This window comes from Argopecten irradians, chromosome 1 (assembly GCF_041381155.1).
Source record: "Argopecten irradians isolate NY chromosome 1, Ai_NY, whole genome shotgun sequence".
NCBI classification, from domain to species: domain Eukaryota; kingdom Metazoa; phylum Mollusca; class Bivalvia; order Pectinida; family Pectinidae; genus Argopecten; species Argopecten irradians.
The window spans coordinates 64800522-64944700 of record NC_091134.1 but is presented as its reverse complement, the minus strand read 5'-3'; the positions used below and the strand labels follow the sequence as shown (position 1 = coordinate 64944700).

At 35.7% G+C, this 144179-nt stretch overlaps 4 protein-coding genes across 13 annotated transcripts; 1 reads left to right on the top strand and 3 right to left on the bottom strand.

Annotated features, from left to right (window-relative positions):
• Positions 1–25229: 25229 nt before the first annotated feature.
• LOC138305501 (organic cation transporter protein-like) lies at positions 25230–84546 on the bottom strand. 7 transcript variants are annotated; one of them, XM_069245767.1, is made up of 13 exons: positions 84188–84546; positions 83012–83127; positions 81739–81851; positions 48928–49274; positions 47583–47832; positions 46747–46850; positions 40301–40455; positions 34436–34604; positions 31592–31819; positions 30912–31138; positions 28382–28563; positions 27171–27316; positions 25230–25492 (listed from the first exon to the last, which is right to left on the bottom strand). In XM_069245767.1, the coding sequence occupies exons 4-13, from the start codon at positions 49068–49070 to the stop codon at positions 25399–25401; spliced, it is 1698 nt and encodes a 565-aa protein (XP_069101868.1). In that variant the 5' UTR covers positions 49071–49274; positions 81739–81851; positions 83012–83127; positions 84188–84546; the 3' UTR covers positions 25230–25398. The 7 variants fall into 7 exon arrangements, with proteins under 7 accessions (XP_069101868.1, XP_069101888.1, XP_069101879.1 ...); XM_069245787.1 differs by lacking the exon at positions 83012–83127 and adding an exon at positions 78137–78249; XM_069245778.1 differs by lacking the exon at positions 84188–84546 and adding an exon at positions 78137–78249 and having other exon boundaries at positions 83012–84101.
• A 4284-nt stretch (positions 84547–88830) lies between these two features.
• Positions 88831–97944, bottom strand: LOC138305461 (serine-rich adhesin for platelets-like). 2 transcript variants are annotated; one of them, XM_069245706.1, is made up of 3 exons: positions 97835–97944; positions 95040–96335; positions 88831–93092 (listed from the first exon to the last, which is right to left on the bottom strand). In XM_069245706.1, exons 2-3 carry the CDS (start codon positions 96261–96263, stop codon positions 89877–89879), a joined length of 4440 nt encoding a protein of 1479 aa, XP_069101807.1. In that variant the 5' UTR covers positions 96264–96335; positions 97835–97944; the 3' UTR covers positions 88831–89876. The 2 variants fall into 2 exon arrangements, with proteins under 2 accessions (XP_069101807.1, XP_069101798.1); XM_069245697.1 differs by lacking the exon at positions 97835–97944 and having other exon boundaries at positions 95040–97308.
• Positions 97945–97999: 55 nt separating this feature from the next.
• LOC138305476 (uncharacterized) lies at positions 98000–109799 on the top strand. Of its 3 annotated transcripts, none has more exons than XM_069245725.1 (9): positions 98000–98046; positions 98942–99127; positions 101227–101377; positions 101656–101731; positions 102963–103091; positions 103726–103808; positions 105280–105698; positions 106428–106604; positions 108217–109799. In XM_069245725.1, exons 2-9 carry the CDS (start codon positions 98954–98956, stop codon positions 108610–108612), a joined length of 1605 nt encoding a protein of 534 aa, XP_069101826.1. In that variant the 5' UTR covers positions 98000–98046; positions 98942–98953; the 3' UTR covers positions 108613–109799. The 3 variants fall into 3 exon arrangements, with proteins under 3 accessions (XP_069101826.1, XP_069101837.1, XP_069101818.1); XM_069245736.1 differs by lacking the exon at positions 98000–98046 and adding an exon at positions 98066–98672; XM_069245717.1 differs by lacking the exon at positions 98000–98046 and adding an exon at positions 98066–98737.
• Positions 109800–113802: 4003 nt separating this feature from the next.
• On the bottom strand, positions 113803–143862 carry LOC138305493 (GDP-L-fucose synthase-like). Its single transcript, XM_069245746.1, has 9 exons — positions 143749–143862; positions 131788–131975; positions 128422–128536; positions 127981–128109; positions 127486–127559; positions 119583–119716; positions 119139–119270; positions 116839–117018; positions 113803–116328 (listed from the first exon to the last, which is right to left on the bottom strand). The coding sequence occupies exons 2-9, from the start codon at positions 131961–131963 to the stop codon at positions 116273–116275; spliced, it is 996 nt and encodes a 331-aa protein (XP_069101847.1). The 5' UTR covers positions 131964–131975; positions 143749–143862; the 3' UTR covers positions 113803–116272.
• Between the last annotated feature and the right edge of the window lie 317 nt (positions 143863–144179).

Sequence of the window (144179 nt, the reverse complement as noted above, 5' to 3'; positions counted from 1 at the left end):
AGCTTCACCAAGGTGTACCCTGGCTTAAGTAGATGTTCACGCCAGCTTCACCAAGGTGTACCCTGGCTTAAGTAGATGTTCACGCCACTTCACAGGTGTACCCTGTATGTGTCCAGCTTCACCAAGGTGTACCCTGGCTTAAGTATACACACAGTCAGTAGATTTCACGCAGCTCACCAAGTGTACGCTTAGTAGATGTTCACGCCTAGCCTCTACCAAGTGTACCCTGGCTTAAGTAGATGTTCACGCCAGCTTCACCAAGGTGTACCCTGGCTTAAGTAGATGTTCACGCCAGCTTCACCAAGGTGTACCCTGGCTTAAGTAGATGTTCACGCCAGCTTCACCAAGGTGTACCCTGGCTTAAGTAGATGTTCACGCCAGCTTCACCAAGGTGTACCCTGGCTTAAGTAGATGTTCACGCCAGCTTCACCAAGGTGTACCCTGGCTTAAGTAGATGTTCACGCCAGCTTCACCAAGGTGTACCCTGGCTAAGGTAGATGTTCACGCTGGCTGTAGGAAATATCAAGGGAATATGATTGTAATACCCGCAGATAGGAAATTGTTTTTACTTTTTCGAGCCTTGGCGAGCAAAATTTACAATTTCGAGACGAGTTTCATTAAAACACATATGAAATGAACACAAATTTAAGAAACTTTTTATCACATAGTTACAACAGCCTATATTTTGAAAAATCTCAAGTTAAAATATATAGCTTCGTGTCATGGTAAGCTAGTGACAAATGCAAAAATATTACAACTATCATTTTTGTTCTTAATTTCTTTTGTGGCGCTTGACGGTGATATAAATTGTTAGTTCTAGGGATATTATACAGATCAAAGAACATAAAAACGTAACGGACAAATCACACAATACATTTTTATTTAATCATTGGATTCCTCGGAAATTGAGATTTGAGACGGAATAAATAACGCTGAATTACTTGATAAAAATCTCGGAAATGTTACAACAAATTCCAATCTTCCTTGTGTCTTTCTTGTTCCTAAATTGACGGTAACGAGACTTTAGTAATATCGAATAACAGCCACGCATATTAGGAAACTACAAGAAAAGTACAACTATAGCAGAGCATAATATGACACCAATTATAGAAAAGTACGTATCCTAGAATCGGGAAGTTGATCATTACGATTATTAATATTGACCATTTGATCCGTTTGTGGTCGTGTTAAGTCTGAGAATAAACTTCTAATGAATACTCTGGGGTCTTACTTCTAGCTATATAACAGAATGTTTCATTTATGGGAGTGAATGGGGAAATATGATTCTGCAAGTAGGCAGAAACGATAGATTAGGTGACATAAATCTGGAACTTTCTTTGTTTAATGTTGGAATCTCGAGGTCGTATAATTCAAAGATCCTTTTTAACTCAACTTATTTTATTGGTCATGGCGAAACTGATTTTATACGTATTACCTAACTAGAAAACCCATATAAATCCAAGTGTTTTAACAATGATTCCAATGTTTGAGTTAACGAAGTTTGAAGACAGGTTTCAACAGTGTGACAAAGATGGGAGCAAATCGAAAAGAAAACCAGTTTATTTTATATTTTATATAGTTTTAACAATTTGACTTTTAGTATCTTACACCTTGTCTCCTTAGTGATATAGCTCGGATGATCGGACATTTCTGTTTTAAACAGTTTGAGTGTTCTATGTACTAAAACGAACTTTTCAGTGCTGAATTCATACACAAATTTTAGTTCTTTTTAATTTGTTCGTGTATTGTCTTCATAGTTGATATAGCTGACTGCTGACGTACCAAACTTATTGTCTGACAGTGATGTCATCAAATATGCTAAAGGGTGCCATACACATACTAATTTTGACGTATATGGAATTGTTTAGTACTTATGTGGTTTCGTTTTATAAATTTTTGGTATTACTTTCGCAAAACATTTCCGACATCGTGACATCTGTCAAGAGATGATAGCTGCATCGGTCTGAAATTTAGAAAACGCCTATAGCACTTTAATGACTAACAGTATGCTATGTGATAAGATATCTTTAAAATATATTGATTTCAAAGAATATCAAATGAAATACGTTTCAAAGTTTTGATTTGATCCCGCTAAGGTTCGCTAAATGGATTTCTATTCCTCCTGAAACAAATTTGGTGTATTCCATGGTGTTTGTTGTCACGTTGTCAAGGCAATGACCGTGATAGTAGTAGGTATACAGATGTCATCTCAATCCAATGTTACTGAATCAAACAGCCATTAGTCCAGTTTAGCATAAAGGAATTCTCGGTACACACACTATGGGTCCCGGATATGTCACAGAAAACGGGAAATGGCTCGTCTGCCGGATTATATTCTGTTATTATATTGTAGTTATTAACTTTTTTTTTGTTATTTTGATCTCCGCATTTCTTCATAGTAGAAGTTCCTGTGGCTCTGATGAATGTGGTCACTACCGTCAGGTAAACGTCCTCGATCTAGATCTAACCTTATTTAGAGGTCAACGCAAGGTTATACTTGCAAAATAATGACGTGACACACAAATCAACAAAATTAACAATATAAACTGACTATCCTACGCCATCATTGTAAGAACCAACGTTAATCCCTTATCTGCTTTCGAAAGTATGGACCATAACTGCTTTAGTTCTTGTATTTATCCTGCCGGGTGGTTACATTGTACCGTATGTATCGTACATTTGGCGTACAGACGATACCTATCTTTTTATATACCGGTTTGTGGATTGGAAGTTGAGGAATTGACATGTGCGTTTGTGGGTATCGTCTTATTGTAAAACAAAATTTTGACCTCATCGTCATCTACATTATTTAAAAGCGTATCAAGGAATAGCTTGGTGCCATCCTTTTTCGTGAAATGATATACAATACATGTTTGTGACTCCTTCCTCGCTACCTTTTTAATATTAAATGTTATCAGAGTATTTCTTCCCTACGTAAAATGGGGTAACATTTATTCCTCTAAATAGTTAACGAAAATTTTCACATTAACTGAAAATAAAAGAACAGTCCCTATAACTTCTGAAGCATTGCTAATGTCGTGAATTGTAATCATTGGTGTTTTCAAATCTGTACTTCAAACTGTGTTATGTTTGAATGTTGATGTTCTAACGGAAAGTTTGATCGAGGTGGAAGTGGTCACGAATGAGGTTTAGCCTTTATTAATAGTAATATATTTGTAAACATATTTTTATTTTTCCCTTTAAGATCAGGATATTTAAATGTTCTAGGTTTAGGTGTTCCATCTAGAGGACTAACAACGTGTGCTAGAGACATTGATACCGAGTGTAATTCATATAGGGATTGGATTTCGTTTTTGTGTTAACCATGCTTGTATGGAGCAATTCCTCTAAGAATATATTCTATGGGGCGCGTTAGGGCCCCCATATTGAATATATTCTTAGAGGAATTGCTCCATACAAGCATGGTTAACATAAAAACGAAATCCAATCCCTATATTTACACTCACACGACTTTTTATTTATATTTTATGCAATAAAATCGTCATTTGAAAGTGACGTAATTATTCAATAAAAGTCGGTCAAAAGTGGGAGGAGCTTACTCAATTGAACAGCGAATGATGACGCTTCACGTAAGGTAGAATAATTCATCCGCGACGACAAAAAAGTTCAATATTTTAGTGTAAAATAAACATGACAAATAAAGTAAATTTCAGAGATAATTTTATTTATTCAGATCAGAACTTTAAATATATATTCAATTTTGCTAAAAGTTAATATATAGCGTAATAACATAAAGAATTTGTACACGGCCACATGTGTGAACTCGGTGACCGTTATTGTGCAGCGAGGCGAAGCTGACGCACGCTTACACACTTTAGTTTGCCGAAGTTGTCAAAACATCGATTTTCAAATAGCTCCATGTGTTTGAGATGTCGTCTGACTTGACGATATTACATCCTTGGGAGCCATGTGATTATATAATCTACGCTAAGATCCATATCGCCATCGATAGATGAAACAAATTCACTTGTGTTCGATGGATACAATGTATTTGTGGTGACGCGGAACTGTCAACACGTGGATTATTAGCGGTGCATGTTTTATAATACACATGATTAAATACTCAAAGAGCAAAGACAAGAGGATATGTTTATAACTGACCTCTATCAGAGGGTCTCACACCCGTCATTTTTAACAAAAATGAAAGCACGTCGCCCCGGTCGGGATATTTTTCCGTTTCTTTATACAATTGTTAATTTAAAAATTGTTTGAATCATATATAAATATAAAACATGTATATATTGTTTACATTTTTCCAAAATTCTATGAAAAACAACAATATACACATAATGTTGCGTCAAAATGTAAACAAAGCCATGTGTTTCTTTTTTTTTTTTAAAGTAGTCCTTTTACGTTGCACAGAACATTTCCTTACGCAAGTTCAAAGTTCAATGTTACCATGCAGTTATGGTAAACAAAATCGGCTAGTATTAGCGTATAGTAACCAAGCCTAGCAAGTGTAAATATAATGAAATATCACTAACATCCACAATGTACTATATCATCAGTGCTCCACTTTCCACCCCGTAATACTCTCAACCATAGAGTACGCGGCTTATAACTATTTGTTAATAAACCTTTACATCGCCTTGCGGTTGGTTTTAGGGTTCAGCTTCTACCCCTGAGGCTTCGGGATCATATCGACGTCTGCGGTTCCTCTTTTGAATTAGCGCCAAGTATGTAGAACTGGTGCGGTATAATATGACGGTGCACGATTTGCCATTCACTCTCCGACAGTTCATTTCAGTGAGGTAGCGCTATATTATTGGTTTGAGTAGTTTAACGTTTTACGATCAGCCATTGTAATTTAAGGATCGGTTAAGATGGTAAATGGAAGCCGGAGTAAACAAGAAAATTCCATAGACCAGTCCGATGTCATAGAAGAACAACACACATTATGGAAGACCACCAAAACACGCATACACTGATTGCATGCATGCAAACTGCATACATGAGATTTCGTTTTAAATGACATGAACTTTTGATAGGATATCAAGAGCTGTATAACCAAGTTTAGATTTTAATGAGTAGAGAATGCCGACCAAACAGCGTCACTATACTGTATACTGTATTGTCTGTACCGCCAGTTTGCATTTTCTGTTGTGCCTATTTCGTTTGTTTTATAATATATCGCGGGCTTATCAATGTTAGATATACCACATGGTGATGGTCGTTAAGTCACGAACAATAATTTAAATCTCTTATCGGCGATGAGTTTGGTGGCTAGAAACAGCGACAAGGGATATGACATATCTTTAGTGCTAATTAAGGAATATCACAAATATAGAACATGAATTTAGGTTGCCAATCAGAACGTTCATAAAATGTGTCTAAATGTCTATACGGCGGTAATTGAACGATCGTTGTTTACGGTATCAGGAAAAGTACATTTATAAACATCGCATAGCAGTTAACATATTCTAAATATAAAATCTTTAATGAGTGTTGTATTAGCTTTTATGACACGAGAATTTTATTGTTCATCCTTTGTGAGGAAATCTTTAAGATTGGGGAGGATTATTTTCGAATTAACGATCGATTGCGCAACATAAATACATCTATGTTGCCCCTAACATCACTTACAGTCCTAGACAATTCAAACTGCCGTATAGTGCCCTTAACATCACTGACAGCCCTAGACAAACCAAACTAATGTATGTTACCCCTAACATCACCAACAGTCCTAGACAAACCAAACTGGTGAATGTTACCCCTAACATCACTGACAGTCCTAGACAAACCAAACTGAAGTATGTTACCCCTAACATCACCAACAGTCCTAGACAAACCAAACTGATGTATATTACCCCTAACATCACTGACAGTCCTAGACAAACATAACTGATGTATGTTACCCCTAACATCACTGACAGTCCTAGACAAACCCCTATGTTACCCCTAACATCACTGACAGTCCTAGACAAACCAAACTGATGTATGTTACCCCTAACATCACAGACAGTCCTAGACAAACCCCTATGTTACCCCTAACATCACTGACAGTCCTAGACAAACCCCTATGTTACCCCTAACATCACTGACAGTCCTAGACAAACCAAACTGATGTATATTACCCCTAACATCACTGACAGTCCTAGACAAACATAACTGATGTATGTTACCCCTAACATCACTGACAGTCCTAGACAAACCCCTATGTTACCCCTAACATCACTGACAGTCCTAGACAAACCAAACTGATGTATGTTACCCCTAACATCACTGACAGTCCTAGACAAACCCCTATGTTACCCCTAACATCACTGACAGTCCTAGACAAACCAAACTGATGTATGTTACCCCTAACATCACTGACAGTCCTAGACAAACCCCTGATGGATGTTACCCCTAACATCACTGACAGTCCTAGACAAACCAAACTGATGGATGTTACCACTAACATCACTGACAGTCCTAGACAAACCAAACTGATGGATGTTACCACTAACATCACTGACAGTCCTAGACAAACCAAACTGATGGATGTTACCACTAACATCACTGACAGTCCTAGACAAACCAAACTGATGGATGTTACCCCTAACATCGCTGAGGTGTTTTGGACAGACGAACTGATGTAAGATATTTAAAACGTTACTTTGGCTACATAGACGACTTGAAATTTCCAGTCTCTGGTGGCTGTCTTTATTTTACGTTTACATCTTTCTTATAATAAAATGGCCAAAAGTATGCAGAGAATAAATTTTAGAGACTTACCAAACAATTTCACAAAATTTAAATTTAAAAAACTACATTAGTTAAGTACTTTTCTCTTTATAGAATTCCACTTACTTTCTAATTAAGCGTAACATTATTTTCTTCTCTATCTCATTGACAAATTCGTAAAATGATTGTTCTTGTTTCAAAGCAATTTGTACCATCCGCCGAGCTGCCCTATTTTTAGAATCGTTATTGGTGTCCCTCGACATCAGATGTGATTTAAGAGATGTGGAACAATGTAAGGATGAACTATTTTAGTGTGAGTTATGAATGGGATATTCGCAAAGTGCGTATATTGTTATAAACGTTCAATGTTCTCGTAAGTTAGATCATGTCAGAACAAGCATCACCGGTTACAATTTTACAAATATAGAACATATACTTTATATGGGTACAGCCACGATTAAGCAAGCCAAAAACGCATTATTGTGCTAAATCTGGAAATGATATATAAGACATAGAAACAATTTGTCACTGCAACTATAATTCAAGTTTTTCTTTTATTGATCAGACATAGTTTTTATTGAACAAATATTTACTTCAGTATTCACTTTATGGCGTTATATCTCATTCATCCATGAACATCCATTGTATCTATCTATGTATTCACATAAGTTCAGGTGTTTTTTTTCTTTTCGCTGCAACGTTAATCTCCAAATTTAATATACCGGTATTTCAAAATTAATTTAAAATCTGGGATCGTGAACACTATCTAATAGAAAGACTATTAATTCCATATGTTTATTGGAATTGATAAAAAATGAATAAAAAAAACCTTGATAGTTATTCTCGTTTATTTCTTATGTTTATAAAAAAACACTTTTATGTCTTTTTGTGATATCGCAGTTTATGATATATTAATATTGTGTCAACAGACAAATCATCAGAATGATCAGAGTTTGACATAAAACTGCCACTTTTGCTTTATCTACATAGTTTGTCCATTAAACTGCTTCACCAGACCAAATCGACAGCAAGGTTATGTAAATACGTATAAAATCAGCTATATACTGTCCTGATTGGGCTGTCTGTGGAAAGCTGATAGCAACGATGAACAAAGTTAATACCCATTTATAGATAGCAGGGAGTTAATTCACATTCAACACAGTAATGGCTCCCACAACAAGTCTATGGCGGCTCTTTTGAACCATAAAGTGCCAGTGTCACTGGAACGATGGAAAATCAAAGATAATAATGAATTGATTGACGGAGGCTGACTTCTTAGCTTAGGTCACCAGTTAAAGATAATGCAACTTGTTTTAACAATTTTGTAGCAGAAAAAATGAGAAAACAATTTTACATTCTATTTTGTAAAATATTCTGTTTTTATAAGTATGACTCGTAGCGGCTTCCATACAGTATAATGGCGATATAGTAACTATGGACACCATATCTCCCGGCCATTACGCGTGAGTTGTTAACGATAATCAGATTAAGGGTTATGTGAGTATTGAATCTAGTGACGTACGGTTAAATCATTAATTGGTCATTTTACACTTTGACCAAGTAGCCTTAACGAATGCCCCTTATATATCAGTTGACACCACGTGATTGATCCCCATCAGGAAAGAGAAGAGTACAATACTCGTTTTTATTTTTGAAATTCTGATGCCTAACATAAAATGTAGAGAATAATATAAATTTTCTCATACGCCTATCTTCTCGTGTCAGATAACCCTGTCCATTGTAATAAACCTGTGCAAAATTAAAATGTGTATTATCCTAAATGACGTGATATCAGAGAGTTGACTTTCTAAACCTTTTTGCTAGAAGCCATTTAATTAGATAAAGAACTCGACAAAACCTCGGTTTTAACTAATTTTTGACACCTCGAGTAGAATACTGCTATCATTTATATATCATATGAAAGATATAATTTACCGACATGTTTTGGTTTTTTTTATTTCACTACATGTATGTTCAGACAACCTCAATGATCTACAGATGCACATTTTCAAACAAATTGGCGTGGAATGATGAAAAACAGCGGTAGATCTAAACATACAAGAACGGGTAGAACCATACTCTCATGGAGAATAAGCTAACTGTACGTCACTTCAACTCTGCACTTTCTCTACCATATTGGGTTAAATTCATATCCCTAGGGGACAAGTGAAGAGGTCCATATATCCTGACCTCGTCGTGCAAAAAGAAGAGAACAGTGCCTTATGAGATCATGATACAAAATACGAGGGTCCTGTGAGAAATATTCAACGAAATGTGATAGCTTATGTTTCTCTACATAAATCATTGGTTTGTATGTTGTGGTGAATATAGCTGACCTGGTGGCTGGTGAACATCGCTAAATGAATACCAAATAAAACGTGTAATGTAAAAAGCTATAAATCTTATTTCTAATTCTAAAATGCGTCTTGGATGGTGTCTTATCGTAATAAGACTGTCTTGTCCCAACAACTAAATGCAAAGCATTCCTAAGATCCATATTTTGATAAATAATATAAAAAACACACATGATTAAAAAGCAAGGTATGACTGTCTTCAGATACCATAGTCGACACATACATGTACACCACTGGGAACATTTTGGGAAAAGCAGACGACTGCCTTTTTTCTCAAATTGAAAACTCTCACAGATTGCATTATGAGCTTTAAGCAATATATTACATTGACAGTTAATTTCGTTTGGTAGTATCTAATACGGAAGTAATTGAGGAAATATTATAATTAAATTGATTTCATGCTGAAAAATATTGCGAATATTATTTGTCATTTTCCGTCGTCTATCATATTGTTTCCAGGTGATTTATCAATGACGTAGCTGCAAGGTCATATAAAACATTCATTACTATATTGCTATTAGATAATATCATTTTTATCTAATATGTTATTACATCGTATGTCTTTGTACCGCACTTCCCATTAAAACCAGACATCGCCTGAATGTTGCAGAGTGGATTTGGTCCTATCTGACGATGTCGACAAAATTGTATTATATAAAAATATTGAAATCAAGGTTACGGACATTGTAGATCAATACTGAGAAAGAAATAATAAAGAAACAATTTGATGTTAAACTTTCTGTTAAAATGTCATTATATTCATTTCGATGATCTTCCATTTCATTACCGTTATAAGATACCGAAACATTTAATTAAGACTGGCTATCATAGTTTGATTAAGGATGCTGTATTGCATTCTTTAGTATATCAAATTACACCTATATCATAAAATGAAATATTAAAGCTTATATATATTTTATTTTTAAAGTGCAGATTACCGGTATCCCGTATTTGATCGGTCACGATATATCGTGTCTGTGGTTAACAGTAGATCAAAGAAGATATACAGCCTTCCCTAAAACTAAACACCGAAGGTTATCTTACAAATTAAAGTGTTACTAAAAGTGATCTGATTATATTTAAACTTATTGTAAGAGCTTTATTGTAAGTGTTTCCTTTACGACCAACCGTGGTCACATGATCATTAATTCTTGTGCAAAATAAGCAAATTATCGTTATTGAAATAATAAATCAAAGTTAAACGAGGGGCAAAATATATACAAAATGATAAATTAAAGTTTCTTTTGAGCATTAGGGATTTTTTGTGGCTTTTGAAAAACAGATGTTTTCCCCTATCATCCCTTAGTCAGTTTAAACCTTCTTTCGCCATAATCTCTGTTCTTACTCTCCGTCAGTCGATATTTCGCAGATTGATACCTTATTTGATATTGAAAGACACAAGTATCCTTGGTTTCATAATCTGCATGGTATATCCGACTGACTCAATTCAATGATGGTGCTCGACAAGGACAGGCATTGGAGACATTGGAGAATTAATCGACTTTGAATTCATTTTACTTCAATCTACTCAATTCAGATACAATATAGTCATGATATGTGATTGACAAAATCTTTTTGATATTAATTGATTACTCTTGTTGTCTTAAAAAATTACTTTTATCAAACGCCAAGAGAATACAAGCTATATGCATATGATTAAAAGGCGTCCATTGATGGTATGAGGAGATCACTCCATGGAAGTCAAGGTCCAGACAGATAGTCAACTTAACATGAAGGCGGAACTGATACAATCAAATAATAAAAGGCGACCTATTCCATTATCAAGACTTGTCTAATAGAAAGGAAGCCCAGCCTTCCCTCTCTGATCGCTGGTTTGCCGTGTGCATCTATGAAATTTTTTGATGGAAGTTGTTTCCTAAATAAAATATAGCAATAGCTTGAGATAAAAGGACACTTTCGATGAGTTTAGTTTTCTGCTATGACGATTTTGAATATAGATTCCAAACCTGTATGTTTTTTGATATTCTCGTACCGCCTTTATTTCAACATCTCATACGTTCACTTCAACTTAAGCTTTCTGCTGTAGATGCATTTCCAATTTAAACACCATGGCACGACAGCTTAATTTTGCACTTCCAGAGGAATCGATACAGTATCACCTATCATCTGATTTGGTTTTCAACTTTTTCCTAACGCCTTAAAGATCGTAATTATCTATCCATTGCATTCTCTTGTACTTTATTGATTCAGAAGGGCACATATTATATGAAATAATCTCTTTGGTGATTTGGATAGGCGCTAAAGAATTATTTAGTGTGCATTTCATCAGGTGATTTTAGTGAAACTGCACAGTTTATTACTCCAAAGCAAGTTTTTTTGTTATTATTTCATTTTGTGTTCGGACTTAATACTAATTTTATCATACAGGAATGGTATTATCTTCTAATTGCTTGATACACTTCTAATTCTAACAGATGATATAGAGCTCTAGAGAAACCTTACCCAAAATTGCAATTAAAATGATACTCCAACGTTATTAACTCAATGATGCACTTCTGGTATCATTTACGTGTATCAATCCATTGCATATAACATTATACACAAATAGGTGTCAACTATTGTGACGAACCAAGGATATGGTCACTTCAGCCGTATAGTCCACGTACACGTTACAGTATATATGACAACCCTATAAATAATCATCTATCATTGACACTATCTTTTCTAACATTTGACTGTCCTAATAATAGATCTGTAACAGCCATGTGATTATCCTAATAATAGATCAGTAACAGCCATGTGACTATCCTAATAATAGATCAGTAACAACCACTTGATTATCCTATAAATAGATCAGTAAGATCAGTAACAGTCATGTGACTATCCTATAAATAGATCAGTAACAGTCATGTGACTATCCTATACATTAAGCAATAACAACCACATGATCAGTAACAGTCATGTGACTATCCTATAAAAAAATCGGTAACAGACATCTGTCTATCCTATAAATAGATCAGCAACAGAAATCTAGTTATCCTATAAATACAATGTAGATCATGTTTATCCTATGCATGTATCAGTTACAAACATTAGGGGTCCAAACAGAGGGAAAATATGCTAGTGTGGCTTTTGTAACGGCTAGTCTGATAAACAAAATCTTACGAATTCATAATTTCACCGCCAGTGAAGAGAAGCGGCTATCAACAGATTAGCCCATCAGACGAGCCGTTAAAAAAAGCCACATTAGCATATATCCCATGATGCTAATTATTACACAAATAAAAAAAAAACACACACTATTTTTTTCCACACAATTTTAAATTTTAAAAAAAAGAAATCACACACAAATATAGATTCTTACAAACAAGCCATTTTTTTTCACACTCAAATATAAAAAATACACACAAATATTTTCTAAACACACAAATTATCTTTAACACACAAAGAAAATATCACACATAGAGATAAAGAGATAAGTATTAGATTCTTAGCTATTGACGAAATTCATTGATATAGACATGTTACAATCCTATTGATATGTGTCTATCCTATAAATAGACTTGTAACAGAACCGAGTATGTTACTATCTAGAACAAATAATTAAGGAATAGATTTGAATTTTGTTGAGGTTATGAGGGTAATAGTGATAAAGGAGCACGTGGAAATTATGTAACCTTGGCGAAGCCGGGTTACCTAAAATTTACACGGGCTCCATTATCATTATAATCTCATAACCTCAACAAAATAAAATTATATTCCTTATATTAACAGTTTTTTCACGTAAATGAATATTATTTATTCTCGCGACAGTTGCATATTTTTTATTAAAATATCCATACTTTTTTTCTCTCCCGTCAACGTCAACGAATTCGATTGAACAGCTGATTTGAATCGAGTCATGTTCCCACCAAAAGTGGGGTCATGACCCCACGTTGCTACGCCATCGACTATTCCCGTAACAATAGAATCGCCGCGCATGTTGTGCTATCATTATACACTGATAATGATAATCCAAGAAAGCATGATTATTGAGTCCATGTCAGTGCAAACTGTAAATATTCAGGATATGAGTTCCATCTCATTGCCGATATTGTTACATGCACCGGTATGTGATTCACATTAGGCACTTTCTGACTGATGATTTTTTTCCGATAACATTAAAATGTAAATGTATTATTCTAACAACTTTGATCCTAAGGTAGTCAGGATTTTCTTTTCTTTTTTTTTCTTTTTTTTAAGTGTCTTTCACTCTAAAATAATGGCCGGAAATGGAGTCTCAAAGATCGAAATCCCGACTTTTAATTTTGTTAATTTGTTCTACAATTTCGTTGAAAAATGGAGGGAAAATTAGGGTCGAGGGTAAAAAATAAGGGTCGGTCGGGTAACCCTAAACAGACATATCTTTTTTTTTTTGCCTAAGCTTCCCAAAAAGCTAAGAAAGCTGCCATACAGCATTATTTATTTGGAAGCAATAATAGGAAAGCTTCACAGATTGTTCTGTTCACAGTAAGCAGCCTTCTTATGACAATTCATTTTTGCAGAATGGGAATTTAAATGCTTTCACATTAAATGTAAAAGATAATCAACTTCATGATATTCATGAAAGGGCCACTAGGCTACCTTTCCGAAACAAAAAAGAAAAAGGACAACGATGGCCAAAGAAAAGGTTACAACACTAAACAAGTTTAAGTTTTGACGTCTAGCGCAGAAATAGTCAACCAATGCGATGCAATTATGACGACGTCAGAAAATATAATACGACCGAACGTTTTGTTTATTTTAAATAAGTTGTTCAGAAAGTGTAGTTGGCCTTTTCCTAATGCTCACAAGTTTTCCGTCTTATATACACTGTGCCAAGGACGTACACATTTATAAATCCTTGACTTTACTGATGTACATGTACATGTACTTTGACAAGTTGGTGAAATACATAATATACGTATAGAAACATGCATAATTAGCGCATATATGCAGTTCCACAAATATCCCTTAAGTAAAGTCTAACTTTTTTTCAGCATCTCCCATGTGCGTACAGTTTTTTACAAGTAGGTCAACAATACTAGTTAGGCTAATATAGAAACAAACTCGGCAAATCACCGAACTAGCGCCGCCTTGTGTGAATTCTGAGAATAATGTCAGACAACCAGAAAATAGCATTCTGACTTCTCTGGGTTTATCTAATGATAAATTGTTTACAATAATTTTCCCACTGGTGCCCCTTACACACATGAAATCTTCAACAACAAGTAACCAATCGACACACGTAAATTTTTTTGGCCAGCCAATCAACGTGAACAGACTATTTATAACCATGTGGAATCCTAACAACATGGCTGGCAAAGCGACCGATTATAATAGCTACCATCCAAGGATGGTAGCAAAAATCCAAGGTTAACAAAATACACATATAATTCTGTTCGAATACGCCGCCATTTTTTATTTACTGGAAACGATAATGAAATGAAACACTCAACAGGTAAAAAGTTTTGAAATTAAAAACGTTGAACAGACTTACAAAAACCATTGTGAAACAAAACATATGTAAGTATCATTTGGAAATTAGCTAACGGAATTATGAAAAGTCAAGTTTAAAATTCTGTAACATTATATTTCTTTCGTAGTAAAAATTGTGGGGCATTCAATACAGAGTAAAGGTGTCATATTTGGAGCGCGAAATTTTCTAACAAGAAGCATTATGCCGTCCAAGTGAGCCATTGACATATGTTTATAACCATAGTTTAGACACTGATGTGGGTAAATAAATAATAAATATTTTATATGAGAAACACTGTTTATTGATAAATGTAATTAGGGATTTTCACCTTAAGGTGAAAAGACCTATTACTTTTGTTCTGATTGTTATTATTCTTCTGCACAGAAAGATGTATACACAGGATCTCCAAAATGGTAAGAGATATGGCGTTGAACATGTCACTATATCGTAGGGCATGAAGTGAAGGTATTACAGCAGCATTTTTATGTTGGTCAAAAATCCAATATGGCCGCTATGACCTCACTTCCTGGTTTTAATTTCAGTTAATATCACGTTAACGACCTCACCCATTTCTTTTTGTTTTGGATATGTTATGTAGAATCGAAATGGAGCAAATAACGATTGTAACATTTTTCAGTAAAATGTCAACTTCCGGTTGGAAATATGGAAATAAGGGTCAATGTTCAAAAGTCAATTTTTCTAAAAAAAAAATCATTGAAAAATTCGTCTTCTCAAGTTCTAGACGGTCAAGAGACCTAATATTAAGCCTGCAGGATGCTGACATAAATGGCTACCAAGTTTGTTAATATGAATTACATTGATCTTTATTCAAGGTCACATGGGTCAAAAATCCTAAAATCTTCAAATAATATCTTGTAAAGTTCTAGAAGGCCTTAAGACTTTATACTAGGCATGTAGCTAGCATGCTGACATAAATGACTAAGTCTGATAACATCACTGACCTTGACCTTCATTCAAGGTCACAGGGGTTAAAAATCTAAAATCTTCAAATGAATTTTTGTGAAGTTCTAGAAGGTCTAGAGACCTAATAATAGCCCAGTAGCATGCTGACATAAAATGACAACCAAGTTTGTTAATTTGATTCACCTTAAACAATATTTAAGATCACAGGGGCTAAAAAGAACCTTAATCTTTCAACGTTCTGATAGGCCGAAGACCTGAAATTGAACTTGTAGCACGTTGAAACAAAGGGCTACTAAATTTGTTAATTTGATTGCACTAGACCGAAATTCGTTAATGGTGAAAAGCGCGTCAAGTTGTCCATTGACAATATCTAGTTGCAAATGTATTTGACAGTCGTTACAAAAATATCATTTTCATCGCTTAATTTTTGCAACACTATAGTCAATGAAACGTAATCTTAGCTCTGACGACGACAATTTGTCAGAAGACGTGCGCCCGTCGTTTAGAGCTACGTCATCACATCCTGAATATGGATTCGTATCAAACGTGACCATGTCCAGTCGTTTAAATGGTTTGACCGATGAGACGAAACTTAACATATCTCCAATGTTCTATATTTACACTTGCTATGCTTGGTCACTATACGCTAATACTAGCCGATTTTGTTTACCATAACTGCATGGTAACATTGAACTTTGAACTTGCGTAAGAAAATGTTCTATGCAACGTAACAGGACTACTTTTTTTAAAAAAACACATGGCTTTGTTTACATTTTGATGCAACATTACGTGTATATTGTTGTTTTTCATAGAATTTTTGGAAAATGTAAACAATAAATACATGTTTTATATTTATATATGATTCAAACAATTTTTAAATTAACAATTGTATAAAGAAACGGAAAAATATCCCGACCGGGGCGACGTGCTTTCATTTTTGTTAAAAATGATGGGTGTCAAATGTAAACATTACCTCTGTGTCTGTATTCGTCATACGATCGATTCTTTTGGGTGGACGGGCGTGAGACCTTCTGATAGAGGTCAGTTATAAACATATCCTCTTGTCTTTGTTCTTTGAGAATTTAATCATCCACGTGTTGACAGTTACGCGTCACCACAAATACATTGTATCCATCGAACACAAGTGAAGTTGTTCCATCTATAGCCTAGATGGCGATGGATATAAGCGTAGATTATATAATCACATGGCTCCGAAGGATGTAATATCGTCAAGTCAGACGACAATCTCAAACAAATTTAGCTACTTGAACACTGGTGTTTTGACAACTTCGGAAAACTCCACTGTGTGAGCGTGCGTCAGCCTCGCCTCGCTGCACAATAACGGTCACCGAGTTCACACATGTGGCCGAGAACAAATACTTTATGTTATTACGCTATATATGATCTTTTTGCAAAATTTAGTACCTACTTAAAGTTCTGATCTGATCAAATAAAATTATCTCTGAAATTTACTTTGTTTTTCATGTTTATTTTACACTAAAATATTGAACTTTTTTGTCGTCGCGGCTGAATAATTCTACCTTACGTGCAGCGTCATCATTCGCTGTTCAATTGAGTAAGCTCCTCCCACTTTTGACCGACTTTTATTGAATAATTACGCCACTTTCAAATGACGATTTTATTGCATAAAATATAAATAAAAAGTCGTGTGAGTGTAAATATAGGGATTGGATTTCGTTTTTATGTTAACCATGCTTGTATGGAGCAATTCCTCTAAGAATAATATTCAATATGGGGCGCTAACGCGCCCCATAGAATATATTCTTAGAGGAATTGCTCCATACAAGCATGGTTAACATAAAAACGAAATCCAATCCCTATATGATATGCCATGAGCCTAACACTATAAAGGACGTTAACCGCCAAGTAGTCAAATGACATGTCACGCCAAAAATTACATTCCTTTGATTTGGGCGCTTACTAAAAGGGAAATCGATGTACAACGCCATTTGACTTGGCTCATTTGCGGACGGGGAATAATATGGTTTTAAGGCTATCGTAGATTATAGTAACGTAATATGATCAGGTTATTTACATTCAATTCACAGCTCTGGGCAAAACAACTCATATATATGTCCAGAAAACGACAGTTGACATGATGTGGCATTATGTTATTTGATTTTTGATGTGACACGTGTAATGAAGATTGTCACAGGTGGCAAATAAGACATAGGTACGACCTTCCAAGTAATGACACTTAATTAGAGGCCCATATGATATCTTTATTTTAGAAGGTATGTGAGTTTTTCTGTTTTCTGGTGATAAAACATGATTTGTGCCACTAAGAATTCTCCAATGCGTAAACGGTTCATGATTGATCGTTTCTCTGTCCCAGTAATAAAAGGGACGGTTATACTTTGAAGGTTGGTCTAAACTTCACATGTGGTGTTCATACTTTTATTTCGAAGGGAAACAAAAGTTTAAAGACACGTGAGCTTGAAAATATAATTTTTTATTCTATACATTCAGCATGATCATGTTACAAGTCTATCATATAGTATACATATGCTCAGACATTCATATCATTCAACCATTCCTCATAATCACAAAGCACACTCACCCTCGCCACGACAATGTTAACACCAAACTGGTTCAAGGTTATCAAAGGAGAACAGACAATAGGAACAAGTAATACAAAATGTCAGATTTACAGTCGTCATTCGTGTTTACAAGTCTCTATTCGTGTTGATTCAATAATAATTTTTACGTGCTTCTGAAAACTGAAAAGTTAAAATTGATAAATATATTTTCTATAACGAAAAATTCAAACATTTTCGAAAATCTAAAACCTTACGGGCATAGATGTGACAACGACCCTCAAAACATAATATGTAGGTAATCCTTTCTGCATAGAAATTTGTGAAATGAGGTAGGCACGTATAGTTGCCTATAGATGGAGCAGGATGTCTGTACCTTGACTGTATTGATACACACATACCAATGTAGATACTTATAATAGCGTATTTGCTGAAAACGTATGTTGACTAGGACTGACTTTAGAAAAAAAACTTTGAACTCTAATTGTTTGAGCACTGTCGGTAACTGGAACTAGATTTCCAATGATTATACTAAATAAAGTGAATTTTTTTTTTAATATTACTACTCAGAAATAGTTTCTCTGTTGGTTCAATATAGTATGACAGGAGGTAAACTTAAAGGTACAAAGTGACATGTAAACATTTTCCGAAAAGATATCCCTAATGTTGTGAAAGAAAAAGAATCATTCAGCCTTTTTTGGGACGAGACAGGAAATCTCAGCCATCGGGATAAGATTCTAAATCTGTCAAAAACTCGTATTCGTTTTTGACAACTTTGACAATCTTACCCCTCGATTTGAGTTTTTTCTGTCTCACTCCAAAGGAGACGAAAGACTAAATTTATCTTTTTACTAGCAACCTATAGAAGTATAGGAGAGAACACGTCCTTTACTTATTACAGTATGTAGCGATAAATCGTCATCATGGATGATAGCATTCCTTAACACCAGCATACAAATATAAGATTTTATGGCTGCCATGTTAATATAATGATTGGATTGTTCAATTTACACAATAACACGAATAAAGACATTTCAGAGTGAAATATTTAACCATTTTAATGATGATACAAAAAAAATCGACATTAGATGTTTTGTATTAATCAAATCAACACAAATATGCGTAACATGAGGCAACTTAAAAATAGTAAGGCATTTATTGGTTTATTGTACAACGACATTACATGGAAATGTAATTGTGAAATTTTATTTAATAACCATATAATGTAAGTATGGTTTGTTTTCAATATAAGTAAGTACACTAGGAACATTAAACATATGAACTACAAAGAGACCAAGTATATATGTACAATGAATTTTATTTTGATTTGGAAATACCTAAAAAAAAACTATATTTCCAGGTCCCGATTTCCCGAAACAAACAAACATAAAAAGAAATCTTAAGTTTAGTTTTACCTAAAGTCTGCAATTTTGGAGAATTTGGAGTCTTGTTTCTTTATGAAGAAGATCAGAGATCGTTGAAGATGATTTCAATAAAACGATATCCTTTTTAAATGGTACATTGTATTTTAATTCAAGTTTAATCTGCTGAAATGAATTTCCACATACGTATTTTTAAATAAAAATCATATGCGCGTAACCGCAAAGGAAAGAAGTTAATTGAGAGAAAATTACTGATATATTAAACATTCAAATCGAAATTATTAAATCAAAATCATAACTAAATATATATAACATATATCTAAATTCTATCCTAGTTTATTGATATTTCTGCCGTCTTTACTCTGCGGAATAGCAATGTTATTCTGTGAGTGATGTACAAGGTTAACATTAGCAGTCAGCGAATTTCACTTTGGTAACGTAATTATCAAGATCCTAGGACGGCGATAAAGAAATGGAATACAACCGACATAACTAGCTCCACAAGGTGTCACAGGCGTTCACCTCTCACGTACACAATCCAATAACTATATCTAGGTCAAGGTCTCAAACCTATATACAATTATATGCAACCTGATTCCGGATAACAAGTTTGAATTAAAGTATATTGATACAAATGAATTTGTTTGCAGTCTTGATCTAGAAACTATGACACCTTGGGGTAATTATATACATTTGTATCACCAATTGGCGGATAAAAATGGTGAATTTGCCGAAAAAATAATGACATGAAATACCCAATTTTTAAACCTCCTCCGATATACTACATCCGGAACGGAGTATTAACATATCAGCCTGTACCTTAGGGATATATACATTAATAAAGAAAGGGGTCTCATACGACATGTTGGAAACTAATTACTTTACGAACTTTATGACCAGCGTGATGTTAAAGATTTCGTTACACATATGTATCATAAATATCTAGGAAGTACATCTGGTATACGCACTTGATAGATTTTTGTAAATATACATTTTTCCTATTTTAGAGAAGCGATAACTTCAGCGACAAATTATACGGTCCTTCTTCTATTTTTAAATATCGGAGCCATTGAAAATTCGAAATAACTGAACCGTTCGACCTATTCTCTAGTAATTAAACGCACTAATTAAATATCAGCTTCCGGCTTATCTGATCATAATGATAATCTTTTAATATTTGTCGTTTCTGAACTGTATTCTAGTACTGGTGATGGGTATATATATAAATTGGTATTAAAGTTTATCATATTATAGCAATGCTAATATATCAGTTCGTACGCACATATCCAAAATGGTAATACAATATATTCCAAATTATCTTATGTATGAATAAGAATATTGTGGAGATTTCTAATTTGTAATTTAAACAGCCGATCAAATCAGCACTGAATTCAAAAAGGAATGTACCATAACGACAGATCGTTCAGATCAAAATCTCATTCCTAATGTAACATCAATAAAAATAAACAACTAAATCTCTCACTTCTATCACAAAAACCTCTATAACATGTGTACCTTGGAAAAGCATGTTCTTTTATTTCGTCTAGAATAAAAATCTACAAGGCATATTGTCAGAGCTTTACGGACGTAACTTTTATTCGGCTTATATAGTATATATAGTAGGTGATTAAACAATACAAATGTACAATCTAAACGCATTAGAAATATAAGCATGTCGACTTCAAAATGATAAACAAAAACATATTCATCAGACACTGTATTGAGGATTTTTTAAGTATTGACTCCAATTAGACTGCGACAATGAATAAAAAAAACTAAATTGATTATACACCACGTTAAGATGATTATTTTTCTGAACAGGCAGTCAGAAAACCATTTCATTTATCATACATCAATTTATATATTAGCAGTTTAAAATAAAGCAAACAACGATGTATGCAAAACAAAATAGTGCTATAATGACATAAATATCGCCGTGTAATATTGATTTTGGCTCAGTATAACATAAATTGACAGAGAACAGAAATGTAGTAATATGGTACAATGTTTTCTTGTGTAAGGTTTTCGCTAATATAGTTCGAAATTTCGTAGTTGTACATGGGATAAAAAATCAATATATCGTTAAAAAAATCAAAACTGTCTATGACAATTCCAATTTCCATCATTGACATTTTTTACTATTACTATATTGAAGCATGTAGAACAAACGTGACCTTCATAATCAATTTGCCTTCAAAACTACATTGTTATCACTCAGGATAAAAAATATCTTAAACCATTTGCGCAAATTTAAATTTAATGAAATGAAATAATTTGAACTAAAATTCATCACAAGCTTTAACAATATTCTCAAACAACCTTTAGGCAGGAAAAAGTGAGAGCGTAATTCCTTATCAATTTATCTTGTGGCCTTGGTTTAGACTGGTAATGATGTATTATTTCAATAAAGCATTCTCAAATAATGTAACAGGGCCTGTTATTTACCAGAAGGAGCGTCCTAGTTAGCGAAGGTCAACGTACCAATTAACATGACATCTGAAAACCGCTAGTTGTGCCGGACAATGACAATATCCTAGCGGGAACACCATACCGCAATATGGTATAAGTATGTTATTAAAATCTATAATCCTGCAATCAATTAAAAGTATTGCCATTTTATTCAGTTTCGCAATTTATTTTATATTTATTCTATTAGACATCACTTGGGTAGATTTTCAAGTCTAATCAGTCTTTTTACAGTTACATATGTTTTTCATTATATAGCAACATTGACAATTAAAAGGCATGTTTGAATCCTTCATCAGCATATCCTTGCATAAATAATAGACTAACTATTGTTTGCCCGGTGTTTTCCGTTGTAGTTTTGCTAATTTTGCGATCAAAGTAAATTCCTGAGATATCATCTTCGTGGAAAAGCTCACGTACATGTATAAGTGAAATAATAAATTACTTTGAAAAATTTCCGAAATTTAGTATCAGTAAAAGTAAAACTTTAAAATGATTTAATGTTGTGCAAAACATATGGTGTTTAGAGTATTATTTTTTGTGAAAATCCTGATGAAAATTGGAGCTTTTAATGGTCCAATACCGTTAGACCTTCAAATCAATCATTTATGGAACTGTTGCAAGAAATTCATTTTCTTTTGTTTGTCGGGTTTTCTCCTGGTACTCCAGATTTGTAAGGAATTGGTAATTAGATGGTAATTTTAAGCATTAAGATATATCAAACATAGCCTCAGCCATATTTCAGGTCCTTAAGTACCGATGTCGACAATAAAGGACAACAGTGAATTTTCCCTTCAATTCATTATCAAATAGCTCTGCATTTGTAGTTTTGAAGCTACGGAACACATCTTAAAAATCAAATCTTACATCTGCATCCATAAAATGCAGGAAAAGACATAATCCCACCTTATTCAGTTCTTTGATTGATGTTAACGTGTAATAAATCGTGTTTATGGTGGTAATACGAGGTTCTTTATGTGCAAATGTTAAGGCTTACCTGTACCAGATGATCTTACTAGCTCGAACACATGGATTATATAACACTAAATAAGCTTGTGATGGTGTAATGTGTTTGGTATCGTTTTCCCTTGGTGTAGTGTCTCTGATATATTGTGGTGGTGTTAACGTTATTGTCCTGTTAAACGTTGTGTTATGACGTCATCTGCTATCTTTTTTTCCTGGCAGCGTATGTCTGGTTGTTTTATGACGTCTTCTATAATACCTTGTACTGTTATACGTTTTCCTGGTGTGTCCTGTTATACGTTTTCCTGGTGTGTCCTGTTATACGTTTTCCTGGTGTGTTCTGTTATACGTTTTCCTGGTGTGTCCTGTTATACGTTTTCCTGGTGTGTCCTGTTATACGTTTTCCTGGTGTGTCCTGTTACACGTTTTCCTGGTGTGTCCTGTTATACGTTTTCCTGGTGTGTCCTGTTATACGTTTTCCTGGTGTGTCCTGTTATACGTTTTCCTGGTGTGTCCTGTTATACGTTTTCCTGGTGTGTCCTGTTATACGTTTTCCTGGTGTGTCCTGTTATACGTTTTCCTGGTGTGTCCTGTTACGCGTTTTCCTGGTGTGTCCTGTTATACTTTTTCCTGGTGTGTCCTGATATACTTCGTCTGGTTTGTCCTGGTTTGTCCCCTTACACGTTTTCCTGGTGTATCCTGTTATACGTTTTCCTGATGTGTCCTTTCATACGTTTCCCTGGTGTATTATGTTATACGTTTTCCTGGTGTGTCCTTTTATACGTTTCTGGGGTGTGTCCTGTTACACGTTTTTCTGGTGTGTCATGATATACTTCGCCCTGGTTTGTCCCCTTACACGTTTTCCTGGTGTATCCTGTTATACATTTTCCTGGTGTGTCCTGTTATACGTTTTCCTGGTGTGTCCTGTTACACGTTTTCCTGGTGTGTCCTGTAATACGTTTTCCTGGTGTGTTCTGTTATACGTTTTTCTGGTGTGTCCTATCATACGTTTTCCTGGTGTGTCCTGTTACACGTTTTCTGGTGTGTCCTGTTACACGTTTTCCTGGTGTGTCCTGTCACACGTTTTCTGGTGTGTCCTGTTACACGTTTTCCTGGTGTGTCCTGTTATACGTTTCTGGGGTGTGTCCTGTTACACGTTTTCCTGGTGTGTCCTGTTATACGTTTTCCTGGTGTGTCCTGTTACACGTTTTCATGGTGTGTCCTGTTATACGTTTTCTGGTGTGTCCTGTTATACGTTTTCTGGTGTGTCCTGTTATACGTTTCTGGGGTGTGTCCTGTTACACGTTTTCCTGGTGTGTCCTGTTACACGTTTTCCTGGTGTGTCCTGTTACACGTTTTCATGGTGTGTTCTGTTATACGTTTTCCTGGTTTGTCCTGTTATACGTTTCTGGGGTGTGTCCTGTTATACGTTTTCCTGGTGTGTCCTGTTATACGTTTTCCTGGTGTGTCCTGTTACACGTTTTCCTGGTGTGTCCTGTTATACGTTTTCCTGGTGTGTCCTGTTATACGTTTTCCTGGTGTGTCCTGTTATACGTTTTCCTGGTGTGTCCTGTCATACGTTTTCCTGGTGTGTCCTGTTACACGTTTTCCTGGTGTGTCCTGTTACACGTTTTCCTGGTGTGTCCTGTTACACGTTTTCCTGGTGTGTCCTGTTACACGTTTTACGTTCCTTTATACGTTTTCCTGGTGTGTCCTGTTATACGTTTTCCTGGTGTGTCCTGTTACACGTTTTCCTGGTGTGTCCTGTTACACGTTTTCCTGGTGTGTCCTGTTACACGTTTTCCTGGTGTGTCCTGTTACACGTTTTCCTGGTGTGTCCTGTTACACGTTTTCCTGGTGTGTCCTGTTACACGTTTTCCTGGTGTGTCCTGTTACACGTTTTCCTGGTGTGTCCTGTTATACGTTTTCCTGGTGTGTCCTGTTATACGTTTTCCTGGTGTGTCCTGTTATACGTTTTCCTGGTGTGTCCTGTTATACGTTTTCCTGGTGTGTCCTGTTACACGTTTTCCTGGTGTGTCCTGTTATACGTTTTCCTGGTGTGTCCTGTTATACGTTTTCCTGGTGTGTCCTGTTATACGTTTTTCTGGTGTGTCCTGTTACACGTTTTCCTGGTGTGTCCTGTTATACGTTTCTGGGGTGTGTCCTGTTACACGTTTTCCTGGTGTGTCCTGTTATACGTTTTCCTGGTGTGTCCTGTTATACGTTTTCCTGGTGTGTCCTGTTATACGTTTTCCTGGTGTGTCCTGTTATACGTTTTCCTGGTGTGTCCTGTTATACGTTTTCCTGGTGTGTCCTGTTATACGTTTTCCTGGTGTACGTTTTCCTGGTGTGTCCTGTTACACGTTTTCCTGGTGTGTCCTGTTACACGTTTTCCTGGTGTGTCCTGTTATACGTTTTCCTGGTGTGTCCTGTTACACGTTTTCCTGGTGTGTCCTGTTATACGTTTTCCTGGTGTGTCCTGTTACACGTTTTCCTGGTGTGTCCTGTTATACGTTTTCCTGGTGTGTCCTGTTATACGTTTTCCTGGTGTATCCTGTTATACGTTTTCCTAGTGTGTCCTCTTATAAGGTTTCCTTGTATGTCTGTTAAACCTTTTCCTGGTGTGTCTGGTATCTATTTATCAAAGGCTTGGTCGTGTTTATTTCAACGTCCGTTATGTCTGGTTTCGACTTACGTGGTCTGCAATACACAAAGGGACATATTAGTCAGAAACATGCAATAATGCAAACCAACATATATAAATCGATCAGTTTTATATCTCATTAATATTGCGGATAATAGAAAAGACGACGTTGTCGTTTTGGGAATTTTATCTAATTTTACTACTAGTTTACGTCCACCGTATATTGAATCCCCTGTCTGCTCCTACCATGCGAGTTGTATGACAGCTGTAGAAAATGTGACGGGTGTCATTTACGTAATCTGTAGAAATAATGTTTCTACACCAGTAACAACAAGTGTACTTGGTCACACATGTAGATATGTGCATCCGCTTTTGCAAGGACATAGATATTTATATATTTACGTATGTCCCTTTATAGTAAATGGGAGAGGAGTTGCGTTCAGCGAAACCGCAATGGTGTATATATACAAACCCAGTGTCAGACCGGACTACTTCTAGTCCACGTTTCGATTAGATGTTATGTCATATGATCATCTAAATAGACTTACTAAATTTACGTTTTACCTTTACTCAGTTTTGCTTTGATTTCATGTTAAGACGTTTACGGTCTTACAGGGGACTCAACACTGATCCTTGGATAATATTATGTTCGTCAGTATAGACAGATAGGAGTGGAAATTTTACAATGAAATTTAAACAAGGTTTCTTTGTCATAAGTTCACGGATTTCAAAATAACCATAAAAAGTTGTTATTAGATCCAACTTAAATATGTAGTTGACATGAAAGCGCTATGTGTTCAAGCATTGTTACGGTAATAAACAACAAAATAAATCACTGGTATGGACTACAGCCTTTCCCCAAGAATCCCCAAGAAATTGTAGTTTACATCCATACGGGACATCTGATCTGAGAGCTTTGTGTGACAACGCTTAAGTTGTGTAAATGCAAACAAATCACGAACAGATTCCCAGAAGAAAACATTATCCGAAACTTTATTATCAGCTTTCACACCATGCAAATACTTGTCTATCCTCCATCAAGGGAACGAAAGTTGTGGCTATAAAGACTGATACATCTTTGAAATACATCCAGCAGCTCGGGATGATTTCAAACTCTGTTATCAACATCAATATCTTGCACTAAGTAACTGTCCCCAGTTGAAATTCAAATATGGCGGCGTGCTCTACTTCGAGCTGCATCACTACTCTGATAGCGATACTCAATCCTACTGCCATGATTATTCCATTGTTTTTAAAATAGACATTATTGATATATGATCAAATTTTGAAACTGACAAAACATAAATGTATTATTAAACGGCAGCTACAATGTACATCAAACAGAGTTATATCTTCAGTCATCCTGACTACCGTAGCTACCCAACTTAGCAAGCAACACCGTTTTAAATTTCACGAAGAACATGCAAAAAAGACAAAATATGTAAATATATGGATTGAACCATGTTTAAATAGGGTTAAAGGTGATTTTAACACAATTGGATACATACACGCGTTTCATTGAATATGTATGTATCCACTTGTGTTCACGGCATCTTTAACGCAATCAAAACACTGTTCAATCCCTAATTGAATTTTGTACCATTACATTCTCTAAATGTAGCCAAAGACAATAATAAATCGCTAATAACTCCTACTAATTCATCTTTCAGTAATAGTAATATGTTACGTTACTCGTCCTTAAAACCTAATGCATTCTACCGAGATATGACTTACTTCGGTATAGAGTCTTCTATAGTCTCTGGTAGGTTTTCCCGTAATGTCTCTGGCAGACTGAATGCCAGTAGACCGGATACGATAGCACCTAGACCGAACACTACCATTGGGAGGGCGCGACCGAGGTCTCCATTCACACTCTCCACCTACAAATATAAATGTCGTTCCTTTCATCCGATATCGTATAATACACCGATATCGAATTACACACAACTGTACGCACCAATGACATGGTATTGGAAACAAATTAGAAAGATACTCATAATGAAAATAAAAATATGTGTTAAATAATAATTTGGTATATAACTTCTCTGTGTATTGTTCAGATATGTACTACAGTGAGACCCAGTCGCATCGACCACATGTTATCACAGGGTACCTCCCTCAAGACACTCAAAATCTTTAGTGCCTATTTTAAAACACATATAGAGTCATATAGCGTTGTTTCCTAAAGACAAAAAACATAATATAAAGATAAAAGTCAGTAGTGCTTTTGGAAAATCACTACATTGTATGTATGGTTGAACCCTTTTTGGCCCCCACCCCCTCCCGCTTCCCCCCCTAATTATATCACTCTTTAAATTAGTGTTTAGAAATGATAGTTGTGCATTTGAAATCTTAAGTTCAATTTTAAAAGGCAGTTTTTATTTTCTTATTTTTCCCGTTCTAGTTCTGAATCGTCCAAAGTATGCTTACATTAAGTGAATTTTACGATATGGTCTTTTTAGGTTTTCCATCAATAAACACAAAAGAGTACTATCTTCATCAAACATCTTAAAGCTATATGATTTATAGATGAACAATTCTCAATCCATTGTATCAGGGATTAAGTCTTCATTTCATAATTCAACAAGCCACTCAACAATTAAGTGACAGGTTTGAATATTGACGGATTTAAAGAGTCAAAAAGAGCACAAAGTTATTTAAATACCAAGTATGCATTTATTGACAATATACTCCAAAATTCATTTGGCATCGTGAAATAAATGGTCTTTGGGATATAGAAGTTTAAATATTCACTGATATTGTTTACATTTTGAATCAATCACAATGTTTATTGAGGCTATTAAAATAAATGTTTGCTTCTTTGGTATTATTTCTTTTTTAATCCATAAAAGTACATGCAAACCGAGAGAAGAAGAAGCCCCAGAGAGATTGTTGTTTAGACGGTCAGCTACGATGTAGTAAACGCAGTAACATAATCTACTCACGAGATCAACAATATAAGGCGACAACATCCCGCCGACTCTGGCACAGAACGAAGCTGCTCCCATCGCAGAGTTCCGGATCACAGTCGGAAACAACTCCGCTGAAAATAGCAACACCGTAGCAAACGCTGCCGAGGCCCCGACTTTGCCTGTCGTCGCTAACAAAATAGCGATCCATTGTGTCTCTGAATTGGAAAATAACATAATGCAGAGTGACGGGAATGAAAATTATATCAATCACATTGTTTGGCTAGCATGCGATGGTTCCGTCTGAAGTCATGGACGCGACTGCAATCTTCGTGACAGACTAAATGGATAGTCCTTTTCTCCAATTATAGCTTCCACAAGAGACTTTACATTGTTCCAAAATAATACCAGTGTCAGATAGCTCTTAGACCAAATACATTATCACATTGCCAATTGTATCGCAATTTCATTCCAAAAAGTATCGTCCATGACTTTTAAAGTCTTCACTCAACATCCTTCTATTTCCATGTGGACATAAGTAAAGTAATATTTACGAAATGCGTAAATTTTAAACTGTTTTCCATTATTTCTCCGAAAAGTAATTGAATTCTAATACAGCACGTATGTTGTTTTTATCACATAATCCGCATGATATACAGTGATTTCGCCCATGTTATATTTTTGCATATGGCACTAAAGTGATATAGCATGAAACGATTTTTCTTTGGTTGTGCCGGGCAGTAAATCCAATGTGACGTCATGACTGAAAGGATAATGTTACGTCAAGTAAAATGACGTGACGTCCGGATGTCAAGGATGGAGGGTCAAAACGATTTTTGCTGCAGTTTTTGGCGTTGAAATTCTTTTTTATTGAAAGTTGCAGTAGTTATGCGATAAAAATTTTATTCCTTGGGGTGTTAAAGTTGTATTTCTGGTAATTTTCACTGTAACGATATATTGCTTAAACATTTGATATTTGAACATGCACATGTAACTTATTGATTAAGCTCCCCAAAAGAATATGTCGGCCTATAAGAGCGCCGAAATCTAGTGATCATATATTCCTGGTTTTGAATACAGCGCCTTCAATCACCGCCATGTTCAGTACCTTCGGCTTTTGTCGGCATTCCGAATCGTACCGCGTGACTTGTGTCCACACGTCCTGCACGTGGTGATCCAGGTAACTAGCGTAAGCGCACATGTGTTTGTTTACGTTTTCCTTCTGGCTAATATGAGCAAATCGTGCTGGTATATGTCCACAGAGCGAGTATTTGAAACATCTAATTCACACATTGCCGTAATTCAATATTGTGTGTATTAAATATTGTAATGTGCAAGCATTATTTTCTTTGTAGATCCAGTCTGCTAAGGTCGACCGCATGTTTTGTTTATGAAAAAAAATTGTTGACATTTGGTTTCACAACTCTCGTGTTACTTCGAGATTGTCGCGACGATGTTCGGAAGAGTTCGGAATGATTCGGCATCTTTCGAGCTTATTTTCGACGTGTACACGTTAAAAAGATTTTTTACTTCTATAATTAAAAATACTTCCAGTGCTGCAACTTTATAAAAAGTGGTAAAAGTAGAAAGTTTAAACCTCGGACAGACGGGGAAAAATGTGTATAACACTTAAACAGTTTTTGCTATGACAAAAAGAGCGAAAGTGATAGACCATACAACTTTAAGAAATTCCGGGAGACTCACGGAGAATCCAGGAGGGTTGACAGATATGTAAAAAATTTACTGAAAGTTGTATTCATTACCTATGAATATATAAATAAGATTTGTAAAATTAACAAAAAAATCGAAGACTTGTTTCATAAAAATATTATATGAAATGACCACTTATATGTATGACTACTCTTAGCGCAAGTATGTAGTTAGGCTTATTGAAGAACCGCAAAGAACGAAAATACGCGAGGCCATTGATAGGTAAAACTCCGTATGCCAGCGTATAGACCAGAGGTTGGGCAGATGTTGACGTAAGTTATTCTACTACAATTAGGACGAAACCGAAAAGCAAAAGATGACCCGTTTTAGGAATTTCTAGTTTCAGAAAAAGATTATGATGAGTGTAGTATTGACGGAAAGCTAATAACGTTTGCGATCCAACATAACAGACCCGCTACCTTTCCGAAATGGCTTTTTATTTTTTAAAAGGGAATGTAAAGCGACAGCAATAATTTTGTAGAGTCGCAAAATTATTAGTTTACCGTTAATACAACACTTATCGTCACATAAAGAACAAATTTAGAATCAAATGTTTAAGTCTTATATTTCCCGTAGTCGTCCTATTCATCGCATATTAGTTGACTTTCACTGCGGCAGACGACAAAACAGCTTAATATTGATAAGAAGCATAACGAGTCATTCAATTAAGATATGATCGTGATCGCAACTTGCCTACCACCAATAGCAGTTGGCGCGTTGAAGGTTTGCAAATGAAGAAAGAAGATGACAAAACACACAAAAGAGAAGAAATACCAGCAAAGCTATAGCTATATGTAGAGACACTAGGGAAATACGACAGGAAAAGGTATGTGTTACTTGTATCTAATCTACCCACCTGGTGATCCGTAGATCACAGGGAACACTGTACATATACAGAACACTCCAGCACTGACCACGGAGACGATGTAGACGGGTCTCCGGCCAAAGCGGTCGAGGACAAAGAGGAGGCTGAGAAACCCAACTAACTCGGCCAAACTGATGAAAAAAAAGTTCAGGAATATGTTCCCGCTGATGTTTCCAACATTGATGCTCAGACCATAGAACACCATACTGCAAACCGTCCTGTAAGAAAATACATTGTTGTAGTTAAATGTGTATGCAGTGTATTGTTTATATGTTTACAGTCGCTAGTCACTACCATTAAACAATAAGTTAGTCCAATACATATCTATCACACTAATAATTGGCATACTCAATACGACGTCACTATAATCGACACGACATGGAATCCTTAACTTATTACTGTCGAAATGGATGTACCCTCTTATTTTCCTTTACGTACGCAGATCAACATGAAGGTGCTCATACAGCGGAAAACATTTTTCACATTACAAACAAATATTTTTATTCTGCATAATAAAAACTATATCTAACCTACACAAAATGGTTTACGTGGGCACTTAATAGTTTGTTTTCCGCATTACGTAAGAAAACATTTTTGTCCTACATGATAAAATATTTTGTGCCGCCGTAGTATATTGCATTCGCCTGGAACAACAGAAAATTAATATTTACCAATTGAGAAAAATTATCAACGACCGTATGGCCATGGCTTTAGTTGAGAAGAGTTTAAAGACGGGGAAACATGATGAATCTGCTGGAGTTGTCTGCTCCTCTCTACCTTTCTGAAGTATCGTACTGGGTATATGGACCTTATTTACACGTGCGGCCCTCTCTATAATATCCATGGCCTCATCTGTCCGACCTTTGATGATCAGCCATCGCACGGACTCGGGCATTATCCTACAAGTAAATATTTCACATATTAATCATATAAAAGCATCACATACTATATTATTATGTACATAAGCTAACGCTAGTTTAAAATGAAAATCCTTACTGGAGAATTATATTTGATAACAAATTGAGTTCATGTTTACAAAATTCAATTAAATTGACTAACTGTATTTTTAATGGCGTTTATACATATTTTCACAAAGAGAACGATTCTTGTTATTTTCTTTTCTTCCAATAAGCGTTTGTCTTTGTATAAAATTGCATATGTCATTGTTGATAAGGTTTTTTGTCGTGAACAGAAGAATTCCACAAAAATCGTTCTTAGTAATGTAATCTTGGACTTAGTTCCTGTATGTTATAGAGACATAACGTAACACAAAAGAATATCACTGACTGTTTACTCAGCGAGTAATACAGAGTAGTGTGTGGCTATCCTAACGTTATGTCTCTGTAACATAGACAATCGAACCAGTTCATCCTTAATTATTACAACTACTGAGATACAAAGGAGTATATCCCCTACCTTAAATTGGGTAGCTACAAAGGATGGTGTGCACAAAATTGAAGTATGATTTATGGGAAAAAAATCTCACAGAATTATCTTTCAGAGATCAACATGTATTCATTGTTGTCGACATCAAATATATGTGTGTAGACATTGCATTCAGAATGCTGATTTGAAATATAGATAAGAAATACAAATTTTGTGAAGCGAAATTGGTTTTTACAAAAATAATCTTGTCTAGACATCAATAAAGACTCTTACGATGTTATTGTGAATATTGTGACAGAAAATGGTCACAAAGGTGAAAAAAAAATAAACAAAAGATTCAATTCCGTTTAACAATCGTCTGTTGTCCTTTACAAACTTTTCCAATAAATATGTGATTAGATTACAAGTTAAGATGAAATATTTGCTTATTTGCAAACCCAAGTGAAAAAATTCAATCATGAGACGAAATCACCTTTGGTTACAAACTTCTTTTATGAAAATGAAAAATATCATTTGAACAACCGAAAGCTATTTCTGTATTTCAACAATATGGTTTTGGTATTGAAATACATTTCTGATAAAAACAAATTCTCGACTGCACTAATTGTGATATTCTGACATATTTCAATTTTGTGCACACCGAATTAAAGTGTGTTTTTGGAAAATTTGCATTTTCAGAATATCTCTTAATTACTTAGTAATTACGTAGTCAAAGTTGATAGTACTCATATTAACCTCGCGAAGGAATAGACTTTGGTTTTCAAAAAGGTACAGAAGTTTGCAATTATGTAAAAAAAGATTTTTTTTCTGTTATCAAATTTGAAATATTTTTGTCAAAGAAAAGGTATTTCGAGACAGCTGCGGTGTCATTGCTAAATCGAACGCTCAAGTTTGTACTCTTGCGCCTATAAATCATATCACCCACTTAGTTGATGGAATGCATTTTGTATCAAAAGTCGACAAACCTAGTTTAACGTTCACGTGATGTAAGCCTTTTGATAAATCTATTGATCGAAAGAGTTGGTTTATTGTTCATGAACTAGGGTTTGTGTTTCTCGATATTTCATTCAAAATGCTAAATCCAAAAGAGATCTTAAATCGAGTTCTTAAAGATGCTCCACCGCTGACAGAGCATAAATGATATTCATTATTTGAACAAAAATTGATGTTTAATCGTGTATATATTTGTCTTATTAACACACAAAAAAAATACACAAAATTATTTATTTTGCCTTTGGTACATGAGCAATCAGTACTTCATTAAGTTTTGTAACTGAAGAAAAATACTAAATCGTCTGTTCTTGGTTTTGATAGTGAAAAAAAACATTTGTCGGAGGTGGAGCATCACTAAGAAACATTCTTTCGTGAACAGGTAGTGCACAAAGCGAGATAACTCTAAAGTGTTACTGGAGAAATTCTTATTAATACGTACAGTGAATTTTGTCATCGTTTTGTAATTAACCCGTGTTTACTACACATGTATTCGACATTACTGGTTGTACCATTTACAATGGGAAAATCGTCTTAGTTTCATATTCGCTTTTTTGGGAATGTATGGAAGGACCAAAATTAAATACACCATCGGAAACCTCCACTTACGACCGCAGGCTGATTGCATAGGTAACCAAAATGATGTAAATGGCTTTTGTTATCAATCAGTGACTTACACAAACTGACATACCGTATTACGTGTAAGTAAGAAGTTGAATTCCAGAATTAAACTGATGTAGCGGAATAACTGTTGAAAGCGGTATTTATCTGGCCTGAAAATAGTAGACTGGCCACCAGACCTTACGTTAGTGATCAGAATTTTCTCAGCAAACTGTTTTACTAGATTATCTCCCCTAGTTTGAAACAGAATCAGATTCTAAATTTTAGTGATTTTTTTTTTCAATATTCTAGAGACTGGTGGCCAGTATAGAAAACAGTGTCTGGGTGAATTTCGAGATGACAAAATTCCACTGTGTTTCAATTTTAGGTACGTAGATATAAATTGTATTATTAATGACAAAATAGTTACATGAGAGTTAACTGAAAGTGTAATAAACAGAAAATAGCACACACATTTGTATATATAGATTTATACAAATTAATAAGGAAAATACAAATATGACTGTGTTGCGAATTACCATATATATGATAAAAACAAGACCGGTGGTATAGAAACAACAAGATTGAGATATTTCCAATCTCGAATGAGGTAGGCGAGCAAGGCCAGCAACATGGTCCCACTGGCCCAAAACAGCTCAATCACAATGCCTGCCCACATTCTCTTGCTGGGGCCTACAAACTCCAACCCTGTTCAAAAATAAACATGACGTAACTACACTCTCAATTACATCATCATAGCTTTTAACTTATATAGCAGTGTTTTTATGTATATTCATTAAGTATTTTTTTAAAGTAAAACAGTTTCATACATCAGTGGAAACAAACTATATTGAAAGTATTTACATATTTTCTTTGTGTCAAACATAGCTTCAGACAACCGATTTATCAATAGAAAAATGTACTCTTTATTTGTAAGTGAGCATTTATTTTCGAACCATGAACCTGTCCTAATTAAGATAGACATAAGTACATACAGATATTGGATATATAGAGTGTAAAACACCAATAGTTTTACATCATTCTTTATTTTGTGGATCTGCTGCCATCCGCTATAAAGGGGAGTTAACTTTATTATTACTGTATGTTTTATCAATGACTTAACATAATACATTATTTAATACCATGCAGCTTTATTATAGACTTAAAGTATGGGGTTAAGGGATATAGCAAGTTTCTGGTTTCCCGAGATTTATCTATTTCCCGAGACGGAGCCTGGCGTGATCGTATATACTCTAAAGATGGGAAATAATAACTTAAAACCAAACATTATATAAGGTTTCGAGTTAAAGACTACTTCAATAAGGTATGAATCCTGTATTTCAATCTATCTCTAAAACAAATTACATCAGTACAGTACACTTGGTTCTCATTGTAAGTCGCATTGCCAAGTGGTAGATTATGATCATCTGCCTCGTACTAATGAATTTTCTCTGTTATGTTGATGGTATTTGTTAATGTTGATTGTTCATGTATAATGTTGTATGTTCAGGTATAATGTTGTATGTTCATGTATAATGCTGTATGTTCATGTATAATGTTGTATGTTCATGTATAATGTTGTATGTTCAGGTATAATGTTGTATGTTCAGGTATAATGTTGTATGTTTATGTATAATGTTGTATGTTCAGGTATAATGTTGTATGTTCATGTATAATGTTGTATGTTTATGTATAATGTTGTATGTTCGTGTATAATGTTGTATGTTCGTGTATAATGTTGTATGTTCGTGTATAATGTTGTATGTTCGTGTATAATGTTGTGATATGTTCGTGTATAATGTTGTATGTTCGTGTATAATGTTGTATGTTTATGTATAATGTTGTATATTCATGTATAATGTTGTATGTTCATATATAATGTTGTATGTTTATGTATAATGTTGTATGTTCAGGTATAATGTTGTATGTTCATGTATAATGTTGTATGTTTATGTATAATGTTGTATGTTCATGTATAATGTTGTATGTTCATGTATAATGTTGTATGTTTATGTATAATGTTGTATGTTCAGTATAATGTTGTATGTTCGTGTATAATGTTGTATGTTCGTGTATAATGTTGTATGTTCGTGTATAATGTTGTATGTTCAGGTATAATGTTGTATGTTTGTGTATAATGTTGTATAATCATGTATAATGTTGTATGTTCAGTATAATGTTGTATGTTCATGTATAATGTTGTATGTTTATGTATAATGTTGTATGTTCATGTATAATGTTGTATGTTCGTGTATAATGTTGTATGTTCGTGTATAATGTTGTATGTTCGTGTATAATGTTGTATGTTCAGGTATAATGTTGTATGTTTATGTATAATGTTGTATATTCATGTATAATGTTGTATGTTCAGTATAATGTTGTATGTTCATGTATAATGTTGTATGTTCATGTATAATGTTGTATGTTTATGTATAATGTTGTATGTTCAGGTATAATGTTGTATGTTCATGTATGTTGAATGTTCGTGTATAATGTTGTATGTTTATGTATAATGTTGTATGTTCAGGTATAATGTTGTATGTTCAAGTATAATGTTGTATGTTCATGTATGTTGAATGTTCGTGTATAATGTTGTATGTTTATGTATAATGTTGTATGTTCAGGTACAATGTTGTATGTTCAGGTATAATGTTGTATGTTCAGGTATAATGTTGTATGTTCATGTATAATGTTGTATGTTCAGGTATAATGTTGTATGTTCAGGTATAATGTTGTATGTTCATTTGCAATGTTGTATGTTCAGGTATAATGTTGTATGTTCAGGTATAATGTTGTATGTTCAGGTATAATGTTGTATGTTCATGTATATTGTTGTATGTTCAGGTATAACGTTTTATGTTTATGTATAATGTTGTATGTTTATGTATAATGTTGTATGTTCATGTATAATGTTGTATGTTCAGGTATAATGTTGTATGTTCATGTATAATGTTGTATGTTCAGGTATAATGTTGTATGTTTATGTATGTTGTATGTTCATGTATGTTGTGTGTTCAGGTATAATGTTGTATGTTCATGTATGTTGTGTGTTCAGGTATAATGTTGTATGTTCATTTACAATGTTGTATGTTCATGTATAATGTTGTATGTTCAGGTATAATGTTGTATGTTCAGGTATAATGTTGTATGTTCAGGTATAATGTTGTATGTTCATTTACAATGTTGTATTGTTCATATATAATTCATAACAATGTGCACGAAACAACCTTTTCGTTTAAATCTATTATACCTTGCAGCTCAATGTCCATATTTTGAATGACACCATTTATCGATGAACATTAACTTTGTTATTACGGTGTGTCTGCGTGTTTAAACTTATTTATTTTTGGATCGTAAAAAATGTCTCTTAAGTTTCATTAAACTAAATTTTAAGCAAAATTATTCTAGCAGACGACTAGCATAAAATAGAACGATCGATTTAATTTGGTGTTATAATAAGCATGGACTAATTATCACGGGGGAAAACGCCTATCCTCAATGTGTAGGCAATGCAAAAGTTTTATGTAATCCTGATTTAGTGTGTTATGAAATAGGAAAATGTCATGTTACTGGGTGCTACTTGTTACTTGTATGGTCTCATTATCTGTCAAATCTACAACCAGCCATATACTTATATTCTGCGAAATTGTAATACCTGGCGTCATGATATACATGATACCACGTACTGAGCAGGTCAAAAGCCCAAATTGAGGACAACAGGAACCTGTATGTAACAGAACCATAAGTGGTCTAGTAAAAGATAGGATGAATGAGTTCAATGAAGGTAATGTGATTGCTCTATATAAGACTATTAAAGTACTACCACAATGTCATTTATATGCAAAGTCGAATGCCTTGGGAGGTAGAAAATGTTAAAACGATTCCACAAGTGAAACTACATTAAGGTTCGTGTGTACAGGGTCATTTAAAGCTTAATCTTTTTAAGTACCAAATGATGCGAAAAGATATTCGTTTTCATATGTCTTGGGACGATAATATCTATTGGTAATGCATTTTTTAAAAGTCACACTGAATGGATATATTTAGAATAGACAGCTATTGTTGTATGGAAAGCAAGCTGATTTTATTATAAACTCTTGCCTCTTCAAAAAAAATAATTATGAGGTGGAGTTTTAGCCAGGAGTTGTAGCATTATAAAATTAAGAATATTATGATTTTCCAAGAACATGCCAGCATCATAAGACAATTATTTGAATGCATGAACTTTTGAAAGGCGTCTGTATACGAACAATATAGCTTTGCTTTCTGTTACTCTCGCTATGATCTTGAATTTGTCAAAGATGCATTAATATTCTAGTAATAAATTGTCATATTAGTATTTGACCCACATACACCATATAATTTAAAAAATGGTACTGGACAAAAAGGAAAAACACATTTGTATTTTGATTGTAATCCGATTTCATGTTGGTGTAATGTTATTTAAAATTGACAATAACGATATTTCAACGAAATAAAAAGAAATATGTAACTTTATACTACGCGGATTATATAAATACATGGCACTTGACATTAACAGGAAATAACCCTAAAGGTTAGTTTTTAACAAGCCAGCACGAAGCGTGTCGATTGCGGACCAGCCAAGTCAACATGATTATTTAAAAAGGAAATAAACGTATGAAAGCGGGAGCTACAGAGCTCACGTGTAAATGTGAAATATTCAATCAGGTGTCGATTCCAAGACCAATGTATAGCAGCATATATTTGCAATATAGTTTTATTTAGGAGCAAAGACACCTCGAACACCTGTATTATTTCTTTCCGAACAATTTTAGGGATAAAACTTGTGATACTTTTTATATTTATTACCATCATAATGTATGTATAATCACAGGTAGAGGAAATGAAAAGCTGTCGATTTTATACGTGTCACAGTAAATGTGTGCTACGGGGCTCATTGTTCACCAACTCAACACCTAATTGAATAACCTTTACGAGTTATAAAGCTCCCACTTTTTATCACATTATATAAACATTGAGCAGCATATATTAATCAAAATTGTCAGACAATAGGAACACTTTAACAAGTTATAATAAATAATGTAACAGAGCTATGTGTGATTATGCTCTCCAATACCTAAAATCATACGTGGTTTATATCACAACACGTCACATATGCCATAAAACAGAACATACACTATAGATGAAAATGAGACTACCGCTTTGATATGCTGTTGGCTGGAAATTTCCGGACAACAACACATCAAAGCGGTATTCTCACCAGACATAAAATGCATGTGACTTAAATGCATTTCAATCGAGCTAATCAAGGTAGTGTTGTTATCAATCAGTTATACTGATAGGATATGAGTACTAAGTTTTATATCCGAAGTGATCATTTCATGTGGATGTCGCCATCATGGAAAATTTCAAACGTTTGTATTAAAAGGTGTCGTGCCATTTCAGCTCATATGGTACCCAATGGTCCTGCAAAGGTACAGGGGGAAATTTCTATTCTAAAGTATGGGAGAAAACTTAATCAGTTACAGGCATACAAAGAAGATATGGATGTTTCAATCTTGTGAAAGGTTTTGTCTTGTCAGCAATCAGCAATATATCATATCTACTTGATAGACTAATGTAAAATTAAAATTCTAACAATGGAGTATCACCAAAAAATATATCCAACCTGAGAGATACTATGACAAGCCAAATTAACATTTATTAAAGGAGCAAGGTCTGTTCCGTATTTCATCGAATTATATCTTATATTATATGAAGATATCTTATATCCATATATGCTATAAAAGATATCAGATATAGATATATTTCATAGTATATAACAGATCTTATCTGTGATATAAGATATATGATATAGTATTAATATATCATTTATAGTATGAGATATCTTATAAAACATTTCTTTCACTTTCTTTATAAGATATCTCATATATATGGATTGAAATTTACGATCGACATAACTCCTTCAGTACATGTCATGTTGGCTTGTCATAAGAGACTGATATGTTCTCTCAGGCTGGACATCAATATGTTATTCTATAATCATTCACCCCCTTTGGAATAAGACAGGCGTATTCAATGTCATTGGGTGAGATGTTCCAAGTTGTCAAACCTAGTGTTTGTCAACTTAAAAGTCTCAAGGAAGGGATACTGTATTACATGAAATATCCATGGGTATTATATCTCATTAATTTCATTAACACAGAAACCAGCGCTTTTATATTCGTGGATGTCCAATAGCAATCACAACAACAGCGACAATTTCTACTCATCGAATATTTATATTATGTAATACCTATGAATTATATTAATTTATTATGTAAAATAAGACATATTGAGTATGACTAAAAGTAAGATCATTTTATATAACGTTCATGATGATTAAATCTGGGATAAGAAAATGAAAACTTAAATGTACTTACCCATCACAAAGCCGATACCGAGAAGGCCACCTACGGAAACACCCGATAGGAACCGACAGACCACGAACATCTCGAAGCTTGTAACAAAACTGCCACTGATGTTTGGGATGATGTAGAGCACCACACTGAGGATCATGGCTGGTTTACGTCCGAGGCTGACAACACAAGAACGGCTCATCGTCACATGTTCACACTTTTATTTCATGTTTTTTATCTGTTTTTATGATTATTGTTATTACTTAAGCTAGGTTTAGACGATTATTTGATGAAACAACCAGCTAAATGGGGTGAACCGACAACTAGAATAACAGAATTCTGAAAGGCTAATATGTGTGCATTATTATCTAACTTATAGGGTTTACTGTATAGATAAGAAACACCCCTGTACGTTAATGTTGATACTAGTTTCGCCACTTTAAAAATCATTTTTCTATACATGTATAATTTGTTATATCATTGTTTGATTTCTTGTAATTCACGTTTTTGTTTTTATGTCGACCCATGAGAGATGAGCTATTGGCTCAATATGGGTCATCGGCGTTCAAATAAAGTTATTATTATTATTATTAAAAATGTACCCAGGTTATTGACAGATGTCACTGACCGTTTGTAAGTAAAACAGAATAACCTATTGCAGCAAATATCTTAGCTTCGCTATGATACAGAAAGTTATTAAGTATACAGTATACATATAAAGTAATCTACCTACGTATACATTGTACATGGTTTTTGTATAGATACACAGACTTCAGGGGCGTAGGAAGCGGGGGGCAGGGGGGGCAACTGCCCCCCGTTCCCCAGGACATGTCTTTCCCCCCCCCCCCCCCATTTTCGCCGACTGAAATTTTCTAAAAATGTTTATTTGAAAGAAAAAAGGGTCCTCCTGCACATTTTTCGTACTTCAATCTAGAAAATTTTCCGCTGCGCGGCGTATTTCCTAAAACGTTCAAGCACATCATGTCAAACCTTAAATAGGCCTAGTCAAAATTCAATACACAGGATTTTATGTACGCTTTCGGGCGCTCGCAAAATCATCAAAATACATTGTAAAACTCATCTCAGCCATTCTAAATTACTATATTTTTTCCGGGGGTCACCCTCAGACACCTAAAACACTAAAATCTCGCGCCTTCGGCGCTCACACGCTAATCTGGCCAATTTGCGTATTCGTTAATATCCTTTTATAGCGACCCCACTGTCTATAAATGTGTACAAGGATTACATTTACTGATATATGAAAAATGTACATAAAACATATATGGTTGGGAGTTGAATTAATCTCCTCCTGTAGGTGCGGGGGGTGGTTACAAAAACGTATTGAGGACTTAGCCCCCCCTGGATAAGATCTTCATCTTCTGTACGCCTCTGGACTTGGGTTGTTCTGGAGAGTAAGGTCTGTACATGGTTTCTGTATGGATACACAGACTTGGGTTGTTCTGGAGAGTAAGGTCTGTACATGGTTTCTGTATGGATACACAGACTTGGGTTGTTTTGGAGAGTAAGATCTGTATACATGGTTTCTGTATGGATACACAGACTTGGGTTGTTTTGGAGAGTAAGATCTGTATACATGGTTTCTGTATGGATACGCCGACTTGGGTTGTTCTGGAGAATAAGGTCTGTACATGGTTTCTGTATGGATACACAGGCTTGGGTTGTTTTGGAGAGTAAGATTTGTACATATTTTCTGTATGGAAGTAAGATCTGTATACATGGTTTCTGTATTGATACACAGACTTGGGTTGTTTTGGAGAGTAAGATTTGAAAATATTTTCTGTATGGAAGTAAGATATGTATACATGGTTTCTGTATTGATACACAGACTTGGGTTGTTTTGGAGAGTAAGATCTGTACATATTTTCTGTATGGAAGTAAGGCTTGTATACATGGTTTTTGTATGGATACACAGACTTGGGTTGTTTTGGAGAGTAAGGTCTGGTACCAATTCCAGCCAACATCTGTTACTACATACAGCATCAAACACAGACTAATGTGTTTGAGGAGGTAATTGTTTTAATACTTCAATACATGTTTCAAGTGTGGAGTAATAAATTAATGATTGTTCCTGGGAACACATACATCAGAAGTGTTGATCGTTGTGTAGATTAACTTTGTCTGAACAGCGTGTCGCCCGAGCATCAAGTAGACTAATGGAAAACCAAAACAAATGTTTATTTCGTGTTGTGTTCATTTTATAACGCCAGTAAGTAACAAAAGGAAGCCACAGTTACACACACGCTGTTCACTCGAGAACGAATATTGAAGAAGAGGAGGCGACGTAAAATGTTACAAACGGATACGGCACCGGTGAATTATATCCGGAATACAATTAAATCGCCCTTGATATTTACTGGCGTAAATTTGCCACTTATAGTGTTGTTTTTTCACAGCGAAGATCCATTAGATTTTTACAAATTATATATCAATTTTAAGATATACAAACCACAACTTGGTGCAAATTAATTGTTTGGGTATTTTTATATCAACACAAATATCAAGTATCAATATGTGTTCTCTCAATTGGACAAAATTAAAATATAGAATAAATGTCGAAATTATCTTAATCCATTATGGTAAAATCCATGGTGGGCCCTCCAGGTAGCCATCATATACTTGGCCTCGTTTTGACTGATTAGAAATCGCCTTGTGTAGCATAACTCTGACCAAAAGGAAAAATGGGCTTACATTTAAACATGTCGTCTTTAAATCGATATTGATTTAAAATTATAATATTGAGGTTGTCTTTACTACAGTTATAATATATATATATGCTCATTTTACCTTTTTCAGTACAGATATTTTACCACCAATAAATAAATGTAAAACACTTTTTGCATGAACGATTTATTTTTATGTCGCCCACAGCGTCAAAATTAAGTTTTATATTTCCTGGTTGAGAATGAACTTTATAAGTGTATTGGCAAACGTAAGCACGAACTAGAGTTATAAAAGGACTTTTAAATAGCATCTGTATTTAACATTTGGCTCACATGAAAACTAACGAGGTTCAACTGATTGATAATATTCGACACATTTCACCTTTTTATGTTTTTTCACATCAAAGGTATGAATCAAATAGCATGCATTATACCAAAATCTATGTGTCTTATATATCAATTTATCAACATATTAATAGCCAATAGAGGGCGTACGGTTTGTCAAAGTTCTAAACTTCCTGTTTAAACGATTAATCAATAGGATATCTTTACGAGAGTCTGCCAAAAGGAAAGATTTGTAATATATAAACATGGTACTTAATTGATCATAGTGGATATTTCTAAAAATGAAAAGGATTTAAATCTAGTTTAAAGCATATTGAAAGGAATTTTGCTTAATATATTTGGCTCATGTTTCAATGCTATATACTTTTGTTAATTTAGACTTTACTAGACAGCGATATTCAAGTAAATTATTAAACTGTTTGAGGAGCAATCACTGTTTGATAGTACTGAATCGTCTCCGAGAAACAAAAAGTGGTCAGTAGCAAGTACTGAATTGTCTCCAAGAAACAAAACGTATACAGTAGCTAGTACTAGATTGTCTCCAAGAAACAAAACGTGGTCAGTAGCTAGTACTGAATTGTCTCCAAGAAACAAAACGTGGTCAGTAGCTAGTACTGGATTTTCTCCAAGAAACAAAACGTGGTCAGTAGATTGTACTGGCTTGTTTTTCAAGAAACAAGATGTGGTCAGTAGCAACTACTGGATTGTCGTCAGGAAACGTGGCCAGTAGCTATAACTGGCTTGTATGAAAGTCGTGAATTATTTTACAATCCTTTAGAGAATTGTGATTGACTAGTGGCGAAAAACCAAGGGATCAGTAGCTTTGATCAGTAGACTTTGGCTGACTACAAGTGCTGGTTGTAGAACATGGTCAATAGACTTTATTGTACTGTCTCAAACTTTGATGGTCAGTAGGCAGAGATGCTTTGGCTGTACAAGCTATGGGTCATGCCATATAACACATTCTGGTCATGCTATACCAACAAATTCATAGTAGGACAATATGCATGAACATGACAAAACCAAATTCCTAGTAGGACAATACGCACGATTATGGCAACACCAAATCCATATTAGGACAATACCCATGATCATGACAAAACCAAATTCATAGTAGGACAATACGCACGATCAGGACAACACCAATCCATAGTAGGACAATACGCACGATCAGGACAACACCAATCCATAGCAGGACAATACGCACGATCATGGCAACACCAAATCCATAGTAGGAAAATAAGCATGATCATGACAAAACCAAATTCATAGTTAGACAATACGCACGATCATAACAACATCAAATATATCGTAGGATATTAAGCACCATCAGAACAACACCAAATCAATAGTAGGACACTAACCAAGATTAGAAAACACCAAAGTCATCATAGGACACAAATCACGACCAGGACAACACCCAATCCATAGCAGGACAATAGGCACGACCAGGACAACACCCAATCCATAGCAGGACAATAGGCACGACCAGGACAACACCCAATCCATAGCAGGACAATAGGCACGACCAGGACAACACCCAATCCATAGCAGGACAATAGGCACGACCAGGACAACACCCAATCCATAGCAGGACAATAGGCACGACCAGGACAACACCCAATCCATAGCAGGACAATAGGCACGACCAGGACAACACCCAATCCATAGCAGGACAATAGGCACGACCAGGACAACACCCAATCCATAGCAGGACAATAGGCACGACCAGGACAACACCAATCCATACCAGGACAATAGGTACGACCAGGACAACACCAATCCATTGCAGGACAATAGGCACGACCAGGACAACACCCAATCCATAGCAGGACAATAGGCACGACCAGGACAACACCCAATCCATAGCAGGACAATAGGTACGACCAGGACAACACACAATCCATACCAGGACAATAGGCACGACCAGGACAACACCAATCCATAGCAGGACAATAGGCACGACCAGGACAACACCCAATCCATCGCAGGACAATAGGCACGACCAGGACAACACCCAATCCATAGCAGGACAATAGGCACGACCAGGACAACACCCAATCCATAGCAGGACAATAGGCACGACCAGGACAACACCAATCCATAGCAGGACAATAGGCACGACCAGGACAACACCAATCCATTGCAGGACAATAGGCACGACCAGGACAACACCCAATCCATAGCAGGACAATAGGCACGACCAGGACAACACCCAATCCATAGCAGGACAATAGGCACGACCAGGACAACACCCAATCCATAGCAGGACAATAGGCACGACCAGGACAACACCCAATCCATAGCAGGACAATAGGCACGACCAGGACAACACCAATCCATAGCAGGACAATAGGCACGACCAGGACAACACCAAATACATCGTAGATTAGGATAAGACCAAATTAAATACTTAAGTATTAGGTAACAATAAGTCCTCTTATGTGCGCTTACATGCACGCTAGGTCGCCTACATAAAGGAATCCCTTAATCTTTATTAGTTGTTACTTTCATTTTACGCTAACGATAGTTGGTTATTGATTCATATGCATTGCATATTTTGAGACAGTGAGCACGTTATTACGACTACAAGGAGTACGTAACACCACTACACCTCACATATATGTTTTATACACCTGCCATACCTGTTTTATGATATGTCCTATACACATGTATACCAGTTGTGACAGCTGCTTTAGATAAAATAGTGAATAAAATACAAACTGAATATCTATAGTCAATCATGTCCTTTCAGGTGATGCATGACAGCCATTATGAACAGCTGTCATAAAACCCATAGAAATGAAAATTGTGTATGTACCCTAAAGGTACCAAGGGGTAGATTTGAAAGAGAATATAAAAGATCATCTCAATTTTAAACTGCGTAGCATATCGTGAAGAACATTAAGAGTAAAGAAAGAAAACAATGAAGAAATAATCATTGCCACAAAATCGCGTTCAATACCAAATGTGACATTGAAGATACTCTAATGACAAGACCCATTTCACAAAAGTTAATGTTCTAAATATGTAAGTTATCAATCACTGCCAGATCACTACTATAAGGAATGATTAGTCCTGATATAACACATTAAATCTTAGGTTTAACATTATTGCATCACTTGACCATGTTTATTTTTAACAAGATTCACGTTCCATTTGTTATAGCTTTATTTAGATGATTCTACTCTAAAACAATCTGTCCAAGTGGTCGCTGGTTATTGGTATTATATCTTTACATAACCAGTGTGTGCGTACTATGTATTTGCATGTCTGAGTATCAGCATTATGCTAATAAACAAAAAATTGTTGCCGCGGCAATAAATTCAGATAAATTGCATCGTAAAGATGATAGGATCTCGGATGTTAGATTGCACTCTTATTTCACCATTACACTGAATGCATCAATGAATCAGGAAACAACAATGGGAATAGCATACTTACACATCAGCCATTATTCCAAGTAATAATGACCCGACTGTGAAACCGGCCATAAAGGACATTGTAGCGTGCACTATGTACTTCTTTCGCTGGCAGACAAGATTATCCTGAAAATTGTGTAAATAGGTTTCTTTGGAAGATTTAAAGATAAATATATTCCTAAAAAAATTATGGATCGAAGCTGCAAACTACACTAGGAGCACGAGGTAAATTGCGCAAAAGCGAAAAGTTTACGTACAATTTACCGACTGCTTCATTGAGTTTATCATCTCATATACTAAACAAAGTAAGATGTTATTCCTTATATTTACAACATTTTCTTTAAACAATTAAATCAACTAAAACGTCAGATACATCATTTACAGTGTGTTATTCATGTCAAATAGCAAAAAAATACCTTAAAAAAATAAAAATGTTTTGTTGTTTGTCTCCGATTATCTCGTACATGTGTTATTTGTAATCATTGACACGTGATTTTGTGGAATGTCAAAGGAAGTCCGACAATGTTTACAGGTATTCATACGAACCGAATCGGGTCACGTTCTGCACTTAAGTTATTGGGAAATAAACAGATGTGCCCCAGCATAGTTTATCGATACAGAAACAGTGGCAATTATAAATATTACTTAAATAAGTTGCAGTATATAGTCAAGTCAAATAGATATTTCTTAATAAGATCCAGTACTGTTCTTAATTGAAGTATTAAGTGGGTGACCTTATGGGGTCTTTACACTCGTATTTACTAAAGTATAATTGAGTACAGCAATAAACAAATACTTGTGTTATTAAGATTGAAACAAAAGCATAACTAAGCAGCTATGTATTGTTTGACAACTTACCTCAGTCGTAAATGTACTCTGGAAAATCGTCGTATCAAACACAAAAGAATGACATTTGTAGATAACGGTAGAATTGTATCCGTCCGAACTTGAGTTCAGTGGTATCCTGATATCACATTGAGAATATTTAGCTACCTTGTGCCCAAAGAGATCTTCTTCTTCTTGGTATGGAATGGTCATGTTGAGCAAGTTATGGTGCTGAATGTTTTGCACATGGAAAGTGTCATTTTCATAGAAAGGAATGCTACATCTGTAACAAAATAATCCAAAACTAGACAGACATCTAAATAAATGAATAATATCAAATCCATAGAGTCTCTATTTATACACTCGATAATATTTAGAGCCTACAATTGCAGACAAATAAAAACAAAGAAATTTTAATGTAAATTACTTGGTAAAAGCAATATTGAAACAGAATAAATATAGGAATTCAAGTTCAGATTTAAATATTGATGAGGCAGATATTGATATAGGTAGTGAATTGTAGCAAGCACTAATCCAATATTCCCTTGTAATCTTCGCACCAAAACTCTGCTGTTTTTTTGTAGAGCAAAGAGCCAGTCAGAGGCCTGTATTCTGACTTTTAGTGAGTTGGTAATGAACTTTTAACCGTTCTCTACCTTCGTTAGGAGGTCCCTATCTTTTATCCATTGATTGGAAAGTACTTAATATTGCATACAGCAACAATTGTAAATAATTATGAACCGTGGTATGAGGACGTGTATTAAATACTGTACAAATTATTACATTTCCACTGCACAAATAATTACATTTCCACTGTACAAATTATCACCTTTCCACTGTTCAAATTATTACATAAACACTGTACAAATTATTACACAAACACTGTACAAATTATTACATTTCCGCTGCACAAATTATTACGTTTCCACTGTACAAATATTACATTTCCACTGTACAAATTATTACATCTCCACCACATATGATTTCCCAACGTGGATCCTTGATCACTTAAAACCGATAGGTCACGAAAAGGTTCATTGACGCCTTAAAACCTACTCCCATTGCTTATTATTTGTAGTAAACATGTTTAATAAAATTTTGATCATGTGACATGTGAGCAATTTGAATTGAAACTATTGTGTTATGTTGTGAGTGCAGTTACAAAACAAAGTTGAAAATCCCCTTCAGCGATAATAAATATTATTTATACAATGGGGTAATGCATTTAATCGATTTTCCATGTAGGCAAATGTTATATGACTAAACAGTTGTAATTATGTAGGCATCTAATGATATACTACTTAGTTTATATACACGGTAACGAAATGCAGTTTTGTAAAAAAAAAAAAACTTCGTGTTGACTAAACGTTTAACTTACCTGTGTTCTGGCGTAAATAATATAAAGATAGATAAACAGGTTTGTATAGCACTGAAGATCTGGGGCACACATTGCATCAGATATACTCGTTTCTGGTAGGTGCCAAATTCACCCAGCACCTTGAAAATGTCGTCAAACGACATGATGCTCTCTACACTGCTCAACTGTCAATATTCACACACGTGACAAAACTATAGGAATAAGAATATCCAGACTGTCAATAAGTTCACTATAACCACGTGTCTAGCTTTCGTAATAATCTTTCCATTTTGTCCTCAAAGTATCACGATTGGACGGATGGTGGTAAGATTGCTATGAACCTCACTCCACTTCGTTTTTATCCTAACCTGCAAAAAATAATATTTAAATGAACGAAAAACGACATTTCATATAACGAAATAATTCTGAAGACTTCAATGTACTTTGTTAAAAGGTATTTTTATATGAAAGTCGTTTACAATTTAAAAAAAAAAACATTAGCTGTTCGAAAATGCATTTATTAACAATATATAATTCAATCTGGCTTGTAAAGAGCGTTTTCATTAACTTTAATATTTACAGTATCAGCTCATAATGGACAAAATGACGTTGGCAATTGGTGGAAACAACGACGTAATCATTCCATAGAAAATGTTAAAGAAATATTTATTTGTTTCTTTGTGTAATAGACATATCAGTGCACTTTCATCACATACATGTACACTAATATTATTATGTTGTATTTTGATAACATCATAACATAACACTCTGTTGAAGTTAATCATTAAACAATTCATTGTGACAAAATCTCTTATACTCATATAAATAGATAAATTGCAGCAACAATAACAAAATATAAATTAAAAATATTCCCATACATTTATGAGCATGGATATTTCGCTTGTTCTACTCGTAAACGAAAACCACATGCTACATGGCCATTTCAGTCCTCATAAAAATATTTTTCTTGTCGTATTCGTATGAATTAAGGCCTTAAGCATTAATTCCTTTTTGTTAACAATGCTCACATTTCATACAAGGCAATGATACCTTTGAGTGCTATAAAATTGTTAAAATACCATTTCACACGAGAATAAAGTGAAAGGGAGAGCTAAATTGCTCTGTAACCTCGTCTCATGAGGTCAGCAACAAAATTCTATATTAATTATTCAAACTTAAAAATAACGTTAAGTGTGCCATATTGTTCATATACACGAGTCAAGAAAAACCTTTAATATATTTTAGTTTGATTTTACAAGAACAAATAAAACATGAAATTATTTTTGGCAATACTGCCAAAAATCATTGACATCTACAGTGCAGTGAAATGAGTACATACGGACAGACCATGAAGCTAAATTGTTGTCTACAATTTCATTTCCCATTATTACAGTGTTATAAGCAATTGTAAAGTGATTTTTGTATGTAAGTGCCATCTAAACATATATAATGCATAAAACATGCCGTTTTACAGTGCATTACGCCTGTGTTCTAACTTACATTTATAATGCATCATATATATGCTTGTCTGTGTAATTTGAATGATTTTCACAGCTTTATTTATTAAACATCACGGCTTTTAATATATTAGGTTTGTATCGAAATATCCTTTTTAATAAACGTGTACTGTATTTGAAAACTGTTTATTTCTTGGGCTTTCTACTTGGTAGTATTATTTATCATAGTCATATTGAGAAGTACGAGTGATCTATCACAGAATATGACAGATACTGTATCTTATTTAATTGAACCAAAAGAGCACGAGCTGATCAGAAACTATCTCCTTTGTTATGTGCTTCGTGCTCCCACTTTTTACAGAGTAAGAATCACCTTCAAATTGTTAAATACTTCTCCTTAGATAACATTTCTGATACAATGGTTAACACATGAATTAATACCCTGTCATCCTTTCTAAAAAATTCTGTACTGAACTATACACTGACGTTCATTACAACGATGGGTGTTATTTAACTCCTTCTTCTCGGTGTCAAGTAATCGTTACATATTGTATTAAATAATAGATTAAGTCTACCACACATGAAATACACTCTAAATACGGTTTAAATGACGTGACATCTGTTTCATCATTTTTATCTATTTATTATTCGTTTGAAGTGTGATTTCATGAAACAATTCAGATAATTTTAATCAGAATGAAAAATGAATGAAATTTTAAGTTATAAGTATTAAAATCTTACTTAATAAGTTTTCATATTCACTTTCATTTAAATTCTAGGTTTACCAGGTGTATAGTTTCTCTGTGATTCCGGCAGATTTCGAAGTAAACAAATGTAGATTGAATATATTTCCTGCTATAACCGGTAACAGAACATTACATGAACATACAGGATACAGTGTACACATATAACAACATTCTCCTGGTGGTAATAGGTTAATATATAGCACAGAGATAAGGTATGTTATATCAAAGATTGTTCTTATAAATTATACCCATGCGAATAGTCAAGATATTACGAAATATACAAATGAATGGAAAACACTTAGTCATGTCTCTAAGCTTTGTTCTGCTTCCTAAATATCTATCATAATTATTGATTATATTGGAAAGCAAATGATGTCATCAGTAGAACCAGGGGCCATGCATATAAACTATTCAGGAAACGTTGTCGATTGGAAATCTTATTTCAGCAGATTCTGTTTAAATGACTAATGGAGCAGTCCATCTCAAGATGTTGTTGATGCCAAAAACGTGAAACTATTATAAATACATTTGTATTACTAGACACTCACTGGACAAATAAAACTTAAATATACATATTGATATAACTACACAGATTCTAACGGAGAGTTACCTGAAGTTATCGTAAATTCTACAAAATATACATATTGATTTAACTACACAAATTTTAACGGAGAGTTACCTGAAGTTATCGTAAATTCTACAAAATATACATATTGATTTAACTACACAAACTCTAACGGACAGTTACCTGAAGTTATCGTAAATTACTACAAAATATACATATTGATTTAACTACACAAATTTTAACGGACAGTTACCTGAAGTTATCGTAAATTATACAAAATATACATATTGATTTAACTACACAAATTCTAACGGACAGTTACCTGATACATATTGATTTAACTACACAAATTTTAACGGACAGTTACCTGAAGTTATCGTAAATTACTTTAAAATATACATATTGATTTAACTACACAAATTCTAACGGATAGTTACCTGAAGTTATCGTAAATTCTACAAAAATAGATATAAAATAAAGTTTACTTTTATGATATGGTCATGACGCCTAATAGGTTACGTATCTTCTTCGAAACAAACAATAAAATGTAGACATCATGCATCATTTTTGGAAGGGTAACCGTACACAGGATTAATTCCTTCTGTTGGAAGGGTAACCGTACACAGGATGAATTCCTTCTGTTGGAAGGGTAACCGTACACAGGATTAATTCCTTCTGTTGGAAGGGTAACCGTACACAGGATGAATTCCTTCTGTTGGAAGGGTAACCGTACACAGGATGAATTCCTTCTGTTGGAAGGGTAACCGTACACCGGATTAATTCCTTCTGTTGGAAGGGTAACCGTACACAGGATGAATTCCTTCTGTTGGAAGGGTAACCGTACACAGGATGAATTCCTTCTGTTGGAAGGGTAACCGTACACCGGATTAATTCCTTCTGTTGGAAGGGTAACCGTACACAGGATGAATTCCTTCTGTTGGAAGGGTAACCGTACACAGGATGAATTCCTTCTGTTGGAAGGGTAACCGTACACAGGATGAATTCCTTCTGTTGGAAGGGTAACCGTACACAGGATGAATTCCTTCGTTGGAAGGGTAACCGTACACAGGATTAATTCCTTCTGTTGGAAGGGTAACCGTACACAGGATTAATTCCTTCTGTTGGAAGGGTAACCGTACACAGGATGAATTCCTTCTGTTGGAAGGGTAACCGTACACAGGATGAATTCCTTCTGTTGGAAGGGTAACCGTACACAGGATGAATTCCTTCTGTTGGAAGGGTAACCGTACACAGGATGAATTCCTTCTGTTGGAAGGGTAACCGTACACAGGATTAATTCCTTCTGTTGGAAGGGTAACCGTACACAGGATGAATTCCTTCTGTTGGAAGGGTAACCGTACACAGGATGAATTCCTTCTGTTGGAAGGGTAACCGTACACAGGATTAATTCCTTCTGTTGGAAGGGTAACCGTACACAGGATTAATTCCTTCTGTTGGAAGGGTAACCGTACACAGGATTAATTCCTTCTGTTGGAAGGGTAACCGTACACAGGATTAATTCCTTCTGTTGGAAGGGGTAATTGTAATTTATCTTTGATTCACTCTAATATAAAAATATATTAAATATAAATCAAATGTATCTGGTTATTCTAACCTTCCTCTACCCTCTCCTCAAACACATACATTGACGTCTTACACATTAAGATTGGAAGTAGATAGTACTACGAGATAGTTGATAGATAATGACCAGGAGGATTTTATAACTAGACAAACTCAAATGTAAAATATTTTCAGTATTCAAACGATAATTCATAACCCTAACTTACTGGCACCCCTACATGGGTTCATTGGGTTGTTGGATAAATGTAATGAAATAATTTCCATTTTAATATATAAGGTGCTGAATTTCTCATAGGCAATATAGGTTGTCGTTTTAATAATTTATGATTAACAAACTGGAAGCATTTTTTTAATCAAAAAGCCATCAACTTTTCATATTTTTATTTATACGCGCTCAGTCATTACAAACGTGAACATTATCATATTGAAATGCCGGTTTATGATCAAAATATAACCATATGAGTTCACTATTTGTGTACTCGTCTAACCTGAACAATAACGCTGTCGCGTGAGAATCGTAAGTACCGTGAAAACCGTCAGCACGCATGCGCATATCGACATGTTACAGATGTAAACTTCCGCCGTGAAAACTGTCAGTTTAGCCTGATGGTCATTGCACCTAAACCTCAGTTATTTTACTGAATATGTCTTCTTCGAGACACATTGTACATTGGATATCATAAATAATGGATGGTATACAAGGTGAACTGGACTTACATAGAATCATTTTGTATTTTTTTTAAATATCAGTCGATATATTGCCAAATATTCTGTTCCCACGTGTGCACATGTCAGCATGTTGACATTGTTGTACAGTAGGCCTATTCTTCCGGGATTTTCCTCTTGTTATACCTAATAATTTTATATCTAGTTGAATATGGAAAGAAATGTGTATTGGCGGATTGTAGCCCCATTTAGTAAACAAGATGAATTTGAAAATATAGCTTTATTTACCTACCAAAGATCAATATGCCAAGTCAAATCACTTGAAAAAAATATCGCATTTGAAAATTGGTTACCATGATAACATTTTCCTATTAAATCAGTTTGAGCATGTGCCTCATGTAAAAACTTATGTTTTCATTATAAATGTAAAATCATTTTTGAATAATGTGACACATTTATCTAATCTTTAAAATGGAATGTAATTATAATAAAGTTTTATGAAGCACCATTTACATTTTTAATGAAATAATAACAAAAACAGAAGACTTTTAATTATGGTTTGAATCCTTGCAGTGGGTATTTTTTTCATTGAAAAAGCTAGATTTTCTTGTAGTTTTAAAAATATGCAATTGAAATAATGAATATATATTATTTCCACAGATAAGAGTAATCCATATATTATCTTATACCAAAAAAAAATGGATTTTTTTTGCAAATTTTATCTTCAAAAGTTGTATGGTCTGTGACTTGTATTTCTGGCATAGAAAAAGTATTTAAAGTGTTCTGCATATTTTTCTCCGCCTCTCTTATGTTTTAAACTTTTGATATTTACCGACTTTGCTGAAGGTCGTATTCGCAAAATTTTTAAACAATTAAAATAAAATATTGATTTTTAGCGTGTACACGTTTAAAATAGCTTGGAAGTATCAGATCTGGTCTGATCTATTCTGATCTGTACGGGTAATCATGATGTCAAGGGCCAGTCTATAGTGTTTATATGTCTCTGTTTCATTATATATATTTATCTGAACTCTATATATATAGCTAGTGACCATTAAGGCTCATAGGCCTCTTCTTTTAATATTTAGATTAATTTCTCTCTTATTGCAAAATGAATAGATTGTTTTATACTTCTACCAGAAATTGGGGATTTCTATTATCATTGCATTACACATTGACTTAGAGCTTATTTTAACTTTAGCAAATATTCATAAACATTTCTACAGCATTTCTTACAATTGTCTTTCCTGTTACACTTATACTATCTGAGTCGAGGTCACTACTGTTATAAAATGAATATCTCTCTTGTTGCAAAAATGAACACAATGCAAACTTGAAAATGTCTTTTCTCATTACATTAAACATTGGCTTGAAGTTAATTTCAACTAAAAGCATAATGTTCTTGAAAGTTTCTTAACAATAATTTGTTTAGATATTATTCACATTGGTACTCGTGCTACATCTGTATACTATCTGACTTAGTTGTCATTCCTGTTAAAAGGCGAAAATCTGTTGACTATAGATTTGCAGTTATTGTATTGTCTTTTTAAATGGTTGTTAGAATGTAAAAAAATGAAAAAAGCAATACTGAACCCTAGACAGTTTAATCAAAGTACTTAGACTTTAGTACTTGTGCATGTCTTACCGGCGTTAGTACTGTTACATGACATGTCTCTCCTGTGAAAACTTTTTAGGTCACCTGAGACGAATTCTCAAGTGACCTATTCTAATCACCTTTTGTCCGTCGTCGTCCGTCGTGCATCGTATGTCCGTAAACAATTTACATTTTCGACTTCTTCTCCAAAACTGCTGAATCAATTTCACAAACCTTTTAAGGCATAAGGCCAATCAAAATTGTGAATTATATGGTCCCCACCCCCCAGGGGGCTGTGGGAGGGACCAAAAGGGGTAAAATTGAGTAAAATTTCAAAAATCTTCTTCTCGACTCACAGATGTGGTAGAATCAAATACTCTTCATAGATAGAAAGGTCTTAAGGTCCTTTACAAAAATTGTGAATTATATGACCCTGGGGTCTCTAGTTTCCCCCTGGGGAGGGGGTTAAGTTTACTATAGTTTATATTGGAAAAACACATTTTTGAGCATTATTTGGTCATTTGTAATAGGAAATGAGTCAAATCTTGTCAGAATTATCAGTATGAGATGGCCATTTAATCCTATTAACAAATTTTCTAAGACTAGCCCCCAGGGGTCTTAGGGGCGGGGTCAAAAGGGGTCAAATAGGCTAAAATTTCAAAAATCTTCTTCTGAAATTCTGGAAATGGTAGAATCAAATACTTTTCATAAATAGAAAGGCCTTAAGGTCCTTTACAAAAATTGTGAATTATATGACCCTGGGGTCTCACGTTTCCCCCTGGGGAGGGGGTCAAATTTACTATAGTTTATATAGGGAAAACACATTTATGAGCATTTTTTGCTCAATTTTCATTGGAAACAAGTCAAACTTGGTTAGAATTATTAGCCTGAGAAAGCATTTTAACATCATATCCATATTGGTCCAGGCCGACCCCCTGGGGGCAGAGGGGCGGGGCAAAATTGTAAATTAAATGACCCTGGGGTCTCATGTTTCCCCTTGGGGAGGGGGTCAAGTTTACTACAGTTTATATAGGAAAAACACATTAATGAGCATTTTTTGCTCAATTTTCATAGGAAATGAGTCAAACTTGGTTAGAATTATTAGTCTGAGATAGCATTTTAATATCATATCCACATTGGTCCTGGCCGACCCCCTGGGGGCAGAGGGGCGGGGCTAAAAAAGGGTCAAATAGGCTAAAACTTCAAATATCTTCTGAAATTCTGGAAATTGTAGAATCAAATAAATATAGATGGAAAAGTCTTAAGGTGTTTTATAAAAATTGTGAATTATATGACCTTGGGGTCTCACGTTACCCCCTGGGGAGGGGTCAACTTTACTTTAGTTTATATAGGAAACACATTATTTGCCCAATTTTCGTAGGAAATTTGTCAAACTTAGTTAGAATTATTAGCCTAAAATATAGCATTTTAACATCCATATCCGTCCTCGATGACCCCCAGGGGGACTAGAGGGGCAGGACCAAACAGGGTCAAAATGATTAAAATTTCAAAAAATACCTCTATGTTCACAGGTTTGATGGAAGCAAATACTCTTCATAGTCTAAAAAGTCAAATTTATAAATCACTGACCAACTTCAAGGCCCAGCATATAGTGTTTATATGTCTTTAATTTGTTTCATTATTTGTTTCATTATATATTCTAACTCAGGTGACCGTTAAGGCCCATGGGCCTCTTGTTTGATATAACCACTTACCAGTCCATCACATTAAAGTTGTGAAATTAGAGGCTTAAGAAGACTATTATATTTTAAGCATATTGTCAATTAATTTACCAGAAGTATAGGTGTAATCTGCATGTATTTGTCACTTCTGTTATAACAATTGTCCCTCCTGTTAAAATAGAAGAGATAACAGAAGGGACCATTATAGGGGTGACCTTTTATGAAGTTTTTCAGAAATTCAAGACTGTAAAGAATCTTAAATTATACAGTCATGTGCTTTTATTTGAAGTGTGGTTTAAAGTATGTAATCCGGGCAATGTATCTTTTTCGTCTCAACACCATCAGTTTTTACAGAACACTTGTAACGGTAGTTACATTTCAAAATGTACACATCCGTTTTTGTGTACCCTTTTTAGCTCACCTTGGTCGAAAAGACCAAGATGAGCTTATGCCATACCAGGATTCAAAATTGTACAAATGATGGGGTTGACCCCCCGGAGGCCTGAGGGGCGGGGTCAAAAAGGGTCAATTTGGCTATTTCTATATAAACAACTTTTCTGCAACTGAGCATGGGATAGCACTCATAATGCAATGGTAACATCCTTATAGGGTGGGGATTCAAAATTGTACAAATGATGGTGCTGACCCCCCGGGGGCCTGAGGGTAAAATTGTAAAAATAATAGGGCTGACCCCATGGGGCCTTCCTCTCTGAAACTATGTATTGGATAACATATATGTATGGTATCTATAGCATCATTATATGGTTGGGATTCAAAATTAAACAAATCGTGGGGTTAATTTGTTTTTGTTTTTTGAATCATTAATTACCTAATTACAGAATTACTCAACAAAAAAAAAAAAAAAAAAAAAAAAAAACCAGGTGAGCGATACAGGCCCTCTGGGCTTTTTGTTTTATTTTCATATTGTATTTAAGACTTCCATTTAAGTTCTTGCTTCCATCAACTTCAGTAATGAATAACTAATTTAATGCATTTTTCGAAATTAGTCCGATAATATTAAAGCTGTTTAGCCCATACAAAAACACCACAGTTACAGGAGTGACAATAAAACTTGGGACAAGCATTTCAAATGCCAAATTTTTAGCCCATACAAAAAAAAAAAAAAAAAAAAAAAAAAAAATTCTACATTAAAGAAGTACTTTTATTCATTCTGCATCTATCAAACCTTGGTTATTAATTTTTTTCTTAAAAGGCAATAAAGAAAATTGATGTTGAAAATTAAGAAAATTACCTGTGACATGCACTTTTAGTCCACCATCATCAGATGGTGGGCTATTCAAATTGCCTTTTGTCCATGGTCCGTCCGATCTGTCTCAAATTTGATTTGTAGGATGAAGCCAAAGTTTAAAAAGCAGGGAAAAGATCCCTCTTTCCATTGTCAGACATAGATCATTCTTTGGTGGATGCCAAGATCAATCTTGGATCTCTTGTTTCATTCCAAATCTTCAAAATTATTATAAAAATCAATTCATATAATTGTTTTTTGTGTGCAACCAACTTTTAATACTTAAAAGTACAATTTGAGAAAAAAACCAAGATAAAACATTTACTTATTAAGATATATTTCTTCAACATCCTGACACAAAGTGAGACATTTCTGTAGAATGTCTCATATAGACTCCTCCCTGGTTTTACCTGTAATCCTAGAAATATACAGACTTCTCTCATTTTCATGTGTGACCCTAGTAACATACAGACTCCTCCCTTTTTCCTGTGTGACCCTAGCAATTTAAAGACTCCTCCCGTTTTCATGTGTGACCGTAGCAATATAAAGACTCCTCAATTTTTCATGTGAGACCTCCATATTATACAGACTCCTCCCATTTTCAAGTGTGACCCCCACAATATACAGACTCCTCCCATTTTCAAGTGTTACTCATTCATTTCCCTGATTACTTTGTACTGATTAATATAATAAAAGGTTCCAAATGCATTATTAGCTCACCTGGTCCAAAGGACCAAGCCTAAGATGAGCTAATGCGATTCTGCGGCATCCAGCGTCCATCTGTCAACAATCAACTTCTTCTTCATAACCGCTGGTCGGAATTTAACAAAAGTTGAATGGCAGTATCCTGATGGAGCACTAACTGAAAATTGTACATATTATTGGGATGACTTCCCAGGGGCTTAAGATGCGAGGCCAAAAGGGGTCAATTTGGCTGTTTTCATATGAACGACCTCTTCTCTGAAACTAAACATTAGATAGCACTCATATTGCATTTGTATTGGTAACATCCTTATGGGGTGAGGATTCAAAATTGTACAAATGGTGGGGCTGAAGCTTACCTCATCTCTTGCTATACAAGAGTAGCATAGAGTGGTCTCCCTTCCTCCTTTATGGAGCCACAAAGGCACAATGGCTGGGGAGGAAAGGGGGGAATAGAAAGGTGGGACTCCATAAAGTTATGGTAAATGTTGCATCATGAAAATTGGTTTTACATTGAAAAACCGTGATTGCTTTTCTATACGTTACCATTACTTTAGCATGCAAATTCTTATCGTAGTGGAGAGTTCTAATCCAGGCAGCTCAGTCAAATGGCAAAACCATAAGACAAGCCCCAGGAAGGGAAAATAAAATTCAGATTAAATGAACTCGCAAAGTAGTGTTAAGAAAATGGATATATCTCTCCGTGAAAAGAGGTGTACCATACTGATATTTAAGACAATAAATATAGATAGTGTCTACTGAGGAGACACAGTCACAAACTGTGCCGCCACAATCAGACCCAAGGAAATCAGACCATCTGGTAGACTGACCACCCCAGAAAGAAAAAACAGCAGATATGATGTCCTGGGATGAAAAGCCATTTGGGAGAGCCAAAAAGTCTAAAAAGTTAAAAAAGCAATATGGAGACAGATCCCAAAGGCTCATAAGAAGCTCCCTTCAGTGACCCGAGCACAAGTTCCACTGTGGAGCTAACTGTCGTACCCTAGGCTTGTCCAGACTGTACCCCTAATCAAGGCAAACAAAGAGTTTGATGAACCTACCTCCGGTCTACCATGAAAAGCCAGTACACTGGCAATTGTTGTGCGATAGCCTGCAATAGTAACATAGGTAAGATTGCGTTCCCTCAACAAAAAGAGAATAGAATCCACAACCATCTGGACAGAGGCCATGATCAGATCGATCTTTCTGTCCATGCACCAATCATATATCTTCCAGTGTGACTGGTAGACAGAAGATGCAAGCTGACACGTCCAAGAAAAAGCATGTCTGAACGGGGCCTCCTAAGATAGCTTCCGCACGTAAAGTTTGATGTTCTTGGGGCGTGAATACATTTATAAGCATGCCTCCCCTCCAAATTTAGATTTGACCTGTCATCGACGAGAAAAAGGTTGGAAACTGTTTTTCAGGCACGTTGCGAAAAAAAATCGTATGTGAGGCCTGTCCCACACGCCCGCGAAGATCGAGGGATATATAGCTGTCATGCTGTCAGAACTGGATGGCGGCGTCTGGAGGGAGTATCCGCCAGAACATTCAACCTGCATGAAAAATGCTTGACTGAAATAATAAACTGCATTTCCTAATGGAGAAGAAGTATACGGATAGCGAGGACACTAAGATTTGAGACCTTGATCCTCCTGTCTCTCCAGATACACGACAACTGTAGAGATGTCCCTAGCCGCACAAACGATCTTGAAATGCAGAATCTTCCTAAAAGTCTTCAGAACCAACAGAACAGCCCTCATCTCCAGTACGTTGATGTGCTAGGAATGCTGTTCCCCAGACCACTCTACCGACTGGCAATGACCATCGAAGAAAGCCTCCTTACCTGTCATGGACGCATCCGTGAACAACGGCACACTGGTATCTGACTTGGACAACGGAATCTTCCGTCTGTATCAGTGCATCACCGAGAAAACTCAGGCCAAGGATCCCATTCCCTGCTGGACGAACATCTAGAAAGGTCTGATGTGAAGAATTCCCGGGGGGAGCACATCTGCCAGAGCGTCGGGCTTACGTAGAAAACTGAGAAACCTACGAACCTGGACGTGGAACCAGCTGATGAACGTCAGAGTAAGGTCTCTGGCCTTCTCGAACACATCCAATGTAGGAATGGCAATACACTGAACCGTGTTGAAACGGTTTCCCAGGAAGACAAAGTCCTGAGAAGGGGCAACCTCACTTCGGACTCCTCTCTAGAAGGGATGAAGCCGACTTTGAGTAAAACTTGGGTCTTCTGCTCTTAAGATTTCCGCACTAAGTGGAGCATAAGATAATCATCTAATCGAATGCAAAAGAACTGCGTTGCCACCTCGTCAGTTCATGATTCTAGATAAAGTGCCAAAGAAAAGTTTCCTACAGGTGGTGGTGGACAAGTGTACATGCCGTCGTTTTGGGCAATTTCTCCTGTTCGATTTGATTGCGTAGCTGATGAAGTGTAAGGGCACGTGAACATTTTGGAGTCAATGCAGAAACTCCTGTGGTAATGGATGGTTTTATTCTGATGTTCCTCAATTCGCGAAGAGATACGACTCGAAGTATGAGGATGAGGTTTGAATGTTTCGCTGCTGGTTCTTTCATCATCAGGTTGCATGACTGGGAGGGTTGTCCGTGCGACTACACTGGAACGTCTAGGTTGAGGTTTAAACGATAGGTTTGATGATAGGATCGTGGTTGCATCTGGGATATAAACGCCAGGTTGTGTCTCCTGCCTAGACAAAAGCTTGGTCACCTGTATTGGAGACACAGACTCTTGGGAGAACACAGATGGGTTTGGTGGGGCCACTACATGTACACATATACTATAGCTACTGGGTCAGTGTGAAATGGTGTAAACGTCCTGAGATGCTGGCGATTTCTTATGGGGACGCGTCCAGTGCCATCCATGGGAACAACATACTGGTGGCACCTTTACTACAACACCAGTTCGGTCCGATCGTCTAGGTTGGTTCCCGGTCAGGTTTTGTAAATGCACATGGTCGCCAATTTTCAGTGATTGCAGAAGATGTGTGTTCTCGCTCCAACGTTCATGTTCTCTAGAATGTCGCTTGGCAAATGCCACTTCTCGATGGGATAGTTCTTCATGTTTCATAAGGTGAGCACCTACCCATAGGAATTGAAATAGAATCCATAATGGGCATACTAAAGACAATCAATGCTGGTGATGTCTTTGTTTCTGATGTACATCAGTAATGACCGCTTGAACTTATCCACATCAACACATCAAGAGACCCTGTCGAACATTCGTTTCACACTTGTGACACCCAACTCTGCTCTGCAGTTAACATGAGGGTTTGTGACAAATGCAATATTATGTCGTACTCCCCAAGATTCGTTTTTCTTTCCAGCAATGAATTTAGGACCTCCATACGATATCGTATCTTCACATATACCAAATGTGACAACTGTCTGCCACAGACGCTCAACTAGGTCTATTGCGCCCGAACCAGACCTGTAAATCATAGGTCAGTTTGAATATCTGTCCACAATAATGACAAAGTCTATCCCATTAAACGAAAAGTAATCACTGCAAACCGTCTTTAGTAGTAAAGTAACTTGGGAGGATACTGTATAGCTGTACAGTATCCTCGCAACCTATAAGTATCTGTAGTGGGCATTGGTTTCATCAACCACAAACATGCTCGATTTAACGCGGTGGTATAGGCGGCGCAATGCTAAAGGTAAATTTATGTCTGGTGTCACCTGGGAAGAAACCGCAATGAGTAAAAAGGAATATATACGTCTTATGTCAGACCGTGAGAATCGTCAGCACGCCTTATAGATAGTCTATAGGAAACTTTATAATGCTGGTATCAGTAGAGTAGAATATACGTCTTATGTCAGACCGTGAGAATCGTCAGCACACCTTATAGATAGTCTATAGGAAACTTTATAATGCTGGTATCAGTAGAGTAGGATATACGTCTTATGTCAGACCGTGAGAATCGTCAGCACGCCTTATATATAGTCTACAGGAAACTTTATAATGCTGGTATCAGTAGAGTAGGATATACGTCTTTATGTCAGACCGTGAGAATCGTCAGCACGCCTTATATATAGTCTATAGGAAACTTTATAATGCTGGTATCAGTAGAGTAGGATATACGTCTTATGTCAGACCGTGAGAATCGTCAGCACGCCTTATAGATAGTCTATAGGAAACTTTATAATGCTGGTATCAGTAGAGTAGGATATACGTCTTATGTCAGACCGTGAGAATCGTCAGCACACCTTATAGATAGTCTATAGGAAACTTTATAATGCTGGTATCAGTAAAGTAGGATATACGTCTTATGTCAGACCGTGAGAATCGTCAGCAACACCTTATAATAGTCTATAGGAAACTTTATAATGCTGGTATCAGTAGAGTAGGATATACGTCTTATGTCAGACCGTGAGAATCGTCAGCACGCCTTATAGATAGTCTATAGGAAACTTTATAATGCTGGTATCAGTAGAGTAGGATATACGTCTTATGTCAGACCGTGAGAATCGTCAGCACGCCTTATATATAGATATATAGATAGTCTATAGGAAACTTTATAATGCTGGTATCAGTAGAGTAGGATATACGTCTTATGTCAGACCGTGAGAATCGTCAGCACGCCTTATATATAGTCTATAGGAAACTTTATAATGCTGGTATCAGTAGAGTAGGATATACGTCTTATGTCAGACCGTGAGAATCGTCAGCACGCCTTATATATAGTCTATAGGAAACTTTATAATGCTGGTATCAGTAGAGTAGGATATACGTCTTATGTCAGACCGTGAGAATCGTCAGCACGCCTTATAGATAGTCTATAGGAAACTTTATAATGCTGGTATCAGTAGAGTAGGATATACGTCTTATGTCAGACCGTGAGAATCGTCAGCACGCCTTATATAGATAGTCTATAGGAAACTTTATAATGCTGGTATCAGTAGAGTAGGATATACGTCTTATGTCAGACCGTGAGAATCGTCAGCACGCCTTATAGATAGTCTATAGGAAACTTTATAATGCTGGTATCAGTAGAGTAGGATATACGTCTTATGTCAGACCGTGAGAATCGTCAGCACGCCTTATATATAGTCTAGGAAACTTTATAATGCTGGTATCAGTAGAGTAGGATATACGTCTTATGTCAGACCGTGAGAATCGTCAGCACGCCTTATAGATAGTCTATTGGAAACTTTATAATGCTGTATAGTACATATATACACGTGCTGACGATTCTCACGGTGGACACAAGACGTATATCCTACTTACTGATACTGATTTCTAAGTTTCTGTATACTATATATAAGGCGTGCTGACGATTCTCACGGTCTGACATAAGACGTATATCCTACTTTACTGATACTGATTTCCTAAAGTTTCTGTATACTATATATAAGGCGTGCTGACGATTCTCACGGTTAGACATAAGACGTATATCCTACTCTACTGATACTGATTTCCTAAAGTTTCCTGTATACTATATATAAGGCGTGCTGACGATTCTCACGGTTAAACATAAGACGTATATCCTACTTTACTGATACTGATTTCCCAAAGTTTCCTGTAGACTATATATAAGGCGTGCTGACGATTCTCACGGTCTGACATAAGACGTATATCCTACTCTACTGATACTGATTTCCTAAAGTTTCCTGTATACTATATATAAGGCGTGCTGACGATTCTCACGGTCTGACATAAGACGTATATCCTACTTTACTGATACTGATTTCCTAAAGTTTCCTGTATACTATATATAAGGCGTGCTGACGATTCTCACGGTCTGACATAAGACGTATATCCTACTTTACTGATACTGATTTCCTAAAGTTTCCTGTATACTATATATAAGGCGTGCTGACGATTCTCACGGTCTGACATAAGACGTATATCCTACTCTACTGATACCAGCATTATAAAGTTTCCTGTATACTATATATAAGGCGTGCTGACGATTCTACGGTCTGACATAAGACGTATATCCTACTTTACTGATACTGATTTCCTAAAGTTTCCTGTATACTATATATAAGGCGTGCTGACGATTCTCACGGTCTGACATAAGACGTATATCCTACTTTACTGATACTGATTTCCTAAAGTTTCCTGTATACTATATATAAGGCGTGCTGACGATTCTCACGGTCTGACATAAGACGTATATCCTACTTTACTGATACTGATTTCCTAAAGTTTCCTGTATACTATATATAAGGCGTGCTGACGATTCTCACGGTCTGACATAAGACGTATATCCTACTTTACTGATACTGATTTCCTAAAGTTTCCTGTATACTATATATAAGGCGTGCTGACGATTCTCACGGTCTGACATAAGACGTATATCCTACTTTACTTATACTGATTTCCTAAAGTTTCCTGTATACTATATATAAGGCGTGCTGACGATTCTCACGGTTAGACATAAGACGTATATCCTACTTTACTGATACTGATTTCCTAAAGTTTCCTGTATACTATATATAAGGCGTGCTGACGATTCTCACGGTTAGACATAAGACGTATATCCTACTTTACTGATACTGATTTCCTAAAGTTTCCTGTATACTATATATAAGGCGTGCTGACGATTCTCACGGTCTGACATAAGACGTATATCCTACTTTACTGATACTGATTTCCTAAAGTTTCCTGTATACTATATATAAGGCGTGCTGACGATTCTCACGGTTAGACATAAGACGTATATCCTACTCTACTGATACTGATTTCCTAAAGTTTCCTGTATACTATATATAAGGCGTGCTGACGATTCTCACGGTTAGACATAAGACGTATATCCTACTTTACTGATACTGATTTCCTAAAGTTTCCTGTATACTATATATAAGGCGTGCTGACGATTCTCACGGTCTGACATAAGACGTATATCCTACTTTACTGATACTGATTTCCTAAAGTTTCCTGTATACTATATATAAGGCGTGCTGACGATTCTCACGGTCTGACATAAGACGTATATCCTACTTTACTGATACTGATTTCCTAAAGTTTTCTGTATACATATAATGTACTATATATAAGGCGTGCTGACGATTCTCACGGTTAGACATAAGACGTATATCCTACTTTACTGATACTGATTTCCTAAAGTTTTCTGTATACTATATATAAGGCGTGCTGACGATTCTCACGGTCTGACATAAGACGTATATCCTACTTTACTGATACTGATTTCCTAAAGTTTCCTGTATACTATATATAAGGCGTGCTGACGATTCTCACGGTCTGACATAAGACGTATATCCTACTTTACTGATACTGATTTTAAAGTTTCCTGTATACTATATATAAGGCGTGCTGACGATTCTCACGGTCTGACATAAGACGTATATCCTACTTTACTGATACTGATTTCCTAAAGTTTCCTGTATACTATATATAAGGCGTGCTGACGATTCTCACGGTCTGACATAAGACGTATATCCTACTCTACTGATACCAATTTCCTAAAGTTTCCTGTATACTATATATAAGGCGTGCTGACGATTCTCACGGTCTGACATAAGACGTATATCCTACTTTACTGATACTGATTTCCTAAAGTTTCCTGTATACTATATATAAGGCGTGCTGACGATTCTCACGGTCTGACATAAGACGTATATCCTACTTTACTGATACTGATTTCCTAAAGTTTCCTGTATACTATATATAAGGCGTGCTGACGATTCTCACGGTTAAACATAAGACGTATATCCTACTTTACTGATACTGATTTCCTAAAGTTTCCTGTATACTATATATAAGGCGTGCTGACGATTCTCACGGTCTGACATAAGACGTATATCCTACTTTACTGATACTGATTTCCTAAAGTTTCCTGTATACTATATATAAGGCGTGCTGACGATTCTCACGGTCTGACATAAGACGTATATCCTACTTTACTGATACTGATTTCCTAAAGTTTCCTGTATACTATATATAAGGCGTGCTGACGATTCTCACGGTCTGACATAAGACGTATATCCTACTTTACTGATACTGATTTCCTAAAGTTTCCTGTATACTATATATAAGGCGTGCTGACGATTCTCACGGTCTGACATAAGACGTATATCCTACTTTACTTATACTGATTTCCTAAAGTTTCCTGTATACTATATATAAGGCGTGCTGACGATTCTCACGGTCTGACATAAGACGTATATCCTACTTTACTTATACTGATTTCCTAAAGTTTCCTGTATACTATATATAAGGCGTGCTGACGATTCTCACGGTCTGACATAAGACGTATATCCTACTTTACTGATACTGATTTCCTAAAGTTTCCTGTATACTATATATAAGGCGTGCTGACGATTCTCACGGTCTGACATAAGACGTATATCCTACTTTACTGATACTGATTTCCTAAAGTTTCCTGTATACTATATATAAGGCGTGCTGACGATTCTCACGGTCTGACATAAGACGTATATCCTACTTTACTGATACTGATTTCCTAAAGTTTCCTGTATACTATATATAAGGCGTGCTGACGATTCTCACGGTCTGACATAAGACGTATATCCTACTTTACTTATACTGATTTCCTAAAGTTTCCTGTATACTATATATAAGGCGTGCTGACGATTCTCACGGTCTGACATAAGACGTATATCCTACTTTACTGATACTGATTTCCTAAAGTTTCCTGTATACTATATATAAGGCGTGCTGACGATTCTCACGGTTAGACATAAGACGTATATCCTACTTTACTGATACTGATTTCCTAAAGTTTTCTGTATACATATAATGTACTATATATAAGGCGTGCTGACGATTCTCACGGTTAGACATAAGACGTATATCCTACTTTACTGATACTGATTTCCTAAAGTTTCCTGTATACTATATATAAGGCGTGCTGACGATTCTCACGGTCTGACATAAGACGTATATCCTACTTTACTGATACTGATTTCCTAAAGTTTCCTGTATACTATATATAAGGCGTGCTGACGATTCTCACGGTCTGACATAAGACGTATATCCTACTCTACTGATACCAGCATTATAAAGTTTCCTGTATACTATATATAAGGTGTGCTGACGATTTCCACGGTTAGACATAAGACGTATATCCTACTTTACTGATACTGATTTCCTAAAGTTTCCTGTATACTATATATAAGGCGTGCTGACGATTCTCACGGTCTGACATAAGACGTATATCCTACTTTACTGATACTGATTTCCTAAAGTTTCCTGTATACTATATATAAGGCGTGCTGACGATTCTCACGGTCTGACATAAGACGTATATCCTACTTTACTGATACTGATTTCCTAAAGTTTCTTGTATACTATATATAAGGCGTGCTGACGATTCTCACGGTCTGACATAAGACGTATATCCTACTTTACTGATACTGATTTCCTAAAGTTTCTTGTATACTATATATAAGGCGTGCTGACGATTCTCACGGTCTGACATAAGACGTATATCCTACTTTACTGATACTGATTTCCTAAAGTTTCTTGTATACTATATATAAGGCGTGCTGACGATTCTCACGGTCTGACATAAGACGTATATCCTACTTTACTGATACTGATTTCCTAAAGTTTCTTGTATACTATATATAAGGCGTGCTGACGATTCTCACGGTCTGACATAAGACGTATATCCTACTTTACTGATACTGATTTCCTAAAGTTTCTTGTATACTATATATAAGGCGTGCTGACGATTCTCACGGTCTGACATAAGACGTATATCCTCCTACTTTACTGATACTGATTTCCTAAAGTTTCTTGTATACTATATATAAGGCGTGCTGACGATTCTCACGGTCTGACATAAGACGTATATCCTACTTTACTGATACTGATTTCCTAAAGTTTCTTGTATACTATATATAAGGCGTGCTGACGATTCTCACGGTCTGACATAAGACGTATATCCTACTTTACTGATACTGATTTCCTAAAGTTTCCTGTATACTATATATAAGGCGTGCTGACGATTCTCACGGTTAAACATAAGACGTATATCCTACTTTACTGATACTGATTTCCTAAAGTTTCCTGTATAGTATATATAAGGCGTGCTGACGATTCTCACGGTTAAACATAAGACGTATATCCTACTTTACTGAGACTGATTTCCTAAAGTTTCCTGTATACTATATATAAGGTGTGCTGACGATTTCCACGGTTAGACATAAGACGTATATCCTACTTTACTGATACTGATTTCCTAAAGTTTCTTGTATACTATATATAAGGCGTGCTGACGATTCTCACGGTCTGACATAAGACGTATATCCTACTTTACTGATACTGATTTCCTAAAGTTTCCTGTATAGTATATATAAGGCGTGCTGACGATTCTCACGGTTAAACATAAGACGTATATCCTACTTTACTGAGACTGATTTCCTAAAGTTTCCTGTATACTATATATAAGGTGTGCTGACGATTTCCACGGTTAGACATAAGACGTATATCCTACTTTACTGATACTGATTTCCTAAAGTTTCCTGTATACTATATATAAGGCGTGCTGACGATTCTCACGGTCTGACATAAGACGTATATCCTACTCTACTGATACCAGCATTATAAAGTTTCATGTATACTATATATAAGGCGTGCTGACGATTCTCACGGTTAAACATAAGACGTATATCCTGCTTTACTTATACTGATTTCCTAAAGTTTCCTGTATACTATATATAAGGCGTGCTGACGATTCTCACGGTCTGACATAAGACGTATATCCTACTCTACTGATACCAGCATCATAAAGTTTCCTATAGACTATCTATAAGGTGTGCTGACGATTCTCACGGTCTGACATAAGACGTATATCCTACTCTACTGATACCAGCATTATAAAGTTTCCTATAGACTATCTATAAGGTGTGCTGACGATTCTCACGGTCAGACATAAGACGTATATCTTACTGTACTGATACCAGCATTATAAAGTTTCCTATAGACTATCTATAAGACGTGCTGACGATTCTCACGGTCTGACATAAGACGTATATACTGATACTGATTTCCTAAAGTTTCCTGTATACTATATATAACACGTGCTGACGATTCTCACGGTTAGACACAAGGCGTGCAAACAATTCTCACGGTCTGACATAAGACGTATATCCTACTCTACTGATACCTTTTTCCGAAGCCGTTTATGATGAGAGTACACTCAGATTTTTGTGTGTGTTATTCATATATATTACAAATATGTGAGTTCTAAAATATCCTTGGGTCTATATATGAGACGGACTGGCGATTCTCGCGCTCTGGCATAAGACTATGGCCTATTGTATTATCAATATCTGAGTTCCAAAGTTTCTTCGAGAGTCGATTTGAGACATGCCGACAATTACCACGGTTATAATATATAAGAAGGAAGAGAAATTAAGATCAATTTGATAATAAGCAGTAGTCATAATGAATGTGTGACGAGGAAAGTCTAGTTCGGTAAAGGATTTGTTAAGGTAAAAGTACCGGTACGTACAGTATATATGTAATCTGTCCTTATATGACGTCATTGGTAAGTCAAATCAAATGATATAGCAAAGTTCATAATTACTGATGGTATCGTTTATCACATATAGTTTTACATGCAGATACGCAAACTTTGGTAATTATGACGAAATGAAATGTTTAATGATGTTTGACGTCAATATGTTCTTTATTCATACTTCGTAAATCCATTTGTGAAATATCTGAAGATGTAACATAAAATATCTCTCGAAATAAGCTCGACGTTCACGCGAAGATATGGGAAAGCGAACCATAATAAATATCAATTAACTTTGTAAACAAAGTATAAAATAAATAGTATAAATATGGTGTGTCCGGTCTGTGTACGTCAGTGGTAATGTTTTCGCTAGTTTAGTTAGCTTTCTACATGTATATTATATATATACATTTATATATATAATTACCTACACGTACATGTACTTAAATAATCTAAAATATTTTCCATCTTTATCGAGAAATTGTTCTACACATGTAACTTTTATGACGCCGTTTTAAGCTTAAGCTGGTCGTTTACAAACTGTGATAGTTAGGGCTAAGTTAGGTTTTATATTTAAAGCATAGCTTGTAATTTAAATAAAAAAAGTAAAAATGCATGCGATAATGTGTCTAGTAAAAAACATGCATGAGGTATCCAAGTACTTTTATCCACGTAGAAGCAATCACAATAAATATTTACATAATATTAGAGAAACAATCTACATATTTATTCAGGAATTAGTTAATAACTAACGTCACACACGTACTGACAGTTCTCACGGAACTGATATTCCTCATGCCGTACTGTGAAATCCGTCAGACCCGGAACCGGAACTGACGGTTTTCACGGACTTACAAATCTCACGCGACACCGCCATTAGGTCATAAAACATGCTTCGCCTAGTTCAAGAGACTGAAATATTTGTCGTTACGGTCATTCCTACGTACGCTAATCTATAAATATTATGTTGCTATGTTTTGATTTTTTCGACATCTATTTTCCATAACGAAAATAAATAAGTTAGGAAAGCAGCAAGATTGGGCAATTGTTCTCCCTTTAAGAGCCTCGTAAATACTATCAAACGTTTTCAGTGTATGTAGCTCCTCTAGAAACGTGTAACAACCATTTCTTTATCCTCCAATAGAAAGAGTTTGGACCACAGGAAACATGTCTTTGATATAGGCGTGGATATACTTTATATAATATACCATCTAACGCTTAACGTTACTGACTGATACAGACTAAGTACTTATAACATTAGATATTGCAGTTCGATCAAGGTTGTATTGATTTGTGTTCAATTATAGATGGCGCACATCAGTATTGAACAGCGACAGAGTCCAAGTAAAATTGATTTGAAGGCGATATATATGCACACATGGAGTCATAGTCGGTATAGGACCGATCTTTATCGTAATGCTGGTGTGAATTATTAATACAGTGTAAGGTATTAGTCTTTAAACATGGAAGTTTTAAGTTTTGCATGATTAAAGTAGGTATCTAGGCAACATCATTCTACCTTCATTTCTGTATCGAAGGAAGAAATTCGTATACTTGAAATATAGGGTGATGAAATACAGTTATTGAAATTTCCAATAATATACACAAACTATGAATGCCCTGAACTAATAACTGTTAATAGAATTATAGGTGCATATATATAGGTCTCGTAGAAAATGTATGCATTATCTAATTTTATCATAGTTCAATCATCTCTGAAAAAATTAAGTAGCAGATTGATCGGAGATTGTTGATTGTAAAAATAACCCTTCCATCGATGATTACGTCCTGTGCATAATGCGATCATTAAAGGAGGTTAAAATTTAGTTCTGACGTTATAAACATGTACTTACGTGTGAGTCTTATATACACCTCCGTCGGTATATGAAAAAGTAATCGTGTTAATGTTTCCACACACTTACTGTATACATATTGCCGTCACGTGAGGTTAGGACACGCCCACGTGAACAGACATATGAAAACACTTCAAGCATGACGAGCCAATCAATAACCAGTTTTCAATGTTCAATGAAGACTCTTTGGTTGAATGTGGTGTATAAATGAAAGGGGTAAAAAGAAAATTTTTGTGAGATTAAGTAATAGACTTATTGACGTGACTATGTTGTTGTTAGTTGGCATAAATGCAGCACTTGTGTAGAAGGAAGGCAGCTGAAAACCGGAATAAACCTGTTTATGCCGGACAGGGTATACCTATGATGTATGCCTGATACTCAAGGGAATACTAAATTATGACATTATACAAAGTGAAAACTAAAATCGTCAATAAATTCATGGATGAATTTTTCTCAAAAGCTATAATCCAAGTTATGGCAATCAGGACATACGGTTAAGATAATTTATGCTGTTTTAAGCTGTCATGCAGTGTTGGGACGAAAACGAAACATGTTCATGGAAGCTTGAAAGGATCCGGTGTTTTCAATAAACACATTCCATATGGTACTATATCTACTGAATTTGCTGGTTTAATTCTCGCAAAAAAGATTGAAAAGCTTTAATTTAAAAGATATTTTCGTTCATTTATACGTAATACCAGAGAAGTAAGGCAATACTCACAACTCTCGCCTCACTAGCTACAACATATCTGTAGGTACCATGGCACTGTGATGAAGACCTGTATGTGCGACATATAGCAAGCTCAATAGTCAAAAGGAATAGGTAATGTGAAACACGTCTCCATATACATTTTGAATCAGCTTACTTTTAACTGTAGTCTTCCGTTCTATTTACAGAGATACTGATGGTTCATGGTGTTTAATGGATAGACCAGACGATTGCCGACCTATACTTGGACTGGGCAGGAGAGGAAAACATACCACGAGCTATCCCCTACTGTACCCCCAGATATCCTGATGCGATCTTTCTAATGTGTGCCATTCACTGCGAGAAACTAGGATGTATTATTTCATCAGCTCATGGGACCTGAAACAATTACCTTCACTCCGGGACTCAGTCACCATATTTATTAGGTGGTTGCCATGATTTGTCTTACCCTGGGGGATAGAAACACAAAATTCTCTATAATATATGAAGAACGTGGAAAAAATGCTGAAAACATTTAAATGTGGACCATGTTGTGTTCAGTCGCCCGGCAGAAAATTAATTACAACGCCTTAATGTGTTTATCCCATTTCTAAGCGAATGTCATGGTTCCAGTTGGGTAACTAGCACGGTTCAGTGGCCAACCCCTAAAGAGAAGAAATGCTCTGACTGTGTGTTGTCGTCAACACTTCACAGTACAAGCAGTTCATGGTAAACAGATAATACGGCTGTAGGTCTGGCGACGTTCATATACATGTACCGCCTGTCCATAACACATCTAAATACAAACATGTCAAGACAACCTTCAAACTACTGATGGACTTCATAAACACCCTCAATGTTGTTGTTCTTTTTCTGAATGAGACTATCGCTTCGTATTATCAATTGGATAAAGAAACTTGTTCTTTTCAAGATATGGCATTAGTAGCTTTGTTTAAACGATTTGATTGATGCAGTTACCACTGGGTAAATAGATCTTCATAGATGCTTTCATACGATTTTCATTTTAAATCCAGATAATCACGTCTATACATGTTTCTATTATATGAGTGTGTATAGAGAACAAAATGTGTATGCATTTAATAGGTTTTTTTTAAATCATTATTACTACTTTATAGATGTAGCCAATGATTTGCCTCAAGGTAAAATGCTACATAAAGATACAACACTTAGAAGTCTAAAACGCCTGGAAAAACTGCCAGATGCCATATTCTGAATTTCATAGATATTTAACTTTTCAAGTCCCAGCCTGAACAAGTCTTTATTTCCAGGTCAGACATATGTCGTGTTTTATAGTGTTTCATTGGCCCTGCAGGTAGGGCGTTAGAATTGTACCTGCTGCCCCTATTGCATGATCGTAAAAGGCGACTAAATTTAGGATCTTATCTTTTCTCTTCTTCCTAACCGACTTCATCTTTCCTAATGCCTCTCTTGGCACCGCCTCACTTTTGGCCTTGAGTTGAGCGTTCGCCCCTGTGAGGAAGGCTCTGGGTTCTGTCCCCTGGCCGAGACACACCAAAGTCTATAAAAGTGGTAGTTTCTGCTCCTGCTTAGCGCTCAGCAAACGGGGAGTGGGACGACTGGTTCGCCCGTTGTCAGTATAATGTGACCGGGTGGGGTGTGTTGCTTGGTGTCTTCGGCGGCATGCTTCAGTGATATAGCACTATAAAAAGGGCAATAGTTCCACTATACAAGAAGACACAACATGAATATACCGCAGTCTCCCATAACACGCACCTCGCACAACATACACGCAACACACCGCATACATGGGAGGCCGTCCTTACATGACCATAGCTGTTAATAGGACGTTAATTAAAGAACCAAACCAAACCAATCATTATCTGCACTTAATACGATATCTCCACCTTTCTTTCTGATCAGTCATATACATGTATACCTAAGGTAAGCTAGTACTAAGACATTCATGTGTGATTTGAAATTTCCTGTTATATAATAAATTTTTAGTTGTCTATTAGTATATTTTCAGCCATTAAAAAGAAATACAAATTGTCGGAGCAAACGATTATAAAATTGTCGATGCTTCTACTATTTTCGTCTTTAACAAAGTACATGGTGGAAACAATATTTGTTTTATATCTTAATACAGTGCCTATGCAACTACAACATTTACAACTCCTGCCTGATTCTAAGATAATAAAACAGTTTACAAGTTTGTAAAGCAAATAAACCGTAACGTCACTTCTGCGATCGGCTATGGCAATACTACTTATGTGCCTGGTATCTATAAGTCCTGGTTTGATAGGATAATCGGTCGATTTAACGCTACAGATACACCCGGAATCCGAAATTAACAAAAGTATAGACCATTAACATTATTATTTACTAATCTCAAATGAAAATAATTCCTGATGTTCATATGCAAATTACAGCTTTTCTTTTATTTCATGAAGATGTAACACATCACATGAACAAAATACGGCTGGACTACTTTTAATGTTGGTCGTAGCGAAACAAATAATATAACGGAATGCAAGGTCTTACAGGGTGCAGCCAGATGCTTTAGAAAACCGAATACAGAATGTATGCAATGTGAACAAAATGATTCCATGGTCATAACGGAGTCGACTTGACGTTTTATTCATTTCTTATTCATGCATTTCACACTTTATCTTTCGTTCCCACCCCTATTCCCGTTTGAAAAGAAAGAAATTGTGTTTTCGAAACAAATATTCCGTTTTTGATCAGAGTATAATTTTATCATTTAAAGACTGGACTGAAAAACTGACGATTAACATAAGTTTAAAACAACATGCCCTCGATATCAATGATCATTGTATTGTTTAAAGGAATGTAATTCAAGTAAAAGTAAACAAATTCTAAGGCTATTCCAAATCATTTGAACGTTTGTAAATTAAAGCATTAACATTGAGCCTCTCAGTGTCGGATAAAGGTTACGTTAATCGGAATCGAAAGAGCGTTTGACCACTCTGGTGAGTGTTTACCCTTCATTCTCATATGAATCCAATATGGCCACCGAAAACTTTATTTGTCAGTGTGTTGGCTAGAACAAATATACGTACCCAGTCTATTATACCTTTCGGCCGGGTACGAAATTGTGCCTTTGTGTCCTAATGGAGCAGTTTTTGTAGGATTCCAATTATTTTATGCGTATACATGGATTTATATATCTTTTTGTCCAAAACAAACACAACTAACTTTCTAATATCTACCGTCCGGCTCACAATACATGAAAATCACAATTTGTAGACTTGCCGTATAAATTCCCATAAGAAAGACCTTCATATGTACAATTTATGTAAAACATAATATCTCGCTTAAAATTTGATATTTCATACAGCTAAGTTTTATAGCCTAGTAGGTAAGGGATATAAAACAAGTATGATAAAATGCTAACAAACGTTTAATAATGGTTTGCATAATCATTTCTTTGTAACATTAGCAGTAATAGACGCCAATTGTAGCTCTAAAGATGACACCATTTTATGTCTAAAAGTCTTTGGAGCTACAATTTTGCAGCAGTGTTGCCTGAATGTTGAAGATTGCGGTTTTTTCTTATACTTTCACATATGTTACCTTAGAAATTTCTGCGCCCTTATAATACATTATTATAACCAGAACAAAAAAAAACACTAAATACCAAACAAGTATTATCATAGAAACTCAATTCAATTGTAAGATTGCATAATGGCAATAGTAGTTAATACGTTATCAAACCTATTTACATAACCTGTTTGTTTTCCGTATCCTATTACATATCAGGGGCTGTAATGGTGGGGTGGTTAAAGTATGAACCTAACACATCCTTAATTGACAGTCTGACGTGATATGATGCAATGAAGGGTTAACTTTAACTAGATTTTTATCATATGTAAATATCGCGAAACAGATTATGATGAAAGTGCATGCTGATTATGTGCTATAGATCCATATATGTGTTCATCAACATCTACTATTCACAGCCCTTTGATATGCCACATTTTTTTCTTTTTCAAATAAATCATCACATCACGCTTTAAACGGAAATGTCTTTTTTGACATTGATATATGAAAATAATAATATTTACTTGCTGAAAGTCCTTTAAATAATAAAGGTCATTTAAAGGGACATGAACCTAAATAAACTATGTAAATTTGAGTAAAATACATATCTAACACGTGTCAGATACCTTACTAAGTAATATATATCAGTTAGTGTGCAAATGTGTCAAATAAAATAATTATAATGGAAATTCCATATTTCTGTATTTTGAGCCGGCCCGGTCGAATTTTGTAACGATAGTATAGTAGTGTTGAACTTTAGTGACCTCCCATAATGCACTGCATATGTAAACAAAATGGTGGGTGAAAAACGTGGGTGAAGCGAACACAAACGAATTCCGATAGAAAACAGTGTACGTCAAGAGACAGTAACGTGCGCGATTGGGAAAGTAGGTGAATATAAATGGATCACTGAAATGCAAGAGACGGGAGCAACTCCCCACTTTATACTTGCGTGATGTACATATGTGCAATAAGTCAGGAACCTCCCTTCGCGGTGCCCTGTCGAATGAAAAGTCTCGTTTGACTTTTGACTTATCATTCTTACGCTAAATACAAATTGTTTTATAACAAATATGGCGTAAACTTCATTTTTCAACCATCGTAAATAGAAAATCATCTTAAAATGTGGAAAACTAATATTCATTGTCATGTCAGCAAGTTTGTTGTTCATTATAACATCGCTTTCGGCCAGCTTTCGTTTCGTGTTCCAAAAAAAGAATATGACGGTCTATTTTTATCATTTTGAGGTAGGTATTCCCCACGTTTTCCTGTCGTTTTAGATAACCAATCATTGTAATGAAATATTCAATAAACATCTGAAAACCATATCTAAGCAAACAGAATAAATTATTTAAGGTTCATGTCCCTTTAATAGCATGCCATTTCTGGTGGCCAAGGCTCCACTTAATTACTGTTGGTATGATAATCTGTCTAACGTGAGCATTGAACTCCAAACCCAATGGTCTTCTGGCCGCCTGACTACCCCGACCCAGTGATGGAGTACTCGCGTCCTTCATTATAGTCCCTAATCGAAATAGCAAAAGTTTTTTTCTGTGGTAGAAAATTATACAGATTAGTGAATAGATGACACTTGGAATATCAAAATGTTATTGGATTAAGTCACGCATAATTCGTCTTATTTCTTTGCATTGTTGATCACGTTATCCAATGCTTACCATCAGAGGTAATCTACACTACCCATCACCTGACACGAACATCAGACAGGATATGTTAACTCTACCTACCCCACACCCTTCAGACTTTCTAGCCATTCATCATCCTTTTGTTCTTGTCTTATAGCCATGGTCGAGATCAGATTAGGTTGACTTATTTTTCACTTCGACAGCTTGATATTTAATAAATAAGATTATATGTATTCTACGGCATCGTTCTTTGGTGCCATCAGATAAGTGTAAAATAAACACAAGACACACGAGTTTCCTATCGCAGCCTTAATAAAGTTTCATTAGAAATTGTGTAAAATTTTCTTATTCGCAACAGAAGTTAATGACTAGTTGATATACTTTGCTATCGCTGGCGCGCGCTTGTTATCCGTACCCTACGATCATTTTTCAAATTAGTTATGATCTGTCAGTTCTCAGGGTCATAACCTTTACTAGATATAATTTAAATCATTGATGCAGCCATCCCGAGTTGTTAATTTCTACTTCAGTAAACATATTGGTATAGAATGAAACTCTATAGCGGTGAGAATCCATCCTTTCTATATATCACAATAAAACTGTTACTGACGTTATTAATTCTAGGGCGTACCTATATCACATCAAATTAACCAAATGGTAAATCACCATATTCTATCATTCTTAGTCAACATATGGACAATTATAACAATTACAATGCCGGAATTATCAAATTTATATCATGAAACAAATGAAACCAAACTAAGTTTCATTCAAAATAGAATCAAAAGTTGATAAATTAATTCTTATTTTAACAACTGTCTAAACTAAAATGATCTAACCATAGGTCTACATACTATAGCTGAGTGCATCGCTTGCTGAATCACACGAAATTGATTTTGCTCTGTCGTAGAGACCAAATTGTGTTCAGTGCTGAATACTCACAGTTACAACTGAGTATGTTGTAAAATGTTTTGCAGAATGCATCCATATTGCAGCATGCTGTACTTATTTATTCACAATTAATTTTTATTTGATAACCAGATGGCGCGCCTTTTAGTACCAATTATTCATTACTTGTCGACATCAATGTACGTCGCATGGCAATTTACAATGATAAGTTCAAACTTAGTAGCAGTCCTGTTCAAACAGACACTAGAAATACACTAATCCCTATCCTTCCGGACTCCCGTCCATCATATAAGACATAGGCATATCTTACCGATTCGGAGTCATATTAGCAGCAAGGAGCACAGTGCGGTAAAATTGAATACGTCACAAGTATGTAGCTATGATATCACAGAGTAATAAATCTAAATTTACACAATTAGTGTCAAACAACAACCATCACAACAATACCTGCTAAATCTGACAGCAAACTGTTATCTTTATTTGTTCTACAGGACAACCTTCTATAGTCCTGTATATATCATATATCTCCTGAATGGAGAACCATCACCACCACATGAAAATAAGGCTGGTGTAAGAAAAAACTGGTGTTATATAACATATATTTACAATACTTTATCACATGTTCGTCCAACTTAGTAAAGCCTAGTTTTCAAACACTGTTTGTGTGCCATTCTTATAATATTATACAAATCATCTTATACGAGTATTTGTGTGTTTATTATTTCTGACTCCTTTAATTGTCAACAGATAGAAAGCATTAAAAGTTTGTAACCCAATATCAACTTAATTATATGTGTGATACGTTTCAGAGAGCAGTCAAATAATGTAGGTAATGAATACGATGTAGATCTATAGCACAATGTGACAGGGATCCGGCATCTTCAATCTCGTTATATATCTACACTGTATTATGGTGACACGAAGAAAATATTATATTGTATAGGACCAAAAAACATTTTATAAGGCGAAAATTATTTCTTTCTTTACGTTTTCGCGTAAAGCATTTTGTGTATGACGAGAAATGTAAGGTATTATTATTTTAAATTTATTTTTGTACGTGCTCTTGTACGTAAACTTGTACGTTTCGTGTTGTAGTTGGCCCTACGCAATAAAGTTATTATTTTTTTATTTTTACGTGCTCACGTAAACTTTTTTCGTGTTCATGCAATATCTATTGTGTAGGAATAGAATTATTGTTTTATTATATGGAGTAAAACATAGTTTTATGTAGTGTGAAATTTGTTTTTCCTCTGTGTGAACACGTAATATTCACAAAAAATATAACAAAATATGTAGGTTTCGTGTCACTTCTGTACCGTAATCTTCTCGTGTTGACATTCCTCGGAAACACTAATTATGTATATATGTCAAAAGTTTTAACCATTACTCCTTCAACTCTTATGCGTTGGACTGCTGGATAAACGAGAGTTATCCCCCTTCCCTTATCTGATCGGCTGTGGAATCTGTCATTCCCAAAACAATAGGTGTTTTACAATAAAAATAGTTAATTAAATAACGTATTAAGTTGGGTGTTAAAGCGGGAAAAAATAACTTCTTTCCTACGCCAAGCTGTCAGAAATGGACCACTCTTAAGACATATTATACAGTATTCTTTTGTATAACTACCAAACAATGATCAAAATCAAGATGCTGGTAAGTAGCTGTGACTATATACCCTATTATTCTTCCCTGTTGTCTCTGGACACCTGTACAACTGCGATGTAAACAAATGAATACTGACGGTGCATATAGCATGTCCCACGCTGCATTTACAATAAAATACTAAATTTGTATATTTAAAATACAAATTTAGAAATATTTGAATAGAAATGAAATTGATAGAATATAAATAAAAAAAATTGAATGTAAATATCCAGGTATTGAATAAAGCAGTGTTTGAAATGGCACATGTATGTATAAATATTTATATAATACGTATTTGTGAAGGTTTCGGAAAAAACCTCCGGATTCAAGCGCCAAGTAGAAATGTTTTAGAAGTACCTGGTATTTTCTAAATATGGTGCTGTTTTGGTATTGTCACGTTATACAGATTGTATTTATCTTATTTTCTTGCTACAAAGTAACGAACAAACACAGTCTAACATTAAAAATCAAACAAAAAAGTTTAATGAAAAACAAAGATCACTATTATACTTGCACTTAGTTCGAAAAATGTTAATTTCCTTTTATCCGGAAGAACAGTGATTCTCATGAGACTTATACATTATTTACACTCAGTGACGGCTAAGTGAATGCCATCTTAATATACTCTCTTTAATAAATCCATAGTAACATTAGAAAATAGAAAATATTCTGAGAGATCTGTGCTGAAGATTAAATGAATTTTTTTCTCCTTTTACAAAAACGATCCGTGTAATAATGGACACTTTGCGCACGGAAAAATTGTAAAAAAAATATCAATGCATTACAATGAGAGGTATACTGTGTATTATAGTACTCACTGAATGTTCACGGCGAGTAAGAAAAGTCCAGGCTAAACTTCCTTCCTCTGTGTTGAAGCACGTGTAGCGGTCGTGGAGGCCTGATGATATAGACTCCTATGTACCGTGTAGACCTATAATACAGTGTCAACTAGGTCTCAATGTACTGTTCATGTATATATATATAAGTCATATTCATATTCGTGCTTTTCGCAGCAGTTATCATACACATATTTTTTCGAACATTATGAAAAACAGAATGAGTAAAACAAACAGAATCAGTTCGAATTCTTGTCAATTTGATATGAGAATAACCAAAAAAGTTAATTAATTTGGGGCAAGAATTTGACCTTAAATTGACCTGAATTTGACCAGTATTTCAGATGAACAATTTGACCTGAATTAACGTGGGGGTTTTTTCATATGAATTCAATGAACTCAAATTGACCCAATTAATTATTGAATCTTCCAATACTGCTTAACAATTCTAATATACGATGTTATTGTTTTGTTCTAAATCTGCCCAGATATATGTGAATAATTATAGTTATCCTTTTATAGTATGCAATACTCTAATCTGCTTCAGGTAACCAGAGTAACTGTATCAGAGTAATCAGAACTCATAGACAATAAAACACTTGCTAGCATAGTCCACTGCACACATAATTCCAACCAGGTTTTCGGGGCCATGAACGGGTGGACATGTGTACAGTAGATTGGGGTAACAAATGCTCTGATAAAAGGGAGACCCTCAATAGCATTCCATTACAGTATCTGTACAGTAGAGAACTAGTCCTTACAACTGACAATAACTTGTATTGGCACGTTCTCTGTTTGTCACTAACCATCTTATATAATATTTTGAAACAGCTCAATTAGAATTTCGCTATTGTTTAACAAGCTGTTTCAATTATATGTGTTACTGATGGAAATTAATGTTAACACTTATGTCATGACATTTGTTTGTGGAACATTTTCCGACATTATTTATTTCTAAGTATAATATTCGAAAATATAGTAGTATTATAATCCTTCAATTTTCATTAGAAGAGTATAAGCTGTACATTCCTAGTATCAGTCAGCAATCAGATAGTTTTATACATACTTCCCAAGCAAAGAAATATAATTACATCAACCAACACATTCTTAGATCTTTCACTAAAATATCTTTGTGTGTGTCCACTGCGATGAGAAATAATAATACATTGTCCGAAATGATCCTGCATTAATTAATGATGATTTATTAAATGTTTCTTACTATCGGACAGAAATATATTGCGTAATAAATACTGACCTTTCAATCCCATCACTGTATTCATAATACATCCGCAGCATATTTTTGGTAACTGTACATATCTGACAGATGTTGCTCGGTATAAAGGTGACGTGGCTTAATGGTCTTACCACAACCTGTCATTATCCATCAAAGTGAGAACAAGGATGTTTTAGTATGTGAAGGAACTGAAATTATCCTATTCTTATCTACTTTAAGATTTTCTGTTGGGGAAAGTTCGATTCTTCTTTTAAAGGATTTTACTCCACAGACAAGCATTGCGACCTGAAGTTGCAATAATCCACTGGTAATCCTTTGTTTGATTATTGCTTATTGCGCTTCTCAGGGTTAATATCCTGATTTGCCTCTAGGCATTCAAACAGTTGTCTACATTAAACTCCTCCAAATCTATTACTTGATTATACTAATTTTTACAATGTGCATATAGACATTCGTAAATCTTCAAAATTAGACTTCACAACCGTAAGTTTGTCGTGGGCAAATACTGCAGGCAGATAGAGAGTGAATGAATACAGGAATACGCGCGCGTTGCCAATTACTGGTGCATGTAGTATGTTTGTGGAGCAACGATCACGCATGTGCGCACGTGCTTTAAAGCTGATACATAGTACAGTGTACTACATTTCCTGAATGTGTGTCAATTCAGCGTCACGATGAAGGAGTACTGCATGGCCTACCTCCTGATAAATCTTTAAACATCTAGATAACTATACATAACACGAAAAGTGTTTGTATAAAAATAGCTTTATTGGCATTTATATGAGGTGATGTGATGAGGTTGTATCTCTACAAGTGAAAGGTTACCTTTGTATTAATACATGAATTTATGCTAATGTGAATTGCTTTTCCCAGATCTCTTGATAATCACACCAGAGTCACACGCATCATAAGTGAATTTGTCACGTTATAAACATAAGAGAATCGCACAATATGTTATGATTGGTGATAACATTAATATGATTTACGATGGCATAGAACCTCACATGATCACTCAGATACTAGACGTCTAAATTTTGGTTTCGTGGTCAGAAAATAAGGATAAACACATCATCTTATAAGCCTTTATACCTATCCTATCAGAGGAAATAAAATATGACACCGATATGGCCTTGACCTCAAAACTGTAGAATATGTCTTACCTCGTGTCAAAAGAGTTAGAATGAATTTGACATTTACCTCGGTGTGACCTGGGCATGCGGACCAAAGAAAGTTGGCAACATCCATCTCCCTATCGACCAAAGAGTAGCGCTGACATCCTCGACGTTGGTTATTTGCAGACGGACTCGCATCTTTACAGTGAGTGCGCGGTCAGCGACGTGAGCCATGTACTTAGTTATCCTCCGCTAAGGTATTCCCTCCTTTTGTATGGTGATGTCGCACCATTGTTAGTAATGTTACGTGTACTACTGATGCACTTTTGATTACCGACATAATGCTCCCCTAGCAGTAAGTACTTATGTAATCGTCAGGCTGTTTTCATAGTTTCCTCACATCCCCTGTCCTGCAACGAGCGCAACTCGGAAGCAAGGAAGAATATCATATTAGAGATATGACCGCGTTCACGACTGAAGTGCAAAAAAAAACATAGATACTGTGGACCAACACCAATTATGTATGCAATGTGTTTATCTGTTTAATAATATTTTTCTCTGCAAGAGAATGAAACGAAGCTTAGTTCTACATTCATATTTGTTCCCTCTACCTTACATTTTTTATTTAATGCCACGTAAGCTTAGTTCACCTATCATATCTGTTCCCTCTACCTTATATTTTTATTTAATGCCACGTTAGCTTAGTTCACCATTCATATCTGTTTCCTCTACCTTACATTTTTTATTTAATGCCACGTAAGCTTAGTTCACCTATCATATCTGTTCCCTCTACCTTATATTTTTATTTAATGCCACGTTAGCTTAGTTCACCATTCATATCTGTTTCCTCTACCTTACATTTTTTATTTAATGCCACGTAAGCTTAGTTCACCATTCATATCTGTTCCCTCTACCTTACATTTCATATTTAATGCCACGTACGCTTAGTTCACCATTCATATCTGTTTCCTCTACCTTACATTTTTTATATAATGCCACGTAAGCTTAGTTCACCATTCATATCTGTTTCCTCTACCTTACATTATTTATTTAATGCCACGTAAGCTTAGTTCACCATTCATATCTGTTCCCTCTACCTTACATTATTTATTTAATGCCACGTAAGCTTAGTTCACCATTCATATCTGTTCCCTCTACCTTACATTTTTTATTTAATGCCACGTAAGCTTAGTTCACCATTCATATCTGTTTCCTCTACCTTACATTTTTATTTAATGCCACGTAAGCTTAGTTCACCATTAATATCTGTTCCCTCTACCTTACATTTTTTATTAAATGCCACGTAAGCTTAGTTCACCATTCATATCTGTTTCCTCTACCTTAGTTCACCATTCATATCTGTTCCCTCTAACTTACATTTTTATTGAATGCCACGTAAGCTTAGTTCATCATTCATATCTGTTCCCTCTACCTTACATTTCATATTTAATCCCACGTAAGCTTAGTTCACCATTCATATCTGTTCCCTCTACCTTACATTTCATATTTAATGCCACGTAAGCTTAGTTCACCTATCATATCTGTTCCCTCTACCTTACATTTTTTATTTAATGCCACGTAAACTTAGTTCACCATTCATATCTGTTTCCTCTACCTTACATTTTTTATTTAATGCCACGTAAGCTTAGTTCACCATTCATATCTGTTTCCTCTACCTTACAATTTTTTATTTAATGCCACGTAAGCTTAGTTCACCATTCATATCTGTTTCCTCTACCTTACATTTTTTATTTAATGCCACGTAAGCTTAGTTCACCATTCATATCTGTTTCCTCTACCTTACATTTTTTATTTAATGCCACGTAAGCTTAGTTCACCATTCATATCTGTTTCCTCTACCTTACATTTTTATTTAATGCCACGTAAGCTTAGTTCACCATTAATATCTGTTCCCTCTACCTTACATTTTTTATTAAATGCCACGTAAGCTTAGTTCACCATTCATATCTGTTTCCTCTACCTTACATTTTTTATTTAATGCCACGTAAGCTTAGTTCACCATTAATATCTGTTCCCTCTACCTTACATTTTTTATTAAATGCCACGTAAGCTTAGTTCACCATTCATATCTGTTTCCTCTACCTTACATTTTTTATTTAATGTCACGTAAGCTTAGTTCACCATTCATATCTGTTTCCTCTACCTTACATTTTTTATTTAATGTCACGTAAGCTTAGTTCACCATTCATATCTGTTCCCTCTAACTTACATTTTTATTGAATGCCACGTAAGCTTAGTTCATCATTCATATCTGTTCCCTCTACCTTACATTTCATATTTAATGCCACGTAAGCTTAGTTCACCATTCATATCTGTTCCCTCTACCTTACATTTCATATTTAATGCCACGTAAGCTTAGTTCACCTATCATATCTGTTCCCTCTACCTTACATTTTTTATTTAATGCCACGTAAACTTAGTTCACCATTCATATCTGTTTCCTCTACCTTACATTTTTTATTTAATGCCACGTAAGCTTAGTTCACCATTCATATCTGTTTCCTCTACCTTACATTTTTTATTTAATGCCACGTAAGCTTAGTTCACCATTCATATCTGTTTCCTCTACCTTACATTTTTTATTTAATGCCACGTAAGCTTAGTTCACCATTAATATCTGTTCCCTCTACCTTACATTTTTTATTCAATGCCACGTAAGCTAAGTTCACCATTCATATCTGTTTCCTCTACCTTACATTTTTTATTAAATGCCACGTAAGCTTAGTTCACCATTCATATCTGTTCCCTCTACCTTACATTTTTTATTTAATGTCACGTAAGCTTAGTTCACCATTCATATCTGTTTCCTCTACCTTACATTTTTTATTTAATGTCACGTAAGCTTAGTTCACCATTCATATCTGTTCCCTCTAACTTACATTTTTATTGAATGCCACGTAAGCTTAGTTCATCATTCATATCTGTTCCCTCTACCTTACATTTCATATTTAATGCCACGTAAGCTTAGTTCACCATTCATATCTGTTCCCTCTACCTTACATTTCATATTTAATGCCACGTAAGCTTAGTTCACCTATCATATCTGTTCCCTCTACCTTACATTTTTTATTTAATGCCACGTAAGCTTAGTTCACCATTCATATCTGTTTCCTCTACCTTACATTTTTTATTTAATGCCACGTAAGCTTAGTTCACCATTCATATCTGTTCCCTCTACCTTACATTTTTTATTTAATGCCACGTAAGCTTAGTTCACCATTCATATCTGTTTCCTCTACCTTACATTTTTTATTTAATGCCACGTAAGCTTAGTTCACCATTCATATCTGTTCCCTCTACCTTACATTTTTTATTTAATGCCACGTAAGCTTAGTTCACCATTCATATCTGTTCCCTCTACCTTACATTTTTTATTAAATGCCACGTAAGCTTAGTTCACCATTCATATCTGTTTCCTCTACCTTACATTTTTTATTTAATGTCACGTAAGCTTAGTTCACCATTCATATCTGTTTCCTCTACCTTACATTTTTTATTTAATGTCACGTAAGCTTAGTTCACCATTCATATCTGTTCCCTCTAACTTACATTTTTATTGAATGCCACGTAAGCTTAGTTCATCATTCATATCTGTTCCCTCTACCTTACATTTCATATTTAATGCCACGTAAGCTTAGTTCACCATTCATATCTGTTCCCTCTACCTTACATTTCATATTTAATGCCACGTAAGCTTAGTTCACCTATCATATCTGTTCCCTCTACCTTACATTTTTTATTTAATGCCACGTAAGCTTAGTTCACCATTCATATCTGTTTCCTCTACCTTACATTTTTTATTTAATGCCACGTAAGCTTAGTTCACCATTCATATCTGTTCCCTCTACCTTACATTTTTTATTTAATGCCACGTAAGCTTAGTTCACCATTCATATCTGTTTCTTCTACCTTACATTTTTTATTTAATGCCACGTAAGCTTAGTTCACCATTCATATCTGTTCCCTCTACCTTACATTTTTTATTTAATGCCACGTAAGCTTAGTTCACCATTCATATCTGTTTCCTCTAACTTACATTTTTTATTTAATGCCACGTAAGCTTAGTTCACCATTCATATCTGTTCCCTCTACCTTACATTTTTTATTTAATGCCACCAAATTTCATGTTGAGAAACTAACACTTGATTACTACAATAACACTTGATTACTCTAGATTTAGATTATAGATGCAGGGATCACTATTTTGAAGTCTGATATTGACGATTTATCCATATAAAGAAATAAAAGGTACTGACAACCTGCAGTATACCTTACACTTACAGTTAGGTTTGTCGCATCCTATAGCACTTAATTATAAAAAGTGATTACCCGGTTTTCAGGAAAAGAGATCAATCATTAAGGTAATATTGGAAACTGATGAAAAGGTATTGTCCTCAGCTATCTTAACAATTTATTTTTTATTTATACATCATTTTTCTACTAACAAAAATCAATGATCTCCCCTTCTTTGATACTAGTTTATGCACGAATTGATTTTATACTGTAAATGCAGGTGTTTCTTCTGGCCGACTAGGGGTTTAAGGCGAAAATCCATCAACGTCCAGCGTGATTCACTTCGTGATATATATCAATGTGATTGTAAAACCGCCAAATAAACAACAGTTCGCAGGTCAACTGTTTTGTATGAAGTAACACAAAGAGCAGAATGTACGATACAATCATGACACAAGAAGACGAACACGCATATATTTTATATAAATTATCGTTTTAATGTTATCAAAAATATACCGCGTAAACGACAGTTCCCAGACAAAAGTTTCCTGGCGTTCCCTTAACTATTACACAAAATACCCGGCCATGTATATAACTAATAAAATATTTATTTTGGAAAAATCATTTTTGTGAATTATAATGGTAGGTGATATGGCCATGTTGCATTTTGCGCGGGCGCCAATGCGAAAATGCGAACAGCGGATGTGCGACTACGATGAGCGACAGTGCGTCAATGCCAAAAGCAACAGAAATACCTCGTCAATGCAACAGAATTGTGCGACAAAACAAGCCTGTCACTCTGTAACATTGGTGGGTATTTTTGTCGCATTGGTGAGGTGTTTTGTAGCACTGTCGCTCCACATTAACAAATTATCACTTGTTGATGCAATGGGCATGGCCCATATAAGCTATTAACGCTACAATAAGCTGTCGTATCCACCATTAACCTCACATTCATTCCTAACGCACTCACGCACGATGTACCTCACATCCACATACCATACACTATTCGCACACCGCATGTTCGACTAATATAATATATAAATCTCTATGATAAACTATTGAAAGATGATTGCAATAATATATAATTTCAAAGCAAGTGATAAAACAAATGGATTTCTTATATAACTATAGATAAATAAGAGGAGTGTGTCTGTTCTGTCGGAATGTTGTCAAACTGTTAGAAGAGAGAACGAGATTACTCAAATTCATTTTATATTTGATATAACAGAAACCACAGACCTTGCATGTACGATTGATTAAGAATTTACATTCATTTTTCTTAACCTTTTTTATATAAATGAACCAAAAACCCGATACTATGGTTGTTGTAGACGTATAACAATTATGTGTTAAAAACGGAATGCCAGGAATGATTCCGATAAGAAAAAGGAAAATATTCTATCATTGAATATACTCCCTGCAAGTAACAATACAGTCATAAAAACGAACAATCACTGATGTCAGTTTAGCAAAGTAAGCGTAAGGCTCAAAGTGACACCTAATAGGAAGGAGCCCTCTCACACATCAACCATATCATTATCCCCTGTTTGTAAATCAGATTTCCCGGTTGTCTTAAAACTACTTTTGAGTTTTCGCGAGATCGATGACAGGGAAAATCTCTTTTGTGCTGGTGCATTAGCTTGTGCTTTTCCATTGTCTTGATTGCTAGCCTCTGAGTCTGAGGATAGGTTATCAATCTCTTTCATTGTGGTCGAGTCGAGGGAGGAAACATCAGACTCCGGAGCATCAAGATTCACCTTCTTCCTGTGGTCAAACACCGACGGTATGTGGAGTGGAATGGTATTTTCCAAATTATTTGCATGACCACTTTGTTGTTCTAACGCCGAAAAATCCATAACACCTACTGGTAAGCCAATGTCTGGTGGTTGTTGTTGCTGATGTTTCGATGGATCATTACTTTGTCCATACAATGCGTTTTCCGCTTGTTTAGAGGAAGCGTTGTCTTCGCGATCAGAGAATTGGTTTTCCTCGTGATCCGATGGTGGATTAATTTGGTACTCGCCTACACTTCCTGTCTCACTGTCAGAATCCTCATCTGAAGATTCATTGGAAGAAGTCGGCGGAGTAATGAGTAAATTTGACACTTGTATTACCTTCAGCTTTTCTCCTTGGTGTGGCTGGGTTTGCACCTCGTGGTCATCAGTATCGAAGAAAGGATTATCAAGAGAGACGCTCTCTCGTCGTCTAATTAGAGACGGTTTCATTTCAGTGTCATTTTCGCTTTCTTTGTCGCTATCTTCTTGCTTAGAATCCAATGAGTTTTGTTGAAACTGAGAAAAATCTAAAGTATCAAACAATGGATTCTCAAGAGAGATACTTCTTCGCTTACCTTTACCGCCTGCCTCTGTGATACGCTGAAGTTCATCGACATGGTCATCATCTTCGTCCTCTTCATCGCTTGTCTCTAGTGTTTCTGGATTTATGATGTATTCTATAACATTTTTATCTGACATTTTGCTGGAATCACTATCATCTTCAGAATTAGATTCATTACCGATCTGATTGTCCGGGCTGATCTCGGAATGTGTGTCTGTACTGCTCTCACCAATATCAAATCCAGACATTAGAAGTTTCACAGGCTGAACCAATGGATTCACTCTTGATATGTTTGTATCTCCCACAAAAGATAACTCGAGAAGAGGTTGTGTAGGAATGTTTTCAGTAACATTGCCGAATTCTTCAAATGGAGAAAGACTAGCATTAACGGTTTGAGAGACAGTTTTATCTGAATTATCGAAATGTGAAATGAAATCGGATGTTTCTCCGCCCTCTCCGTTTGTAGGGTTTCCAGCAGATAGATCTGGTGAGATTAAAGTCTCTTCCTTCTCCGACCGGATTTCCTCTTGATTTACAATCTCAATAACGTTATCCACTTTTTCAATGTCAGCCGAGGAAGAACTGTTATCTATATCATGGATAAGTTTTTCAAATTGTAATTCAGCCTTGCTTTTATACGGAACTTCCAAATTATCAGTTTCATCAATACTTAAACCCGATGAAAACTCTTGCTCCGGAATCTCAGCAACTGGATTATCAACTTCCACCATTTCTCCACTGTAAACGGAATCGATGGAATCTTCCCCAAACGACTTGGAGCGAGCTGTAAATTCTCTCATTTCATCTTTTGTCAGATAACCTATAATTTCGTGGTTTATATGAGTATTCTGGTCTATACCGTCCAACGCCCCTGTCGTGGATTCGGAGACCGTAGGAATCACGGCGGCATCTGTTTGTATTTCAGCCATGTTGTGATGACTGCCATTACTATCATTCAACTGGTCAACGGAATATTGCTGTATTTCTCCGAGTAAAGACGGTATTGTAGATGTGTTATTATATTCGTTACTGACTTCATTCATTAGATCAGTTGATTCAGAAAGCATGTCTACCTCATTAGTCGACAGTTCATTTCCATCCGGAAAATTTCCTCTCCCAACTTCGTCTACCTGTTCGCTGCCTGAGGTCTCATTAATTGTAGCTTTGATTTCGTTGATTTCCTTTTCTGTGTCCTTCGGGTGATCAGAAGCAGACTCATGCTTGTTCACATCAACATCAGAACATAACTGAACTGTGTTATCAGTTGAGAATTGTGCTTCCTTTTGTAATAGATTGTTTACTTCCGTTATTATTTCTTCTGGTGTAAAATCAACTTCTTCATGTTTAGTGTCTGGTGTTGGATTGTTCTCTGTCTTCGATGATTCTTCTTTGATATCGTCTTCTTCTAAACTAGTTGATGATTGACTACCTCCCTCGTCTGTGAACTTAAAATCTTGAGATCCAAGCTTTAACACGGTCATAGGTCTATCCGGAGCGCTGACGTGTTTGTTCTCTTCATTTTGTTCCACAGCATCATTATCGTTTTGATCATCAGCAGACTCGTCTACTGCATCGTTCGTGTTCACCTCACCTTCCTTTATCGGCATGACTTCTTCATTCTGTTTCTGATTATGTTGCTGAATATGTAGGACTTTATCAGTGCCGTCGGAAGGTATCATCTCTTCCTTGATTGTACAATCAGCGTCTCCATCAGCACTATCCTGCGAACTTTGACGATCAAGCACTTCGTTAAGATACGCAGACACCCGCTTCCTTTTGATCTTTGGCGCGTCCGTTACTGGTCTGAAACCTTCCCCGTCAGAATTCTCGTCTGACGCATCACTCTTTTCGTTATCAGAGGAGGATGAGTCAGAAGAATCTGATATTTTTTTAACTTCGTCTTTATCTGCCTCCTCTTCTTCCTCTATAACAACTTTCGTTGATGGTACAATTTTCCTCCTCTGCCTTGTGTTATTACGTTTCTTTATCTCTGGACTGTCCAGGTCATCCAAGCCTTCCCTGATCCCCAGACTCCCTAACAACGTCAGCCCTGCTGTTGGCTGATATTCCTGTTCATCACTCAAATCAACGGGATTGTCGTGGGAGACACACGTTTCTGAAGCCATTTTCTGAATCTCCTTCTCGAATGAATCCGGGCGCGTAAGAGTTGCTGTGGATGTTTTCCTGTTGTACGCAGGATTCGTGAATTTTCCAAAATCTTTTCCGATTATCATCCTGACCGGGTACTTTTTGCGGTACCATATATAAATACCAACCCCGACGACTATGAGAACAATCACTGTCACTGTCACACCGGCAGCAATAGCGGCCACATCAACTCCTGAACCGTTGTCATCCCTCGTCTGTCCTGTCGCCTTGGTCGGCTCGACGCTCACCTATAAAAAATGTAAACCACGAGATTTGAAAACGAACATAGTGCAGCTTCAAACTGTCAATATGAGATAAATTGTCGGAAACTGGAAGCTTCAATCTTATTCCGGGTGTTTTAGTTTTGAAGACATGATAATAATTATTCATTTGCGATAAATCAACAACAACTTATTATCTATACTGATACTATATTGTGATTACATTGTTTATGGTCACTGGGTGTTTTTCTGAACAACTGCAATTGAAATTCAATAAATGACAAATCAGAATTGTACAAACATAATCATTTGAACTCGAAGATGGTATGCACAAAAACCCTGCTATTTCTATTTCATCTCACTGATTATGTCCGTGTTCTGGCAGTGTCAGGATACAGGGGAAAAGTTAGTATACAAAAGGATTGGTGGATTTTACTGTAATCTACCGGTATTCTAACGGAAAGTTTATTTCCTATGAATCGATTAATCCATTTAATCAGAATGTTAGATTAAAGAATTATTGTGCTAAGCATGTCTTTAATGTGACTGTGTATCCAAACATACTAAGTTTTGATTGATCAGTGGTCCTGTTTAAAATCTGACAGAATAATGGATGTTAGATCTGATCATGGAAACGGGTGTATAAAGTTTGTCCAGAGATAACCTGTCCTATCATTACTCGATAATTTTTAGCCGTGTCTTTCGTTATCAAAGGGTTTCTGTGACTGATACTACATACACTGGTCAAACGTATGTTGTAGCAGGAACTTCTTTACACGTTGACGAGATAATTTCGTGACAGTAAAATGGAGAAGCAATTTCCTCCAACGTGCAAGATAGATAGTAACTATATAAAATCAAAAATGTGTACATCTTGTACTCAACGTGATATTATACCAGATGTACTCCTTTATGGCTTATTATAGCCACAATACTTTTGTTGGAGGTGTCTGGGTTTTTTTGGGGGTTTTTTTCTACGAATATATGATACTTGTTTTTTAATCGGTCAAACTGGAAATGCTGAAAGGACGTCCAAACTGACACAAATACATCGTTAAAACCTGCATTGCGTCATTAACAATACAGGGGCGTAGGAAGCAGGGGCACCCCGTTCCTCAGGACGGGGGAGCAAACATGTCTTTTTGCCCCCCCCCCTCTCCCCCCATTTTGGCCGAGTGAAATGTTCTAAAAATGCATATTTGAAAGAAAAAAGGGTCCTCATGCACATTTTTGATATTTGAAAGAAAAAAGGGTCCTCGTGCACATTTTTGTACTTGATTTTAGAAAATTTTCCGCTGCGCGGCGTGTTTCCTAAAACGTTCAAGCACGTAATGTTCAAACCTTTAATAATGAAAATTCAATACACACGAACTAGACTAAAATTGTCCATCAAGGGATTATACTATTTAAAAAAAATGCTTCTTAAAAGATTAATTTGTTTATATGTCTTCATTCATTATTACTTTGAGTTACACAACAATGTGCCGATGGTGTGAATCCGGTATGTTCAGATCGGCGCTCGCAAAATCCTCAAATTCCATCGTAAAACTCATTTCAGTCGTTCTTTATCATAATATTTCCAGGGAATACCCCTTTAAATTTTATATGCGTATTCATTAATTTCCTGTTAGCGATACCGCTGTTTATAGAAATGTACAAGAATTATATGTTATGATATATGAAAAAAGTATATCAATTACCCCCTGTGGGTGCGGGGCGCCCGAGGGGGGGGGGAGTTGTTACGAAATATTGAGGACCTTTTGCCCCCCCCCCCCCCCCTCCCCCCATTACGTTTCATCTTCCTACGCCACTGCAATATCCAATACAATGTTAAAAGGTATGTGAACCAGCGAACGCATAGTGCACTTTGTATTCATACCTGTGTATAGTAATTATATACACCAATTGTTTCGTGGTGTTCAATAGTCATTACACTGTAAACGTTATCAGTATACGGCATAAGATGATATTTACCTGGTCATTGAATCCTATCCTGGCCGCTCTCTGATAGGCCGCGTGGTACTCCGAGATCGTTCGAGCCTGGTACCACATTTGCACTCCGCCGTGTCCTGTCACGGCCACCTCTCCACTAGTATACGATACACGAATTACGTCACCACAAACAGTCACCGGTCCCCCACCACCAGACCGAGATGACCAGACAAGGCTCTCTTCTCCATTGATACTTCCGACAAATTTGTGTATTTCGAAAACGGCATTGTTTGGTATGTCGAAGGTTTCAAAATAAATATGCACACATCCATCATCTCTTGCTCGTATATTCCACTGGCATGTCATATTTGGGTAAACTATTTCTCCGGGAAAACCGGGCGTGGCGATAAATGTACTGTTCATTGCTGAAATAACATGTTCATTTGACGGGCACCTCGTTACAACACATTTTGGCGGGAATTTGTCCCAAGTTGTTTTGGCGCCATTTTGCAAGCATGTTATCGTTTTGGGTCCTACTAATGTAAACGGACTTAGACACGTAAAACTCACCGAGCCGTCAGATGATAACTGAGATACGCTGCCATACTTAGGAGCTGAAGGTACCTCGCATTGTCTCAAACATTTAGGCTTATCTCCGCTCCATACAGGAATGTCCGTATGTGGATCCCGAATACAGGAAATAGCATCAAACCCTGACATAACGTATCCTTCATAACAGGAAAACTCAACTTTAGTCCCGATAACAAAGTCACCGTTGTTCCTATTACTGTGCGAGTTTTCCGGGATTCCTGGGTCCGGGCATTGGTCCTCTGGGTTTACGGTGCCGTCGATGTACACAGTGAAGTGCGTGGTGATTGCCAGCTTCCTCTGGTTGCAAAAACTTGGACTTAAACGTATAATAACACTGTTCCCGTGTAGTTTACACTGGGTCATATTTAATGTTACTCCCGAGATATTACAAGTCTGCTGTGCGACATCATTCCCCAAGGCCGATAACTCTAGAAACACATCCGAAACAAGATTCGCATTGATTTCCTGATATCGTTTTATATAAGTAATAACTACATTCTCGTTGTGGTTAAATGTTACTTTTTCCTCACATTTTGGCAATGAATATAAATCGTCGGATGATATGCTGTATACTTGACTATTTTTCGGAGGCGTGTTTGGCTCTTTAATGTAGAACCCATTGTTATGATGAATCATCATATTCAGTAACATCAGCAGCAGCAATGTCCGGTGCATGGTTGAAGCAGGGGGAAAGGTCCTTTTTACACCGTGTGTACTACAGGGAATTCTCAGGCCCAATTCACTACCCTGCATATCGATAAGAAATAGACGCATTAGTTGTATAAGGAGAAGATAACGGGTATTTACATGCAATTCGTATCAGACTGGATAATAACACCTTATCGACCTTATTCATAATGTCGTAACTCAATAAATAATAAAGGCTTTGAGAAAGTTATCGGGCAAAAAAAAATTTTTTTTTTTTTTTTTTTTTTTTTTTTTTTTTTTTTTTTTGTTCAGTGGAGTTTCTAAGGAGTTTATTTAAAAAAAAAAAAACATAAAGAAAACATGCACTTGATCTGAATCTTTAATACGAATGTTGATAAATATACCAAATAAATGCGCATAGGGATTTGCAACTCATATGATGTACACCTATGTAACTTGTAACTTTCCCATAACTTCGGTTAGAGATGTTGCAAATTTACTTTAGGGTGTCTGAAATCATCATTTGCCATGTATACAGGATTCATTTCTTTCTTTTTTTTACTCTTTTTTGTCTGATGTTATCTAATGTTAAATATCTAATGTTTGCATAATCTTCCTAGATTTTATGGCAATGATGTCCATGTTCAGTTCATTTGAAGCATTTCACATACAAGGTGAGTGATGTTTGTAAGCATTTCTGATAGGTCAATAATATATGCCATTAATTTAGGAGCATTTGAAGTAAAATGTTGCTGCTTAATGCGGGAAGTTTGTAGATTCAGACTTATCTATTTGTAATTAATTGTCAATGAATTGGAAAAGGCCGACAAAATTTAGATTTTGCTAAAAATATTTGGTAAATTATGTTGTATCTGTTCGTATGTTCGTGCTATAGTTTGTCGATCTGTCTTTATGTAATACGGCCCATATAGACAACGATGATCAAAAATATAGGCAAACTAATAAATACATAAAAACACAATACTTTGGTGTTTATCTTTTTTGTCCTGGTTGTTGTGTAGTTGGGTTTTTCATTAATGATAAAGTTGGGCTCTCGATAACGTTTAGATATCAGTTACAACACTGTAACAATATAACAACTAGTGTTATCATACGAGCGCGTTATCAGTGCGCTTACACATGTACACCCCACTAATGAATACACAAGTATATAAACCTATAAATTACAAATTTTGTTTATTTTATCGTGGATCATAAGATCACATGTTTATATGTAAAGACAATATTTCAAATTGTACCTTGAAATAATACTTATACTTGAAACGTTAATAATAAATTCAAAATATGTATCTAGCTACTTACAATGAAAGTTCAAGCTTATAACATAGCTTTTAAGTGATGTTTTACCAAACTATAGTCAGCTAATAGGATGTAAAAAATTGACATTGTGTTCTAAAATTTATTATTCGTGAAATTGATTAAAGCATGAAACTTTCATCAAAAAATAGAGTTGTATTACCAAGTACTTATAGTATTTTAACAAGGGGGCGTTTCCTTGTCTTGTCAGGAACTGAATTAGCACCTGAAAGAATAAAATAATCTTTTATGAAATGGTGTCAATAAAAAGAAATAATTACCTCCAGTTGGCTTTATTCATATAATCCATTTGGTTGATTTCAACACCACTGTATGGCTTGTATTTTAGGTCCTGGTGTTTACCTGTGTGAGAAAACAGCGCATCAGGTGCGATATGTATTTACATTTGTGTGCGTTGAGTGAGTAGTCTCCCTTTATAGAGACATCTTTGGCGTTTGGCGCACCATTTTGAATTTCCTGTCGGACTAGCGAGGTGGGTTGTTACAGAAAATTGATCATATCTGCCGTTTTGTGGTCGTTTAAGTTTTTTACAATATATATTCACCAATATCAGTAGTTTAAAACTGATCCCATATGTGAGAATATTTCTAGATAGGCCCTACTGTATGCCTTATATAACATGCGAACGACTGTTATTTTTATCAGGTTTTGGGTACAAATTTTCAAAACAACTTTAACTGTTATCCATTTTCATTTCACATAATCCTGCATTTGCGTAATAAATATATCCCGCAAATACAGGACTGTTACTCAAATGCAGGACTATCCTGGAGTGTCCCCAACTTGTTTATCTGTTTATTATGCTCGTTGAGATTTGTAAACAAATGAGGCGGTAAATATACTAGGCCTACTGTATATGTAGGCTATGTAGTTTTGCTTATGTATTTGTATTTATATAACTGTGACATTACGATAGGGATTAATTTGTCTAGTTTACACGTTTTGTATTGTATGTTAGTAAGGGTAGCGATATCGATCCTAATGTACGTTTACTTATATGTTTCAGGGTCATATATATCAATTGGTAAATATGTACATTCATTTGGTACATTCATTTCAGTATATGGAACTACGTCAACTGAACCAACATGCATGCGGGTAGTCTGAATAAATACCAATGAACCCAACACGGTTGTCAACGAGTTCTGATTAACAAATTCCCAGTATGCAACACGGTTACACTAACATCTGCAAGTCTTCATTTTTTATCAAAAAATTCATTGGGTACTGGATTATATCAGGATTATGAGGTCATGCAATTACATGCATGTATCATAACAAATGTTCACCACTTTAAACGGGTATCAGCAACGTATATATGTTGACATAATAAATTAAATAAATAATTATATTTTCGTTTACAAAAGGAAAGGTAAAACATGGATGAAAAATCTGGTGTGGATAGTTTTTTCGTACAGCTCCGTAAAGTTGGCCTGGCAACAGAACGGGGAGTGGCAGAATTGACAGAAGAATTTGAAAAAAATACAAAACGATGTCCTGCAAAAGCCATATTGAAGCTGTCCGACTTGAAGAAGGATGTGAAAGAGACAAAGGTATCGGTGCGATTAGGAGTTCTGTTTATCCTCTCAGAGAGAACTGTACTACCACACTGCAAAGAGAGGGGTGATTTTAAAACTATTACTCAAGAGAGTTAGGTATTTCCCTATTCAATTATAATATACAAATGTAGCATTTTGATGAGGTCGATACATGGTTATATCGACCAAAGAAAAAATATTGACCGAGGACGTAGTCCGAGGTCGATATTTTATCTGTGGTCGATATAACCATGTATTGACCGAAATCAAAATGCTATTTTCTTTTTTATAATTTTTTTTTTTTACATTTTGAAATGACTGTGAAACCAAATAAGCATCGCATTGTAAATTCTGCTTCGTGATGAGTTACAATCTTATGATTTTGTAACAAGTTTAATTTAAAAACAACTTATGAAAACATGCAGTATCAATTGATGCACTTCACGCTTTATTTACATGCACTCGGTGCATCGTGTATGTAAATTGCATACATGTACATGTACTCCATTACACCTGTAGCTCCATGTCTTAAGGACACAGTCGATTAAATGTATAGTTTGTTCTCCGTTGAAATAATCCACTTCGACGTCAAATATATATTAACAGATTCAGATTGACATTAAGATACATTCATTCTCTTATGCTTAGTACTCCATTTCGTAAAATAAAATTGTATACATACAGTAGGATTAGCCTATGCCTTATGTTGTAACTAGCCTAGGTGGAATTTTAAAAATAAACATCAAACGTATTCACTATTCAATGGCTTCAGATGCTTAATCAATGTTATTCGATTATTTCCTACTCTCCTACTGTGTTTATGTTGAAAATTTCTAAGTTTAAACTGTAATTATCAGCTGGAAGTCATCATCATCTTTGATAGAAATCCATTGATACATTGAAACCCAAACAATCTACGTCGTCTGTCACATTTGGTGGTTACGCTTCAAACTCAGGTCATCAAAAACGTTTGTTTCAAAGTGCCAGGAAACAAAGACAATATCGTTATCTATAGATAACCGTGCAATATACCTTTTCTTTAAGCTACTTCCGGAAAAATCGTGCAATATAGTTTTTTATCGGTGATCACATGGCATGTTTTTGACCAATGAGAAGTGACAAAAAATCCAGAAAAATTATAATGTGTAATATTTTTAAAAAAATTCTGACAAATTCTATTAAAAAGTGAAATGGAAGATCAGTTTGAACAAATGCATGGTTCTTTATCAGTAAGTCAATATCTTTTATGTGCCGAAACCAGGTAACCTCTTTGTATAGTAAAAGGATTTTTTAATACAACGCGACTAGCGTTTGTATTATTGCTATCCGGTTTACTATGATGTGTAGGACTATGTAGGACTTACCCTACAATGACATCTAGTGGTGACCTCTTGAACCATTTCATTCATAAACTTCCATTCATAAATTCCCTATTCATTGAATAATATTCCTTTGGACCAATCAGTAGTCATGGGAAGACTGCCTTCTGATTGGTAGAATACACAGAGTGTGTATAGAATACACAGAGTGTTATATAATACACAGCCCATCTAGGTCAACTGTTGCCTGCTGGTGACTCCTCTGTCCAACTTACATAATCTCTGTTAAAGATAATTCAAATTGGACTTACTATCTAAGGCTTATAGACATAAGAGTTATAAAGTGAATTAATCAGATGCCCTTTCTGTGAACCTTAAAATAATGTTTTTAAATGAATGTTAAACACAGATCTGAGGTAAAGGCAATATAACTTATAAGGCTGTCCTCATGTGTGCATGATTTTACCAAAATAAGTGTATGTGCATCATAAGAAACAAGAGTATATTATGGATAAAAACTCATTTTAATGAAGACTTTTGTTTTCTTTGTAATTTTTATGTAGGAACTTTAATTAAGAAAAATGTCAAACAAAACATATGTATTTTCTGTGATCAGTTGAATGTTCTTGAAATAATTGATATTAAAGTCTTTATAATATGGTTTACATATTTTGATTTTGGAAATTCATTTGATTTCATTCTATTTTTCTGTTTCTGCTGCGTTGTATTTGCAGTACTTTGAGTACTTTGATTTATCATTATTAACATTTCTAATATAATATATTTACCATTTAGTTGGATGTGAGGGCAAAGCTGGAACACAGTCATCAGATAGGTGAAGCATTTGATGAGTTCCTTGGTCTGTGTGTCTCTCTGATCACCAAACAACAGAAGGCAGTGCTTGATATTGAAACTTTCATGCAGCAGTATGGCTACACTCCTAGAGGTATGGTGACAGGTCATAGAGGGAATGTTCAAACACAAATTATTTACCAGCAGACAAGTTATTAAATGACCACTCTATAATTTTCATTGCAGGATTGTAAGGAATTTTTAAAAATACTAGATTAGTAATGTACTACCACAGGTAAAACTTAAAGCTTAGATCTGTTTTAGTTTCTGAAACTTTCTTAGGGGTGGTGGTGAAAAGGAAGAAAACAATTCAGTATTTTAAGACAATTTTGTACTGATTATAACTGTAACAGAATTATTTCAAATTTGTAGTCACTGAGAAAGATCAGGAAGAAGAGAAAGCTATGAAAACAGATGATGCAGAGAACACAAGAAAAGAAGACACAGTGTATGTATTATAGATATCTAAAAACTAAAGCTTATAAACAGCCATTTCTCTGTATAACATATATAGTTATGTCCCTTATGGAATACATAAAAAGCTAAATCCTTTTCCAGTGCTTGCACTATAAGTTTTGTTGTGTGTATACTGATCAACATTATTTCCTTGCAATTATCAAGAGGAAGCTCAACTGATCCTGTCATTTATCATGTGATAATAGAAACTATAGTCTGATTTCATCATTCATATTCCTTAATCAAATGATTCCCTAAAAATCTTGTCAAATAACACTATAATTTAAAAAAAAAAAAAAAATTAATTTTGTGAACTACTGTGGAAGACTGTGTTGTAAAGGCTTATCCATTAATTATTGATCGGATCTGTTAAGTCATCTGATTCCTACTAATGATCCATTGTAATTTTTAGCTGATTATATAACCCTTACTATATTATATATAGCCGCTATAAAATGGGAGAGAGTGGGCGTAAGGTAAATAATAGAATATTTCCTTGCATCGGGGTGTAACCATTGCAACAAAATCACAACTCAAGGCTATTTCATGCCATTACACACTGAGGTCGAACTTCTTGTATGCCGAACCCTGTCCCTTGCTCGTAGAGTAATGCAACTTTTGTCCAGAACTGCTCAAATCGCTCTGACTGTAGTGTGTTTACCTTATTAGGTGAATTGTCTTGCCTAAAAAATCATTTTATCACCTCCTCAGTGGTTATGCAGTTCATTTGTTTAATGTGCGTGACTTTGGCTCGGTATAGGTACAGCGTCCATATTTTACCCGTAAATCGTATTGATCAACGATTTGATATTTCAGCGATATTAATTAAAATACTTAACAATGTCATGGAATTGGTCAATGTTTTACGTTAAATGTTTCATAAGAAATGTAGAACAATACATTTATGCTGTATTTTGCTTCTTGGTTATATAAAAGAATTAGCCTGAGTGAATTGTCTCTTTAATAACATCATATAATTGTTTTGCTAGAATTTTTGGTTCAAAAAGTTAGCACACACACATTTCAAAAAACATTTCTGGCAATTATTTTTAGATACAACATATTTGATCAATACAAGACTAGTACACTAGACGTTCATTTGTCAGGAAACTTTGTAAGTTTTGTGTCTTGTCATAGGATACTGGAGATGTACATTTATGTCATTGGAGTGTCATTCATTTATAGATGACTTGTATAATTAAATGATTTAAACCTTTCCACAGGCATACTCCTCCATCAAATCGAGGGCAGATTCCAGACATATCAAAAACACCTAAGACCCCAGTGATGGAACATGAGAAACTGTTGTCCTACAGGTCAGCTAATAACAACACCAGTACATCTATGTACAAGTAAGTTTATCATGTGGTTTTATATATTCTCACCAACTAAATGTATACTAGATTTAATTTAGATTTGTTTGGTGTGTGTATAAACTCTCAATTTTAATTATCTATCTTTTCGTTATGATATCTGTAATCTGCTTTGCTTGTTACAAGGCATACCCAAGTTATTTGCCATATTTATCATATTATCTACAATGTATTGTTAGTTGTTTCCTGAAGCAATCCACACAACTCTCCTATCCCCCACTCCTGCTCTTGAAATTGGGATAAGAATTATTACAAATTTCTTTAAAACTCAGATGGATTAAAAGATTATATTCATCTGCAGGAAAATGGAAATCACTGTTGTCAAATAATTGTAAATTTGAATAAACTTATATTTTAGGGGAAATTTCATAAATTGAAGTCAAGAATTATTAAGTTACAAATTTTGGAAAGATGTCCTAGAGGCATGGTAAAGACTGGAGAACTGTGATAATTACACGCAAACAGTCAAGGGGAGATCACCCACACAAACCTCAGTCTGGTATGATAACATTTACCCTTAATTCATAGGAAAGATTTCTTTATAAGAATACTACTGAAAATGTAACAATAGAATGTCACATGTTTTCTTTGAGTATAAATTATATGTTTACAGTGTGCATTCAGTGACCAGATCAAACCAGGTGCCAAAAATGTTTCAGCATAATGGCCTGTTGATGACTCCAAGTCTGATTGGAGGTAAGCACACCCAAAATACATAATGGCCTGTTGATGACTCCAAGTCTGATTGGAGGTAAGCACACCCAAAATACATAATGGCCAATTGATGACTCCAAATCTGATTGGAGGTAAGCACCCAAAATACATAATGGCCTGTTGATGACTCCAAGTCTGATAGGAGGTAAGCACCCAAAATACATAATGGCCTGTTGATGACTCCAAGTCTGATAGGAGGTAAGCACACCCAAAATACATGTAGCTAAAACATTTGTCGATAATTTACACAGGTTGCTAAGGAGGAGATAATTTCTTTCTTAATTTCATTTTGGTTTGTAATACATTACAAAATATATGTACTAGAGATATATGAAGTCCAGTTTTGTATATATATTATAGCAATTTTTAGCTCACCTGGCCCGAAGGGCTGGTGAGCTTATGTCATAACGCGGCGTCCGTCGTCCGTCCGTCAACATTTCCTTTAAATCGCTACTAGTCATAGAGTTCTGCATGAATTGTAACTAAATTTGGCCACAAATATATCCTTGGGGGAAGGGGAACAGAACTTGTATAAATTTTTGCTCTGACCCCCCGGGGGCAGGAGGGGCGGGGCCCAATAGGGAAATAAGAGGTAAATATTCAAATTCCTTCAGAAAAGGAACAATGAACCTGTATTCAGAACAAGACTCAACATTACAACCCAGGTGAGCGATACAGGCGCTCTGGGCCTCTTGTTAACAAATACATACATTGGAATTTAATCCTCAAATTAATCCAGATGTGCACTAAATATGACATGATTTGTTTGTGGAATTGCACCCAGTCTATTTATTATTTTGAAAAATTAAACTTTTCAATTTATTTTTTTATTTTTTATCCCAATATATCTCTTGGTTAACAATCAGAAAGGCGTCATTAGTGGCAGTATTTTCTCTTCTTTATTTTTCGCCAATAAACTAGTTGTGAGGGATAAATGTTGAGATATATTTTTACTCTTGTTCTTAAACTTTCTTAAATCTTCACTATATTTTCTGTACAAAATTTTGGCAGTTAAAGACAATGGTAATATCTCAAGAATTACTTCAATATAATAATGACGGCACTCGTGAAATTTTCAGGATGTTGTTTCTTGGGAGGAAAAAAAAACTCTCAAGAATTTTCTTCTTTAAGCTAAATTCTAGAGTAGTATGTTTTACATCTTTTACATTTTGATCTACAATAACATTTTATTTCGTTTCCAGAAATTTTATGAACAGGTGGCATAATACTCAAGTTTATCACTATCGTTTTAATAGACAAAAAGATGAAATAACCTCACAGGGACTTGACACACCAAATTTGGACACCTGATCTGTTAAGGCTATTTTGTTTAATGTTTGGTCATAAGAATGTGTCAAGCTCTGATAGACAAGCCAATACAATATCAATTACCTGGTAAAAAGCAATAGAATAATTAAAGGTTGTGTATTTATTATAAGTGGAAATATTGCAGATGAGTCTGGTAGCCCGTACTCTATGTGGACTCCTGCTCCATCAGATATGCCAAGTCATAAGAAGATCCCTCGCCTTGATCTGGACAGCCATATGCCAGTAGATCTGGCTAGCCCAGAGATTCAGACTCCAAGTATGAAACGTCTTGCTCAAATGTCAAGCGCGCATAACCAAGATGTCAGAAATTTATCGAAGGCAGTGTCTGAACAAATGATGGCCTGTAGTCCAGTGCTCAACCTTAAAACCCTACCACTGAAGACCACATCTGTCAAAAAAGTCGGCCCTCAACCAAATTCTGGGATTGGTGTTAAAAATCTGGTGCAGTCTGATCCGATGGACCTTCGTGTGAGAACTCCACCTATCTCCAGGATATTTCCATCAGAAATGCCTAAAACTCCAGAATTGACCTGTGACCTCTCGGTATGCTCTCCATGCTGTAAAGGATAATTCTGCTAATTTATAATAGCACAATCAATAAGGTTTTTTTCTAGTTGCCATTTGTTACTTTCATTAGCCCACCATCATCAGATGGTGAGCTATCCAAATCCCTTTTCGTCCGTAGTCTGTCGTACATCCATCTGTTAACATTCCTTGTTACCGCTATTTCTCAGAAAGGAAAGAAGGGATCTTTCTCAAATTTCATATGTAGGTTCCCCTAGGGCCCTTGTTGTGCATATTGTATTTGGGGACCAACCAGTCAACAAGATGGCCGCCAGGCCGCCATCTTGGATTTTGATAATTAAAATTTATTACCTCTATTTCTCAGAAAGTATTGAAGGGATCGCTCTCAAATTTCACATGTAGGTTCCCCTGGGGCCTTATTTGTTCATATTGCATTTTGGGACCGATCAGTCAACAAGATGGCTGCCAGGCAGCCATCTTGGATTTTGACAATTGAAGTTTGTTATATATCTCAGAAAGTACTGAAAGGATCTTTCTCAAATTTCATATTTGAAGTTTGTTACTGAGATAACAAATTATGCTGCAAAAATCCAGTGAATGCATCCTTGTCCTGCTTCCCTCATACCCTGTCATCACCTCATTTATCCTGATATCACTTAATTGTTTCTGTCAGGACAATGTTAATGTTTTAAAATTTTGACACCATCCTTTATGCATTTGTTGTATACTTGTATTTTGTTTTGACAGAAACTGCGAGAAATGGCAAACAATAACAATTTGAATTATCAGCCATCAGCGTTTTCAAGCATATCAAAAGGTGAAAACCCGAGAATGAAGAGTGGTATCTTACAACAATCAAATCTGTCCCATCTTCAGACAGAGTTGGAAATGCCCCAAACACCAGAACTGACTTACAAAATTCAGGTTTGTAGTTCTTTCTTATCCGTCTTAGATATATACAGTACCGTGCCAAAAGTATTCGGTCGCAATGGGAGCTTGTTTACATGACAGTAAAAACGAAACAAAGTTCAAATTAATTTTACTGATATACTACACACTCGATTGCAACGATATTACACATTAAACCTTCAGTATTTTGTAAGAAGTCCTTTTAGTCTAATTAGGTTAAAATTCCTTTAGGGATTGTGTTGTACAAACTTTGAATGTAGCAAGGTGTGATCTCCATCCAAATCCTCTGAATCTCGGAGAACAAGTAATTTGCCAATTTCACAGCTGCTACTGGAGATTGGAGTTTTCTTTTTATTAATAACCAAAGATTTTCAATGATGTTTAAATCTGGTAATTTAGCGGGCCAACTCATGCCATTAATTCTGTTCTTAGCGATGAAGTCGTGGGTGGACTTCGCACGGTGAACTGAGGCATTGTCGTCCTGGAAAAAATAGCCCCTGTAGGAAAATGTCTAGCAAGAACTGGCCAAAGATTTTCCTCCAAAACCTGCTGATACTTTGCAGCAGCATTAATGTTTCCTTCCACTCAATCTAATGACCCCACATTGCTCCAACAAATGCACCCCCAAATCATGTGGCTGCACAAGATCTGGTCGCCATCATTCGCCTCGCTTTCTACATATATAAACCCTGTGGTGTTGTCCAATAACTATTTTGCTTTCATCTGAGAAAATTACTCGCTTCCAATTATATATTGTCCATCTCCTCTTTTCTCTACACCAAGCAAGTCTCTTAGTTTGGTTACTCTGCTTCGTGAGAAGTTTCTTCCTAGAAACACACCCAGTATACCAATGTTGGCTTACATGTCGCTGAAGGGTTCTTTTAGAAGTCCGAATATTCTTTTGCTCATTGTATTTAACGATAATATCATTAAGGGAATCCCTTCTATTGTTTTGAACAGTCCTCTCCAAAGAATGATAATCCCGCAAATTTACTAACTTTGGTTGTCTGTTCTTCATTGAACCACATATAAAAAATTTGTTTACAATATCTATAACCGTAAACTTGGGTACAATATTATTGTATTGTATTTTTAACACCATACCTATCTTTCTTTGTGAATATTCACTCCTAAACATCCCTACAATCATATTTTTAACGCCCATTGACAGTTCTTTCCCTTTTCTGCTAATCTTGGCAATACACATTCAAAAACCAAAAATAAAAAACCAGAAAGCAGATGACAACAAAAACATTGTGTGACGTAACATCATGTTTTACGCAAACCTAAAAATAACACACATGATCATCAGTGACATTTACAGTGAATGCCAAGGCCATGTTCAGCGATGTTATTGCCACAAGGTAAACACGCCGCCATTGTGACCAGATACTTTTGGCACAGTACTGTAGGTAAATTCTTTCGAGTCCAGATTATTAAACCTGTTACTTTCCATCCATAACCTTACCTTGTTAGGGGTGCAAAGTTTATTGAAACTTTTATTCCAGGTGGCAAAAGCACACACACAAAACAATCTTCAAACATATATATAAACATATTTTGATGCATTGAGTGTCTGTATTTCAAATGCTGTTTGGAAGATTAATGACCTTTCCTTTTCTTGTAGACTTTCCACTCACTATCACACACAACAGGGCCTAAGATTGAGTCAATAGCAGAGAAACTTGGCCAGAATTTTCCCAGCTTGACACCAACAACACCAGATATGCTGACTACACGACTGGATCACATCAGGACAGAACATAGTTCTCACAAACGAAACACAAAACCTGCGTTTGACTCACTATCAGAAAGGCTTGGTCAGAACCTGTCATGTGCCACACCTCCCACCCCAGATATGCTGACTACAAGGTTCGACCAACTCAAGGCTGAGCACAGTTCTCGCAAACCAAACATGAAGCATAGTACATCCGAAAGTGTCTTTGATTCTCCACAGCTTCTGGGCACCTACAATTTCAGAACAAAGTATACCTCTAAGGAAAATTTACCACCTCACCACTGATTCTGGAAACATTTGATAACACTGATAGTGACTTAGCGTAGTAGTACTTCAGTGATCATTAGTTTGATGTAGATTGTTTTTACCTGTACAACCCACTGCTCCTACAGTGTTTCTGTCACTGGATAATACATGGATGTTTACAACCAAGATACAAGTGCTGTCTTTTTTAGTCTCTCACTGTCAGTGTGTTCTTCCTCATATTGTCTTGTCCATTTCCTGCCTGGTTGAGAGGACACTTTTGCCTCACAGTATGTCTTAGGGATGGAATAGTCATGGGACAATACCATGAAGCAGTGGTGCCCTCGAGCTCTCAGTCAGGTCATAATAGGTTTATTACATCACTGTCACATTTGTATAATGTTAGCCTTTACTGTCGTGTCGGCCTAACCGTTGACAAAATAAATGATGTAATACCTCGGTATGTTGGGCGACAGATATTATCAACTTGTAGAATGGTTCCGTTAATCGTCTGGAGGGGCGGAGTTTACATAGCCTACCCAACGTCTGGCGATAGAACGAGTGGGCGGAGTTTATCTAAAAGTGTTCTAGAGTTTGATAGGCAATATGGCTGCGCTTGATAAGAAAAACTTGTGTGGAAGATTTTATGCAATCGCGGTACTGACGGATGGTAAACTTCGTCCTAAAATACTTGATCTTCATTATAAAGGATTATCTTTTCATGAGATTAGTAAAAAAAAAAATGGTGTGACGAGAGGAGGTTGTCACAAGATTATAAAGAGAGTGACTTCACGGGGGACATTTGACCCTGTCACCTGTTCATCGGAACCCATGTAAAATTACCAACAAAGTCTTACAGTTTATAGAGTATGAGAAAGTTAATGACACGTTGAAGAGGAATGTTTGTATGGCACAAACGGTTCCATAGGCTAGTAGAGGCACATAAATTAGCGATGACACCAAAAGTTTTCTCACACCTCGTACAGGGAAATCTCGCACGATACCCAGTGCTAGATTTTTCTATCTCGTCCAATCTGTCTGGTATCTTTAAGCGATTTTTGGTGGAATTTTACGCCATACATGTAACAGTCCGCGCATGTGACATCATACTCTCGAATCGATGACGTCACATGCTTCAGACAATCAATACTCTTAGAAATATGTACAATCAGCATTTACCATGCATTGTTTGGTTGTTGTTTTTAATTATTAAAACAGTATGTACCAATTGATCAGCTTTTTTCTTTGAACCGAACTATAGTTTTACCCGGAATGACTAAATTCTAAGCGCAGATGAAATGGTCAATCGGCTTTGAACCAGGAGGCCCAAGACGGGATAATTTTACTCTGAATGCTTTTATAGATGGTTTTATTTTATCTTAGAGGCTAACGCATAGGTTGGGATTATGTTACAAAATCTTAGCCCTCGACCGAGATAACCCGATCTCGATCACTTACAGGTAACAGATTTTATTAATCCAGTCTTTCCCGGCTGAAACATGGACAGCAGTTCATGAAAACAGTGTGACCACATTTATTGCTAGAGCTATGGACTTCATTCCACAACAGGTGCACTTTGAAGAAGTTGTAAAAACTGCAGGTAATAGAAAGTATCAACACACCCTGCAGTTGTATGAATACGGTAATACCAGATGAGTATAGGATAGATCTATCACACGTAGGTCACACATATCAAACGATATAAGCCACGCCCACCAACCTATCAACTCGCGTCTAGCATTATATTGTAACCCAGTATGCAATAGGTATTGAGCAAGTTGCGCGGCGAGTACGTCACCGTCAACGGGTAGACTGTCACAACAGTAATTTCATTTCTTTAATCACTTCAAGGACACCACAATGTTATCTTCATTTCCACACACAGTTTTTAATACAACGCGTGAAGCTATTATTGCTATCTGGTATATACCATCTGATTTGTAGGACTTGCCCTACAATGACATCTAGTGGTGACCTCTTGAACCATTTCATTCATAAACTTCCATTCATAAATTCCCTATTCATTGAATAATATTCCTTTGGACCAATCAGTGGTCATGGGAAGACTGCCTTCTGATCGGTAGAATACACAGAGTGTGTATAGAATACCAGAGTGTTCTATAATACACAGGCCATCTAGGTCAACTGTACCTTATACCAGTACTCCCTGACTGTTGTGGTCATCTAGATCAACTGTACCTTATACCAGTACTCCCTGACTGTTGTGGTCATCTAGATCAACTGTACCTTATACCAGTACTCCCTGACTGTTGTGCCTGCTGGTGACTCCTCTGTCCAACTTACATAACCTCTGTTAATGATAATTTAAATTGGACTTATTATCTAAGGCTTATAGACCTTAGAGTTATAAAGTAAAACATTCAGGTGTTCTTTCTGTGTTCCTCAAAATAATGTTTTTAAATGATTGTTAAAAACAGATCTTAGGTAAAGGCAATATAACTTATAAGGCTGCCCTCATGTGTGCATGGTTTTACCAAAATTAGTGTATGTGCAACATAGGATGAAAAGTCATTTTTAGGTCGTCTGACCCAAAGGGTCAGGATCAGGATGACCTATAGTCGTCATGTTTCGTCAGTCGTTGTCCGCCATGCGTTAACCTTCACATTTTGAACTTCTTCTCAAGTTCCACTAGTGTGGTTTAGCTGAAACTTACAAGAAATGATCCTGACATGGTACCAACAGAGTGTTGTTATTTTTCAGGTCGATCCGAAATCCAAGATGGCCACCACAGCCAACATCTTGAAAACACATTTTGAACTTCTTCTCAAGTTCTACCAGTGCGATTTGGCTGAAACTTGCATGAAATGATCGATCCTGACATGTTCCCGACAAAGTGTTGTTATTTTTTGGGTTGATCCCAAATCCAAGATGGCTGCCACAGCCGCCATCTTAAAAACACATTTTGAACTTCTGCTTAAGTTCTACCGGTGAGATTTGGCTGAAACTTGCATGATATCATCCCAACATGGTCCAGACAAAGTGTTGTTACATCTCTGGTTGATCCCCAATTGAAGATGGCTACCATGACACTATATATCTAATTAATTTCCTAAATGATTATTGCCAAGGTAGTCAAATGACCGTTAAGGCCCTTGGGCCTCTTGTTAATGAAGGCTTTTGTTTTCTTTGTAATTCTAAAATCTTTTATTTCATGTAGGAATTTTAATTAAGAAAAATTCTGTGATCCGTTGAATGTTCTTGAAATAATTGATATCAAAGTCTTTATAATATGGTTTATATATTTTGATTTTGGAAATTCATTTTATTTCATTCTACATGTATTTTTCTGTTTCTGCTGCGTTGTATTTGTAGTACTTTTAAGCACAACATATCAATAGTAGCATTTCTTCAAACGAGACATGGGTTGATGAAGATTGACAGAATCAATTTAGAACTAGTGAATCATCTTCTGCAGAAGAGCTATGCAACAATTGTTTCCTTCCCCATACAACACTGTCTGTCCGCCATCTTTATATCTATGATATTATGCCTGTCCTGTAACCAATAACAAGTCTTTAATTCTGCCACATGGTGAACTAAAAGTCATCAGAACCTCCTACAGATCCACTTAGAATAGCAAAACCAGGTTAATACTGTGATGTTATTTTTATATTTGACCTCAAGAATGCTTGTACTGGCTATATTTTCAAAATACTACGAGAACTTTGTAATTGGTGTATGGGTCCACCTTGGTAAGATGTGTGGCCTATGAAAACCAGATCACTGCAACATATCTTGACCTTTAAACTACATTACTATATGAAGCACATCTTACTTGGTACTATATTGGCCCATAGGAAATCAAACTTCATGGTAAATACTGTAGGGACAATGGTCTTGTTTTTATTCTTTATTCAACCTGTGGTTTGTACTATCTAATGTTGGTTTATTTAAGATCCTTCTCCTTCAAGCAAACAGAAGGGAAGGGATGACCTTTCCACTTGCTAACTACTTAGCATTTCTAACAGGTCATTACTGATGACTCAAATGAACTTCATTCATGGTCACAAAGGTAAAATGTCTCGAGCTTTATCAGGCGTAAGGTTTTGGTGAAGTTCTGAAATGCTGTCACAGCCATTTTAAGGTAGAAATTACTGGATTTTGAGAATTTCAATAAGCAGATTTTGGTGCAAGTTGTTAAAAGCTGTTATTTATATTTACACTTGTGAATAATAATTGTGTTCTGCTTTGAAATAGGACTTTTTGTTTGTGTTATTTTTGGCATTTACAGAAGCTGCGATGAACAAGTAGCTACTTAGCAAGATGTCTCAACATATTACCGGTACCTCAAAATTTCCACCTCTAGATCACGAATTTGAATCCAATGTGGGACACTTGCCAGGTATTGACTGTTGGTTGGTGTTTTTTCTCCAACGTACTGAGTATTGAAGCTTTGCTGTTCTCAAACAGCACTTGTAGTTTCATTAAAGTTGCTCCACCGCTGACAAATGGTATTTTTTCACTATCAAAAACAGCAGCAGACGATTTAGTATTTTTCTTCAGTTACAAAAGTTACTTACTTTATACCATTACCGCCGTTGAAAAGTTTGAGCTTCTAATTTTAATTCAAGTTAAAAACATAAAAAAAAAAATAATTGCATCCCGAAAAAATTCTGTGGCACTATATCCTATATGGAATGAAGTACTGATAGCGCATGACCCAAAGGCAAAATAAATTATTTCATATTATTTTTTGTGTTAATTAGACTTATATATACACAATTAAACACCAATTATTGTTCAAATGATGAATATCATTTATGCTCTGTCGGCGGTGAAGCATCTTTAACTTACTTGAAGTAAGTTTGAAAATAGGACTAGAATTGCTATTGAGATTGGGTCTCTATTTCATTCTTGGATGAATCCGAAATCCATAGTCAAATTGATTCATTGATTGATTGAGAAAACCACAAGATCACAAAAGAAACATTTAAAGTAGTAGTTTACAAAACATGACAAGAAAAATACTGCTCATGAATTCCTTTAAGTGACTAAATGTAGCTTGATAATGAGGGCCAGTTTTATGACACATTTTTCAATTTCAAAAGCCAGGATCACTTACAGTAAGGATATGCAATGTTAGGAGGTGGAGGAAAACCAAAGTACTGGAAGAAAAAACACCAACAAAAGTTCAGTACTCAGAGGTGGGAGTACTTGTGTCGTTTACCACCAGGCTTCTGCAGTAGTCCCTAAAATAAGGCATTAAAAGTGTGAACTACAAATTACTTTATTCCCTCTGATTTAAGGTAATATTGCTCAGAATAACAGAAAGAAAAAAAAAACATAGAAACATATATATATACCACGCTTACATATCTACGGTACAAGTGATATCAATATCTTGGAACACATAGCGAAAGAAAAGAACATCAAAGGATATACGGTATAGAAAATATTTCCTTGTTTGTAAAAGTGCTAAGACTTTGATTGTCTTTAAACAAAATAATAAATAATACTTGCATTACTCATCTGTACAAATTGTAAATATTTTGCCGAAGATTTTCTGTATTGTTATTTACCAATTTCTTCTGAACTGTTGACCTACATACCAGTATCTGTTAAGTAATTATTATGACATCTCAAATATATTGTAACATCAAATGTATAAAAGATTCCTCAAGATCACCTCAGCAGAGAAATGCATCACTACGCAGAATTTTAGTATTCATTTTTTCATAGATTCGTAAAATTTCATAAACAAATATTTTTCTTTTTTTTTTTCTTAAATAAATCAAAATAATTACATTATGTATTACAAAAATATATATATATATACATTTGTATATAAAAGGAAATAAACCAAATGTATATTTCAAATAGCATTGAAGTAAAGGTATACAATATATGTATTGGTATTTTTCTTCTAAATGAAATGCAAGCCTAAATTAACATTTACAAAAGTGCTAAATGAGCCACCAAGGCCTATAGTGATCATCAAAGGTAAAACATAATTTGTTAACAAAATATGCTTTTGTTATTATTTTGCATATTATTGATAATTATATCTCTCGGACACGCAGCGAAAAATGTTGCATGCAAAGCTACCGCTTTGGAGTGAAAAACCGACCTCTTTTTGGGCGCCAATTGTTAACATGTCTGTCAGATGCAATAAATAAATTTTAATGTTTTAATGTTGTACAATTCATACACACGCACACATAAATAAATGTCACATCTATAAAGAAAATATGAGCAGATTTCACAGATTATTGCATCCACTACTAACTGAGATGAACAACATGCAGACTTAAAGTAAGTATCTGACATATCGTGCACAATGACATCATACCAAGTGTTCTACAGTGAATGCAACATTTACTGCAAATATATTCAACAACCACATCTTTTGATCAAGTTTGACCAGGTATAATGACAGATACCAGGATGCTTAATTGTTATAACTCTCATATGATATGTATAATGTTACGAGTATTGAGAATTTAAACAAATCTGTAGGAATGTTTAACATATGTAAATAGGTTCAATCACAGTAAGTATTGGAATATAAGCACAACATACAAAAGCACTAACATGTATATAAAAGTTGGTTGTTGAAATTGATCAGTTTTGTATTACATGTATATCATTGCAATAAACATTTATTTTCTAATAAAGCTTGAAGAAATAACCTTGTTCAGAAAATTACTGTACAAACATTTAATTAATGATCTTCTCTTGTGATCTTTCAGTCTCATTTCAACCTTGATCAAAGAGTTCTTGTGATTTTCAATTTTCAAATGTCTAAATTTATAACAAATTGTCATATGCAAAATTCCACTAAATCCTGATTCACGAAAATACACAGCATTTAAATTGAGATTGCAACTTATTCGTTTTTTTTTTATATTTTACTTTTATGTGCATTTAATTATTAGAAAAAATCATCAGAACTTGAAATATGACAGAGTGTCAAATACTTATCTTTGATTCACAATAGTTCAAAAATTAAGCTCACTGTATGATGTTTATTCCATTTTCAACACTAGTATGAACCCATTCCAAAAACCTATATAAGAAAAAAAAGTTAGGAATATTTTGCAATTTTGACTTTTCAGCAGAGAAGCTCCTTAAGACATTAATACGACTGCATAAACACTTTCTAATTCTTACTTCTATTTTGAATAGAAGGTAAGATTCATCCTACAACTAGAACAAAGCTTTGTGACAAACAATTTCTGGTCTAGCTAGTTCAGCAGCTAAGATGAAAACTTACCCTTACATTTTATTAGTATTATCAGTGTATTACACATTGGACAAAACACAACAGTCAACAAATATTTTCTACATCTACTGAAATAACTAATGAATATGCATGTAAACGATAAAGCTTAAGTGTTAGCACTGGGTATCAGTTTAATTTTAACTGCATTAACAACTGATTTCTTTAAATCCTTGCTGTTTCCTTAAATAACAATATTAGTATATTTTCCCTCTTTAGGATTTATGCTTTCATAGATCTTGGTGTTGAAAAGTGATTCTGCGTCTTACAAGTAAAGCATACATACACACCGCTTGAAATTTACATTTCTTTCTAAAATAAGGACACCTTTTATAAAATAGTGCTTGAGCACAAATTACCGAAACTAATGTTGCTTTACTTCACACAATATGTTTTAGTAATATACATATATACTAGAGTTGTAACACACAGGTTTTCACTCAGCAGGATACTCTTGATAGTTTAGAAACGAACAATATCAATGTTTCCCTCAAACCATTCTACAGTTTCCTTGATAGCTGAAAGAAAACAAAAACAAATATTAGATCAAGATTTATGCTAAAACATGATTTAGTGAAAATTATATGGATATAAGACTGACTGCTGCGTCTTTTGCAGCACTATTCAGTGAGTCTGAATATAGTTTCTATTTACACACTAACACAAACATGCTATAGCCCTTTATACTTTAATTATGATACAAAGCATACATATGGAATGGTTCTTTGGTACTGTCCATCTATAAATGACTGTCTACATGAGAAGACAAAAACAAAAGGCCCAGAGGCATGTTTAAGCCTATCTTTATATGATCTACATGTGTAACACAAATGAAAAGTCATCCTTCCTATTTCCCTCTAACTATTTTAAACTCAAATCAGTGTTGACCGAGATAACAAAAACTCTTTCCTGTGAAGAAATCTCTATTATCATTTTTTTTCTTGTGTGTTTCAACAGTAACAAATTGACTGGAAACAACTTATGTTGACTAGGTTAATCTTATTTTAATGAATTTTTCAGTGTTTTACCTTGTTTGAACGGTGTAAATTGAAAGTCAGGACGGTACTTCCTAAGTTTTGAATTGCTAGCAGTCTTTTTGAACTGTCCATCAGACTTGGTGGTGTCATACACCACTTTGCCCTTAAATTGCATGGCATCCACCACCATCTCTGCTGCTTCCTTAATGCTTACTTCATCCTCCTCTCCAACTAAAACACAAAATATTAAAGGGACCATTCAATCAGACTGATTCTGTTACATAACCACCAAGCAAAATATGACATAAATATATTGCTGTTCTACATTCCTTATGAAACATTTCCTGACATTGTTAAGTATTTTGATTGATACCGTTGAAATTCCAAATTGTTGATCAATATGATTAAGCATGTACACTGTACCCATACCCAAGCCAGTCACATGTTAAACAAATGCAATACATAACCACTGAGGAGTTGATGAAATTTTTTTAGACAAGAACATGCATTTGAAAAGGTAAACACACCATTGTACGAGCAATTTGAGTAGTTCTAGACAAAAATTACTTTACTACACAGGCAAGGGCCAGGGCTCAGCATACAAGACTTAGTTTGTTTAAGTTTTACGGACCATCGACAACTAAGCCTAAGGTCATTTAGGGCCAAACTACAAGTCAGGCATTAGTATCTGGCATACGAGACATAAGCGAGTTCGAATATTTCATGTACATTTCACTACAGTGGGCTTTTCTGGCATATCACAGTAAAACCAACTACTACTAATGTAATTTCTATTAGAACTGGTTTGTTTGCGAAATATGAGTAAATTTTAATGTACTCTTAAAGTGAATTGTCCCTTTAAAGTGAACAGTCGGGCAAGGATGGCTAAAGTCGGTAAAATGGTGTGAATGTATCCAGGATAATTTCTTATGAAATTGAAAAATAAAATCTCTCGTCAAAATCTGTCTGCGTACGAAGAAATTAATTTAAAGTATGGAAATTCTAAAACGTCCTCCCGGCTCACTATGTCCGTGGTTACATTTCCACGTAGCCTCGCTTTCAATGCTTTCAACTTTTCTTTACTTTAATGGTCAGAACTGGGAAACTAAGCAGAACTTGACCGTCGTATTAATATGTGAGAACTTTTGGAAGGCCAATGAACGCATTTAGACTGGTTTTCTTTGCCCGACTATTCACTTTAAGTAAAATACTAAAGACCATGTCCATAACACACCAATTCTACAGTTCAGATTGTTGACAACATGACATCTGATGTTTTGAAAATTTTAACCACTGTATTTGTCATTCTTTAAAAACTTGATACCGGATATATCATTTTACTAATGAGTTAATAATCATTTTAAAAAACCTGTGTATAGTAACCTGGTTACCATGGACACCAAAATTAACATTATATGTACCTTGATTGGGAATTAAAATACTATGTTATGACCATGAATTTGTTGTATTAAACATGTTTGTTATGACCATGAATGTTGTATTAAACATGTTTGTTATGACCATGAATTTGTTGTATTAAACATGTTTGTTATGACCATGAATTTGTTGTTGTATTAAACATGTTTGTTATGACCATGAATGTTGTATTAAACATGTTTGTTATGACCATGAATTTGTTGTATTAAACATGTTTGTTATGACCATGAATTTGTTGTTGTATTAAACATGTTTGTTATGACCATTAATTTGTTGTATTAAACATGTTTGTTATGACCATGAATGTTGTATTAAACATGTTTGTTGTAACCATGAATGTTGTATTAAACATGTTGTTATGACCATGAATTTGTTGTATTAAACATGTTTGTTATAACCATGAATTTGTTGTTGTATTAAACATGTTTGTTATACCATGAATTTGTTGTTGTATTAAACATGTTTGTTATGACCATTAATTTGTTGTATTAAACATGTTTGTTATGACCATGAATGTTGTATTAAACACGTTGTTATAACCATGAATTTGTTGTATAAAACATGTTGTTATGACCATGAATTTGTTGTTGTATTAAACATGTTTGTTATGACCATGAATTTGTTGTTGAATTAAACATGTTTGTTATTACCATGAATTTGTTGTATTAAACATGTTTGTTATGACCATGAATTTGTTGTATTAAACATGTTGTTATGACCATGAATTTGTTGTTGTATTAAACATGTTTGTTATACCATGAATTTGTTGTTGTATTAAACATGTTTGTTATTACTATGTTTAATTACTGTACAGGGAAAAAAATTGTCATCATCTTTTAGAACAAAATGTTGGATTCCATAAAGATTGAAAATTATTACAATATTTCAGATTATAGAAATGCTTTGGTATTTACCAGAGAGAATAATGGGGTCAATTTCTGGATAGCTCCTCATGGTCCAAATCATTAGCTCGCCAAGGTCTACAGAGTAGATAAATTGACGGCGTGGGCAGCCTGTCCCCCAAACTGTAAACTCAGTGTTGTCTTCTGTAATGAAAAGTCATTGGTTTTTTAAGTGCGCACAATAAATTCCAGAAAATTGAAGGGGTGCTTAATGGGATTAGTATTCCTATATCAAATTCGTGATCATTTTAGACATACTTGACTGTATGCTCTGAAAGCAAATTCTTTCAAAGAAAGAAAATTATTCCTAAACATATAATTTAAGAAAAAGAAAATTATGTAGAAACAGAGATATAGGATAGACAATTACAGGCTACTATTACAACATATCATTACAAGGACTTTAGGTAGAGCAGATGGATTTGAGAAAGGAAGGGTTGACATGATGTGACTTACTCTTTGCAGTGTAGACTTTGTTTATGAGGCCTGGAAGAACATGCCCATCTTCTAGGTTAAAGTTGTCATAAGGTCCATATACATTTGTAGGAATAACTGCTGTAAAGTGGCAGCCATGCTGCTTGTTATATGCCCTGAATGATATAAAAGTAGTTCTTATTACTATAAGTGAACAGAGCTTTCTCCAAAAAGTAAAACAAGGAGCCGCAAAGCGTGGTATTATCCCAAGCGCCCCGCAGTTAGTATTAAAACCCAAATACATCAAGGTCAAAGTAACAATTATTCTAGTACATGTATAACATTAAATGTATGCGAGTATTGTAAAACTGAAAAAAAATAACAGCAGGAAACAAAAAGAAACAGTAATTTGTTATTTTTGACTGTTTCCATGGTAACAGAAAACCTAACATGGAAGGTCTGCAATAGCAGAAAGTTTCAAGAAGATGTGTTGAACGATTTTTGAGTTACAGCCCAGGAAAGAATCTCAGACGAACAGATAGAAGGACGGAGCCCACTTAAATATCTCCAGCAAACATTTCGGGGGGAAAATTAAACTTCAGGAACTACCAGTAACAGAATGTTAAGTAAATTTGGATAAATTAGACTGAGTTTAATATTGTAACTGTTTTAGCATACTCAAAAGAAAATTATGAACCATTGTTTTGAAGTATTTTGACAACGCAACCATTGATCACAGCTCAATGGTACAAGCTTGTTTGATTGACGGCACTATCAACATGGCATGTACTGATAATGTCACATAACTGTGTTGTGTATGTGAATCTGTTGTCCCAAACAACTACCCCTCCCATGTGTGTGAATCTGTTGTCCCCAACAACTCCCCCTCCCATGTGTGTGAATCTGTTGTCCCCAACAACTCCCCCTCCCATGTGTGTGAATCTGTTGTCCCCAACAACTCCCCCTCCCCTGTGTGTGAATCTGTTGTCCCCAACAACTCCCCCCCCCATGTGTGTGAATCTGTTGTCCCCAACAACTCCCCCCCCCATGTGTGTGAATCTGTTGTCCCCAACAACTCCCCCTCCCATGTGTGTGAATCTGTTGTCCCCAACAACTCCCCCTCCCATGTGTGTGAATCTGTTGTCCCCAACAACTCCCCCTCCCCTGTGTGTGTATCTGTTGTCCCCAACAACTCCCCCTCCCATGTGTGTGAATCTGTTGTCTCCAACAACTCCCCCTCCCATGTGTGTGAATCTGTTGTCTCCAACAACTCCCCCTCCCATGTGTGTGAATCTGTTGTCCCCAACAACTCCCCCTCCCATGTGTGTGAATCTGTTGTCCCCAACAACTCCCCCTCCCATGTGTGTGTGTGAATCTGTTGTCCCCAACAACTCCCCCTCCCATGTGTGTGAATCTGTTGTCCCCAACAACTCCCCCTCCCATGTGTGTGAATCTGTTGTCCCCAACAACTCCCCCTCCCCATGTGTGTGAATCTGTTGTCCCCAACAACTCCCCCTCCCATGTGTGTGAATCTGTTGTCCCCAACAACTCCCCCTCCCCCATGTGTGTGAATCTGTTGTCCCCAACAACTCCCCCTCCCCATGTGTGTGTGAATCTGTTGTCCCCAACAACTCCCCTCCATGTGTTGATCCCCCATCCCCTCCCATGTGTGTGTGAATCTGTTGTCCCCAACAACTCCCCCTCCCATGTGTGTGAATCTGTTGTCCCCAACAACTCCCCCTCCCATGTGTGTGAATCTGTTGTCCCCAACAACTCCCCCTCCCCTGTGTGTGAATCTGTTGTCCCCAACAACTCCCCCTCCCCTGTGTGTGAATCTGTTGTCCCCAACAACTCCCCCTCCCATGTGTGTGAATCTGTTGTCCCCAACAACTCCCCCTCCCATGTGTGTGAATCTGTTGTCCCCAACAACTCCCCCTCCCATGTGTGTGAATCTGTTGTCCCCAACAACTCCCCCTCCCATGTGTGTGAATCTGTTGTCCCCAACAACTCCCCCTCCCCATGTGTGTGAATCTGTTGTCCCAACAACTCCCCCTCCCATGTGTGTGAATCTGTTGTCCCCAACAACTCCCCTCCATGTGTGTGAATCTGTTGTCCCACAACTCCCCCCCCATGTGTGTGAATCTGTTGTCCCCAACAACTCCCCCTCCCATGTGTGTGAATCTGTTGTCCCAACAACTCCCCTCCCATGTGTGTGAATCTGTTGTCCCCAACAACTCCCCCTCCCATGTGTGTGATCTGTTGTCCCCAACAACTCCCCTCCCATGTGTGTGAATCTGTTGTCCCCAACAACTCCCCCTCCCATGTGTGTGAATCTGTTGTCCCCAACAACTCCCCCTCCCATGTGTGTGAATCTGTTGTCCCCAACAACTCCCCCTCCCATGTGTGTGAATCTGTTGTCCCAACAACTCCCCCTCCCATGTGTGTGTGAATCTGTTGTCCCCAACAACTCCCCCTCCCATGTGTGTGAATCTGTTGTCCCCAACAACTCCCCTCCCATGTGTGTGAATCTGTTGTCCCCAACAACTCCCCCTCCCATGTGTGTGAATCTGTTGTCCCCAACAACTCCCCCTCCCATGTGTGTGAATCTGTTGTCCCCAACAACTCCCCCTCCCATGTGTGTTGAATCTGTTGACTGTCCCCAACAACCCCCCTCCCATGTGTGTGAATCTGTTGTCCCCAACAACTCCCCCTCCCATGTGTGTGAATCTGTTGTCCCCCAACAACTCCCCCTCCCATGTGTGTGAATCTGTTGTCCCCAACAACTCCCCCTCCCATGTGTGTGAATCTGTTGTCCCCAACAACTCCCCCTCCCTGTGTGTGAATCTGTTGTCCCCAACAACTCCCCCTCCCATGTGTGTGAATCTGTTGTCCCCAACAACTCCCCCCCCATGTGTGTGAATCTGTTGTCCCCAACAACTCCCCCTCCCATGTGTGTGAATCTGTTGTCCCCAACAACTCCCCTCCCCCTGTGTGTGAATCTGTTGTCCCCAACAACTCCCCCTCCCATGTGTGTGAATCTGTTGTCCCCAACAACTCCCCCTCCCATGTGTGTGAATCTGTTGTCCCCAACAACTCCCCCTCCCATGTGTGTGAATCTGTTGTCCCCAACAACTCCCCCTCCCATGTGTGTGAATCTGTTGTCCCCAACAACTCCCCCTCCTCCCATGTGTGTGAATCTGTTGTCCCAATCCCCTCCCATGTGTGAATCTGTTGTCCCCAACAACTCCCCCTCCCATGTGTGTGAATCTGTTGTCCCCAACAACTCCCCCTCCCATGTGTGTGAATCTGTTGTCCCCAACAACTCCCCCTCCCATGTGTGTGAATCTGTTGTCCCCAACAACTCCCCCTCCCATGTGTGTGAATCTGTTGTCCCCAACAACTCCCCCTCCCATGTGTGTGAATCTGTTGTCCCCAACAACTCCCCCTCCCATGTGTGTGAATCTGTTGTCTACTGAATCTGTTGTCCCCAACAACTCCCCCTCCCCTGTGTGTGTATCTGTTGTCTCCAACAACTCCCCCTCCCATGTGTGTGAATCTGTTGTCTCCAACAACTCCCCCTCCCATGTGTGTGAATCTGTTGTCTCCAACAACTCCCCCTCCCATGTGTGTGAATCTGTTGTCCCCAACAACTCCCCCTCCCATGTGTGTGAATCTGTTGTCCCCAACAACTCCCCCTCCCATGTGTGTGAATCTGTTGTCCCCAACAACTCCCCCTCCCATGTGTGTGAATCTGTTGTCCCCAACAACTCCCCCTCCCATGTGTGTGAATCTGTTGTCCCCAACAACTCCCCCTCCCATGTGTGTGAATCTGTTGTCCCCAACAACTCCCCCTCCCATGTGTGTGAATCTGTTGTCCCCAACAACTCCCCCTCCCATGTGTGTGAATCTGTTGTCCCCAACAACTCCCCCTCCCATGTGTGTGAATCTGTTGTCCCCAACAACTCCCCCTCCCATGTGTGTGAATCTGTTGTCCCCAACAACTCCCCCTCCCATGTGTGTGTGAATCTGTTGTCCCCAACAACTCCCCCTCCCATGTGTGTGAATCTGTTGTCCCCAACAACTCCCCCTCCCATGTGTGTGAATCTGTTGTCCCCAACAACTCCCCCTCCCATGTGTGTGAATCTGTTGTCCCCAACAACTCCCCCTCCCATGTGTGTGAATCTGTTGTCCCCAACAACTCCCCCTCCCATGTGTGTGAATCTGTTGTCCCCAACAACTCCCCCTCCCATGTGTGTGTAATCTGTTGTCCCCAACAACTCCCCCTCCCATGTGTGTGAATCTGTTGTCCCCAACAACTCCCCCTCCCCATGTGTGTGAATCTGTTGTCCCCAACAACTCCCCCTCCCATGTGTGTGAATCTGTTGTCCCCAACAACTCCCCCTCCCATGTGTGTGAATCTGTTGTCCCCAACAACTCCCCCTCCCATGTGTGTGAATCTGTTGTCCCCAACAACTCCCCCTCCCATGTGTGTGAATCTGTTGTCCCCAACAACTCCCCCTCCCATGTGTGTGAATCTGTTGTCCCCAACAACTCCCCCTCCCATGTGTGTGAATCTGTTGTCCCCAACAACTCCCCCTCCCCTGTGTGAGTATCTGTTGTCCCCAACAACTCCCCCTCCCATGTGTGTGAATCTGTTGTCCCCAACAACTCCCCCTCCCATGTGTGTGAATCTGTTGTCCCCAACAACTCCCCCTCCCATGTGTGTGAATCTGTTGTCCCCAACAACTCCCCTCCTCCCATGTGTGTGAATCTGTTGTCCCCAACAACTCCCCCTCCCATGTGTGTGAATCTGTTGTCCCCAACAACTCCCCCTCCCATGTGTGTGAATCTGTTGTCCCCAAACAACTCCCCCTCCCATGTGTGTGAATCTGTTGTCCCCAACAACTCCCCCTCCCATGTGTGTGAATCTGTTGTCCCCAACAACTCCCCCTCCCATGTGTGTGAATCTGTTGTCCCCAACAACTCCCCCTCCCATGTGTGTGAATCTGTTGTCCCCAACAACTCCCCCTCCCATGTGTGTGAATCTGTTGTCTCCAACAACTCCCCCTCCCATGTGTGTGAATCTGTTGTCCCCAACAACTCCCCCTCCCATGTGTGTGAATCTGTTGTCCCAACAACTCCCCCTCCCATGTGTGAATGTTGTCCAAAACTCCCCTCCTGTGTGTAATCTGTTGTCCCAACAACTCCCCCTCCCATGTGTGTGAATCTGTTGTCCCCAACAACTCCCCCTCCCATGTGTGTGAATCAGTTGTCCCCAACAACTCCCCCTCCCATGTGTGTGAATCTGTTTTCCCCAACAACTCCCCCTCCCATGTGTGTGAATCTGTTTCCCAATCCCCTCCCTGTGTTCTGTTGTCCCCAACAACTCCCCCTCCCATGTGTGTGAATCTGTTGTCCCCAACAACTCCCCCTCCCATGTGTGTGAATCTGTTGTCCCCAACAACTCCCCCTCCCATGTGTGTGAATCTGTTGTCCCCAACAACTCCCCCTCCCATGTGTGTGAATCTGTTGTCCCCAACAACTCCCCCTCCCATGTGTGTGAATCTGTTGTCCCCAACAACTCCCCCTCCCATGTGGTGAATCTGTTGTCCCCAACAACTCCCCCATGTGTGTGAATCTGTTGTCCCCAACAACTCCCCCTCCCATGTGTGTGAATCTGTTGTCCCCAACAACTCCCCCTCCCATGTGTGTGAATCTGTTGTCCCCAACAACTCCCCCTCCCATGTGTGTGAATCTGTTGTCCCCAACAACTCCCCCTCCCATGTGTGTGAATCTGTTGTCCCCAACAACTCCCCCTCCCATGTGTGTGAATCTGTTGTCCCCAACAACTCCCCCTCCCATGTGTGTGAATCTGTTGTCCCCACCAACTCCCCCTCCCATGTGTGTGAATCTGTTGTCCCCAACAACTCCCCCTCCCATGCGTGTGAATCTGTTGTCCCCAACAACTCCCTCTCCCCTGTGTGTGAATCTGTTGTCCCCAACTCTACCCCTTTCCTGTGTGTGAAATAGATCCCCTCCACAGTATAATCCTAACTACATAACAAGTGATCCATCAGGCAGCAGCTTTAACTAACTGCACCTTAAACTATCATTAATATGGGTACATAAAGCCATCTGTGACCATTGTGTACATACTAGTTATAGATCCATGTAAACATTACAGCCAACACTTTGAAGTCTGTTGCCTTTGTCTAGAAGTATAGCATATGAAAAAGCTAAAGAAGAGGGATCCAACTTTTACATGATTTAAAAGCCCAAGAATAATTTCAACCATACGCTGTACAAATCATTTAATATTATAGAATCTGAAATCTAAAATTAATTTACTCTCACATGCACATCTATAACTTTCTGAATATATTTCAAAAACATGGTTTTAATTAAACAATATAATTTATAAAGTTTCCATCTTTAAAGGCCCACTACCTTACCGGAGCAAACCATAAAGGTTTCTCAATAACGTTACTAACACCAGAAAATATATACCAATGGCCTAAGATGAGGTTAAAACACCAAACATATGCACGATTACCTGCGTAATATATAATAACAGTGGAGAGTCATTTCGCTGTTTTGCCGGCTGGCGCAGTGATTATCAACTGCCACGCAGTATTTAGGACGACGGCGGGAAACATAAGATGACCCCCGTTATAAAAAATAACACTTCATTTATTTTTATCAAATTGTTCAGAAGGCAATGATACGTGTAGTGTTAAGGATGTATTCTTCTGTGGTTTCAGTCCCGTTAAATTCTCGTTTCGACATAGATCATAAACGTTATGAGATTTTCAAATACGATTTATCAATATCTGTAGCATGTGGTCTGTAGCAAATTTTGTCAAAAAATTACATTTCTATTTTTAGTAGATTTTTTTACACAGCGATTTTTAGAAATGGCCCATTTGGCAGCCATTTTGAAATTGTGTCTTTTTTGGCTTTAAGAGCCATTGTTTTCCCATTTTTTACTTAAATTGTTTTTACTTAAATCATCACCACGTCAGCATTTTCAGTTGTATCGAGTTAGTTTTTGCTGTAAATCTTCACTGGGTTCATGTTAATTAAAATATTGAACATTAATGTGTGAAATGATACACTTTTGTCACTTTATTTTTACATTTAATGGTAATTTGAGCACTTTTATTTTTTAGTCAAAAATATTGAAAAATAACATATATTTAAATGGGGCAAAAAAGTAAGCACAGAGACCCCCCATTTTTCTGCCTGATTTAGAAAGAACAACCCTTTCCCTATTGATATGCAAACTATTGACAAAAGTTGAATACCAGAACTTTTTCTATAAAGTATTAAATTTGACAAAAATGGCTGAAAATGGTGCATTTTGGAGCTCAAAATTAAGGGGTAGGGGTAGCATATGTTGTTATTTTGAGAAAAAATATGACTCTTATTAATCATAACTGATATATTTTTAATGAAGACTACTGGAAAATAAATTCTACAAACATCCATACATATCAAACACCTCATTAGGAAATTATTATGGCTTTAAATTCTAGTGTATGTGGTCAAAACGGCGAAATTCCAATAAAATCCACTATTTTGTCATTTTGGTATCTTTGAGTGACAATAACTCAAAAAGGAGCACACGAAAATATGTTTTTTCTTCCATTTTCTTTCATGGTATGAACTCCTCTTTCCAAAAATTTATATGAGAAAAAAAGTTTAATACAAGAAAATTTTGACTTCTCAGAGGAGTACATCCTTAAAGGTAAGTTCATAAGTTTTGCGACTCTACAAAATTATCAATCTCGTCTTACATTCCTATTTTAAAAATTAAACACCGTTTCGGAAAGGTAGTGGCCCTCTAAAGTTGTATGGTCTATTACTTTTACTCTTTCAATAATATATATATAACTTTAAGTAAATCTGAAAATTCATTTGACCTGTATAAACCAAAACTAAATACCTGTTCTGCACATCAATCATTCTTTTGGCATAAGAATATCCAAAGTTTGAGTCGTGAGGGGGGCCATTATGAATCTGGTTTGTTAAATGAACAACATAACATCAACAATAATGCAAAAGATATTTTCTGTGAACATTAAAATATATAAAAAGCTGTCTTTCAGTTTTGCACATATTTACTTATTATACTAATATATCTTTGTTTATACATTTAAAATGGATTACCTCCTTTATATAATTACTTGTTCATGGTTGAACTTGAAATAAACTACCAGTACCAGCTACATACACTTTCTGTTGTCGACCAGGGTAAAGACTAGGACATATCTCCATTTGAATAGAGTTTGAGTTTTAGAAAGATAGTTAAGTGATCATGATTTTCATTTTCTCTGTATAAAGATGATTTGGGATGGCATCAATGCAATCTAGATAAAACAATCAGTACTATGCTAAAAGACACGAATTAAAGCTACATGTATATTGAATGTGTTCTCACCATTGTTTCATCGATAGGGTACTCGGTTTTGTTTGGGAAGATACAGGTCGATAGACAGGACACCAGCTTCTTAACATTATATTTCTTACAGCATTCTAACACGTTGTCATTGATGGCTAAGTTATCTCTCTGTAAGAAAAAACGCAGTTCCATACATCAATACAAATGTAGTCATTAGCTTTATACCAGATACATGGTCTTATTTATTTGCCTGTATACATGTACACTTATTACACTACATTTAGGACTTTCAAACTGAATACCTTTTCAGCTTCAGAGAAACAAATGAGTTAAAAGAAACTAGAAAGTATTGTTACAATAGAGGCATGGCAAGAAATTTTCCATCGGAGAAAAATTTGATCAGCCTTTTAATATTACATTGCTATATTAATTGTTGCAGACTCAGAACATTCAACTGGTAAATTAAATAATTGTACTCACAAGGAAATCCAGATTGTATTTAAGGTTTCGGAACAATCCTCCCACCAAGGCTGCCAGGTGGATGACATGTGTTGGCTTATGTTTCTTAAAGATATTTTCTGTTGACTCTCTGTCCCTGTTTATTAAGAGAAAAAGAGGAGAAACATCATAATAAATAATCAAGTAATTCTTATTTCGCAGAGGAAAAATGCTTTTAGAAAAGTCACATCATTTAAAGTTAATATATTAGGCAGTAGACACAGCAATGTCTATAATCTAAATGTACACATTCACAAAAATTTGTCTTTTCAAAATGGCAGCTGTGGTCAGGATCATCTCGGAATCATTCATTTTATATACAGTAGTGTTATATTAATGGAAACAATATCATTCATATTAGAAAAATACAACAAAAATGACAGTGGACCTAAAATGGATCCCTGCTGAACTCCAAGAACAAGGTAGAAATTTTGAAACAGTCAGAATTTTTTTTTATTTTTTTTTTTTTTTGCATAATTATGGTATTTTTCACTTTAAGAATTTATAATCTGATTTAAACTAACGGTATATATTAAAACTGATTCCAGGCAAATCGGACCAGTAATTAAATATGTATTATATAAGCAGTTCAAGTTTGAATGATGAAAGGCTAGCTGTGGCAGCCATCTTGGATGCTGGTTGGAAAAAATGAAACCTGTCGACACATCTGCAGGTCACCAGAAATGACCTCGAAAAATTCCATGGCCATGCGACTTATAGCTTAGGGGAAAATGTTAAGACAAAAGAAGAACCAGAAGAAGAATAAGAAACTGAGCAAAACAATAAGTTCCCCACTCTGTTGGGGGAACTTAATAAAGGCTTACAAAGTGTATATATGGCTATATGGTAGGTCAATAACTTGATAAAGGCTTACAAAGTGTATATACAGCTATACGGTAGGTCAATAACTTAATAAAGGCTTACAAAGTGTATATACGGCTATACGGTAGGTCAATAACTTGATAAAGGCTTACAAAGTGTATATACAGCTATACGGTAGGTCAATAACTTAATTAAGGCTTACTATGTGTATATACGGCTATACCATAGGTCAATAACTTAATAAAGGCTTACTATGTGTATATACGGCTATACGGTAGGTCAATAACTTGATAAAGGCTTACAAAGTGTATGTACAGCTATACGGTAGGTCAATACTTAATAAAGGCTTACTATGTGTATACAGGCTATACGGTAGGTCAATAACTTGATAAAGGCTTACAAAGTGTAGTACAGCTATACATAGGTCAATAACTTAATAAAGGCTTACAAAGTGTATATACGGCTATACGGTAGGTCAATAACTTAATAAAGGCTTACAAAGTGTATATACAGCTATACGGTAGGTCAATAACTTAATAAAGGCATACAAAGTGTATGTACGGCTATATGGTAGGTCAATAACTTATTAAAGGCTTACAAAGTGTATATACGGCTATACGGTAGGTCAATAACTTAATAAAGGCTTACAAAGTGTATATACAGCTATACGGTAGGTCAATAATTTAATAAAGGCTTACAAAGTGTGTATACAGCTACACGGTAGGTCAATAATTTAATTAAGGCTTACAAAGTGTATATACAGCTATACGGTAGGTCAATAACTTAATTAAGGCTTACAAAGTGTAGGTCAATAACTTAATTAAGGCTTACAAAGTGTATATACAGCTATACGGTAGGTCAATAACTTAATTAAGGCTTACAAAGTGCATATACAGCTATACGGTAGGTCAATAACTTAATTAAGGCTTACAAAGTGCATACGGCTATAGGGTAGGTCAATAACTTAATAAAGGCTTACAAAGTGTATATACAGCTATATGGTAGGTCAATAACTTGATAAAGGCTTACAAAGTGTATATACGGCTATAGGGTAGGTCAATAACTTAATTAAGGCTTACAAAGTGCATACGGCTATAGGGTAGGTCAATAACTTAATAAAGGCTTACAAAGTGTATATACGGCTATACCATAGGTCAATAACTTGATAAAGGCTTACAAAGTGTATATACGGCTATATGGTAGGTCAATAACTTGATAAAGGCTTACAAAGTGTATATAAAGCTATACAGTAGGTCAATAACTTAATTAAGGCTTACAAAGTGTATATACGGCTATACCATAGGTCAATAACTTGATAAAGGCTTACAAAGTGCATACGGCTATAGGGTAGGTCAATAACTTGGATAACATTTGGTTATCTGGAAAGAATTCCTAATCTGAATGCTACATTGTATTGCATGTATACAATTAAAAAGATAACATTGCAATGAATCCAATGCAGTCATCTGCATCCCTAAAATGTAATTCTATACACTAAATCTGTCTACTGCGTTTCCTTACAACTGCATCCCTTAAATGTAATTCTATACACTAAATCTGTCTACTGCGTTTCCTTACAACTGCATCCCTTAAATGTAATTCTATACACTAAATCTGTCTACTGCGTTTCCTTACAACTGCATCCCTAAAATGTAATTCTATACACTAAATCTGTCTACTGCGTTTCCTTACAACTGCATCCCTTAAATGTAATTCTATACACTAAATCTGTCTACTGCGCTTCCTTACAATAAATCCTTTAAAGCCACACTATGCATAACTGTCAACAAAAAGTCAAGTTAGATTTGACCCCGATATTGTAATAACATTTATAGATGTAGCTGAAATTAAGTTATATCAAAGAATATTTATAATGATTTCTTAATAACTTTGATACAACAGTTGTTGATAATCGATACACGTAAACATGCCTTCATTTTAAACTGGTTGACATAGAAGTTACGATTATTGCTAAAAGGAAGTGACCCATTCTAAGAAGAGTTTGAACAGACGTTACGTAGTTACGGTAGTCACATGACATTCTCAGAAAAGACGTTACAATGTCAGCTAACTTCAGCTTGTTTGACTAAATCGGACCCACCTAGCGATGTTCAATATTTATTTAATATTCATCAAAAGTTTCTGAATCATTATCGCTCATCTTGACTTTGAATTAGTCGTGTCTCTGCATGATTTACAACAGGATTTTTTTCAACCTTCTTTTAAATCATGAAAAAAATAAGACAGATACGGATGTCAGGACTTTAAAAGGAGTCATTAAGCTACATCCCTTACCAATAATTCCTCTACAGTACTAAAACATCTATTACTCTGTAATAAGAATAAAATTGACAGTCTAGCAAAATTCATTCATTGTTCCCTTCTGTCAAATAAAAAATTCAGCTTTTAAGAGAACTCTCAAGAACTAAAAACAAGAATATGAATACTAAGGTAAACTTGGAATATACATACGAGTCAGAGTGAGTTCATTAATAACTTTACATCGATACAGTATGATCAACTTACAAAAGATTGCCATCCTTAGAGCTGATGAAGATCCACTCTTCATTTTCTTGGCGTACATGGGGTCTGTCTTTCAGGGCTATTCTGATACCATTACCAACCAATCCACTGCCTCCAGTCACAAGAATTCTTTTCACCTCACCATCTCCTGCCATAGTTTGTTGCTGTTCAGCTGCCATCTTAACGTAGTTCTAAAATGTAAAGTGAAGTGTTAGAGGGATTCTGATTAAATTGTTCATATATATTATATAGTGATTTTGCTATTGATCACGGTTGGAGACTGGCTATGGAAGCTCTTTAAATTTTGAGTTGATTTCTTTTTCCTTTCAACAGCACATTTAGTACCCTTTTAGGCAGGCCTCAAGAAGGCTTTTTACGTGGTATTTGCAATTAGATGTCCAAAAATAACAAGTGGAAAAAATATGCACTTGCTTTTATCAGGGACAATTGTATTTGTAATAATGACATAATGATTGTGAATAAATTTATCTTAAAGACGCTCCACCGCCGACAGAGCATAAATGATATTCATCATTTGAACAATAATTGGTGTTTAATCTTGTGTATATATGTCTAATTAACACAGAAAATAATATAAAATAATTTATTTTGCCTTTGGTGCATGCGCAATCAGTACTTCATTCCATATAGGATATAGTGCCACGGATTTTTTTCGGGATGCAAATAATTATTTTTCATATGTTTAACTTGAAGTAAAATTAGAAGCTCGACCTTTCCAATGGTGATAATGGTGTAAAGTAAGTATTTTTTGTAACCGAAGAAAATTACTAAATCGTCTGCTCCTGTTTTAGATAGTGAAAAAACACCATTTGTCAGCGGTGGAGCATCTTTAATAGAAAATACAGGGACACAGTTCTTACTATAATGTTGACATGTGTACGTGTATATCTCACATCATCAAGAAAAATAAACCACATTATTTTATAAAATAGCAAATCTATAATTTGAATATGAGTCATTCTCAGAAAAATTCCAAATTTGCTGTCTTCTCCATATATCATCTTTTTAGAAATAAAAAATGAAATGAGAATTATGTTGGGTTTTTTTTTCAATTCAAAATAAGTCAACCACAGGAAATAGGCTTGTCACAGGAGAAATGATCCAAATTCATACTTAAATAAAATATTGTCTAAGTGTGATAAAATGTTAAGTTAGTATTTGCTTTGTAGGTAATCATCAAATATTTAAAAGTTTTGTCAAAAAAAAAAAAAAAAAAAAAAAAACATTTAATAAATTTCTGACAAAAACTTTGCTTGTCCTTTGAAAAAAATGTCTGTGGTGTTACCACAATCATTTTGGTTCAAATGATGCATCACTAGGAAGGATAAGTAACATTATCCATAATGTATTAACTAAGCATCTACTCCCTATTTATTTGGCACATGATGACTTAAGTCCAAAGAAGGTAAGTTTTTAAATTAAATAAAATCACTACCGTTTAGCTATCAATAAACTTTTCAGTGTCCATGGTGTAACCAATTATTTTGAACCATGACATGTATTTTCAATAAAACTCTCTGTTGTATTTTAAAGGAACTACTAGTTAGTTCAAATCAAGATGTTACAGTTTAAAAATCTTTAAAAAGTGAAGAAAATGTCTGTGGTGTTACTGTCCTTGGTGTTACCAAATAGTGATAAGAATAGTAACACCACTGACAATTTTTGGTTACACCACAGACATAAAAGAGTCATGCAAAAAGAAATTTAAGACACATTGTCATTTAATTGTTATAATATTTGATGTATACATCTCCATAGATGAGATAAATTTCAAAATAATGAATCACAAATATAATCGTACCACCACATTTAGTCTTAGTAACACCATGGACAAACATGGCAACACCATAGATAAGGACAAAGAAATACTGCCTTTTTACTCCTTTTGTAACAGAAGATATATTTGAAACTCTTTGATATCATAGTATAATGTATATCCAGTCAATTTTTCATCTCTAATGAATTTCGTTAAGAAAATTAAGAACTATACAAAACATTTCAATCTGGTAACACCATAGACAAATGTCTGTTGTGTTACCTTTGTCAGCGGTATTCAATCAATGTCCATGGTAGTGTTACCAGGACAAAAATCTTGCAAAATGATAAGTTTAAGTAAAATATAGAGCATGTTAACAAATAAAAAAAGTTTTCAAATTATTGAAAGACCAAAATAAAATCTTCGTCTCAAAAAAATAATCTTTATGAGTCATTACATATACATGTATGATAAAATGAAAAGTATCTGTATGCTATAAAAGCACAATGATGTTGACTGGTGAGATATATTATTTGTCAGCTGATTACGGAGAATGAAAGAAATATAATTTGATATGAACTATAACATAGTACAGTCTGCGACTTTAAGCACTAGTTCAATGCCCACGACTAGTAATTTTACAGCCGGACTAGTACCAATTGTAATGAACTAGTCCAATTGGACTATTGGCTCCCAATTCTACAAGAGCAGTAGTCAATTGCATTTTTCAACACATTTTGAGTGCATTCTTTATGCATTTATTTCAGTCTGGATGCATCATTTTGTGAGAATTTGTGTGCACAAAAGCATCCAGACTGTAATTTGGGTAAAAATTGTAAACTGATCATGGCTTAATTTGAAGTGTTGAAGCTAAACGGATGTGCATTTAATTTGGACTTGTGATTAAATAGTGGGACTTGTAAAATATTTTGGTTTACTAGTCCAAATTACTAGCAGCAAAAAAATTAGCGTCACAGACTGATTAGTATCAAATGAAATGAACAGTTATTAATTAATTTAATATATTTTAAAACAGGATATTATAGTATTTAAGTATGGTAACACCATGGACATTTGACCTTGACATGTGATCTTTTGGTCGTCATAGTAACTAATAGGGAGCTTATCAGTAATTATCAATATTATTTTTGATATCTACACTGATCATTCTTTAAGTTCCTGAACCATTTTTAATACAACGTAACTAGCGTTTGTATTAATGCTATCCGGTTTACTATTGATTTGTAGGACTGAGTAGGACTTGCCCTACAATGACATCTAGTGGTGACCTCTTGAACCATTTCATTCAAAAACTTCCATTCATAAATTCCCTATTCATTAAATAAGATATATATTCCTTTGGACCAATCAGTAGTCATGGGAAGACTGCCTTCTGATTGGTAGAATACACAGAGTGTGTATAGAATACACAGAGTGTTATATAATACAAAGCCCATCTAGGTCAACTGTTGCCTGCTGGTGACTCCTCTATCCAACTTACATAATCTCTGTTAATGGTAATTCAAATTGGACTTACTATCTAAGGCTTATAGACATAAGAGTTTTAAAGTAAACTAATCATATGCCCTTTTTGTGTACTTTAAAGTAATGTTTTTAAATGAATGTTAAACAGAGATCTGAGTTAAAGGCAAAATAACTTATAAGGCTGCCCTCATATGTGCATGGTTTTACCAAAATAAGTGTATGTGCATCATAAGAAACAAGAGTATATTATGAATAAAAACTCATTTTAATGAAGACTTTTTTTTCCTTTGTAATTTTCATGTAGGAACTTTAATTAAGAAAAATGTCAAACAAAACATATGTATTTTCTGTGATCAGTTGAATGTTCTTGAAATAATTGATATTAAAGTCTTTATAATATGGTTTATATATTTTGATTTTGGAAATTCTTTTGATTTCATTCTATTTTTCTGTTTCTGCTGCGTTGTATTTGTAGTACTTTGAGTACTTTGATTGATATCTACAATGATCATTCTTTAAGTTTCTGAACCAAAGTTATCTATTTATTGTAAATTTTTCAGTTTTCTTTATGTTGGATGTGGAACATTTCTGAGAATAACTCATATGGAGATTTAATAAATTAAGTAAAAAGATATTTTAGCAAGTTCAAATTTACGGCACTTGGCTTGATGATTTTAGTGAATGAAATTATACAAATTTTGACGGTGGTTTATTAACTCGTGGAAGAGATACCACCCGAAGCCAAAGGCCAAGGGTTATATCACTTTCGTGATTTTATAAATCACATTATCCACCTGAAAACAGGTTGATATCTGTTTTATTATATAGGATTTACATGATGTAAACCATTCGACTACATGTATCTCCACTTCATGATATTGAGTAGTCCCTATCCTCAATATTGAGTTGTCCTGTTGAATAATTCTGGAGAAAAAACATGAAGGCTGTTAATATGATCAATGAAATCGAAAGAACACCACGTAATAAATTTTACTTGCTACATTTGTATTTGAAAAAAACTTACAAAAATGTACAAACAATTATAATATTGGAAAAGTGAGTCACATAGATTGCAGTAAATCTGCTGCCCTCCTTCACCTTGCAGAATGATGTCTCGGTAGCTAATCTTGACATCATGGAAAGACCCTTTTGGCTTTATTTGGGTACGACTTAAGACCTTTTGGAATCTTATATCAACACAGAAAGTGATTGTGACGTCATATTAAATGACGTCACAATGCAAGATATCTATATTTGGTACAACCTTGATCTTTTGGAATCTTATATCAACCGAGGATGATGTCACAATACATAACGTAGAATTTTCTAGTAGATATTGTGTTGTGTCATGGCGGGAAAGTATAATTTCAGCCAATCAGGAACAAGCAAAATACACTGCCATATAATAAATAATGTTAATTTTGAGGCCAATTAGATACTCTTATAGCAGTGAACACCAGGAGACACTTTTGATATATGACATTGTGTCTAACAGTCAACAAATTAAAAAAAGTCCTATGAAAACAGGCTGACCAGATCGAGACCTGTTTTGTTACAGTACCTGAACCGTTTAACGTTCCCAAATTTGCGTTTCGTTTGCGTTTGCGTTATTTCCGTTAGCAATCGTTAGCGTTAGCAATCGTTTATCGTTAATCGTTATCGTTTGCGTTAGCAATCGTTAATCGTTAGTTGCGTTTACAATCGTTTGCGTTAGAAATCGTTTGCGTTAATCGTTAGCAGGACCCACTTCCGCTAACGTTAGCCACTAAAAATAGAACCAAATGCCGGTGAGATGCTTTGACGATCCGGATATGATATTACGTTTACCGCTTCGTGTAGAAGCGATTATCATAACATCTATGAAATAAAAAAAAAATATGAATAAAGTGTATTGTATTGCATTCTATATCTCTTTTGGATGTATTTATGTTTGTTAGATGTGGTTGAAATAAAAATATGTACAGTAACAAGATCGCATACATGACGTACGCTCCTATCTGTGAAAACGTTCTGAAATACTCGTATTTAAATGACATTTCAAAACTTAATGTGATTATCACTTTTTTACCATTATTATCAGAAACGTAGTTACTATGATTTCTGCGAAAGCAATTCAAATATTAACGAAACTGTCTTACAGAATATTAATGTCAAAAGCATTATTTTAGAAAGAATCCACGACAACTGAAAGATTACACAAGAAAATAGCTAAACAGATAATAAAAATATAAAAATGTTATTACAGACACGCTGCATAATATTCTTCTTGTTATGTTAAATATTATCAATGTACGAAGAACGCAAAAAAGACTCGGGAGATTTGTAAACAAATTCGTGAAAAAAATCATTAATATGACGAGTTTGAACACGGGGAATAGGTGAGATTTGGCATTTACATGTACATATTTTTCAAACGCAATTAATTAGTACTTGTATCTATATGAAAATGGAATGAATGATGTAAATGTTTGCAATGTACGAGTATACCTACAACTACATGTAGAACACGTGTAGAGAATTCGAACTGTGCAGGGGTACATGTATCTGTACGTTACATTGTAAGCCTTCACACGTACTGTACGCGTGTCAAATCAGACACGGATATACGTTTAGCTCATATCAATAAAAGCTGGACAGTCACCTTCTCACATGTGTTCGTTGTTATTTGTACCTGGAATCTTTTCAATTCCCAGCGTGACGCGCACGGGTATTTTACCTGCACAGGTATATAGGTCACGACTGGTGTTACCTTGTGTCGACCCCCTGTAGCTGGCCACGGGCGGAGTTCACCTGTAATTAACACCTTCTTGGGAGGGAGATTAACTGTATACCCAACTTACCTGTGCCCCGTACAAAAATGTACACTGTGACAGTACATTTCACGGACATAATTTATATGTACTGTCGTATTTCAAAATTTTGATGTGTGCAATATGCTTTCCTATAGATTACGTTGGAATGAATTAGCTTACACTTATACATTGTATGAATAATTAATTTGTTTAAACTGTAAATTGAGGAGTTGCTTGATGTGAAATGTGATCAAATAACTATATTTCTTACACCAGTTACAAATATACGTAGACAATTTTACAGTTATCTTCAGTGTACATACATGTATGCATGTGCATCACTATCTTCATCGTCGTTGTCATCAATGATTATGCATAATTGAATTAATCTGAATATAAACAACTGGAAGTGAAATATTTTCATTCTTTATATCTTTATTATATGCATGAACTATAAAATGAGAGAACTGCAAATGGCGAAACACGAATTCAAATGTTCAATCTTTAATCTTTATTACAGTAGCTGTGGCGTATGTACGTGCATTTGTAAATGTACATGTACGACCCTAAAATCGATGCCTAGTCAATTGTAAGCAATGAGCTTTTATGAATGCACACCCTAGTAACCTCTTAATACATACGGTTGTACAAGTAATTTGTAAACGTACGTGTGAAGTGGAAACTTCGTATCGAGTACAGTCGTGTTTGACTTCATTGTGTAATTATCAGTAAAGAGATGTTGTAACAATTTGTTATTTCTTAAAATATCGGGTAAATATATGACACTTTAGAATAATACCATTCTTTATCCATACATACAGTTGCACATGTCATTCATTTTGTAAACGTCCATTATTTTGTCCATGGAAACTTTGCATCGAGTACTGTCGTCTTTGACTTCATCGCGTCCATATAGTTTTCATAGGCAAATGTTTATATGATATACAGAAACTTTAATCCCGAACATACTCCAGTTTTTCCTGTACTTTCGTTTGTATTTCAAAACATCAAGATCCGTAATTCATTTACCGTCAAGCCGTGTCCGTGATTATAACAATGATATTTCCGGTTTATCATAGCCGATCGTTTTGCGTTTTGCGTTAATCGTTAATCGTTAGCCGGTATTGCGTTAATCGTTTATCGTTAATCGTTAATCGTTAGCGTTAGCAATCGTTAGCGTTAGCTAACGGACGATTTTCTTGCGTTGCGTTTGCGTTAGGCTGGGAACGTTAAACGGTTCAGGTACTGTATAGGAATACCTTTCAGGAAGCATGTGTACTATATGTGGTAATACAGAGGTACAAATCACAAGTGTTTGTTATCTCTTTTACATATTTATTTACATCTAATAAGTCTATGTATGGACTTTTAAAAAAAGGCCCAAGAGGCCTTGACGGTCACCTGAGTGCTGCTACAGAAAGAGCATTGCAAAGTTGGTTCAAATCTATAACAATTATTTACGAATTAAAAAAACTTTAAAGTTGAACTTTCATATTAGAATTTTTATTTTTTGTTTTTCATTTTGAAAATTTGTGTATTATGTTACCAAACCTTATGCTTAAAATTCCAATTCACTTTGCCAACGTTAAACAACAAAACCAAACTAGAAGTCAGTCAGTGTCAGTGATTTTATAAATTTCATTTTTTAATCTATGGAGATTATTTGGTTCCATCAAACCTGTGAATTCAGAAGAAGATTTTTGAAATTTTAGCCTTTTTGACCCATTTTGGCCCCGCCCCTCTGGTCCCTGGGGGTCAGCCAGGACCAATATGGATATGGTGTTAAAATGCTATTTCAGGCTAATAATTCTAACCCAGTTTGACTCATTTCCTAGTAAAACTAAGCAAATAATGTTCATAAATGTGTTTTTCCTATATAGGCTATAGTAAAGGACTAGGTATGGTAAAGGTCAATTGTGGCCCCTGAATCCGCTATTTTTCAAAGTCTGTTATTTTAAGATGTTAATCCTGCATTTCAAATATTAAATACATACCTGACATATTTGATAGTGCTATAAGGTAGTATAGCAGTTTTAGTTGCCATGACAACCATTTTTATTATACATAAATTATGCAAAATGTGAAAATTTCATCAAAATTGACCCTTTTTTGCAGTTTTCATCTAGTTAACATAGAGCGCATTTTAGAACAAACTTTATATTTCTCAAAATGATGTATTCTTTGTGTCTGCTAATTCCCTTAAAATGTTCTAGGTTGTGCTCTATTGTTTTTAAAAGAAAAACTATAAAAAAAAATATGCCAAAATTCACCAAATTTTCAAATTTGCATGATTTATGCAAAGTTACAATGGTTATACAGCAAAAAAATACTTTCTGTCAACAAAAAAATCATTAAGTTTTTATCAGGGGAGTATTCAATATTTCAAACGCAGCAACTTAATTTCTAAATAATTAATTTGAAATTTGGTAGATTAAGGGGCCAAAAAGAGCCATCATATCTATTTATTTGACCCTCTCTCCCCAGGGGAAAATCTGAGATCCCAGGGCCATGAAATTCACAATTTTAGTAAAGGGCCTTAAGACCTTCCAATCTATGAAGAGTATTTGGTTCCATCAAATCTGTGAATTCAGAAGAAGATTTTTGAAGTTTTAGACTATTTGACCCTTTTTGGCCCCGCCCCTGGGATTCGGCCAGGACCAATATGGATATGACGATAAAATGCTATCTCAGGCTAATAATTCTAACCCAGTTTGACTCATTTCCTATGAAATATAACATTCATAAATGCGTTTTATCTATATAAACTATAGTAAACTTGACACCCTCCCCAGGGGGAAACATGAGACCCCTGGGTCATACAATTCACAATTTTTGTAAAGGACCTTAAGACCTTTCCATCTATGAAGAGTATTTGATTCTACCAGTTCCAGAATTTCAGAAGAAGATTTTTGAAGTTTAAGCTTATTTGACCCATTTTGGCCCCACCCCTAAGGCCCCTGGGAGTCAGTCATGGAAAATTTGTTAATAGAATTCAATGGCCATCTCATACTGATAATTCTGACAATATTTGACTCATTTCCTATTACAAATGATCAAATAATACTCAAAAATGTGTTTTCCCTATATAAACTATAGTAAACTTACCCCCTCCCCAGGGGGAAACCTGAGACCCTAGGGTCATATAATTCACAATTTTTAAGGACCTTAGGACCTTTCTATCTATGAAGAGTATTTAATTCCATCACATTTGTGAGTGGAGAAGAAGATTTTTGAAATTATAGTCAATTTTACCCCTTTTGGCCCCTCCCATAGCTCCCTGGGGGGTGAAAGATTTTTGAAATTATAGTCAATTTTACCCCTTTTGGCCCCTCCCATAGCTCCCTGGAGGGTGGGGACCATAGAATTCACAATTTTGATTGGCCTTATGCCTGAGAAGGTTTGTGCAAAATTTCATTGAAATTGCTTCAGCAGTTTTGGAGAAGAAGTCCAAAATGTAAATTGTTTACGGACATATGATGCATGACGGACGACGCACGACAACGGACAAAAGGTGAATAGAGTAGGTCACTTGAGACTTACTTCGTCTCAGGTGACCTAAAAACACAATTTCCTACCAATAGAAAGCCTCTTCTGTAAGGTTCATTATCCAGAATGTGTCTATATAAAATTATACTTGTACAGGTTGAGCTCCTGCAAATGAGTTATAGTCCTGCAATGGAGAAACAGTCCTGCATTTGAGAAACCATTTATTTACTCAAATGCAGTATTCTGTGAAATGAAAATGGATAACTTAGTCATTTTAAAACAGTTTTTAAAAAAAATAAAAAATAAAGTAACATAATTTTCAGATTGCCATAATCCTCAATATTCCAGCCATGGGTTACGATCACTGGCGTTACATTCACCCTAGGTTCTGGACTATCTATATAAACGGTACACTGGTTGACATTGTTACTTCCAAGTTGGGTGTTGCTCTCTCTGTAATTTTTAAAGGAAGTCTTTAGTTACAGACCTGTGATTACAGTCAGTTCTCCTGAACTGCCTTCAGTTTTACTATGAGATAGTCCAGGGGTAGATATAATGTCAGTGATAGTAAACCCTGGAGAATTGAGGACGGATTAATTGCTATAAAACTGATTTGTGCATTCTGTTGTCTCACTAACCATTTAGGTGCTCTCCATTTACTTCAATGTAGGAATTCTGTGCAAATTTCGTGGTTGATTGAGTTTTATCTATGTTCTATTTTTAGCCCCATAGAAAGCAAGAGGTGATTTTGTTTGTTACTTTTACAAAAAAAAATGACAATAAGGCCTAATTTTATTTAGCCTCATTTTCAGTAATAATGTAGAAATTTATACCATTAGTCCATAGCCCATCGCTGATGGTGTCATGTAAAATTATGATGCCTTAATACAGTGAAACCCCTCTACCTCGAACCCGGATTCCTCAAATACCCCATTTTTGTCGAATGGGTCGTACGGTCCCGACCGTGTCCCTATATAATCTATGTAAAAATACCTTGTATAGCTCGAACAGCTATTCGTCGAATACCCCTTATTCCTCGAACAGAAATATATCCCCGTTTCAGCAAATACATAGTATCTACCCATGCATTCGTCGAACAGGTGTCCGGCCCTTGATATTTTTAACTGTGTCACACCTGACAGCACAGAGTCACAGATAATAGCTCATGACCTGTGTTTATACAGGTGTACATGTCGTATCAATCCTTTTGGTAATTAAGGGATTAACGTTGTCAATATTACATACCTACACGATCGCCAGACGTTGTTTGATGCAAACCTTATTTGAATATTTCAGAAAAGGCATTCAATAATCGATGTCTCTTTCGTAATAATCTTCGCTTAAATATGAAAATACAGAAGATGTTGATTCGTGTTAATAGAAAATACGCATTGTGAAATGACAAATGAGTTGGAAGAAATTGCTGACGTCCGACTTCCTGTACATAAGTTCAATATTTTTTTTTTCAAATTTCTGTGTTGTTTTTTTTTCAAAAGATATAAACTATACCAAAATTTTATAGTGCTAAGTACTTTTATCAGTGCGTTCCGTATCTTTTCACGCATATTGTATTTTCGTAACTTTCCTCATGAACACATGTAACCTAACGCTTTTATACAAGGTAGACATACTGGTATCGTTGTTTGTTCGTTACTATGCTGGTTAATAACTTTAAAGTGTGTGTATATATTTTGTTAATATGTTAAATGATTTTTGATAATTAAATCATCGAAATTGTACACATTGTCTGTTTTAACCAATATGGTATATTGTACCACGTTTGAGGATCATTTACATTTGATTTACTTTGTCGTCAGTATTTTCAAACCCTCATTTTATGTAATACATATTTTTTTTCAACATGATATTGCTATCAAAAAACACTTTCATAAAAAAATAAAAATGCTGAAATTATGGTAATTAAAATGTCATTGCAATAAATTGATCATAGGGAGATCGGACATTTTGACTGTCAACGATCGATCATGACCAACCTCCAATGAGTCGAATACCCTGTATTACTCGAATTATTGATCTGGACCCCTGCTGTTCGAGTTATAGGGCTTTTACTGTATATTATTTTGATAAAAATGTTTAAATCAACTTTTATCGGTTTTCATATTGTGTCTTGTTTATATTAAGACAGATCAATCAAAACAAGAAGAATAGCTAGAGTCACACAACCTTATTGTACTGTCACTTATCTGTTAAGATATTACTAAGACTACTGAAATAAAACCTGCTCAACGGGTAGTGCAGGCCTAAACCGGCAATAAATCTCAACGCACTCTGATGCTTATCAACTATTGTTATTTCCGTATATTGTCGATAACGGAATATTAAAGATAATCACATATATTTATAATTATACAACACCATACCAGTATATTTCTAAGTAATACAACATGTGTAACGTATTATTACCTGTCTCGATAGAAATGGAGTCCAACACAAGTGTGTTTCCTAGCCCTTAGCGACTGGTCACCCACAATATTCAATGCGACGCTAGTGGAATGCCACGTGGGTCGCTTATGTCGCTAAATATATACTATAAGCGACATGCAGAGTTGTCGTACCTTGACGGCTTTTCCGGAAAACTACTAACACTATTTTTAGCAGAGATTTAAAAATCTCTGTTTTTAGTAAATCTTAAGAAATAATCACACCATGATATAAAAAAGCTACAATAACATTTAATAGGTATATTGGCAAACAAATGCCAACTGTTATTGTACTATTAATTATCGCACCTGTTTGATGACCGCGACACCCTAGCCTACATGTAAAATAAAAGATTTTACTGTGTTCGTTTGACAAGCCGTTTTAACATTTAATGTTGTTCCTTAAGGCAAATA

Bases quoted from the DNA above. Each gene is read 5' to 3' on its own strand.
- LOC138305461 (XM_069245697.1), bottom strand. From the start codon at position 96,362: ATGCGTCTATTTCTTATCGATATGCAGGGTAGTGAATTGGGCCTGAGA. The intron at 93,093-95,039 runs GTAAATATCATC...CATTTTTTATAG, and splicing joins GGATAGGATTCAATGACCAG to GTGAGCGTCGAGCCGACCAA.
- LOC138305501 (XM_069245767.1), bottom strand. From the start codon at position 49,070: ATGTCGTTTGACGACATTTTCAAGGTGCTGGGTGAATTTGGCACCTAC. The intron at 46,851-47,582 runs GTAAGTTGTCAA...CACAATTTTCAG, and splicing joins AGAGTACATTTACGACTGAG to GATAATCTTGTCTGCCAGCG. The intron at 31,820-34,435 runs GTAATTCGCAAC...ATTTACTTGTAG, and splicing joins TTGTTTTTATCATATATATG to GATAATGCCCGAGTCCGTGC.
- LOC138305493 (XM_069245746.1), bottom strand. From the start codon at position 131,963: ATGGCAGCTGAACAGCAACAAACTATGGCAGGAGATGGTGAGGTGAAA. The intron at 128,110-128,421 runs GTGAGTACAATT...TTTTTCTTACAG, and splicing joins AATACAATCTGGATTTCCTT to AGAGATAACTTAGCCATCAA. The intron at 116,329-116,838 runs GTAAAACACTGA...GTTTTCTTTCAG, and splicing joins ATTTACACCGTTCAAACAAG to CTATCAAGGAAACTGTAGAA.
- LOC138305476 (XM_069245725.1), top strand. From the start codon at position 98,954: ATGGATGAAAAATCTGGTGTGGATAGTTTTTTCGTACAGCTCCGTAAA. The intron at 105,699-106,427 runs GTATGCTCTCCA...TTGTTTTGACAG, and splicing joins AATTGACCTGTGACCTCTCG to AAACTGCGAGAAATGGCAAA. The intron at 106,605-108,216 runs GTTTGTAGTTCT...CTTTTCTTGTAG, and splicing joins AACTGACTTACAAAATTCAG to ACTTTCCACTCACTATCACA.